At 40.5% G+C, this 144,179-nt stretch overlaps 3 protein-coding genes across 10 annotated transcripts; 1 reads left to right on the top strand and 2 right to left on the bottom strand.

Moving 5' to 3' along the window:
- Positions 1-47,771: 47,771 nt before the first annotated feature.
- On the bottom strand, positions 47,772-100,149 carry LOC104587840 (D-isomer specific 2-hydroxyacid dehydrogenase family protein). 8 transcript variants are annotated; one of them, XM_088887902.1, is made up of 12 exons: positions 99,985-100,149; positions 99,403-99,552; positions 98,077-98,210; positions 96,304-96,448; positions 96,055-96,182; positions 91,891-91,962; positions 89,562-89,688; positions 89,331-89,476; positions 89,185-89,226; positions 68,173-68,385; positions 48,687-48,779; positions 47,772-48,238 (listed from the first exon to the last, which is right to left on the bottom strand). In XM_088887902.1, exons 2-11 carry the CDS (start codon positions 99,539-99,541, stop codon positions 48,711-48,713), a joined length of 1,215 nt encoding a protein of 404 aa, XP_088744028.1. In that variant the 5' UTR covers positions 99,542-99,552; positions 99,985-100,149; the 3' UTR covers positions 47,772-48,238; positions 48,687-48,710. The 8 variants fall into 8 exon arrangements, with proteins under 8 accessions (XP_088744028.1, XP_010243882.1, XP_088744027.1 ...); XM_010245580.3 differs by lacking the exon at positions 47,772-48,238 and having other exon boundaries at positions 48,553-48,779; XM_088887901.1 differs by lacking the exon at positions 47,772-48,238 and having other exon boundaries at positions 48,553-48,779; positions 99,403-99,572.
- LOC148791703 (uncharacterized) lies at positions 84,118-89,178 on the bottom strand. The gene is made up of 2 exons (XM_088887905.1): positions 86,062-89,178; positions 84,118-85,982 (listed from the first exon to the last, which is right to left on the bottom strand). The coding sequence occupies exons 1-2, from the start codon at positions 86,461-86,463 to the stop codon at positions 85,563-85,565; spliced, it is 822 nt and encodes a 273-aa protein (XP_088744031.1). The 5' UTR covers positions 86,464-89,178; the 3' UTR covers positions 84,118-85,562.
- Positions 100,150-105,953: 5,804 nt separating the features above from the next.
- On the top strand, positions 105,954-106,397 carry LOC148791704 (uncharacterized). The gene has a single exon (XM_088888296.1). It carries the CDS (start codon positions 105,954-105,956, stop codon positions 106,395-106,397), a length of 444 nt encoding a protein of 147 aa, XP_088744422.1.
- Positions 106,398-144,179: the final 37,782 nt, after the last annotated feature.

Below are 144,179 nucleotides of genomic sequence, written 5' to 3' on the forward strand. Positions count from 1 at the left end.
ACTGCTATGGACAGTGCACCCCTTGAAACCCATCAAATGGGCTCTATGGGCCCAACACTTACTCTAGTGGTCACTGGGCCAAGCCACCTTGTAACACCCAGGGACTGTGGGCAGATGCAAGATTAGCCCATCAGGTATTACCCTCAATGGTCTTACACTCAACCTCTCAGCCCTTAATGATCAAACACTACCCGACAAGAGAGGACCTCTCCCTCTGCTGCAAGGAACAGTATTGCACTTTTTGCTTATATGGATCCCGGGAATTAAAACCATTTGCAAACATTTTAGAAACCATAATACATATACTTTTATATCTCATATAAAATATATTTTGCAAAACAAATATCAACGATTGAAATCGGCTACTGGCAGTCTTGGTTTCCATCAGGGAGAGTGGATCCCCGATCATTACCTTTGTCTGACAAAGGGGCAGATCCTGTCTCTATGATCACCCACTCAGATGAATTCTCAGACTGTCCCAACATACCTAAGTTTTGACCTCCGGTATGGATCTCACTGATTGGTACATCAAAGATAGCCCAATCCAATACCTAGCGTAGTATCATAATCGAGTCTAGGGGTCGGGCGTAACTTTCCAGTTTTGCCCATTAATCTCCAAGGTCCAGGGCAATACTGGAAATCTGGTCCAGTTCAAATATTCAATTAACCCTACACTGTATGTGCCTAGGGTCTTACCCTGGTAGCTGAGACAGGCCACCCCAACCGACGGCAGGGGCATAGGGAACGTCTTTCATGCCATCAATCTCCTCAGAAGTCTTGGGAGACATCTTTTTGGAGAGAGTGACTCTGTGCCTGAAAGGAACATTTCCTTTCTTGGCGTTTTTCATGCTGTATCTTTTGACTATTTTGTCAGTGTAAGCAGATTGGGCTAATCCTATTATCCGCTTCGATCTATCTCTATAGAGTCGAAGACCAAGTATATATGTGGCTTCTCCAAGATCTTTCATGGAGAATTGCTGTGAAAGCCATACTTTCACCGTAGTTAACATTCCTACATCATTCCCAATGAGTAGAACGTCATCTACATATAGAACCAAGAAGGTAACTTTATCTCCACTGTACTTCCTGTAGACACAGGGTTCATCCGAATTCTGTTTGAAGTCAAATGATTTGACAGCAGAGTCAAAACGGATGTTCCAACTTCTAGAAGCTTGCTTAAGTCCATAAATGGATCTATTAAGTTTACATACCATGTTATCCTAACCTGCAACAATGAAACCTTGCGGCTGCTGCATATAGATATCTTCAGTAGGATCTCCATTCAGGAATGCAATTTTGACATCCATCTACCAAATCTCAAAATCATGGTATGTTGCTACAGCTAGCAGGGTCCTAATGGATTTAAGCATGGCCACCGGCGAAAATGTTTCCTCATAATCGATGCCCTTTTTCTGAGTGTACCCTTTCGCCACCAGACAAGCTTTGAAGGTCTAAACCCGACCATCGGGGCCCCTCTTCCTCTTGTAAATCCATTTGCAACCGATTTCTTTTACCCCGGAGGGCAGATCTACTAGAGTCCAAACTCCATTGGTCTCCATTGAGTCCATCTCTGCTCTCATGGCCTCCACCCACTTTTGGAAATCTATGTCCAACATAGCTTCCGCGTCAGTCACGGGATCCTCCTCACTAGTCAAGGTTTGCACCAGGTAACTATCCTGGTCATAACCATAACGGACTGGTGGCCTTGATACCTGAGTGGATCTTCTAGGTTGGTTACTATCTAGAACTTGTGGGATATATCCCACAACTCTTGAACTCTCATCAAGAACAACTTCCTGACGATGGGTGTCCATGATGTAATCAGTTTCCAAGAATTGTCCATTTCAACTGCAGAAGACTATCTACTCACTTGGGTCATAGAATAGGTAACCTACAAAGCCTTTTGGGTAGCCTACAAATAGGCAACGGCTGGTCTTGGATTCCAACTTGTCTACACTTGTTCTTTTAACATGTGTTGGACAACCCAAAATCCTGAAGTGTCTGACACTTGGTTTCTTTTTTGTCCAAAGTTTATATGGAGTATTCGGAACCGATTTGGTTGGAACCCGATTCAGCACGTAAATCGCAGTCTCTAATGCATAACCCCAAAAGGATATGGGTAACTCTGAGTGTATGAGAACCGACCGGACCATATCCAATAAGGTCCTATTCCTCCTCTCTGAAACATCGTTAAGTTGTGGTGTAGCAGGAGGAGTTAATTGTGGTAGTATCCCATTGTCCTTTAAGTAGTCCCTGAATTCGTTAGACAGATACTCGCCACCTCGATTTGATAAAAGGGATTTAATTTCTCTCCCTAACTGTTTCTCAACCTCTTGTCTAAACTCTTTGAACTTTTCAAAAGATTCAGACTTGTGTCTCATTAGGTACACATAACCATATCGTGAAAAATCATCTATAAAGGTGATGAAATACACATGTTGATTCCGTGTCCTAACACTCAGGAGACCACATACATCAGTATGTATAAGGTCAAGTGTGCCTATACATCTTTCAGGCTTACCATTAAATGGCCGTTTCGTCATCTTGCCTTGCATGCAAGGTTCACAAGCGGGAAGATCTTCTACAGTTAGAAAATCCAAAGGACCATCCTTTACCAACCTTGTAATTCGGTCAACACCGATGTGGCCAAGTCGGTAATGCCATAGACATGTGGGATTAGCTGTATCACGGGCTCTCTTCTTGGGGATTTTAGCCGACGTAGTTTCAATTATGTTAGTTTCTAGAGAAGGATGTAGAACATAGAGACCATTCTCCAGTTCCCTGTATGCGATGAATCTGTTATTTCTTTTAATAGTAATCGTATTACTAAAGAAAACAGAATAACCATCTGCATGTAGTTTTGAGACAGAAATCAAATTTCTCCTTAACTTCTGTACATAAAGATAATCTTTCAGTACAATTTTTCCTTCTCTTAAAAGTAACTCCACGGTTCCTATGGCCGTGGCTGCAACAGTTGCAGTAGTCCCCAAGTAGAGCGTGACTTCTCCTTCACTCAGCCTTCTGCTTACCTTGAACCCCTGCAGGGAGTTACACGCATGAGTTGAAGCCCCGGAGTCAATACACCCGGACGCAGAACCAACCAATAAATTGGTTTCTATAACACAAGTTTCGAAATTACCTTTCTTGGATTCCAGGTAGGCAGGCCAATTCTTTTTCTAGTGGCCGGTCTTCTTACAGAAGTGACAGGCTTCCGATGCTTTGTCTTTCTTCTGCTTCTTGCCCTTAGTGGCTTTCTTCTGAGGCTTCTTTGCCTTCCTCTTTCTCTTGCCTATCTTGCTAGCTTCAACAAGCATAGCTACAGGCTCATCCTTTTTAATCAGTTCTTCAGCTCTTTGCAACATATTGTTGTGCTCTTGCAAACTGACATTCAGCTTGTTCATGTTATAGTTCATGATGAACGGATTAAAGGAAGGAGGCAAAGAATTAAGGATAGCATCTATCTGGGTCGCAAGGTCCAGCCCAGATCCAAGAGCCTCAAGTTTGTTGATGTATCCCATCATCCGAAGACAATGGTTGTGAACTTGTTGGCCCTTGGACATTTGTGCGGTCATGAACTGTTTCAAGACCTTTTGTCGAGTAGAACGATTCTGCTCTTCATACTTCGTCCTGAGACTGTCCAATATGTCCTTGGCAAGTTCGATATGATCTAACTGTCTCTATATTGGGTTGTCCAAGGAGGCAATGATGTAACACCGGGCAAGGATTCTTTGCCACTTTATCTAACTTTTCAGAAGTTAGGACCAGCATAAGGTTCCTGTACTAGTCGGCATAGTTTGGGCCCTTCAACTTGTTGTCATCAAGCAACTTTTCAAATTGTCCGTTTGCCATTTTCTGATAAAAGAGCAAACATCAGTCCACAACCTAATTTGATTCATGTTCATTTCATAAATATGGATTTTAATCTACGTTCCATTTCCATTTATTCATCTCTGAGATTTCCCTCCTTTCTCCGTGACGAAGACTACGGGTTGTCTCTGGAAATGTGGGAAATCACATAGGGTGCATGGAGCCAACTGTTTCAACTGCATAACCCCACCACCTTTCTGTGAAGGATCATATCCACTCATCATATGAGTTTTCCCTTTGGCCTCTGTCAGAAGGTTCATAGCCGTTTTTAGGTAAACCTTTCTGTCCAGTGAGTCCTTACCCATCATATTCGTGAACGCCAATGTACCGTGAGAGAGTTCCCATTTTCTGGTGAAGCCACACCCACATCGGTCTATGGCGCCCTATCATCTTATTAAACACTTAGACAACCCCAACAGCAAATGGATAGCCCATTTTCTGGTGCGTTTGCACATTACTGAAGGACCCATCCTCATGCTAATGCTGGAAGGCCTTTAGAGAATTCATCATATGAATCTACCTATCACATGCACTCATATTAGCTGGAGGGAACAGTTAATTACGCCCTAGTTTGATCTAGGTCAAACCAAAGTTGCTCCCACTGACTTTCATAAAGCCAGATTTTGGTGGGCCTAAATCGGATAGGGTTCCGCACGTAACCTCTCCATGAGGTGTGGGGCCCACCACTGAGGGGGGTCATCCAATGACCAAAAGGTACACCATGGCAATGATGTGCATTCAGCCATGGTGTGCGCAAGAGCCACTGTCGATTGAGCATGGGCCAAGCACTTAGCCCATGTACGTAGCACATCACACATCCATACATCACATGCAAGGATAAATTGATCCAATCAATTAATTATCTCTAAAGCCCATTTTGAATCCATAATATTAACCATTAATATTATCTAGGTATATGGGCTGAATTAGGGTTGAATGGTTCGGCCCATATAGCTTTATGTGTTATGGGCTTTGAGTAGTTTTAACTATTTAAAACTGGGCCTTTATAGGTTGGGCCGAATTAACAATTTAATTAGTTATCAATCCTTAGGTTCATTAGTGGAAAAATTACGGCTGACTTTCATCCTTGATTAAACCCTAGATTCGGTCCAAACAATTTGCACCAATCTTGGTTCGAATGGGTCTAGGGTTTCATCTTTAATTAAATCTTTAATTCAAGAAAATATTCTGAAATTAAATATTGATAATAGAAAAGCAATAATCAGTCAAACAGGGCTGTTTGCACAATCCATCCTGCAAAACAGAGGTTAGATCATAGTTTGCAATTTCATAAACTGCAAATCGCAGATTGCGATTCTCCCATCTGCGAAATCTCCTTCCTTGCGCCACCATCTTCGATCCAAAATAAATAGAAATCCTAATTTCTTTTTATAATTACATCAGATCGAATACCTATACATTCAGTCTAAAGATAAAAAAAAAAATATTTTACAGACCAAATGTAATAAACCAATCCATAATCTGCAAAATCGCAGGTTCCCTGCGTAAATCAAGAATTCGATCTCCTCTTGTACGAACAGCCCATAAATCAAGAAAATCATAAAGAACAATTCTAAACAATAATCAGATTTATATAAAATTTAATTTCAGATTATTCGCCCATAATTTTGGGAACAAATTTCCCAAAACCCATATCTGCGCAAATCGGGTAGAACGCCTTCTACCCATTTGTGCAGGTTCAGATTTGAAACAAATTGGTTCAAGATTTGAACTATGGCTCTAATACCACTGAAGGGATGAGAGATCCATCGTATGGACGCCCAAATCTTGCGGAATAAAGGGGCAAATTTCAAAAAAAAATTTCACCCTTCAACTGGGAATCGCATTCCCTATTTAGAAAATCATATTTTCAAGGATGAAAAACTGGAATGTGACACCTGACCCATAGACTCGATTATGATACTGCACTAGGTTTTGGATTGGGTTGTCTTTGATATGCCAATCAGTGAGATCCTTAGAGGGGGTCAAAACTTGGGTATGTTAGGACATTCCGAGAATTCATTTGAGTGGGTGATCATAGTGATAGGATAAGCCCCTTTGTCGAACAAAGTGAATGATCGGGGATGCACTCTCTCTGATGGAAACCAAAGTTGTCGTTGTTTTGAAAAATATATTTATATAAAGATATACATATATATATATATATATATATATTAAGGTTTCAAAATGTTTGCAAAAGGTTTTAATTCCCGGAATCCATGTGAGTAGAGAGTGTAGAACTGTTCCTTGCACCCGAGGGAGAGGTCCTCTCTTGTTGGGTAGTGTTTGATCATTATGGGCTAAGAGGTTAAATGTAAGACCATTGAGGGTAATACCTGATGGGCTAATCTTGCATCTGCCCACAATCCTTGTGTTTTTATAAGGTGGCTTGACCCAGGGACCATTTAGTGTAAATGTTGGGTCCGTTAAGAGCCCATGGTGATGGACTCAAGGGTTCACTGTCTCCTACAGTGAATACGGCTAGGCCTTGTAACATAGGTTGGATTGAACCCATGTGGCTGATGTGTAGATCAATGTTTGGGTCCCACGCCATAAAAGGATATCCAATTTGGCAGCAGTATGGAGGATAAGTGAACACATGGACTTAATGGGCCTAAAGTTCAATTCGATCTAGTTTAATGAGATTAATTAAAGAGGGGCAGTTCTGGGATTTAGATTAGCAGATAGGATAAGGGATTGTCCATATCCACTCAGAGAGTCTAGATCCAAATAGATATTTGGATCAGGAAACTCCTAATTAGATTAGGAGGGCTGATCTTTATCTACAAATAAGATAAGGGATTATTCTCATCTCTTAAAGAGTGTCCAGACCCAAATACAAGATTTGTATTAGGAAACTTATAATGGGATTAGGCAAACCTCTCTTTAAGGCTATAAATAGAGGAGAAGGGCGAACCCCACTTCATCCTTCAATATTACTGATTCAAGAGAGAAGATAGCTGCAATTGGACTGAAGCCATCTTCTGCTCTTGCCTTCTCCTATTGTTGCCGCCATTGCCAGTTCGATCTCCACTAGTAGAAGCAATCAAGAAAGGTTCTTGATATCAACTTTTGGTAGAAAAGCTGATCTGAAGTCGTGCTCACTCACCCTCCATCAGATTCTTGGTGAAGAATCAAGTTCTTCGTGAAGAACCACCCTACTGATTCTGCTCCACCCTACACTGTGTCATCTTCAATGGGAACAGTCTTTGGTGATATCCATGGGCGTGAACACCTTCATTGGGAGTTACTACTACTCTGTATCAGGTATATCCCTCTCCTACCTTTTGGTTTCAGATCTGATCTGATTTAGGGTTCAAGATTGATCCTTGAAAATGCAGTTTTCTAAAATAGGGAATGTGATTCCCCTATGGGAGAGAGAAATTTTTGAAAATTTGCCCAACCTACCTGTAGGGTTTGGCCATCCATATGATGGATCTCTCATCCCTTCAATTAGAAGGGATGGAAGGTGAGGATTTAGTAGTTAGGGGTGCTAGGGTATGTTAAGAGTGAAAAGAATGGGTTAAAAGGTGCCCTAGGGTTTGTTAAGGCATGGAGAGCATGCAAATATAGTAGGATGGGTGCCAAACTGGGTTTAGCAGCTAGGAGGTGCCCTCCTACTTTCAGTTTTTCACAAAAACACCCCCTCTCAGCTGGACTTCACACCAGCTTCCCAAAATCTGCATTTCAGCCATGAAAACTTGTTAGTTTTCCCCAAAATCTGCACAGAAACCGACCCTCAAAGACCACAATATTGAAATTAACTGGGAAAAGAACACAATTTGACTTTTCTATGGCCAAAAATACCCCTGAATTGATGCCCTTAAGGCATCAAAATGCTATGTTATCACTCAATAAGTCCCTGCCGAGGGGAAAACTCCGCGGGTCCCTACCAAGGGGATAACTCCACAGCTTCCTACAAAGGAGAAGGGGCCAGCCGATGCCACGAAGAAGCCTCCCGAAGAGGCTTGCCGAGGAGACCCTGAAAAAAAAGCCGCCGAAGAAGGAGGCCCACGACGAGCATCCTATTGGAGACGCCATGATGAAGAGGCCTCTCGTTAAGGAGCACCACACAGGTACCTTATCCGCCCCCACATCTGCACAAGAGCTCACCGAGGGGGCTGATCAGTCTTCCAAGGTCTTCCACCCTTGGTGGTCGGTTCGTGAGGGGTACTCTATCCCTAGTGAATGGGATGATTCTCTCGAGAGATCGCTACCGAATGATGTAGAGCTCGCCGTGAGACGTTTACGACCAGGGGCTACACCACTTAGCCGAGGTATGTTCTTGGGTTCATCATTGTGTTCTTTTGTTCTTTATTTGTTGTAGCTTTTGCTGATGGTTCTTGTTTTAGGCCTATCTCCACTTCATCGATTTGGGGGACCGGATGAGCCTCAGCTTGGTCCACTTGGATAGGCTTGAGAACGAGAAAGAGAAGCTCCAAAAGGCTATCGCCATGGCAAAGGATAAGCTCGCCAAGTTCTGGAAGGGCTACAAGGTCGCAAGAGTACCAATAGGCCCTTGCTGACTACACGTCTGCATCATACTTGGACCAGATCAAGGATACCAAGAAAGCCCTCAAGGAGATGATGCCAGATTTCAATGTTGAGATGGTGAAGGAGATTCTAGACTCTCCAGAGGAGGCTGCTGACGGTGTCCAGGCTGCTGATGGTGTCGAGGACTCTACCCATCCCCCGACTGGCGGCAAGGCCTAGCGAGGTTCTCTTCTTTTTTGTTGCTTATTGTTTCTTTTTGATGTAAATGTGCTCGGCCTCAGATGCCGTAAAACCATATTGTAAAGGCTCAAAATTTGATGTAGTGCAATGAGAACTCAATCATTTTTTTTTGTATATTGCGTATTTTTTGTTCATTGTGCTCTTTTTCTTTACCGAGGGGTCCTTGCCCCCCCCCCCCCCCCCCCCAAGTGAAAAGATCACAAGGCACATCAAATAGCTCGTGTTGGCTCATTATGCACATGCCTTAGGTTATTAGGAGGAAGAGGCCAAGGTAGAGCCACAAAATCAAAGTGTGGCTTGTTGAGTTAATTTATTGAGTTAGTTATGGGGCGAATTATGAGATGGATTAGCAGATAGAATAGGGTCTTAACTCTATCCACTCAGAGAGACCAAATCTGAATGTGATTCAGATCTGGAAACCTCCTAATGAGATTATGAGAAGGCTTTACCAATCTAGAAATGGGATAAGGGTTTAACCTTATCACTTAAAGAGAAGTCTAATCCAACTCTGATTTGGATCAGCAACTCCTAATGAGATTAGGAGGATCCCTTTAAGATTATAAAAGGAGGAGGGGGTGGCAAGTCTTCAGAGCTGAAATCACAAGAAGAGAGAATTCAGCATACCTTTGAAAATCCTCTCTTGCTGCCTCCTTCCTACTGCCGCCTCACCTGCCAGTTCGACCTCCATTCAGTGGGAGAAATCAAGATTCGATCTTGATATCAGTTCCTTGGGAAGGGACTGATAGGAAGCTGTGCTCACGTGCCATCCTGCTATTTCTTGTAAAGGACTAGGTTCTTGGAGAAGAACACTGTTGATTCTGCTCCATCCTACACTGCGCCATTTTCAGTGGGAGCAGTCTTTGGATCCTTCCTTGGGCGTGAACACCTTCGTTGGGAGATATTACTTCTCCGTATCAGGTATAATCTTCTCCTTTTACTTTTGTTCAGGTCTGGTTCAGTTTATGGTTCAAGATTGATCATTGAAAATATGATTTTCTAAATAAGGTAAGCAGAAGGTTGAGTGAAGGAGAAGTTATGCTTTACTTGGGGACTAGGAACCGTGGAATTAATTTTTAGAGAATGAACTATTGTACTGAAAGATTGTCTTTATGTACAAAATTTAAGAAGAAATTTGATTTCTATCTCAAAACTGTGTGCAGATGGTTATTCTGTCTTCTTTAATAATACGATTACTATTAAAAGAAATAACAGATTCATCCCATATGAGGAACTCGAGAACGGTCTCTACGTTCTACATCCTTTTCTAGAAACTAACATAACCGAAACTACGTCGGCTGAAATCCCCAAGAAAAGAGTTCGTGATACAGTTATTCCCACGTGCCTGTGGCATTACTGACTTGGACACATCGGTGTTGAGCGAATCACAAGTTTGGTAAAGGATGGTCCTTTGGATTTTCTAACTGTAGAAGATCTTCCCACTTGTGAGCCTTGCCTACAAGGCAAGATGACGAAACGACTATTTAACGGTAAGCCTGAAAGATGCACAGGCACACTTGACCTTAAACATAGTGATGTATGTGGTCCCCTGAGTGTTATGACACGGAATCAACACGTGTATTTCATCACCTTTACAGATGATTTTTCACGACATGGTTATGTGTACCTAATGAGACATAAGTCTGAATCCTTTGAAAAGTTCAAAAAGTTCAGACAAGAAGTCGAGAAACAGTTACGGAGAGAAATTAAAGCCCTTTTATCAGATCGAGGTGGCGAGTATCTCTTTGACGAATTCAGGGGCTACTTAAAGGACAATGGGATAGTATCACAATTGCCTCCTCCTGCTACACCACAACTTAACGGTGTTTCAGAGAGGAGGAAAAGGACCTTATTGGATATTGTCCGATCACTTCTCATACACTTAGAGTAACCCACATCCTTTTGGGGTTACGCATTATAAACTGCGATCTACATGCTGAATCGGGTTCCAACCAAATCAGTTCCGAACACTCCATATGAACTTTGGACCGGAAAGAAACCAAGTGTCAGACACTTGAAGATTTGGGGTTGTCTAGCACACGTTAAAAGAACAAGTGCAGACAAGTTGGAATCCAAGACCAGCCATTGCCTATTTGTAGGCTACCCAAAAGGCTCTGTGGGGTACCTATTCTATGACCCAAGTGAGGAGAAGGTGTTTTGCAGCCGAAATGCACAATTCTTGGAAATCAATTACATCTTGGACACCCATCGTCAGGAAGTAGTTCCAGGTAGTGACCAACCTAGAAGATCCACTCGGGTATTCAGGCCACCGGTCCATTTTGGTTCTGACCAGGGTTGTTACCTGGTGGAAACCTTGACTAGTGAGGAGGATCCCATGACTTATGCGGAAGCTATGTTGGACATAGATTCCCAGAAGTGGGTGGAGGCCATGAGAGCTGAGATTGACTCAATGGAAACCAATGGAGTCTGGACTCTAGTAGATCCACCCTCCAGGGTAAAAGAAATTGGTTGCAAATGTAGTGTAGGATTAATTGAATCTTAGAACCGGACCAGATTTCCAGTATTGCCTTGGACCTTGGAGATTGATGGGCAAAACTGGAAAGTTACACCTAACCCCTAAACTCAATTATGATATTGCACTATGTGTCGGATCGGGTTGTCTTTGATATTCCAATCAGTGAGATCCTTAGCGGGGGTCAAGACCTGAGTATGTTGGAACAATCCGAGAATTCATCTAAGTGGGTGATCGTAGTGACAGGATCAGCCCCTTTATCGGACAAAGGTAATGATCGGGGATGCACTCTCTCTGATTGAAAGCAAGACTGTCGGCAGCTGATTTCAATCATTGAGATTTGTTTTGCAAAATATTTTACATGAGTTATAAAAGTATATATATTATGGTTTCTAATTGCTTGCAAAATATTTTGGATATGGTTTCTAATCGAGTCTAGGGGTCGGGTGTAACTTTCCAGTTTTGCCCATCAATCTCCAAGGTCCAGGGCAATACTGGAAATTTGGTCAAGTTCATTAATCCTACACTGTATGTGCCTAGGGTCTCACCCTGGCAGCTGAGACAGGCCACCCCAACCGACTTGGTGGCACCACAGTGTCAGCCTTGTTAGGATAGGTCTCCCCAGACCGACCCACTGGCTGTGAACATTCTAAACTAACACGAGTCTCATTAAGTGTCCAGTTTAAGGGTATTACACAGAAACACACCAAGGGAACATGAATCAAATATGCACTTTTATTCATTTACAATAAACTCATAAAGTACATCATTCTGATTGAAGATAAGGGCATACAAAACTGTCTAACAGCTCCCACTTGCACTTAGGTCCAATCAGGTACTAGCCGGAGTCCCATGCTTTCCACGTGTTTCTCAAACACTTTCTGTGATAGTGGCTTAATCAATGGGTCTGCCACATTCTCCGCTACTGCTACCTCTCAACATCAACCTCCTGTTGTCACACAACAGTGGAATGGGTGATGTGTTGAATTCCAAATTCAAGAATGAACACTTTCATTCATAAGGCAACCTCACTTACGGCAATGTACTCGGCCTCGGTCGTGGAGTCTACAGTGGACCCCTATTTGATGCTTTTCCAGCAAATAGCACTTGATCCTATCGTGAAAACATATCCAAATGTAGACTTTCTATCATCTGGATCCGACTGGAAATCGACATTTGTATACCCTTGGATTTGTAGTGAGCTACCGTCGAATACTAGACAAAACTCTTTTGTCCTTCAAAGGTACTTAAGTATATTTTTCACAGCAGTCCAATGCTCCTGCCCTGGGTTGGCCTGAAATCTGCTTACTACTCTCACTGCCTGAGCAATGTCAAGACGAGTGCACAGCACGACATACATGATGCTCCCTACGGCAGAGGCATAGGGAACGTCTTTCATGCCACCAATCTGCTCAGAAGTCTTGGGAGACATCTTCTTGGAGAGAGTGACTTCGTGCCTGAAAGGAACGTTTCCTTTCTTGGAGTTTTCCATGTTGTATCTTTTGACTATTTTGTCAATGTAAGCAGATTGGGATTAGTCCTATTATCCGCTTCGATCTATCTCTATAGAGTCAAAGACCCAGTATATAGGAGGCTTCTCCAAGATCTTTCATGGAGAATTGCTGTGAAAGCTATACTTTCACCGTAGTTAACATTCCTACATCATTCCCAATGAGTAGAATGTCATCTACCTACAGAACCAAGAAGGTAACCTTATCTCCACTGTTCTTCCTGTAGACACAGGGTTCATCCGGATTCTGCTCGAAGTCAAACGATTTGACAGCAGAGTCAAAACGAATGTTCCAACTTCTAGAAGCTTGCTTAAGTCCATAAATGGATCTGTTAAGTTTACACACCATGTTTTCCTGACCTGCAGCAACGAAGCCTTAAGGTTGCTGCATATAGATATCTTCAGTAAGATCTCCATTCAGGAATACAGTTTTGACATCCATTTGCCAAATCTCATAATCATGGTATGCTGTTACAGCTAGCAGGATCCTAATGGATTTAAGCATGGTCACATGCGAAAAGGTTTCCTCATAATCGATGCCCATTTTCTAAGTGTACCCTTTCGCCACCAGACGAGCTTTGAAGGTCTCAACCTTACCATCGGGGCCCTTCTTCCACTTGTAAATTCATTTGCAACCGATTGCTTTTACCCCGGAGGGCGGATCTACTAGAGTCCAGACACCATTGGTCTCCATTGAGTTCATCTCTACTCTCATGGCCTCCACCCACTTCTGGGAATCTATGTCCAACATAGCTTCTGCGTAAGTCATGGGATCCTCCTCACTAGTCAAGGTTTCCACCAGGTAATCGTCCTGGTCATAACCATAACGGACTGGTGGCCTAGATACCCGAGTGGATCTTCTAAGTTGGTCACTACCTAGAACTTGTAGGACATCTCCCACAGTTCCTGAGCTCTCCTCATCAAGAACGACTTCCGGACGATGGGTGTCCAGGATGTAATCGGTTTCCAAGAATTGCGCATTTTGGCTGTAGAACACTTTTTGCTCACTTGGGTCATAGAATAGGTAACCTATATAGCCTTTTGGGTAGCCTACAAATAGGCAACGGCTGGTCTTGGATTCCAACTTGTCTGCACTCGTCCTTTTAACGTGTGCTGGACAACCCAAATCTTCAAGTGTCTGACACTTGGTTTCTTTCCGGTCCAAAGTTCATATGGAGTATTCGGAACCGATTTGGTTGGAACCCGATTCAGCACGTAAATCGCAGTCTCTAATGCGTAACCCCAAACTTGTGATTCACCGATGTGGCCAAGTCGGTAATGCCACAGACACATGGGATTTACTGTATCACAGGCTCTCTTCTTGGGGATTTCAGCCGATGCAGTTTCGGTTATGTTAATTTCTAGAGTAGGATGTAGAACATGGAGACCGTTCTCCAATTCCCCGTATGTGACGAATCTGTTGTTTCTTTTAATAGTAATCGTATTACTAAAGAAGATAGAATAACCATCTGCACACAGTTTTGAGATAGAAATCAAATTTCTCCTTAAATTTTGTACATAAAGACAATCTCTCAGTACAATAGTTCCTTCTCTAAAAAGTAACTCCATGGTTCCTACGGCCGCGGCTGCAACAGTTGCAGTAGGCCCCAAGTAGAGTCTGACTTCTCCTTCACCTAGCTTTCTGCTTACCTTGAACCCCTGCAATGAGTTACATGCATGAGTTGAAGCCCTGGAGTCAATACACCAGGACGCAGAAGCTACCAATAAATTGGTTTCTATAACACAAGTTTCGAAATTACCTTTCTTGGATTCCAGGTAGGCAGGATAGTTCCTTTTTCAGTGGCCAGTCTTCTTGTAGAAGTGACAGGCATCTGATGCTTTGTCTTTCTTCTGCTTCTTGCCCTTAGTGGCTTTCTTCTGAGGCTTCTTTGCCTTCCTCTTTCACTTGCCTGTCTTGCCAGCTTCAACAAGCATAGCTCATCATTTCTAATCAGTTCTTCAACTCTTTGCAACATATTGCTGAGCTCTTGCAAGCTGACATTCAGCTTGTTCATGTTATAGTTCATAATGAACGGGATTAAAGGAAGGAGGCAAAGAATTAAGGATAGCATCTATCTGGGTTGCAAGGTCCAGCCCGGATCCAAGAGCCTCCACTTCGTTGATATATCCCATCATCCGAAGACGATGATCGTGAACTTGCTGGCCCTTGGTCATTTGTGCGGTCATGAACTATTTCAGGACCTTTTGTCGAGTAGAACGATTCTGCTCTTCATACATCGTCCTGAGACTGTCCAATATGTCCTTGGCAAGCTCGAACTGCCTCTGTATTGGGTTGTCCAATGAGGCAATGATGTAACACCGGGCAAGGGAGTTTTTCACCTCCCATTCCTGATAGTCTCTCCTTCGGGCCTCAGAAGCCCTATCTCCCGGACGCCCGGGGCAGGATTTTTTTGCCACTTTGTCTAGCTTTTCAGAAGCTAGGACCAGCATAATGTTCCTATACCAGTCGGCATAGTTTGGGCCCTGCAACTTGTTGTCATCAAGTAATTTTGCAAATGATCCGTTTGCCATTTTCTATAAAAGAGCAAACATCAGTCCACAACCTAATTGTTAGACAGTCTTGTATGCCCTTAGCTTCAATCCGATTTGATGTACTTTTGTTATTTAGTGGAAATAAATAAAGTGCATGTTTGATTCATGTTGTTTGGTTTAATTCTGTGTAAGACCCTAAAATTGGACACTTATAGAGACTCGTGTTAGTTTTAAATATTCACAGCCGTTGGATAAGTCTGAGGAGATTTATCCTGCCAATGCTGATACTGGTGTGCCACCAAGTGTTGGGATGGCCTGTCTCAGCCACCAGGGTAAGACTCGAGGCACATGTAGTATGGGATTACTTGAATCCTTGAACCGGACCAGATTTCCAGTATTGCCCGGGACCTTGGAGACAGATGGGCAAAATTGGAAAGTTACACCTGACCCCTAGACTCGATTATGACATTTCACTAGGTGTCGAATCGGGCTGTCTTTGATATGCCAATCAGTGAGATCCTTAGATGGGGATCAAAACCTGGGTATGTTGGGACAGTCTAAGAATTCATCTGAGTGGGTGATCATAGTGACAGGATCAGCCCCTTTGTCGGACAAAAGGTAATGATCGAGAAAGGCACTCTCTCTGATGGAAACCAAACTGCCGGCAGTTGATTTCAATCGTTGGAATTTTTTATTGCAAAATTAATATATTTATATATATATATGTACGGTTTCAAAATGTTTGCAAATGGTTTTAATTCCCGGGATCCATGTGAGTGGAGAGTGCGGCACTGTTCTTTGCAGCCGAGGGAGAGGTCCTCTCTTGTCGGGCAGTGCTTGATCATTAAGGGCTGAGAGGTTAAGTGTAAGACCATTTAGGATAGTACCTGATGGGCTAATCTTGCACCTGCCCATAGTCCCTGGGTTTTTATAAGATGGCTTGGCCCAGGGACCACTTAATGTAAGGGTTGGGCCCATAGGGTCCATATGATGGGCTCAGGGGTTTACTGAGCCCACTTGTGTGAAACAATACTCCCTACGAATTGAGATTAGATCTCATTCATACTCCAGAGAGAAGAGAAGCAGTTCAGCCATCTTCGTCCCTGGAGTTCTCCTCCTGCCGCCACCATTCCCTCTTGCGAGATTCGATCTTTGCAGCAATAGGAAGTCAAGAAACCAGTTCATGACATCAGTCTTGCAGGAAAGACTGAAGAAGATTCGGTGTTCAGAGTTTCCAGAGGATTCTTGCAAAGGATCCAGTGTGTAGGACGCACCCTGCTGGTTCCGTTCCATCCACAGCTGTGTCATCTTCAGCAGGAGCGGATATTGGTTTTCTTCTTTGGGCGTGAACACCAACTTTGGGAGATACTATTTCTCCGGATCAGGTATATTCCTCCCTTTTACCTTTTGGTTCAGATCTGGTTCGAATATGGTTCAAGTTAGATCCTTGAATATGGTATTCTAAATTTAGGGAATACGATTCCTAGTTGAAAGAAGGTAGGAAATTTTTGAAATTCGCCCACCCATTCCGCAACAGTTTTGGCGTCCATTAGATGGATCCTACCATTCCTTCAGTGGTATCAGAGCCACAGGTTAGAATCTTGAACCAAAAGAAAATCAGATTTGACCCTGCGCAGATGGATAGAAGTTGTTCTTCCAAGATTTGCATAGATTGCTTTCTTTTTTTTTTTTTTTCAAGAAATGGTTTCTTGTTAAGGGCGATTGATCTGAAATTAATTTTGTTAAATCCAAAATTTATTTAGAATTGTTCTTTATTTATTTTTGATTTAATGGACTGTTCGAACCTGGAGATCGCAGTGCAGATTTGGCGCAGATGGTTGCGCACCTTTTTTCCTCTCTATTTATTTATTTTATTCAATTCGGTTTGTAAATAATTTTTTTTTTTATTTTTATAGACTGAATGTATAGGATTTGATCAATAATGTAATTAATTAATAGAAATAGGATTTCTGTTATTTATTTTCTTGATTAAAGAAGAAGGAAGAAGATGGCGGCGCTGGAGATTTGCAGATGCAGAAATCGCTTCCTGTGATTTGCAGTTTGTGAAACTGCAACATTAGTGATTAACCTCTGTTTTGCAGGTGGTGTGAACAGTCCATAATTGATTTGTGTTTGTTTAAAATCAAGTTTATTAATTTCAGATCTTTCATGAATTAATTCTTGAATTGAAAATCAGTTTTGGACCTTCTCGAACTAGATTGGACCAAAATTGTTTTGGACCGAATCTGGGTTTCAAAGGGGACCGTTTTTCAGTCCATATTTCTCACACTTGCTGTTCCAAATCTGATGTTCAATTACAGGAATTAATTCGGCCCACCTGTAAAGCCCAGTTTTAAAGGGTTAAAACTGCAAAAGCCCATTAATGTGAGATAAGTTGTATGGGCCGAACTGCTAACTGCGATTCAGCCCATACACCTAGTAGACATTAATTGTTAATGATTTAGATTTTAAATGGGCTATTCGATGGGATTTACAGCAGTTAATTGATTGGATCAATTCCTCCGTTACATGTGATGTTTGGATGTTTGATGTGCTACGACCATGGGCCATAAGTACTTGGCCCATGAAGACTCGTTAGTGGCTCTTGCGCACACCATGGCTGAATACACATCATTCCCATGGTGTCCCTTAAGGTCATTAGATGACCCTTCCTTGCTTGGTGGGCCCCACGACCCTGAAAAGGGATGTGTATGGAACCCCTAGCCGATAAAGGCCCACCAGAAATCTGACTTTATGAAAGTCAGTGGGAGCCACTCTGGTTTGACCAAAATTAGAACTAGGGCGTAATTTCTTTCCCTCCAGCAAATATGAGTGCATGCGATAGGGAGATCCATATGATGGACTCTCTAAAGGCCTTCCATCATTAGCACGATGATGGGTCCTTCAGTAATGAGGAAACGCACCATAAAATTGGGCTATCCATTTGCTGTTGGATCTGTCAGAATGTTTCATATGATGATAGGAGCGTCATAGACCGATGTGGGAGGGGCTTCACCAGAAAATGGGAACTCTCTCACGGTACCTTGGCGTAACCTGAATATGATGGGTAAGCAATCACTGGACAGAAAGGTTTACCTGAAAACGGCTCTAAACCTTATCTGACAGAGGCCAAAAAGGAAATTCATTTGATGAGTGGATATGATCCGTCACAGAAAGGTGTGGGGTTATGCTGCTGAAACAGTTGGCTTCACGCACCCCATGTGATTTCCTACATTTCCAGAGACATTTCATCGTCTCCGTCATTGAGAAATGAGGGAAATCTTAGAGATGAACAAATGGGAATGGAACATAGATTAAAATTCCATATCTATGTAGGTAACATGAATCAAACTAAGGTTGTGGACTAATGTCTTTGCTGTTTTATCAGAAAATGGCAAACGGTCAATTTGCAAAGCTGCTAGACGATAACAAGCATAAGGGCCCAAACTATGCCGACTGGTATAGAAATCTTATGCTGGTCCTAACTTCTGAAAAGTTAGACAAGGTGGTGAAAAATCCTGCCTCGGAACGTCCGGGTGATAGGGCTTCTGAGGCCCGTAGGAGGGACTACCAAGATTGGGAGGATAAGAACTCCCTAGCCCGCTACTTTGTCATTGCCTCATTAGACAACTCAATACAGAGGCAGTTCGATCAGATCGAACTAGCCAAGGACATATTGGACAGTCTAAGAACAATGTATGAAGAACAGAACTGTTCTACTCGACAGAAGGTCCTGAAATTGTTCATGACCGCGCAGATGTCCAAAGGGCAGAAAGTTCATGATCATTGTCTTCGGATGATGGGATACATTAACGAACTGGAAGCTCTTGGATCCGGGCTAGATCTTGGCACGCAAGTGGATGCCATCCTAAATTCTTTGCCCTCTTCCTTCAATGCGTTCACAATGAACTACAATAAGAATAAGCTGAATGTCAGCGTCCAGGAACTCAGCAATATGTTGCAGAGAGCCGAGGATCTACTCAAGAAGGATGAGCCTGTGGTTATACTTGCCGAAACTGACAAATCGGGCAAGAAAAAGAGAAAGGCAAAGAAGCCCCAGAAGAAAGCTACCAAACCTAAGAAGTAGAAGAAGAACAAGGCATCTGATGTCTGTCACTTCAGCAAGCAAGCCGGCCACTGGAAGAGGAATTGTCCTACCTACCTGGAATCTAAGAAAGGTAACATCAAAACTTGTGTCATAGAAACTAATATGTTAGTTACTTCTGTGTCCTGGTGTGTTGACTCCGGGGCTTCCACTCATGCTTGTAACTCACTACAGGGGTTCAAAGTTAATAGAAGATTGAGGGAAGGCGAAATGACACTATTTTTGGGAACAACTGCAAGTGTTGCAGCTACGGCAATAGGAACCGTAGAATTAGTTTTTAGAGGAGTACTTGTGCTTAAAGATTGTCTTTATGTTCAGAACTTGAGAAGAAATTTAATTTCTGTTTCTAAACTGTGTGCTGATGGATATACTATTTATTTTAGTAATATGATTACTGTTAAACGGAATAACAAATTCATCGCATGCGGGGAACTGGAGAACGGTATGTTCTACATCCTTCTCTGGAAACTAACTTAACCGAAACTACGTCGGTCGAAAATCCCATGAAAAGGAATCGTGATACAGTAAATCCCACATGCCTCTGGCATTACCGACTTGGCTATATCGGTGTTGACTGAATCACAAGGCTGGTAAAGGATGGTCCTTTGAATTTTCTAACCGTAGAAAATCTTCCCACTTGTGAACCTTGCCTTCAAGGTAAGATGACCAAGCGGCCATTTGACGGTAAGCCTGAAAGATCTGAAGGCACACTTGACCTAATACATACTGATGCATGTGGTCCCCTGAGTGTTAGGACACGGATTCAACACGTGTATTTCATCACTTTTTCAGATGATTTTTCACGATATGGTTACGTGTACCGAATGAGACATAAGTCCGAATCCTTTGAAAAGTTCAAAGAGTTCAGACAGGAAGTCGAGAAACAGTTAGGGAGAGAAATTAAGGCCCTTCGATCAGATCGAGGTGGCGAGTGTGGCTGGTGTGTAGATCAATGACTGGGTCCCACGCCATACAAAGAAGCCCAACTGGGCAGCAGATTGGAAACTAGTTAAACACTGAACATATAATGGGCCAAAAGCCCATTTCGAGCTGGGCTGATATGATCACCCATCTATGGGGCGAATCTGAGATTAATGTTAGTAAAAGGATTGGGCCTTTAACCTTATCCACTCCAGGAGACCAAATTCAAATTAGATTTGATTCTGGTAACCTCCTGATAAGATCAGGAGTAAACTAACTTAATCTGCAAATAGGATTAAGATAATCCCCTATCCAAATACAGATTTGGATTGGGATAACTCCAAATTAGGAGGTTTCTTAATCAAGAAGAAAGGAGGAGAAAACCCAACAACAAAACATATCAGAATTCGAACCAGGGTTTGTGTGAAAGAATACTCCCTACGAATTGAGATTAGATCTCATTCATACTCCAGAGAGAAGAGAAGCAGTTCAGCCATCTTCGTCCCTAGAGTTCTCCTCCTGCCGCCGCCATTCCATCTTGCAAGATTCGATCTTTGCAGCAATAGGAAGTCAAGAAACTAGTTCATGACATCAGTCTTGCAGGAAAGACTGAAGAAGATTCGGTGTTCAGAGTTTCCAGAGGATTCTTGCAAAGGATCCAGTGTGTAGGACACACCCTGCTGGTTCCGTTCCATCCACAACTGTGTCATCTTCAGCAGGAGCGGATCTTGGTTTCTTCTTTGGGCGTGAACACCAACTTTGGGAGATATTGTTTCTCCGGATCAGGTATATTCCTCCCTTTTACCTTTCGGTTCAGATCTGGTTCGAATATGGTTCAAGTTAGATCCTTGAATCTGGTATTCTAAATTTAAGGAATACGATTCCCAGTTGAAAGAAGGTAGGAAATTTTTGAAATTCGCCCACCCATTCCACAACTATTTTGGCGTCCATTAGATGGATCCTACTATTGCTTCACTAATTTGATTCATGTTCATTTCATAGAAATGGATTTTAACCTACGTTCCATTTCCATTTATTCATCTCTGAGATTTCCCTCCTTTCTCAGTGACGGAGACTACGGGTTGTCTTTGGAAATGTGGAAAATCATATAGGGTGCTTGGAGCCAACTGTTTTAGCTGCATAACCCCACCACCTTTCTGTGAAGGATCATATCCACTCATCATATGAGCTTTCCCTTTCGCCTCTGTCAGACAAGGTTTAGAGCCGTTTTCAGGTAAACCTTTCTGTCCAGTGAGTGCTTACCCATCATATTCGTGAACGCCAAAGTACCGTGAGAGAGTTCCCATTTTCTGGTGAAGCCCTTCCCACAACGGTCTATGACGCCCCTATCATCTTATGAAACACTCAGATAAGCCCAACAGCAAATGGATAGCCCATTTTCTGGTGTGTTTCCTCATTACTGAAAGACCCATCCTCATGCTAAAGATGGAAGGCCTTTAAAGAGTTCATCATATGAATCTCCCTATCACATGCACTCATATTAGCTGAAGGGAATAGTTAATTACGCCCTAGTTCTAATTTTAGGTCAAACCAAAGTGGCTCCCACTGACTTTCATAAAACCAGATTTCGGTGGGCCTAAATCGGCTAGGGTTCCGCACGTAACCTCTTGATGAGGTGTGGGGCCCACCACTGAGGGAGGTCATCCAATGACCAAAAGGTACACCATGGCAATGATGTGCATTCAGCCATGGTGTGCACAAGAGCCACTGTCGATTGAGCATGGGCCAAGCACTTATGGCCCATGTACGTAGCACATCACACATCCATACATCACATGCAGGATAAATTGATCCAATCAATTAATCATATGTAAGGCCCATTTGAAGCCCATTTTAAATCCATAATATTAACCATTAATATTATCTAGGTATATGGGCCGAATGGTTCAGCCCATATAGCTTTAAATGTTAAGTGGGCTTTTAGCAGTTTTAACTAATTAAAACTGGGCCTTTACAGGTTGGGCCGAATTAACTATTTAATTAAACATCAATCCTCAGGCCCATTAGTGGGAAAATTAGGGCTGACTTTCAGCCTTGATTAAACCCTAGATTTGGTCCAAACAGTTTGAACCAATCTTGGTTCGAATGGGTCTAGGGTTTGATCTTTAATTAAATCTTTAAGTCAAGAAAATAATCTAAAATTAAATACTGATAAAAGAAAATCAAGAATCAGTCAATCAGGGCTGTTCGCACAATCCATCCTGCAAAATAGAGGTTAGATCACAGTTTGCAGTTTCATAAACTGCAAATCGCAGATTGTAGTTCTCCCATCTGCGAAATCTCCTCTGCGAAATCCTTTTCTGTGCCGCCATCTTCGATCCAAAATAAAACAAATTGAAATCCTATTTCTATTAATGATTGCATCAGATTGATTACCTAATACATTGAGTCTAGAAAATAAAAAAAAAAATTATTTATAGACCAAATGTAATGAATAAATCAAGAAACTGCAAATCTTGCAGGTTCCCTGCGCAAATCATGTATCTGATCTCCTCTTGTACGAACAGCCCATAAATCAAGAAAATCATAAAGAACAATTCTAAATGATAATCAGATTTATATAAAATTAATTTCAGATTATTCGCCCATTAATTTTGGGAACAAATTTCCCAAAACCCATATCTGCGCAAATTGGGTAGAACGCCTTCTGCCCATTTGTGCAGGTTCAGATCTGAAACAAATTGGTTCAAGATTTGAACATGGCTCTGATACCACTGAAGGGAAGAGAAATGCATCGTATGGACGCCCAAAGATTGCGGAATAAGGGGGCGAATTTCAAAAATTTTTCTCTCCCTTCAACTGGAAATCGCATTCCCAATTTTAGAAAATCATATTTTCAATGATCATTCTTGAACTATAAACTGAACCAGATCTGAATCAAAATGAGTAGGAGAGGATTATACCTGATACGGAGAAATAGTATCTCCCAACGAAGGTGTTCATGCCCAAGGAAGGATCCAAAGATTGCTCCCACTGAATATGGCGCAGTGCAGGATGGAGCAGAATCAGCAGTGTTCTTCTCCAAGAACTCTGTCCTTCGCAGGAATCAGCAGGATGGCACATGAGCACAACTTCCTATCAATTCTTTCTCAAAGAACTAATGTCAAGATAGAATCTAGACTTCTCCCACAACTGGAGATCGAACTGGCAAACAGGGCGGCAAGAACAGGGAGGCGGCAAGAGAGTATTCGCAGGGTGCAGAATTCTCTCTTCTTGTGATTTCAGCACTAAAGAAAATCTTATTCTATGTCTCCTAAAGGCTGCCGCCTCTTCCTTCTTTTGTTAACCTAAAATATCAGCTCATAATCCAATTAGAAGCTGCTTATCCAAATCTCATTATAAGGTTTCTAGATCTGAATCACATTCTGATCTGGACTCTATGAGTGGATAGGGTCAAGACCCATCCTATCTGCTAATCCATCTCAGAATTCGCCCCATTATTAACTAATAAAATAGCCCAGTTCTAAATGGGCTTTAGGCCAATTAAGCTTATGTGCTCACTTAACCTTCCTAACTGCTGCCCAGTTGGGCTTCCTTGTATGGCGTGGGACCCAAGCATTGATCTACACATCAGCCACATGGGTTCGGCCCAGCCTTTGTTACAAGGCCTAGCCGAATACACTGTTATGGGCAGTGCACCCCCTGAAACCCATCAAATGGGCTCTATGGGCCCAACACTTACCCTAAGTGGTCCCTGAGCCATGCCACCTTTTAACACCCAAGAACTGTGGGCAGATGCAAGATTAGCCCATCAGGTATTATCCTCAATGGTCTTACACTTAACCTCTCAGCCCATAATGATCATACACTGCCTGACAAGAGAGGACCTCTCCCTCGGCTGCAAGGAACAGTGTTGCACTCTCTACTTATATGGATCCCAGGAATTAAAACCTTCTTGCAAACCTTTTAGAAACCATAATATATATACTTTTATATCTTATATAAAATATACTTTACAAAACAAGTCTCAACGATTGAAATCGGCTACCGGCAGTCTTGGTTTCCATCAGTGAGAGTGCATCCCCGATAATTACCTTTGTCCGACAAAGGGGCTGATCTTGTCACTATAATCACCCACTCAGATGAATTCTCGAACTGTCCCAACATACCCAGGTTTTGACCCCCGCTAAAGATCTCACTGAATGGTACATCAAAGACAGCCCAATCCGACACCTAGTGCAGTATCATAATCGAGTCTAGGGGTCGGGTGTAACTTTCCAGTTTTGCCCATCAATCTCCAAGGTCTCGGGCAATACTGGAAATCTGATCTAGTTCATAGATTCAATTAATCCTACACTGTATGTGCCTAGGGTCTCACCCTAGCAACTGAGACAGGCCACCCCAACCGACTTGGTGGCACCATAGTGTCAGCCTTGTCAGGATAGGTCTCCCCAGACCGACCCACTGACTGTGAACATTCTAAACTAACACGAGTCTCATTAAGTGTCCAGTTTAAGGGTATTACACAGAAACACACCAAGGGAACATGAATCAAATATGCACTTTTATTCATTTACAATAAACTCATAAAGTACATCATTCTGATTGAAGCTAAGGGCATACAAAACTGTTTAACATTGTCTTCAGAGCTGAAATCACAAAAGAGAGAATTCAGCACATCTGCGAAAATTCTCTCTTGCCGCCTCCTCCTGCCGCCGCCACTCCTGCCAGTTCGATCTCCAGTTCAATGGGAGAAATCAAGATTGGATCTTGATATCAGTTCCTTGTGAAGGGACTGATAGGAAGCTGTGCTCACGTGCCGTCCTGCTAATTCTTGCGAAGGATTAGGTTCTTGGGACGAACACTGCTGATTCTGCTCCATCCTTAACTGCACCATCTTCAGTGGGAGCAATCTTTGGATCCTTCCTTGGGCGTGAACACCTTCGTTGGGAGATATTATTTCTCCGTATCAGATATATCCCTCTCCTACTGCTTTTGTTCAGATCTAGTTCGGTTCATGGTTCAAGAATGATCCTTGAACAATATGATTTTTTCTAAAATAGGGAATACGATTCCCAGTATGATGGAGAGAAATTTTTTGAAATTCGCCCATTCTATTCCGCAAGATTCGGGCGTCCATACGATGGATATCTCATCCCTTCAATACCCATCCCTCCACAGCAGTGGCCACAATATGATGGGCAGAAGGGTAGCTTGCAAGTGCATGTTAACAAGTTCGAAGATGCATTAGGATCATTCACCTTGAATGGAGACTTGAAGGTTCAAGAGTTCTCCAAATTTCTAACTGGACTGGCATACACATTGTTCATCCACCTAACCATAGGAAGCATCGACTCGTGGGTAGAATTGGTGAAGGAATTCCTATCCAAGTGGTTCACCCTTGAGCAGAGACTGATGATGGCAGATCTACGCAATACCGAGAAACTTGCCAGAGAAGACCTCCAAGCTTATGTCATGTGGTTCCAGAAATTGACACATTTGGTCTTCGATTAGCACGCAATAGAAAAGAGTTTTGTGGAATAGTACGTATAGGGGCTGCACCCAGCATATAGAATAGGAATTGAGAATGTTGAATTCAAAACCTTCAGCCAACTCTTGAAGTGCGCAGAGAGAACAACATGCACCATTACCATCCCAACATAACAACCATTGTCAATAGCATTGCAATATGCGAGGAATGAAATATACGTCATCAACCGCAGACCCTGGAACACTAGTGGGTTAATCAGGGGCCTTACTATCACGGCAACAACAAGAACCAACGAAAATGGCCCACTACCACCACCCTCTCCCCCTTTTGCATGGAGAAAGAGCGAAGTCATCATGATCATGAAAAAACTGGTGGAAGATCATGTAATCAACCTACCACCACCACCACTTGAAGTCGACCCTGAGAAAGAAAGACACTGGGGGAGGTGGTGTAATTATAATCACTCACCAAACCATGAACTAATGGATTATTTCACTCTCTAGTGGCTTTTTGTACAGAAGGTAAAGCTAGATGATTTTGCCTAGAGAAAGCAACTCAATTAGAGATCGACCCCCTCCTTGCACACTCGCAAGGAGGTAGCATAAATGTTGTCGAGTCATTGGGAGGTGATTGTCCTAACATGTTGATTCAATGGTTTAAGCAAAACATAGATTTACTGTTCCTTAGTAAATAGGGGGCTAGTGCCACGACACAATGATTTTCCATCAAAGCACTAGTGGGAGCTTTAGAAGGCCACTCGAACCTCATCACATGGAAAAATCCCATGTAGAGTTTACCCCGGATGACATGTTGACCATAGACCCCCATCACAACTGGCCTCTATACATCACAGCCAAGATAGGGGGATATTTGATGCAACGTTCGTTGGTCGACCAAGGAAGCTTCGTGAATTTGATCTCCCTCTACACCTAGAAGCTTATGAACATACAAAAGGAGACTATTAGAGGGCTATCCATGAAGGTCGCAAACTTAAATGGGAATGCGTATGTTACGGAAGGGTTGATTGAATTGCCAATGGCTATTAGTCCATTCTGCATCAACCAGAAGTTCTATGTAATTTTTGGAAGAACGACATACTACGCCCTATTGGGGTGATCCTTGATACATGGTCTGGCATTGGTCCCATCTACCTATCATCAATGCATAAAAGCCAAGCACAAGGACAACACCATCAGGATCCTAGCCACTTGTGTTCCATTCGATAGAACAAAAGCCCACCTACAGGATGCGATGTACTATACGAAGCTCATCGAGGAAGGGGAAACTAGAGTGGCCAAAGTAGAAAGAAAGAAACAGTCTAGGTGTGTAAGGGTGACTGACGAGAATGGGGAGAGATACTATACGATCATAGAGGAGTATGAGGATGCTGACACCCTGGCCACGATGGAAGCCAACCCAGAGGTATGATTTACCTTGTTATTGCATAGTAAAGCCAAAAAAAAATTAGTTGATCATTGTAATGTACATGTTTTAACAATAAGGAAAAGAATACATATACATTCTAAACCTTGTCTTAATTAAAATTAGTACACAACCATGAAATCTCCATGCAAGGACATCATGATCGTCTCATCCCAAGAACAATCTAAACAAGCAAAACAAAATTCAACAGCCTTGAAGGTACAAAAATAATATACTTAAATACACAATAGAAATAAGAAAATTACTGAAACTACGATAGTAATAGGAACACCCTAATTAATGGGATGAGAGATCCATCATATGGATGGCAAATTTTCAAAAATTTGCGTGTAGATTGGGCAAATTTTCAAAAATTTCTCTCTCTCCCATATGGGAATCACATTCCCCAATTTAGAAAACTGCATTTTCAAGGATCAATATAGAACCTAAACCAGACCAGATCTGAAACCAAAAAGGGAGTGGAGGATTATACCTGATACGAAGTAACAATAACCTCCAATGAAGGTGTTCACGCCCAAGGATAGGTCCAAAGACTGCTTCCACCAAAAATGACACGGTGCAAGACAAAACAGAATCAACAGGATGGCTCTTCAGCAAGAACCTGATTCTTTAGCACGAATTTGATTGAGGGCTAATGAGCATGACTTCTAATTACCTTTTCTACTAAAAGGAAATATCAAAAACACTTCATGATCACTCCCGCAGGTGGAGATCGAACTGGTATGGCGGCAAGAGCAGGAAAGAGCAAAAGACAGGAGCAGTCGAACTGTAGGTTCTTCTCTCTTTGTAATCTCTGAACTGAGAATTCTGTATTGGAGGTTCTCCCTGCTCCTCTATTTATAGCCTTTAAAGAGAGCATCTCCTAATCCCATTAGGAGTTACTTAATCCAAATCTTGTATTTGGATCTGGACTCTCTTTAAGAGATAAGGATAATCCATTATCTTATCTACAGATAAAGATCAGCCCTCCTAATCTAATTAGGAGTTTCCTGATCCAAATCTTTATTTGGATCTGGACTCTCTGAGTGGATAGGGACAATCCCTAATCCTATCTACTGATCTAAATCATAGAATTGCCCTCTTTTAATTAATCTCATTAACCTAGTTCGAATTGGGCTTTAGGCCCATTAAGTCCATCTGCTCACTTACCCTCCAAACTGCTGCCCAGTTGGATATCCTTGTATGGTGTGAGACCCAAACATTGATTTACACATCAGCCACATGGGTTTAGCCCAACTTCTGTTATAAGGCCTAGCCGAATTCACTGTAGGAGACAGTGAACCCCTGAGTCCATCACCATGGGCTCTTAATGGGCCCAACGTTTACACTAAATGGTCCCTGGGTCAAGTCAACTTATAAAAACCCAAGGACTATGGGCAAATGCAAGATTAGCCCATCAGGTATTACCCTCAATGGTCTTACACTTAACCTCTCAGCCCATAACGTTGAAACACTACCCGATAAGAGAGGACCTCTCCCTCAGTTGCAAGGTATAGTGCTGCACTCTCTACCCACAAGGATCCCAGGAATTAAAACCTTTTGAAAACATTTTGAAACCATAATAAATATATATATATATATATACATATATATATAAATAAATTTTGCAAAACAAATTTCAACGGTTGAAATCGACTACTGGTAGTTTTGGTTTCCATTAGAGATAGTGCATCCCGATCATTCACTTTGTCCGACAAAGGGGCTGATCTTGTCACTATGATCACCCACTCAGATGAATTCTAGAATTCTCCCAACATACCTAAGTTTTGATTGCCTCTAAGGATCTCACTGATTGGCATATCAAAGACAGCCCAATCCGACACCTAGTGTATAGTATCATAATCGAGTCAAGGGGTCAGGTGTAACATTCCAGTTATATTTCTCTGTATCAGGTATGCTTCTCTCCTACTCCTTTTGGTTCAGATCTGGTTCAGTTTATGGTTCAAGATTGATCCTTGAAAATATGTTTTCCTAAATAGGGAATGCGATTCCCTATTGAAGGGAGAGAAAACTTTTTGAAATTCGCCCCCTTTTTCCGCAAGATTTGGACGTCCATATGATGGATCTCTCATCCCTTCATTAACCTCTTTCCTTAGACACCAATCGCCAATTATGGAAAGTAATTACAAGCCTCCTAAAGCATCTTACTATCCAAATTTTAAATTAAGGTTTAGACTGTACCGCACATGCAAGAGTGGTGGTTTTTGGGCCAAGGAAGGGTGATGAAATCCAGACCTTATCTTATTTAAATTGGATTGCCCTTAAATGGGTTAACAGAAAAACACAATAAACAAAATAAATGCAACTAATTACAATGCATGAACAGTTATCTCTAATAAGCAATTCAGCAATAAAATAATAAAACAAATTAATTCAGCAAAGAGAGCAATTAAAAAAAATGAAAAACCCTAACACATTAACAACTAACAAGATGATTTCAGCAATTAAATAATCATATATGATGCTGCTCTAGAACATATCAAACTCTAAATGTTGGAATGCAAATACAAAAAAAAATTAAAATATTATGTTTTTTTTGAAATTAATAATTTAAAATTTAAATTCAAATTCAAATTCAAATTTTGAAGTCAAAATTTGAAATTTAAACTCAAATTCAAAAATTTGAATAATTTCCTAATTAACAATTAATTACTCAATTAAATAACTAATTAGATCTAAAGACGAAACAAAAGAAAGAAAGAAAAATCCTAAAAAAACTATAGCCGAATCTATTAAGAAATAAAAATAAAAATAAATAACCAAAGATTCAAAAACACTAATCTACCAAGATAAATTTGAAAATAAAAAGAAAAATTAGAAATAAGTTGGGATGACCACACTAAGGCTGAGAAGAGAAGGAGAGGGCATCCAATATTATTTAGGGCTAAGATTTGGGTGCCCAGAATGGAGGGAGTAGATTTGGGCGCCTAGAGCTAGAGAAATGTGATTGGTTAGTGTGATGTGGCGTCCTAAGGTGATTGGTTAAGGTTTAAGGAGTGAGGTGTAAGGCTAGGATGATATATAGGGAAAGATCTAAGGGTATGAGGGGCTGCTAAGGCTTTAATGGTTGAAATTAGAGGTTACGAGAGAATGGAGGGTGGAGATTTGATAGCCTAGGGCGGCTAGGGTTTGTTAGAGGTGAAAAGAATGAGTGAGGAGGTGCCCTGGGGTTTGCTAAGGAGAGGAGAGTATGCTAATATAGTAGGAGGGGTGCCTACCTGGGTTTGGCAGATAGGAGGTGCCCTCCAAGGCTCAGTTTTTCACAGAAACACCCCCTCTTGTTAGACAGTTTTGTATGCCCTTAGCTTCAATCAGAACGATGTACTTTATGAGTTTATTGTAAATGAATAAAAGTGCATATTTGATTCATGTTCCCTTGGTATGTTTCTATGTAATACCCTTAAACTAGACACTTAATGAGACTCGTGTTAGTTTAGAATGTTCATAGCCAGTGGGTCGGTCTGGGGAGACCTATCCTGATAAGGCTGACACTATGGTGCCACCAAGTCGATTGGGGTGGCCTGTCTCAGCTGCTAGGGTGAGCCTAGGCACATATAGTGTATGATTAATTGAATCTTTGAACTGGACCAGATTTCCAGAATTGCCCTGGACCTTGGAGATTAATGGGCAAAACTGGAAAAGTACACCTGACCCCTAGACTTGATTATGATACTACACTAGGTGTCGGATTGGGCTATCTTCGATGTACCAATTAGTGAGATCCTTAGCGGGGGTCAAAACCTAGGTATGTTGAGACAGTCTAAGAATTCATCTGAATGGGTGATCATAGTGACAAGATTAGCCCCTTTGTCAGACAAAGGTAATGATCGGGGATGCACTCTCACTGATGGAAACAAAGACTACCGGCAGCTGATTTCAATCATTGAGATTTATTTTGCAAAATATATTTTATATGAGATATAAAAGTGGTAGACAGTTTTGTATGCCCTTAGCTTCAATTCGATTTGATGTACTTTTGGCATTTAGTGTAAATAAATAAAGTGCATGTTTGATTCATGTTGTTTGGTAAGATTCTATGTAAGACCCTAAAACTGGACACTTATAGAGACTCGTGTTAGTTTTAAATGTTCACGGCCATTGGATAAGTCTGGGGAGATTTGTCTTGCCAAGGCTGATACTGGTGTGCCACCAAGTGTTGGGACGGCCTGTCTCGGCCACCAGGGTGAGTCCCAAGGAACATGCAGTATGGGATTACTCGAATCCTTGAACCGGACCAGATTTCCAGTATTGCCCTGGACCTTGGAGATAGATGGGCAAAACTGGAAAGTTACACCTGACCCCTAGACTTGATAATGACACTTCACTAGGTATCGGATCAGGCTGTCTTTGATATGCCAATCAGTGAGATCTTTAGATGGGGATCAAAACCTGGGTATGTTGGGACAGTCTGAGAATTCATTTGAGTGGGTGATCATAGTGACAGGATCAGCCCCTTTGTCGGACAAAGGGTAATGATCGGGAATGCACTCTCTCTGATGGAAACCAAACTGCCGGCAGTTGATTTCAATCGTTGGAATTTTGTTTTGCAAAATTATATATATATATATATATATATATATATATACAGTTTCGAAATGTTTGCAAATAGTTTTAATTCCCGAGATCCATGTGAGTGGAGAATGCGGCACTATTCCTTACAGCCGAGGGAGAGGTCATCTCTTCTCGGGAAGTGCTTGATCATTAAGGGCTGAGAGGTTAAGTGTAAGACCATTTAGGATAATACCTGATGGGCTAATCTTGCACCTGCCCACAGTCCCTGGGTTTTTATAAGATGGCTTGGCCCAGGGGCCACTTAATGTAAGTGTTGGGTCCATAGGGTCCATGTGATGGGCTCAGGGGTTTACTGAGTTTTTCAGTGAATTCAGCTGGGCCTTGTAATAAAGGCTGGGCCGAACCCATGTGGCTGGTGTGTAGATCAATGCTTGGGTCCCATGCCATACAAAGAAGCCCAACTAAGCAGCAGATTGGAAACTAGTTAAGCACTGAACACTTAATGGGCCAAAAGCCCATTTCGAGCTGGGCTGATGTGATCACCCATCTATGGGGCGGATCTGAGATTAATGTTAGCAAAAGGATAGGGCCTTTTTAACCTTATCCACTCTGGGAGACCAAATTCAAATCAGATTTGAATCTGGTAACCTCCTGATAAGATCAAGAGTAAGCTAACTTAATCTGCAAATAGGTTTAAGATAATCCCCTATCCAAATACTAATTTGGATTGGGATAACTCCTAATTAGGAGGTTTCTTAATCAAGAAGAAAGGAGGAGAAACCCTAGAAAATAAAAACATTAGTTTTCGAACAAGGGTTTTAGAGAAGGGTAAGAAAGCTTCATGCGAACAAAGATTTGATCTCATTCATACTCCAGAGAGAAGAGAAGCAATTCAGCTATCTTCGTCCTTGGAGTTCTCCTCCAGCCGCCGCCGCCATCAGTTCTTGACATCAGTCTTGCAGAAAAGACAGAAAAAGATTCGGTGTTCAGAGTTTCGAGAGGATTCTTGCGAAGGATCCAGTGTGTAGGACGCACTCTGCTGGTTCCGTCCACCCACAGCTGTGTCATCTTCGGTAGGAGCGGATCTTGGTGTCTTCTTTGGGCATGAACACCAACTTTGGGAGATACTGCTTCTCCGGATCAGGTATATTCCTCCATTTTTCCTTTTGGTTCAAATCTGGTTTTATTATGGTTCAAGTAGGATCCTTGAATATTGTTTTCTAAATTTAGGGAATATGATTCCCAATTGGAAGAAGGTAGGAAAATTTTTGAAATTCGCCCACCCATTCCGCAACCTTCTTGGTGTCCATTAGATGGATCCTACAATTCTTTCAGTGGTATCAGAGCCACAGGTTCGAATCTTGAACCAAAAGAAAATCAGATCTGAACCTGCGTAGATGGACAGAAGATGTTCTGCCAAGATTTGTGCAGATTGTTTTCTTTATTTCAAGAAATGGTTTCTTGTTAAGGGCGATTGATCAGAAATTAATTTCTGTTAAATCCAAAATTTATTTAGAATTGTTCTTTATTTATTTTGATTTGATGGACTATTCGAACCTGGAGATCGTAGTGCAGATTTGGCGCAGATGGTCTACGCACCCTTTTTCATTTATTTTATTCAATTCGGTCTGTAAATAATTTTTTTTATTTTCTAGACTGAATGTATAGGATTTGATCAAGAATGTAATTAATTAATAGAAATAGGATTTCTGTTTTTTTTTTATTAATTTTCTTGATTAAAGAAGAAGGAAGAAGATGGCGGCACTGGAGATTTGTAGATGGAGAAATCGCTTCCTGCGATTTGCAGTTTCAAACTGCAACCTTAGTGATTAACCTCTATTTTGCAGGTGGTGCAAACAGTCCATAGTTGATTTGTGATTGCTTAAAAATCAAGATTATTAATTTCAGATCTTTCATGAATTAATTCTTGAAATAAAAATCAGCTTCCGGACCATTTCGAACTAGATTGGACCAAAACTATTTGGACCGAATCTAGGGTTCGAAGGGGACTGTTTTTCAGTCCATATTTCTCACACTTGCTGCTCCAAATCTGATGTTCAATTAGAGGGATTAATTCGGCCCACCTGTAAAGCCCAATTTTAAATGGTCAAAACTGCAAAAGCCCACTATTGTGAGAAAAGTTGTATGGGCCGAACTGCTAACTACGATTCAGCCCATATACCTAATCGGCATTAATTGTTTGATGTTATGGATTTTAAATGGGCTGTTAAATGGGCTTTACAGCAGTTAATTGATTGGATCAATTCTTCCTTTACATGTGATGTTTGGATGTTTGATGTGCTGCGACCATGGGCCATAAGCACTTGGCCCATGAAGACTCGTTAGTGGCTCTTGCGCACACCATGGCTGAATGCACATCATTGCCATGGTGTCCCTTAAGGTCATTGGATAACCCCTCCTTGCTTGGTGGGCCCCACAACCCTGAAAAGGGATGCGTACGGAACCCCTAGCCGATTAAGGCCCACCAGAAATCTGACTTTATGAAAGTCAGTGGGAGCCACTCTGGTTTGACCTAAATTAAAACTAGGGCGTAATCTCGTTCCCTCCAGCAAATATGAGTGCATGTGATACGGAGATCCATATTAGCCCATCAGGTATTATCCACAATGGTCTTACACTCAACCTCTCAGCCCATAATGATCAAACACTGCTCGACAAGAGAGGACCTTGTTAAACAATTTTGTATGCCCTTAGCTTCAATCTGATTTGATGTACTTTTGATATTTGGTGTAAATAAATAAATTGCATGTTTGATTCATGTTGTTTGGATAATTCTGTGTAAAACCCTAAAATTGGACACTTATTGAGGCTCGTGTTAGTTTTAAATGTTTACAACCATTGGATGAGTTTGGGGAGATTCATCCTGCCAAGGCTGATGCTGGTGTGCCACCAAATGTTTGGATGGCCTGTCTCAACCACTAGGGTGAGACCCAAGGCACATGCAGTATGGGATTACTCGAATCCTTGAACTGGACAAGATTTCCAGTATTGCCCTGGACCTTGGAGACAGATGGGCAAAATTAGAAAGTTACACCTGACCCCTAGACTCGACTATGATACTTCATTGGGTGTCGGATCGGATTGTCTTTGATATGCCATTCAGTGAGATCCTTAGTGGGGGTCAAAACCTGGGCATGTTGGGGCAGTCTGAGAATTCATCTGAGTGGGTGATCATAGAGACAGGATCAGCCTCTTTGTCGGACAAAGGTAATGATCGGGAATGCACTCTCTCTGATGCAAACCAAACTGCCGACAGTTGATTTCAATCGTTGGAATTTTGTTTTGCAAAATTAATATATATATATATATATACATATATGTACGGTTTCAAAATGTTTGCAAATGATTTTAATTCCCGAGATCCATGTGAGTAGAGAGTGCGGCACTATTCCTTGTAGCCGAGGGAGAGGTCCTCTCTTGTCAGGCAGTGTTTGATCATTATGGGCTGAGAGGTTAAGTGTAAGACCATTCAGGATAGTACCTGATGGGCTAATCTTGCACCTGCCCACAGTCCCTGGGTTTTTATAAGATAGCTTGGCCCAGTGACCACTTAATGTAAGTGTTGGGTCCATAGGGTCCATGTGATGGGCTCAGGGGTTCACTGAACTTTTCAGTGAATTCAGCTGGGCCTTGTAATAAAGGCTGGGCGGAACCCATGTGGCTCGTGTGTAATCAATGCTTGGGTCCCGCACCATACAAAGAAGCCCAACTGGGCAGTAGATTGAAAAATAGTTAAGCACTGAATACTTAATGGGCCAAAAGCCCATTTCGAGCTGAGCCGATTTGATCACCCATTTATGGGGCGAATCTAGGATTAGAGTTAGTAAAGGATTGGGCCTTTAACCTTATCCACTCAGGGAGACCAAATTCAAATCAGATTTGAATCTGATAACTCCTGATAAGATCAGGAGTAAGCTAACTTAATCTTCAGATAGGATTAAGGTCATCCACTATCCAAATACTAATTTGGATTGGGATAACTCCTAATTATGAGGTTTCTTAATCAAGAAGAAAAGAGGAGAAACCCTAAGAGAGATAATAATCAGATTTCGAACCTAGGGTTTTGTGCAAGAAATCATCCTGCGAATTGAGATCAGATCTCATACACATTCTAGAGAGAAGGGAAGCAATTCAGTCATCTTCGTCTCAGGAGTTCTCCTCCAACCACCGCCATTCTTTCTTACAAGACTTGATATTTGAAGAAGAAAGAAATCAAAAATTAGTTCTTGACATCAATCTTGCTGAAAAGACAAAAGAATTGGTGCTCAGAGTTTCCAATGGATTCTTGCAAATGATTCAGTGTGTAGGATGCACTCTACTGGTTCCGTTCCACATACAGCTGTGTCATCTTCAGTAGAAGCGGATCTTGGTGTCCTCTTTGGGCGTGAACACCAACTTTGGGAGATACTGCTTCTCTGGATCAGGTATAGATCCTCCCTTCCCTTTTGGTTCAGATCTGGTTCGATTATGGTTCAAGTAGGATCTTTGAATATTGTATTCTTAAATTAGGGAATATGATTCCCAGTTGGAAGAAGGTAGGAAAATTTTTTGAAATTCGCCCACCCATTCCGCAACCTTTATGGCATTCATTAGATGGATCCTACCATTCTTTCAGTGGTATCAGAGCCACATGTTCGAATCACGAACCAAAAGAAAATCAGATCTGAACCTACGCAAATGGACAGAAGATGTTCTGCCAAGATTTGCGTAGATTAATTTCTTTATTTCAAGAAACTGTTTCTTGTTAAGGGCGATTGATCTGAAATTAATTTATGTTAAATCCAAAATTTATTTAGAACTGTTCTTTATTTATTTTGATTTAATGGACTATTCGAACCTGGAGATCGCAATGCAGATTTGGTGCAGATGGTCTGCGCACCCTTTTTTTTCTTTTTTTATTATTATTAATTCAATTCGGTCTGTAAATAATTTTTTTTATTTTTTAGACTGAATGTATAGGAGTTGGCCAAGAATGTAATTAATTAATAGATATAGGATTTCTGTTTTTTTATTATTTTCTTGATTGAAGAAGATGGAAGAAGAAGGCGGCGTTGGAGATTTGCAGATGGAGAGATCGCTTTCTGCGATTTGCAGTTTGTGAAACTGCAACCCTAGTGATTAACCTCTGTTTTGCAAGTGGTGCGAACAATCCATATTTGATTTGTGATTCTTTAAAATCAAAATTATTAATTTCAGATCTTTCATCAATTAATTCTTGAATTGAAAATCAGTTTCGGACAATTTCGGACTAGATTGGACCAAAACTGTTTGGACTGAATCTAGGGTTCAAAAGGGACTGTTTTCAATCCAATTTTTCCTCCCTCTTGCAGTTCCAAATCTGATGTTCAATTACAGGGATTAATTCGGCCCACCTGTAAAGCCTAGTTTTAAAAGGTTAAAACTGTATGGGCCGAATTGCTAATTGCGATTCAGCCCATACACTTAGTAGACATTAATTGTTAATGTTATGGTTTATAAATGGGCTGTTTAATGGGCTTTACAGCAGTTAATTGATTGGATCAATTCTTTCTTTACATATGATGTTTGGATGTTGGATGTACTGCGACCATGGGTCATAAGCACTTGGCCCATGATAATTCGTTAGTGGCTCTTGCGCACACCATGGCTGAATGCACATCATTGCCATGGTGTCCCTTAAGGTCATTGGATGACCCATCCTTGCTTAGTGGGCCCCACTACCCTGAAAAGGGATGCGTGTGGAAACCCTAGCCGATTAAGGCCCACCAGAAATCTGACTTTATAAAAGTCAGTGGGAGCCACTTTAGTTTGACATAAATTAGAACTAGGGCGTAATTTTGTTCCCTCCAGCAAATATGAATGCATGTGATAGGGAGATCCATATGATGAAATCTCTAAAGGCCTTCCGTCATTAGCACAATGACGAGTCCTTCAGTAATGAGGAAACGCACCATAAAATTGGGCTATCCATTTGCTATTGGGTCTGTCAAAGTGTTTCATAAGATGATAGGGGCGTCATAGACCGATGTGGGAGGGGCTTCACCAGAAAATGAGAACTCTCTCATGGTACCTTGGCGTAACCTGAATATGATGGGTGAGCACTCACTGAACAGAAGGGTTTACCTGAAAACGGCTCTGAACCTTGTCTGACAGAGGCCAAAGGGAAACTCATATAATGAGTGGATATGATCCGTCACAGAAAGGTGGTGGGGTTTTGCAGCTGAAACAGTTGGCTTCACACACCCTATGTGATTTCTCACATTTCCAGAGACATTCCGTCATCTCCGTCACTGAGATAGAAGGGAAATCTCAGAGATGAACAAATAGGAATGGAACATATACTAAAAACCATATCTATGTAGGTAACATGAATCAAACTAAGGTTGTGGACTAACCTGCTATGTCATTGCCTCACTAGACAACTCAATACAGAGGCAGTTCGATCAGATCGAACTAGCCAATGACATATTGGACAATCTAAAGACAATGTATGAAGAGCAGAACCGTTCTACTCGACAGAAGGTCTTGAAACTGATCATGACCATTATCTTCGGATGATGGGCTACATTAACGAACTCGATGCCCTTGGATCCGGGCTAGATCTTGGCACGCAAGTGGATGCCATCCTGAATTCTTTGCCCTCTTCCTTCAATGCGTTTACAATGAAATATAATATGAATAAACTGAATGTCAGCGTCCAGGAACTCAGCAATATGTTGTAGAGGGCCAAGGATTTACATAAGAAGGATGAGCCTGTGGTTATGCTAGCTGAAACTAACAAATCGGGCAAGAAAAAGAGAAAGGCAAAGAAGACCCAGAAGAAAGTTATCAAGCCCAAAAAGCAGAAGAAGAACAAGGCATCTGATGTCTGTCAATTCTGCAAGCAGACCGACCACTGGAAGAGGAACTGTCCTACCTACCTGGAATCTAAGAAAGGTAACCTCGAAAATTGTGTCATAGAAACTAATATGTTAGTTATTTCTGTGTCCTGGTGTGTTGAATCCAGGGCTTCAACTCATGCGTGTAACTCACTGCAGGGGTTCAAAGTTAGCAGAAGGTTGAGTAAAGAAGAAGTGACACTATTCTTGGGAACGACTGCAAGTGTTGCAGCTGCGGCGATAGGAACCGTAGAATTAGTATTTAGAGAAAGAGTGCTTGTACTTAAAGATTGTCTTTATGTACAGAACTTAAGAAAAATTTGATTTTTGTTTCAAAACTGTGTGCTGATGGATATACTATTTATTTTAGTAATATGATTACTGTTAAACGGAATAACAAATTCATCGCATGCGGGGAACTGGAGAACGGTCTCTATGTTTTACATCCTTCTCTAGAAACTAACTTAACCGAAACTACGTCGGTCGAAAATCCCAAGAAAAGAACTCGTGATACAGTGAATCCCACGTGCCTCTAGCATTACCGACTTGACCATATCGGTGTTGACCGTGGAAAATCTTCCCACTTGTGAGCCTTGCCTTCAAGGTAAGATGACTAAGCGGCCATTTGACGATAAACTTGAAAGATGTGTACGCACACTTGACCTAATACATACAGATGTATGTGGTCCCCTGAGTGTTAGGACACGGAACCAACACGTGTATTTCATCACCTTTACAGATGATTTTTCACGATATGGTTACGTGTACCTAATGAGACACAAGTCAGAATCCTTTGAAAAGTTCAAAGAGTTCAGACACGAAGTCGAGAAACAGTTGGAGAGACAAATTAAGGCCCTTCGAACGGATCGAGGTGGCGAGTATCTCTCTGACGAATTTAGGGACTACTTGAAGGTCAATGGGATAGTGTCACAATTAGCTCCTCCTGCTACACCTCAACTCAACGGTGTTTCAGAGAGGAGGAATAGGACCTTGTTGGACATCGTCCGGTCACTTCTCGTACGCTCAAAATTACCCACATCCTTTTAGGGATATGCATTAGAGACTGCTATCTACGTGCTAAATCGGGGGTTCCAACCAAATCAGTTCCGAAAACTCCATATGAACTATGGACCAGAAAGAAGCCAAGTGTAAGACATTTGAAGATTTGGGGTTGTCCTACACACGTTAAAAGAACAAGTGCGGACAAGTTGGAATCCAAAACCAGTCGTTGCATATTTATAGACTACCCAAAAGATTCGGTGGGTTATCTATTCTATGACCCAAGTGAGCAGAAAGTGTTCTGTAGTCGAAATGCCCAATTCTTAGAAACCGAATATGTCTTGGACACTCATCGTTAGGAAATAGTTCTTGATGAGGAGAGCTCGGGAGCAGTGGGAGATGCCCCACAAATTCCAGGTAGTGACCAACCTAGAAGATCCACTCAAGTATCCAGGCCACCAGTCCGATATGGTTATGACTAGAATAGTTACCTGGTGGAAGCCTTGATTAGTGAGGAGGATCTCGTAACTTACGCGAGGCTATGTTATTCCTAGAAGTGGGTGAAGGCAATGAGCACAACTCTTTAGGAAGAATCCAATGGAGGCAGTGAGCACAACTTCCTATCAGCCTTTCTCCAAAGACTGATATCAAGAACACTTCTTGATCTTCTCCCACCAAGGAGATCGAACTAGCAGTGAGGCGGCAACTGGAGGAGAACGCAAGAACAGAAGATGGCGTAAATGTCTTCTCTCTTGGTTATCTGAGATTTGATCTCTAGATGCTTGGATGATCTGGATGGTTTGCCCCTTCCTGTCTTTATAGGTTTAAAGAGATCAGCTCCTGATCCTATCAGGAGTTTCCTAATTCAGATCATTATCTGAATTTGCTCTCTCTTTAAGTGATAAGGATAATACCCTTATCTTATCTACAGATTAGATCAGCCTTCTCCTGATCTTCTCAGGAGATTTCCATATCTGAATTCAGATTTGGTCTCTCTGAGTGGATAGGGTAGGACTCTAGCCTATCTGCTGATTTAATCCTAGATCCGCCCCCTCTATTTAACTAATTAAAAAGGCCAGTTCGAAATGGGCTTTAAGCCCAATAAGTCTATGTGCTCAAACTGCTTCCAAACTGCTGCCCAGTTGGGCTTCTTTGTATGGCGTGGGACCCAAGCATTGATCTACACATCAGCCACATGGGTTCGGCCCAGCCTTTGTTACAAGACCTGACCGAATACACTGTTGTGAACATTGCACCCCCTGAAACCCATCACATGGGCTTCTATTGGGCCCAACATTTACATTAAGTGGTCCCTGGGCCAAGCCACCTTATAAAAACCCAGGGACTGTGGGCAGATGCAAGATTAGCCCATCAGGTATTACCCTCAGTGGCCTTGCACTTAACCTCTCAGCCCATAATGATCAAACACTGCCCGACAAGAGAGGACCTCTCCCTCGGCTGCAAGGAACATGGATTTCTATTTATTTTATTACATTTGGTCTGTAAAATAATTTTTTTTATTTTTAGACTGAATGTATAGGTATTCGATCTGATGTAATTATTAATAAAAATTAGGATTTCTATTTATTTTATTTTCAATCGAAGATTGCAGCACAAGGAAGGAGATTTCGCAGATTGGAGAATCGCTATCTGCTATTAGCAATTTGTGAAACTGCAACCTGTGATCTAACCTCTATTTTGCAGGAAGGATTGTGCGAACAACCCTGTTAGACTGATTATTGTTTTTCTCTTATCAGTATTTAATTTCAGATTATTTTCTTGAATTAAAGATTTAATTAAAGATCAAACCCTAGACTCATTCGAACCAAGATTGGTTCAAATTGTTTGGACCGAATCTAGGGTTCGATCATTGCTGAATGTCAGCCCTAATATTTCCACTAATGGGCCTGAGGATTGATAATTAATTAAATACTTAATTCGGCCCAACCTGTAAAGGCCCAGTTTTAAGTTGCTAAAACTGCTAAAAGCCCACTTTGCGGATAAAGCTATATGGGCCGAACTAATCAACCCTAATTCAGCCAATATAACTAGACAATATTAACGGTTAATATTATGGATTAAAAATGGGCTTCAAATGGGCTTTACAGATATTTAATTGATTGGATCAATTTATCCTTGCATGTGATGTATGGATGTGTGATGTGCTACATACATGGGCCATAAGTGCTTGGCCCATGCTGAATCGATAGTGGCTCTTGCGCACACCATGGCTGAATGCATATCATTGCCATGGTGTCCCTTTTGGTCATTGGATGACCTCCCTCAGTGGTGGGCCCCACACCTCATGGAGATGTTACGTGCGGGACCCTAGCCAATTTGGGCCCACCGAAATCTGACTTTATGAAAGTCAGTGGGAGCCACTTTGGTTTGACCTAGATCAAACTAGAGCATAATTTATTGTTCCCTCCAACTAATATGAGTGGATGTGATAGGGAGATTCATATGATGAACTCTCTAAAGACCTTCCATCATTAACATGAGGAAGGGTCCTTCAGTAATGAGGAAACGCACCAGTCCTTCAATAATGAGGAAACGCGCCAGAAAATGGGCTATCCATTTGTTGTTGGGCTTGTCTAAGTGTTTCATAAGAAGATAGGGGCATCATGGACCGATGTGGGGGGGGGGGGGGGGGGGGGCTTCACCAGAAAATGGGAACTCTCTCACGGTACCTTGGTGTTCACGAACTATGTCGACTAGTACAGGAACCTTATGTTGGTCTTAACCTCTGAGAAATTGGATAAGGTAGCCAAGAATCCTGCCCCGGATCGTCCGAGAGATAGGGCTTCTGAGGCCCAGAGAAGAGAATAACAAGAATGGGAGGAAAAAAACTCCTTTGCCCGCTGCTATATCATTGCCTCCTTGGACAACCCAATTCAAAGGCAGTTCGATCAGATCGAACTTGCTAAGGACATATTGGACAGTCTCAAGACAATGTACAAAGAGCAGAATCGTTCTACTCGGTAGAAGTTCTTGAAACAGTTCATGACCGCGCAGATGTCCAAGGGCCAACAAGTTCACGACCATTATCTTCGGATGATGGGTTATATCAACGAACTGGAGGCTCTTGGGTCCAGGCTGGATCTGGTAACACAGATCAATGCTATTCTCAACTCTTTGTCTCCATCCTTTAATCTATTCATCATGAATTACAACATGAACAAGTTGAACGTCAGCTTGCAAGAACTCAGCAATATGTTGCAGAGGGCCGAAGAATTGATTAAAAAACATGAGCCTATTGCCATGCTTGTTGAAACTGGCAAAAAGTACCAATCAGTGAGATCCTTAGCGGGGTTCAAAAAGTACCACCCCAACCGACTTGGTGGCACGTCAGTGTCAGCTTATGAGGATAGGTCTCCCAGACCGACCCACCGGCTGTGAACATTCAAAACTAACACTAGTCTCATTAAGTGTTCAGTTAAAGGGTATAACACAGAAACAAACCACAAGAACATAAATCAAATATGCACTTTATTCATTTACAATAAATGTCAAAGGTACATCATTCCCATTGAAGATGGCGTAGTGCAGGATGGAGCAGAATCAGCAGTGTTCTTCCCAAGAACCTAATCCTTCACAAGAATTATCAGGACAACACGTGAGCACAACTTCCTATCAGTCCCTTCACAAAGAACTGATATCAAGATCCAATCTTGATTTTTCCCACTGAATTGGAGATCGAACTGGCAGGTGTGGCGGCAGTAGGAAGGAGGCGACAGTAGGAAGGAGGTGGCAAGAGAGAATTTTCGCAGATGTGCTGAATTCTCTCTTCTGTGATTTCAGCTCTGAAGACAGGTGGTGATCTTTTTGTGTCAAAGGCTGCCGCCCCCTCCTCCTTTTATAACCTTAAAGGGATCAGCTCCTAATCCCATTAGGAGTTGCTGATCCAAATCTTATTTGGATCAGAATTCCTTTCAAGTGATAAGGGTAAATCCTTATCTTATCTGCAGATTAGATTAGCCTTCTCTTAATCTCTTTAGAAGGTTTCCAGATTTAAATCACATTTAGATCTGGACTCTCTGAGTGGATAGGGTTAAGACCCAATCCTATCTGCTAATCCAATCTCAAAATTCGCCCCTTATTTAACTAATCAAATCAGCGTAGTTCAAAATGGGCTTTAGGCCCAATAAGGTTATGTGCTCACTTAGCCTTCCAAACTGCTGCCCAGTTGGGCTTCCTTGTATGGCGTGGGACCCAAACATTGAACTACACATCAGCCGCATGGGTTTTGTCCAGCCTTTGTGACAAGGCCTGACCAAATACACTGTTATGGACAGTGCACCCCGTGAAACCCATCACATGGGCTCTATGAGCCCAACACTTACCCTAAGTGGTCCATAGGCCAAACCACTTTGTAACACCTAGAGACTGTAGGCAGATGCAAGATTAGTCCATCAGGTATTACCCTCAATGGTCTTACACTTAACCTATCAGCCCATAATGATTAAACACTACCTGACAAGAGAGGACCTCTCCCTCAACTGCAAGGAATATGCACTCTCTACTCACATGGATCCCGATAATTAAAACCTTTTTGCAAACGTTTGGAAACCATAATATATATACTTTTATATATATTTTGCAAAACAAATCTCAACGATTGAAATCGGCTGCCGACAGTCTTGGTTTCCATCAGAGAGAGTGCATCCCCGATCATTACCTTTGTCCGACAAAGGGGCTGATCATGTCACTATGATCACCCACTCAGATGAATTCTCAGACTGTCTCAACATACCCAGGTTTTGACCCCCGCTAAGGATCTCACTGATTGGCACATCAAAAACAGCCCAATCCAACACCTAATACAGTATCATAATCGAGTCTAGGGGTCAAGTGTAACTTTTCAGTTTTGCCCACCAATCTCCAAGGTCTAGGGCAATACTAGAAATCTGGCCCGGTTCAAAAATTCAATTAATCCTACACTGCATGTGCCTTAGGTCTCACCCTGGTGGCTGAGACAGGCTACCCCAACATTTGGTAGCACACCAATGTGATTCGTTCATGGGCCATAAGTGTTTGGCCCATGTATTAACTTATATGGCTCTCTACGAATATCATGGCCGAATGCACATCATTGTCATGTTAACCAAAGATCATTACATGATCTCCCTTTTCGATAGATCCCTAATCAACTTCCTCCCCAAGAGGAACCTCGCAGGAACCCTAGTCCATTATGGGTCCATTCGAATCTGACTTAATGAAAGTAAGTGGGAGCCACTATGGTATAACCTAAATCAGACCTAAGGACTATTTTACACGTTCCCTCTAAATTAAAATAATTGCAATGAAATAGGGAATATCATAGGATGAATTCTCTAAAGGCCTTCCGTCATTAGCATCGATTGGATATCCATTTTGCTGATGTAGTCGATGGAATTGTTTCATGAGATAAAGGGGGGCCATAGACTAAGTGACAGGTCTGCATTTACCAGACAGGAAGGTTTAACCTAAAATGGTAATGAGACTTGTTTGATGGAGGCGAAAGGGAAAGCTCATTGGATAGGTGGATATGTGATCCTTCACAAAAAGTGGTGAGGTTATGCAGCTGAAACAGTTGGCCCCATGCACCTATGTGATTTCCCACGTTTCTAGGGCCATGAATTGTGTCATCATCACTAAGATATGAGGGAAATCTCAAAGATGAATAAATGAAGATGGAACATAGATAAACCTAGGTATGTTGATTATGGCACTACGTGTCGGATTGAGTTGTCTTTGATATATCAATCAGTAAGATCCTTTGTGGGTTAAAACTTAGGAATGTTGGGGCAGTCTGAGAATTCACTTAAGTGGGTGATCATAGTAATAAGATCAGCCCCTTTGTTAGACAAAGTGAATGATCAAATTTACCATTTCTCTGATGGAAACCTAAACTACTGGTAGTGGATTTCAACTATGTTTGAGATTTGGTTTTGCAAAATATACTTATATGATATATATTATGTTTTATGAAAAATGTTTGCAAAAGGTTTTAATTCCTGGGATCCATCCGAGCAGAGAGTGTGACACTGCACCTTACAGTCAAGGGAGAGGTCCTTTCCTATCGGGCAGTGTTTGATCATTTTGAACTGAGAAGTTAAGTGTATGAGACCATTAAGGGTTGATTACCTAATGGGTTATATCTTATTTAAGTTCATTATCCTTGGGTCTTTATAGGATAGGTTGATTCAATGATCATTTAATTGTAATGTTATGCCCATTTCGAGCCCATAGTGATGTGCTCAAGGGTTCACTACCTTTAATAGTGAATTCGGCTAGGCCTTTTCACAAAGGTTGGGTTGAACCCGTGTGAGCTTATGTGAGGTCATTGTGGGATTCCCACGCCATACAAATAAAACCTAAATTGGCCAAGCAACACTCTTGGCCAAATCTGTTAATTAAGATGTCACATGACTGCTTAAGTTGTCATGTGACATGGGAAAAATCTGGGTTTGGAAATGGGTATGGAGCACCCGTTCTCTTAAGAGGATAAGACCAATCTCTTGATAAAGTGCAGATTAAAATAAAGATTTGGATAAATCTCCTAATTCGATTAGGAAAAGTGTTCCATAAAGGATAAAAGAAGAAGGCGAACTCCTCAAGACTACTACTGCAAATTCTACTGTCTCCCTCTTTTTTTCTTATCACCCAACAAACCCTAGTTCGACCTCACCTTTTAGGACTAATAAAGATCAGTTCTTCCTTTGATTATTGCAAGAAAAATTCAGAAAAAAATTCGTGCTCACCTCCTAGTTTGATCCAAACAGTTAGATTGCAGTTTTGCTAAAAATTGCACTACTGAATTGACTTCAACATCAAGCTACACCATCTTCAGTGGAAACTGGTTTTAGAGACTGATTTGGGTATGAACTTCCCACCTTAGGAGCTACACTCTTGGAATCCGTATTAGGTATACATCTCCCTCTTGTTTTAGTTTCAAATCTGGTATGGTTTCAGTGCAAGATCGATCCTCGAAAATGTAGTGTTTCAAATTGCAGGGAATTCGATTCTCAAAAAGTTAAGAAAATTTTTGAAATTTCGCCCATCCATCTGGTATGGTTGGGCATCCATATGATGTATCCTAAACTTCTTTAATCAGCTATAGGGAACATCAGGTATGCTATGTTGTATACTCAGCTAGACATTACTCAATCTGTTAGTGTTGTAAGTAGATACCAATCTTACCCAGGACAAGAGCATTGGATTGCTGTGAAAAGCATACTAAAGTACCTATGGAGGACTAAAGACTATTTTGTCTTATCTTTGAAGGTAACTCACTATAGATGGTCGAGCATACTGATGCCAACATCTAACCTAAACCAGATGATAGAAAGTCTATATCTAGATACTTTGGAACCCTATGTAGTAAGAAAGATAGTCTATAACCGAGGCCAAGAACATTGTTGTAAGTGAGGCGACCTAATAAGTAGTATGGATGAAGAAATTCATCCTATAATTTGAAATCCTATCATGTCACCCATTCCACTATTGTGTGACAACACTAAATTTATGGAAGATTATTGGTAAAGGGGACATTCAAATTTAGAAAGTAGCATCAATGGATAATGTGGCATACCCATTGACTATGCTAGTGACACAGAAAATGTTTGAAAAACACATGGACAATATGAGACTAAGGCTTGTACCCAATTAGACCTAATTACAAATGGGAGTTGTTAGATAGTGCATGCCCATAGCTCCAATCCGATTAATATATAGATAGTAAATGAATAAAAGTACATTATGGTTTCATGTTGACATTGGTATATTTTTGTGAATTTACCCCTTAAACTGAACACTTACGAGACTCGTGTTAGTTTAAAATGTTCTCAGCTGTTAGATAGATTTTGGGAGTTTATCCTACTAAGACTGTCACTGATGTGCTGCCAAAGAATTTGGGGTAACTTGTCTCAGATGCTAGGGTTAGACCCAATGCTGACACTGATCTACTGCCAAAGAAGTTAGGACAAGTTGTCTCAACTGATAAGGTTACACCCGAAGCACATATAGTGTGTGTTTGGTTGTAACGCTGAACCCAAACCACTTTCCAGTTATGCCCTGGACCTTGGAGATTAATGGACAAAACTAAAAAATTATACATAACCCCTATAATGTTTTTATGAAAAATATTTGCAAAAGGTTTTAATTCTCATGATCATTCAAAGTAGAGAATGTGACACTACACCTTGCAGTCAGGGGAGAGGTTCTCTGTTGGACAGTGTTTGATCATTATTAGCCGAGAGGTTAAGTGTAAGTGACCATTAAGGGTTAATTACCTTATGAGTTTTATCTTATTTAAGTCCATTATCCTTGGGTCTTCATAGGATTATTGGATTCAATGATTATTTAAGTGTAAATGTTGAGCCCATAGTGATGTGCTCAGGGATTCATTACGTTTAGCAATAAATTCGGCCAAGCCTTTTCATAGAAGCTGAAAAATAATCCTTAAATAATCCTAACATTGAATGACTTTCTACGAATCTTGAATGGTCCTAGCACTGGATGACTTTCTACTGGGGTGATGAAATCAAGATCTAGTGAAAAAGGTGGTGTTTGTCCTACCGGTGCTATTGGTGTAGTCTGGGCTTTTGATGCCTAGAAACAGCTTTGTAGTGGATGGAACATGTGGTCTTGCTTCTACTCCATGAACTACATTTTGTTGTTCTTCGTCTTCTGTGGTCCAATGGTTCTAGTGGATCTTGCAATGCTTCCTCAAGCTGTGGCAGTAATACTAATGTGGCTTCTTTGATCCATGCTTGGTAAAGTCCTATGCAGCGACATTTTTATCTTCCCCCAACTTTCCATATGCCCAAGTTGATGTGGGATTCTTCACAAGGCCCTGTTGCAGACTCACCTCCTACACAGTTCAAGTATCAATATAATCAAATTAACAAGGGGAGTTGTCAATAAAATTTGAGAGAACTCTGGCCACCATCCACGTATGACAACCTCTACCATCAAGAACAGTTAAACCATTATGCCCATGCCTTTCGGCAGTGCAATCGTTGCATGGAGTTATTATGGACTAACTTGTCATGCAAGGAATGCTTCGTGGACAAAAGCCTGTTGAACGTAGACAGTCATGTTCTTATACTCCTTCAATCAGTGTAGTCTAAGTTTCTTACTCATCTTGAGCTAGGAGCCTTGGAAAACCCATCAGGCACGTGAACATCATCAGAAACGAGATTTTTCGTCAAATATCAGCTTGTAAATTGTAATACAAAATTCATTTAAGCTCAGTGCAGTCCAAATAGTATGTCTTAATATGAATGGATAATTAAGCAAATTTTCTTCATGCAACAGACCTTGTAGAATTTTTTTTTTCTTTTTCAATTGACAGCATCGATTCCTGTCAATGGTTTCCCAGCGTGCAGTTGAAGGGCAACATCACCAATCACCTGCAAACACCAAATTGAGAGAATTACAAAGGAAGTGGCTGGAACCCACTATTGCTTGTCGATTCTGGGGGGTTTCGTCCAAACAAATCACTAACTGTATTGGGTTCCACATTCCAAGATGGTTACTGATGCAGGAGCCAGAATAAAATTTGAAAACCTTTTTAATTTTTTATTCGATCTTGCATTACTACATAATAAGAGTATTTTGGTTATTTTATAAATTTTATGGGGTCTGACCAAATAGTCCTTATTGAATCATAATTGAAGTTACAGAATCCTAGGTAAAGTGGATAAGGAGTGAATTTTCTTCGGGCTAAAGTTTACAAGTGGCATAATTCTAATTTTGGCTGATACTAGAGAGTCTACATATGTTCATTGTTCTCAAAGCATGGATGTTATACTGCAGTGAACTTTTATACAAATATGCTTAGTGAGGGATTCCTACAAACCCTAGAATGATTCCCTTCTTTTCAATCTTTCACTACAAACTTTAGCATATATGTCAACCATCAAAAACATAGTGATTCTTACTTTAACAACGTTCATTCAAGAAAGGTTGAGAATCTAGATAAATTTCTCCTTTTGCATCAAAAGTTGAAACTCTCATTTCAGCAATTTTAGTTTTTACCAAACCATCTCCAAATGTCCTCGTATAGAATTGACCAGCATAGGTCTTTATCACCTTTCATCTTCACAGAAATACACCTAGAACCATGGTTTTAAAAGGCAATGAGACGAGGCATTGATGTGTATGCCTCAAGGCAATGCAAAGTCCAAATGCCTGAACTTAACAGTTTTCTCTACAAGGTCTCAGGCCAAGGCCTCAAGTTCAGCGAGGTATGCACCCCACAGCTTTCGGCCTCAAGTTGGTGAGAAATGCCTCATGTAATTAATCTATTAAAAATAGAAAAAGGAAAGAAAACTCGTGTCAAATCCCCCACTCACTCCACCTTGACTTGGGGACCCATTAGACAGAATAGAATCTTCAGAAAACATATTATAAGATTTAGGTTTCCAGATCAGGTCTGTTCAGAAAAGGTTACAGTTCAGACACTGTTCAATTTCAGTTCAGTCAGCACAGTCCCCAGTTCAGTCACAATTCAGTTTACAGTTCAGCCACTGTTCAATTTCAGTTCAGTCAGTTCAGTCCCCAGTTCAGTCGAAGTTCAAACTATAATTCAGTTCAGCCCCCAGTTCAGTCAAAGTTCAAACCTAATTCAGTTCAGCCACAGTTCAGTCAAGGTTCAGCCACATTACAGTTCAGTCCCCAATTCTACAGTTCAGTCACAGCCACAGTTACAGTTCAGTCAAGGTAGCCGACCACTGTCTTATAGTTATAGGTCATTTTGACCTACACCACCGCCCAGTTGACTAGGTAAATAAAATAGGACCACACGATCCAAAGTGCAAGGGAACTTAGCAGTTTCAGGTCATCTAGACCTCCAAAAAACACGTACCTAGGTACAAGAGAGGATCACTCAATCCTCAGAAGATAGATTTATCTTCGCAGCATCAGATTCTTCCTTCCTTTTAAAGGTTTCTTGGCACAGCTCCATAGTTTTCAGCCAGTGGAACACCCTTAAAAGTATTAGATCTAATAAGTTTTCTAGGGTTCTTTCCTTGTCTGAAAATATTCGTAAGTTTCTTTCTTCCCATAGGGACCAACACACTGCTGCCCTAATTCTTCTCCACATAATCTTCCCTCTCTTCTTCGGCCATATGGAAAAAGAAGAGAACAAGCTTTCGACGCTCCAAGGGAGAATCCAAATACTCCCAAAGAGGGAAAAAGCCCACTCCCATACTGTTTTAGCAACCGAGCAAATAACCATAAGGTGGTAACCAGTTTCCCCATTAGCTTTACAGAGAGTACACCTATTAAGAAGTAAACAAGAGTTGGGTCTCTTTTTCTGAAGTAGGTTATTTGTGTTAATTCTTTCCAAAAAAGTTTCCCAACAAAAACTACCCGAGGAGGAATGGGCTTACTCCAAATTTCCTTAACCGGGAAGGACAACCCAATAGGATCAAAAGGCTGAGCTAATGTTTCAAAAAACGAAGCGCAAGAGAAAATACCTAAGGAAGGAATCCAAAATCTGGTGTCCTCCTTATTAGTGTCCAAGAAAACATTTTCAATGATGACTAACAAAGACATGATGTAGCCCAAGTCTGTATCCCTAATTACCCTTCTCAGACCTAGGTTCCACCCAAAACCAAAAGGAGAGTCTGAAAGGCTTAGCAAGGATGATATGGATTCATTTTTCAAATCTGATAAAGCATACAAAGAGGGAAATTGGTCCATCAAATTAAGACCATACCTGATCCAAGGGGAGAAAACTGGAAGCAAATCATGAATGGCTTTCCAAGGAGAGGCAACTGTAGCCCTTGCCAAAATTCCAAGTTCCCAACCATTGTCTTCCAACCCAGGTATGCTAGCTACAATCTTTGTCCACAATTTCTCTTTCCAATGGAAACCTCCATAACCATTTCCCCAACAATGCCATGTTCTTTTTCCTAATATTCCCAATCCCAAGACCTCCTAGCTTTTTACATCTAGTTACCACCTCCCAACTCACCATATGATCCCTCTTTTCCTCTCCAGGCTCCCACAAGAAATCCCTCATTAATTTTTCCAAAATGTTAGAAACTTTTGTGGGGATCTTAAACACTAACAGGAAGTAAACAGGTAGGTTAGCTAGGGTAAATCTAATCAAAGTGATTTTCCCCCCAAGAAAAGATAATTTTTTCTCCAAGAAGCAAGTCATTTTTCAAATCTCTCCACCACCGGGTTCCGAAAGCTTTCCTTCTTAGGATTATCCCCCAAGGGGAGGCCTAAGTAAATCATAGGCCAATCCAAGGTTGCACAACCTAACACGCCTGCATATTCACTTAGCTCCCTCTCCTTCAAATTCACACCCACCATACTGCTTTTATCCAAGTTCACCTTGAGATTAGACACCTACTCAAAGAATTGTATTGCCAATTTTATGTCCCCACCGTCACAAAACAAGATTGTGTCATCTGCAAACTACGAATGTGTAAGTGGTACCTCCTCCCTTCCTACTCTCCAACCTTTTATTAAATTCCTCGAGTCTGCTCTATGGATCAATCACTCAAGGACATCAACAATCATAGTGAAAAGAAAAGGGGAAAGTGGATTTCCTTGTCCACCATAGTTTCATTCACCAAAATAGAATAGTGGCAACTCCTATCACAACCCCAAATCCATTTACACCACCTGTTTCCAAATCCAAAACTTTTCAACACCTCCAACAGGAAAGACCAATCAACCATGTCATAAGCCTTCTCCAAGTCCAGTTTGCAAACCACTCCTTTCTTCTTGGATTTCCTAAAGCTCTCCAGACTCTCATTTACAATCAAGATTTGATCGGTAATCTGTCTTCCCTTCACAAAAGCACCTTGGTTAGGTGCAATAATGGTAGGAAGAACCTTCTTTACCTTAGAGACAACACTTATGCAATTATTTTATACAAAATGTTCACCAGACTAATAGGTCTAAAGTCCCTTGGTTGTGATGCCTCTTTGTTCTTTGGTACCAAAGCAATGAATGTGAAATTCAAACCCGAGTTACTTATTCCCCTTCTGTGGAACTCCTCGAACACTGAGCCATGATCCTTCTCCACAATATCCCAACAATCCTGATAAAAAGCCATTGTGAAACCATCTAGACTTGGAGCTTTTGTTCTATCCATTGAAAATACTGCTCCCTTTATCTCCTCCAGCTCAAATCTCTTTTCTAACCACACTTTGTTTTCTGTACTTAGAGTCGGCCAATCCAAACCCTCCAACCAAATCCTTTCATTTAAAGGTCTTCTGAAAATAGATTTGAAATGACTTACAAAGGCCTCTGATATTTCTATTAGATGGGATATGACTGCTCCTTCAACTTCCAATTTTGAGATGAAGTTATTCTTTCTCCAAACATTTGCCAGTGAATGGAAAAATCTAGTGTTTCTATCCCCTCCTTTAACCATTTACACCTAGATTTCTGTCTCCAACTTATTTCCTCCTTAAGCAATAAGTTCTCTATTTGCCTCCTTAAACTCCATCTCCTCCCCATGTCTTCTTCTCCAAAAAATCCCCTTTCTTCCTTCATATCCAAATCCTCTATCTGCTCCAGCAAGAAATGTTTCCTTTCCTCCACTCTCCCAAACTCCAACCTGTTCCACTCCTTTATTTGGGATTTTAAGAATTGAAGTTTTTTGTGGAACCTCATTCCTTTCCACTGTACTAGCAGATTAAAATGCTCCCACCACTCCCTGATTTTCTCAATGAAGCCCAGATGGATCAACCACTTGTTTTCAAACATGAAAGGGGCAAGACCATCACCTCTCATTTCCTCCTTACACATCACTATAGGTCAGTGGTTCGAGGTAAGTCTAGGAAGTGCCCTAGATGTTAAATTACCCCAATGTTCCTCCCAATCTGTAGAAAATAGAAACATGTCAAGTTTAGAGCATATTGGACTTGATTGGAGGTTGGACCAGGTGAAGGTATCATTTAGGAGTGGAAATTCTTTAAGCTCAAAAGTATCCATGAACTAATTGAATTTCCTCATACTTGTAGTCACTCTCTGTCTAGAGTTGTTGGTTTCCTCTATGAATCTCACTACATTAAAATCCCCTCCCACACACCATGGTCCTTCCCAAAGGCCCCTAATATCACTCAGTTCTTCCCACAATTTCTTTCTCTTCCTATAGCCATTGGGGCCATAAACATTTGCTAGTACCCATTCAAAACCATCTTCCACCCGCCTAAACTTTAAAGAAACAGAATGATCACCTATTAACTCCTCCACTCCTATTAGCACATCTTTCCATAATGTCACAATCCCACCTGAGGACCCCCACGACAGAGCAGCTGCCTACTTAATCCCCCTAGCTCTCCAGACACTTCTTGCCCATCTGCAATCAAAATCCATTCTCTTCCTAGCACTACCCAGCCCCCTCACATTCCAACCTAGGATTCTCATTTCTACTTTGTAAAAACAACCCTACCACCACCAAAATCTATTTAATCCCTTTCCTTTTGTCCCCACTCACCCCAAACTTCTTATACCCCTCAATATCTCTTTTTAATCTCTCAACTTCACTCAATTTTCTTTCTTAATCTTATTATACTCCTTTTTTTGTAGAAAGACTTTTAAATCATTCGGGTTCTTCAGTTTACACCCCAGCTTTCCCACAAACTCTGCTATTGAATCTTCCCTACAAGTTTCTCCTTTTTCTAGTTTTCCAATCTCTTCAATCCTAATCCTCTCCTCATTCCTTATTTCATTATCTCCACCAGGATGTTAGACAGCATATGCCCTTAGCTCCAATCACCTTGTTGTACGTTATGACATTTATTGTAAATGAATAAAGCACATATTTGATTCATGTTATATTGGTGTGTTTCTATGTAATACCCTTAAACTGGACACTTATGAGACTCGTGTTAGTTTAGAATCTTCAAAGCCATCCCTAGATTTATCCTACCAAGGCTGACACTGATTTGCTGCCAAGTTGGTTGGGGTGGCTTCTCTCAGCTACCAGGGTGAGACCTGAGGTACATGTAGTGTGGGTTTTTCTTGAAATTTTGAACCGGACCAAATTCTAGTATTGCCCTGGACCTTGGAGACAGATGGGAAAAACTGGAATATTACACCTGACCCCTAGACTCGATTATGGTACTGCACTAGGTGTTGGATTGGGCTATCTTTGATATGTCAATCAGTGAGATCCTTATAGGGGGTCAAAACCTAGGTATGTTGGGGTAGTCCGAGAATTCACCTAAGTGGGTGATCATAGTGACAGGATCAGCCCCTTTGTCGGACAAAGTGAATGATCGGGGAATGCCCTCTCTTTGATGGAAACCTAAACTGCCGGCAGTTGATTTCAAACTTGTTGAAATTTGTTTTACAAAACATATTTATATAGAGACATACATATATATTATGGTTTCACAAAATGTTTGCAAAAGGTTTTAATTCACAGGATCCATGTAAATAGAGAGTGCAACACTATACCTTGCAACCGAGGGAGAGGTCCTCTCTTGTCGGGCAGTGTTTGATCATTATGGGCTAAGAGGTTAAGTGTAAGACCATTTAAGGATAATAAACCAGATGGGCTAATCTCACATTTACCCACAGTCCTTGGCCCTTCATAAGATGGTTGGACCCAATGACCATTTAGTGTAAATGTTGAGCCCATTAAGAGCCCATACTAATGGACTCAAGGGTTCACTGTATTCAACAGTGAATTCGGCCAGGCCTTGTAACAAAAACTAGGTTGAACCCATGTGGCTTATGTGGAGATCAATGATAGGATCCCATTAAGAGCCCATACTGATGGACTTAGGGGTTCAATGTATTCAGCAGTGAATTCAGCCAGGCCTTGTAACAAAGGATAGGCTGAACCCAGGTGGCTTATGTGGAGATCAAAGATCCACGCCATACAAAGAGAGCCAAGCTAGCCAGCATTAAAAGGAAGTGAGCCTGAAACCTTAATGGGCCTAAAGCCCATTTCAAACTAGGTTAATTTGATTAATTAAATAGGGGGCGAATCTAGGTATGGATCAGCAGATAAGGATAAGAGGATAACTCTTATCCACTTAAAGAGTCTAGATCCAAATAGAGGTTTGGATCAGGAAACTTATAATTTGATTAGGAGTAGTTGATCTTTATCTACAAATAAGATAAGGGATTATCCTTATCACTTAAAGAGTTCAGATCCAAATAAAGATTTGGATCAAGAAACTCCTAATCAAATTAGGAGATTGACTCATTAAGGTCTACATAAAGGAGGAGAGCGAACTAAAATAAACATCTATAGTTTGACTGCTTTTTGCTTCCAGTTCTCTCTCTCTACTCTTGCCACCCTACCCTGTTCGATCTCCACCTCTTGGAGTGATCAAGATTGGATCTTGATATTGTTTCTTGGTGGAAGAAACAATCTTGAAGCTGTGCTCACTACCCTACACAATTCTTGCTGAAGAATTGGGGTTCTTTCTAAAGAATCCACTTGCTGATCTTGCCTCACCCTAAGCTGTGTCATCTTCAGTGGAGGAAGGATTTGGTACCCTCTTTGGGCGTGAACACCTGCGTTGAGAGGAGCTTTTTGCGTGAATTTCGTATCAAGTATTCATCTCCCTAGTCTTGGTTACAGATTTGGTCTGGTTTGTTTCAAGAACGAACCTTGAAAAATGTAGTTTTTCTAAATCAATAGAATTCCCGTAAGGGAGAAAGAAATTTTTGAACTTTTGCCCAGCCACCCTGCATGGTTCGGCCATCCATATGATGAATCTCCCTTCCCTTCACAGGAACCCTTTCTGCCCCATTTGTACCCTCCCTTTGCAATTCATTCCTCTATAATTCACTCATTATTCTCTCAATGATTCCCCAGATCCTTTTATCCTTGCATGTTATTCCCACTACTTTCTCCCCTAGTATCCTCATTGTGGCTTCCTGTCCATAGACCTCTAACTCTTGGTTAGGAAGGGAATTTGGAACAAGGGACACGAAATACTCATCAGTAGCAAAAACTGAATTGATAGAATTGAGAGTTGACAAAGTTACCTGATTTTGACTGAGGGTTGTAAGAAAGGAGCAAATGAGGGTGGATGGTTTTCAATCACTATAAATAACAGCTGGAGCTTTCTATCTCCTCGGTTTGGAGGGAACTATTCCCCATCAAATGGTCTACACAAAGACCTCCCTTACCCAATTGTTCACCTCTCTGTAATGTACCCTTGTTCAGTTCTGGGTTAGCTTAAGCTATCTCCTTTTCAGCTGCTTGCACGACGCTAAAACTTGGTAAAGGCTTGTCCGTTTTTGGGCTTTGGACCACCCTATTTGTGTTCACTAGAACCTCCAAGTTTTTCTTTTGTACTCCCACCGTATCTCCAAGAAAAAGATGCTCCAAGTTTAATGTCTCTCTGTTTTGACCTTCATGGAGTCCCTCTTCCAAACTATCAATACTTGCAATCTCTTCTGAACTCCCTTCTACATCACTCTTCGAGCTGCAACTTATCCACCCTTGGTCTTCCTCCTCTCTTTCTTCTATTTTGTCTCTAATGTAGCATGGGTTTGGGCGACCAACTACACTAAAAGCCGACTCGTCAATGTCCAGTCGATAGGTCCAACATTAAGGGTGCTTTCCTCTTTTTGTTTGTGTTTTTTGACTCATTCAGTTCGGCCAACCCTTTCCTGGAAGAAGATAGACGAAAGTTTTCGTCTACTACCCCTCTTAGCCTCCCCCGCCCCACGTGACTGAAGGGATGAGAGATCCATCATATGCACGCCCAAAGATTGCGGAATAAAGGGGCGAATTTCAAAAATTTTTCTCTCCCTTCAACTGGGAATCGCATTCCCTATTTTAGAAAATCATATTTCCAAGGGTCATTCTTGAACCATAAACTGAACCAGATCCGAATCAAAAGGAGGAGAGGATTATACCTGATACGGAGAAATAGTATATCTCCCAACGAAGGTGTTCACGCCCAAGGAAGGATCCAAAGACTACTCCCACTGAAGATGGCGCAATGCAGGATGGAGCAGAATCAGCAGTGTTCTTCTCCAAGAACTCTGTCCTTCGCAAGAATCAGCAGGATGGCACATAAGCACAGCTTCCTATCAATTCTTTCTCAAAGAACTAATGTCAAGATCGAATCTTGACTTCTCCCACAACTGGAGATCGAACTGGCAAACAGGGCAGCAAGAACAGGGAGGCGGCAAGAGAGTATTCGCAGGGTGCAGAATTCTCTCTTCTTGTGATTTCAGCACTGAAGAAAAAATCTGATTGTGTGTATTAAAGGCTGCCGCCCCCTCCTTTTGTTAACCTAAAAGATCAGCTCCTAATCCAATTAGGAGCTGCTTATCCAAATCATATTTGGATAAGTCCCCTTTTAGGTGATAGGGATAAACCCTTATCTTATCTGCAGATTAGATTAGCTTTCTCCTAATCTCATTACGAGGTTTCTAGATCTGAATCACATTCAGATCTGGACTCTATGAGTGGATAGGGTCAAGACCCTATCCTATCTGCTAATCCATCTCAGAATTCGCCCCATTATTAACTAATAAAATAGCCCAGTTCGAAATGGGCTTTAGGCCCATTAAGCTTATGTGCTCACTTAACCTTCCTAACTGCTGCCCAGTTGGGCTTCCTTGTATGGTGTGGGACCCAAACATTGATCTACACATCAGCCACATGGGTTCAGCCCAGCCTTTGTTACAAGGCCTGGCCGAATACACTATTATGGACAGTGCACCCCCTGAAACCCATCAAATGGGCTCTATGGGCCCAACACTTACCCTAAGTGGTCCCTCGGTCAAGCCACCTTGTAACACCTAGGGACTGTGGGCAGATGCAAGATTAGCCCATCAGGTATTATCCTCAATGGTCTTACACTTAACCTCTCAGCCCATAATGATCATACACTGCCCGACAAGAGAGGGCCTCTCTCTCGGCTGCAAGAAACAATGTTGCACTCTCTACTTATATGGATCCCAGGAATTAAAACCTTTTGCAAACCTTTTAGAAACCATAATATATATACTTTTATATCTCATAAAATATACTTTGCAAAACAAATCTCAATGGTTGAAATCGGATGTCGGCAATCTTGGTTTCCATCAGTGAGTGCATCCCCGATCATTACCTTTGTCCGACAAAGGGGCTGATCCTGTCACTATGATCACCCACTTAGATGAATTCTCGGACTGTCCCAACATACCCAGATTTTGACCCTCGCTAAGGGTCTCACTGAATGGTACATCAAAAACAGCCCAATCTGACACCTAGTGCAGTATCATAATCGAGTCTAGGGGTCGGGTGCAACTTTCCAGTTTTGCCCATCAATCTCCAAGGTCCAGGGCAATACTGGAAATCTGGTCCAGTTCATATATTCAATTAATCCTACACTGTATGTGCCTAGGGTCTCACCCTGGCAGCTGAGACAGGCCACCCCAACCGACTTGGTGGCACCACAGTCTCAGCCTTGTCAGGATAGGTCTCCCTAGACCGACCCACTGGCTGTGAACATTCTAAACTAACACGAGTCTCAATAACTGTCCAATTTAAGGGTATTACACAGAAACATACCAAGGGGACATGATTCAAATATGAACTTTAATTCATTTACAATAAACTCATAAAATACATCATTTTGATTGATGCTAAGGGCATACAAAACTGTCTAACAGCTCCCACTTGCACTTAGGTCCAATCAGGTACTAGCCGGAGTCCCATGCTTTCCACGTGTTTCTCAAACACTTTCTGTGATAGTGGCTTCGTCAATGGGTCTGCTACATTTTCCGTTGGCGCTACCTTCTGAATCAGGACGTCCCCTCTACCAACAATCTCCCGCAATACGTGGTACTTCCTCTCGATGTGCTTCGACTTCGAGTGGGCTCGTGGCTCCTTAGCCTGAGCAATGGCTCCATTATTGTCACACAACAATGGGATGGGTGATGTGTTGGACGGAACTACTCCCAACTCGTGAACGAACTTCTTCATCCACACGGCTTCTTTGGCAGCCTCACTTGCGGCAATGTACTCGACCTCGGTCGTGGAGTCTGCAGTGGACCCCTGTTTGCTGCTTTTCCAGCAAACAGCACACGATCCTATCGTGAAAACATATCCAAATGTAGACTTTCTATCATTTGGATCCGACTGGAAATCGGCATCTGTATACCCTTGGATCTGCAGTGAGCTACCGACGAATACTAGACAAAACTCTTTTGTCCTTCGAAGGTACTTAAGTATGTTTTTCACAGCAATCCAATGCTCCTGCCCTGGGTTGGCCTGAAATCTGCTTACTACACTCACTCCTTGAGCAATGTCAGGACGAGTGCACAGCATGGCATACATGATGCTCCCTACGGCAGATGCATAGAGAACATCTTTCATGCCATCAATCTCCTCAGAAGTCTTGGGAGACATCTTCTTGGAGAGAGTCATGCCTGAAAGGAACATTTCCTTTCTTGGAGTTTTCCATGTTGTATCTTTTGATTATTTTGTCAATGTAATCAGATTGGGATAATCCTATTATCCACTTTGATCTATCTCTATAGAGTCGAATACCCAGTATATAGGAGGCTTCTCCAAGGTCTTTCATGGAGAATTGTTGTTAAAGCCATACTTTCACCGTAGTTAACATTCCTACATCATTCCCAATGAGTAGAATGTCATCTACATACAGAACCAAGAAGGTAACCTTATCTCCACTGTACTTCCTGTAGACACAAAGTTCATCTGGATTCTGTTTGAAGTCAAACGATTTGACAGTAGAATCAAAACGGATGTTCCAACTTCTAGAAACTTGCTTAAGTCCATAAATGGATCTATTAAGTTTACATACCATGTTTTCCTGACCTGCAGCAATGAAGCCTTGCGGCTGCTGCATATAGATATCTTTAGTAAGATCTCCATTCAGGAATGCAGTTTTGACATCCATCTGCCAAATCTCATAATCATGGTATGCCGCTACAGCTAACAGGATCCTAATGGATTTAAGCATGGCCACAGGCGAAAAGGTTTCCTCATAGTCGATGCCCTCTTTCTAAGTGTACCCTTTCGCCACCAGACGAGCTTTGAAGGTCTCAACTCGACCATCGGGGCCCTTCTTCCTCTTGTAAATCCATTTGCAACCGATTGCTTTTACCTAGGAGGGCGGATCTACTAGAGTCCAAACTCCATTGGTCTCCATTGAGTCCATCTCTACTCTCATGGCCTCCACCCACTTCTGGGAATCTATGTCCAACATAGCTTTCGCGTAAGTCACGGGATCCTCCTCACTAGTCAAGGTTTCTACCAGGTAACTATCCTGGTCATAACCATAATGGACTGGTGGCCTGGATACCCGAGTGGATCTTCTAGGTTGGTCACTACCTAGAACTTGTGGGACATCTCCCACTGCTCCTAAGCTCTCCTCATCAAGAACGACTTCCTGACGATGGGTGTCCAAGATGTAATCAGTTTCCAAGAATTACGCATTTCAACTGCATAACACTTTCTTCCCACTTGGGTCATAGAATAGGTAACCTATAGAGCCTTTTGGGTAGCTTACAAATAGGCAACGGCTGGTCTTGGATTCCAACTTGTCTGCACTCGTTCTTTTACCGTGTGCTGGACAACCCCAAATCTTAAAGTGTCTAACACTTGGTTTCTTTCCGGTTCAAAGTTCATATGGAGTATTCGGAACCGATTTGGTTGGAACCCGATTCAGCACGTAAATCGCAGTCTCTAATGCGTAACCCCAAAAGGATGTGGGTAACTCTGAGTGTATGAGAAGCGACCGGACCATATCCAATAAGGTCCTATTCCTCCTCTCTGAAACACCGTTAAGTTGTGGTGTAGCAGGAGGAGATAATTGTGATACTATCTCATTGTCCTTTAAGTAGTCCCTGAATTCGTCAGAGAGATACTCGCCACCTCGATCTGATCGAAGGGGTTTAATTTCTCTCCCTAACTGTTTCTCGACCTCTTGTCTAAACTCTTTGAACTTTTCAAAAGATTCAGACTTGTGTCTCATTAGGTACACGTAACCATATCATGAAAAATCATCTGTGAAGGTGATGAAATACACGTGTTGATTCCGTGTCCTAACACTCAGGAGACCATATACATCAGTATGTATTAGGTCAAGAGTGTCTGTACATCTTTCAGGCTTACCGTTAAATGACCGTTTCGTCATCTTGCCTTGTAAGCAAGGCTCACAGGTGGGAAGATCTTCTACAGTTAGAAAATCCAAAGGACCATCCTTTACCAACCTTGTGATTCGGTCAACACCGATGTGGCCAAGTCGGTAATGCCACAGACACGTGGGATTAACTGTATCACGGGCTTTCTTCTTGGGGATTTCAGCCGACGTAATTTCGGTTATGTTAGTTTCTAGAGAAGGATGTAGAACATAGAGACCGTTGTCCAATTCCCTGTATGTGATGAATCTGTTGTTTCTTTTAATAGTAATCGTATTATTAAAGAAGACAGAATAACCATCTACACATAGTTTTGAGACAGAAATCAAATTTCTCCTTAAATTTTGTACATAAAGACAATCTCTCAGTACAATAATTCCTTCTCCAAAAAGTAACTCCACGGTTCCTATGACTGCGGCTGCAACAGTTGCAGTAGTCCCCAAGTAGAGTGTGACTTCTCCTTCACTCAGCCTTCTGCTTACCTTGAACCCCTGTAGTGAGTTACATCCATGAGTTGAAGCCCCAGAGTCAATACACCAGGACGCAGAAGCTACCAATAAATTGGTTTCTATAACACAAGTTTCGAAATTACCTTTCTTGGATTCCAGGTAGGCAGGACAGTTCCTTTTCCAGTGGCCGGTCTTCTTGCAGAAGTGACAGGCATCCGATGCTTAGTCTTTCTTCTGCTTCTTGCCCTTAGTGGCTTTCTTCTGAGACTTCTTTGCCTTCCTCTTTCTCTTGCCTGTCTTGCCAGTTTCAACAAGCATAGTTACAGGCTCATCCTTTCTAATCAGTTCTTCAGCTCTTTGCAACATATTGTTGAGCTCTTGCAAGCTGACATTCAGCTTGTTCATGTTATAGTTCATAATGAACGGATTAAAGGAAGGAGGCAAAGATTTAAGGATAGCATCTATCTGGGTTGCAAGGTCCAGCCCGGATCCAAGAGCCTCCAGTTCGTTGATATATCCCATCATCCGAAGACAATGATCGTGAACCTGTTGGCCCTTGGTCATTTGTGCGGTCATGAACTGTTTCAGGACCTTTTGTCGAGTAGAACGATTCTGCTCTTCATACATCGTCCTGAGACTGTCCAATATGTCCTTGGCAAGTTCGATCTGATCGAACTGCCTCTGTATTGGGTTGTCCAAGGAGGCAATGATGTAACACCGGGCAAGGGAGTTTTTCTCCTCCCATTCCTGATAGTCTCTCCTTCAGGCCTCAGAAGCCCTATCTCTCGGACGCTCCGAGGCAAGATTCTTTGCCACTTTGTCTAGCTTTTCAGAAGCTAGGACCAGCATAAGGTTCCTGTACCAGTCGGCATAGTTTGGGCCCTTCAACTTGTTGTCATCAAGCAATTTTGCAAATGATCCGTTTGCCGTTTTCTGATAAAAGAGCAAACATCAGTCTACAACCTAATTTGATTCATGTTCATTTCATAGATATGGATTTTAATCTACGTTCCATTTCCATTTATTCATCTCTGAGATTTCCCTCCTTTCTCAGTGACGGAGACTACAAGTTGTCTCTGGAAATGTAAAAAATCACATAGGGTGCATGGAGCCAACTGTTTCAACTGCATAACCCCACCACCTTTCTATGAAGGATCATATCCACTCATCATATGAGCTTTCCCTTTGGCCTCTGTCAGACAAGGTTCAGAGTCGTTTTCAGGTAAACCTTTCTGTCCAGTGAGTGCTTACCCATTATATTCGTGAACGCCAAGGTATCGTGAGAGAGTTCCCATTTTCTGGGGAAGCCCCTCCCACATCGGTCTATGACGCCCCTATCATCTTATGAAACACTCAAATAAGCCCAACAGCAAATGGATAGCCCATTTTCTGGTGCGTTTCATCATTACTAAAGGACCCATCCTCATGCTAATGATGGAAGGCCTTTAGAGAGTTCATCATATGAATATCCCTATCACATGCACTCATATTAGCTGGAGGGAACAGTTAATTACGCCCTAGTTCTAATTTTAGGTCAAACCAAAGTGGCTCCCACTGACTTTCATAAAGCCAGATTTCGATGGGCCTAAATCGGCTAGGGTTCTGCACGTAACCTCTTGATGAGGTGTAGGGCCCACCACTGAGGGAGGTCATCCAATGACCAAAAGGGACACCATGGTAATGATGTGCATTCAGCCATGGTGTGCGCAAGAGCCACTATCGATTGAGCATGGGCCAAGCATTTATGGCCCATGTACGTAGCACATCACACATCCATACATCACATGCAGGGATAAATTGATCCAATCAATTAATCATCTGTAAGACCCATTTGCGCAAATCGGGTAGAACGCCTTCTGCCCATTTGCGCAAGAGCCACTGTCGATTGAGCATGGGCCAAGCATTTATGGCCCATGTACGTAGCACATCACACATCCATACATCACATGCAGGGATAAATTGATCCAATCAATTAATCATTTGTAAGACCCATCTGCGCAAATCGGGTAGAACGCCTTCTGCCCATTTGCGCAGGTTCAAATCTGAAACAAATTGGTTCAAGATTTGAACCATGGCTCTGATACCACTGAAGGGATGAGAGATCCATCATACGGACGCCCAAAGATTGCGGAATAAGGGGGCGAATTTCAAAAATTTTTCTCTCCCTTCAACTGGGAATCGCATTCCCTATTTTAGAAAATCATATTTCCAATGATCATTCTTGAACCATAAACTGAACCAGATCTGAATCAAAAGGAGTAGGAGAGGATTATACCTGATACGGAGAAATAGTATATCTCCCAACGAAGGTGTTCATGCCCAAGGAAGGATCCAAAGACTGCTCCCACTGAAGATGGCGCAGTGCAGGATGGAGCAGAATCAGCAGTGTTCTTCTCCAAGAACTCTGTCCTTCGAATCTTGACTTCTCCCACAACTGGAGATCAAACTGGCAAACAGGGCGGCAAGAACAGGGAGGCGGCAAGAGAGTATTCGCAGGGTGCAAAATTCTCTCGTCTTGTGATTTCAGCACTGAAGAAAAAATCTGATTGTGTGTATTAAAGGCTGCCGCCCCCTCCTTTTGTTAACCTAAAATATCAGCTCCTAATCCAATTACGAGCTACTTATCCAAATCATATTTGGATAAGTCCCCTTTTAGGTGATAGGGATAAACCCTTATCTTATCTGCAGACTAGATTAGCTTTCTCCTAATCTCATTACGAGGTTTCTAGATCTGAATCACATTCAGATCTGGACTCTATGAGTGGATAGGGTCAAGACCCTATCCTATCTACTAATCCATCTCAGAATCCGCCCCATTATTAACTAATAAAATAGCCCAGTTTGAAATGGGCTTTAGGCCTATTAAGCTTATGTGCTCACTTAACCTTCCTAACTGCTGCCCAGTTGGGCTTCCTTGTATGGCGTGGGACCCAAGCATTTTGATCTACACATCAGCCACATGGGTTCGGCCCAGCCTTTGTTACAAGGCCTGGCCGAATACACTGTTATGGACAGTGCACCCCCCGAAACCCATCAAATGGGCTCTATGGGCCCAACACTTACCCTAAGTGGTCCCTGGGCCAAGCCACCTTGTAACACCTAGGGATTGTGGGCAGATGCAAGATTAGCCCATCAGGTATTATCCTCAATGATATTACACTTAACCTCTCAGCCCATAATGATCATACACTGCCCAACAAGAGAGGACCTCTCCCTCGGCTGTAAGGAACAGTGTTGCACTCTCTACTTATATGGATCCCGGGAATTAAAACCTTTTGCAAACCTTTTAGAAACCATAATATATATACTTTTATATCTCATAAAATATACTTTGCAAAACAAATCTCAACGGTTGAAATCGGCTGTCGGCAGTCTTGGTTTCCATCAGTGAGTGCATCCCCGATCATTACCTTTGTCCGACAAAGGGGCTGATCTTGTCACTATGATCACCCACTCAGATGAATTCTCGGACTGTCCCAACATACCCAGATTTTGACCCCCGCTAAGGGTCTCACTAAATGGTACATCAAAGACAGCGCAATCCGACACCTAGTGCAGTATCATAATCGAGTCTAGGGGTCGGGTGCAACTTTCCAATTTTGCCCATCAATTTCCAAGGTCCAGGGCAATACTGGAAATCTGGTCCAGTTCATAGATTCAATTAATCCTACACTGTATGTGCCTAGGGTCTCACCCTGGCAGCTGAGACAGGCCACCCCAACCGACTTGGTGGCACCACAGTGTCAGCTTTGTCAGGATAGGTCTCCCCAGACCGACCCACTGGCTGTGAACATTCTAAACTAACACGAGTCTCAATAAGTGTCCAGTTTAAGGGTATTACATAGAAACATACCAAGGGAACATGAATCAAATATGCACTTTTATTCATTTACAATAAACTCATAAAGTACATCATTCTGATTGATGCTAAGGGCATACAAAACTGTCTAACAGTGACACCTTAAGTCGTCACGTTGTCCACTAATGGTGGCATGTGGTCCATGAATTGGTAACCCCCTACGACTGCTCATTCTCCTCTTCTACTCTATCACGTGCAACAGGTTTCTTCACCATTCCCCGGGGTGCCACATGTGCTCCATCCCACAACCTCACCATCGTCTCCTACCTCCATTCGTCTTCCCCAAAGAGACGCCTCAACTTCCGATGCGAGCCAAACCCTGTACCAGGCACCATCTGAGAGTATGTCAAACGAATGAGGCAGGTTCTCCGACTTAATCCTTACGACTTTGATCTCCACAGCACGCAAGCTTCTCAGGTTTAGCTCCAATAGAAACACCCCCTAGGGCTCTGACAATTTTTCCTAAGGTCAGTTCGTTCCAGAGATTAAAGGGAAGCCCTATTAGTTTGATCAGGAGGATGCCGTACTTTTGCTCTACTTCATTGCAAATAGGAACCCAGTTTTGAATTTGTATTAGTCCTCCATCTACTTGGACTGTATTGAAACTCAGTTTCTCGTCGCCCGTATCAAGGATGGCTTTCTTCTCAGCAAACGGCAATAAGACAACATCGCCTTCTTAAGACCAGTCTTTCTGCAACTGTGTCTAAGACTTTCGTCCAATCCCTTACAATCCTATCTGTCGTTAATACCATTCTATGTTCCCATTTGCCTCTCCCTTCTTCAAGTGCTATCTTCCAATGTCCAGTTGAACTTGCTACCATGATTTCTTAACTAGATAGGCATTGCTTCTTTCTAGTCTCCGGAGTACCATGGTTCATTGGAACATTTTCACGCAGCTTGTTATCAGTTTCTTCTGCAACCTTCCTCTCGATTTCCAAGAGAAACGCTTGAAGATTATTGGTGAAGGAAACATAGCCTTGTCCTCTCTGTCTTTCCGGTATGCAAATCATTTGTTTTTTGTTAGTGCCAAAGTGTTATGTTACCATGATAAACCATCCTCTCCCATTCCTTCTCAGTACTGTTTCATAGCTCTTCCCACAACAGACCATTGAGTTTTTCCAGCCTTCTTCCCTGATAGTGTTTACTGTTCCATCAACAAAGCCTTTCAACCAGTAACATGCTTCCTCTGTATGAGTATCGTTGCCTTACTACCTTCTCTGATTTTCAAATATGCCTTACCTCTTGTACATCCCTGCTCGAATAAGAAATATTTAGCTTCGATAACCATCTCCAACCTCCACTTCCCTGTCGGCCTGAAATTTCTCTCCTCTCGTTCCATCTAATCCATCTTTTATTAATGTCTAGCTTTTGAAAAGATCTTTCAAAAAAATTGCAACCAAATGGTCTTTGGTCTTTGAAGACCTACCTATGAAAGCTCATTAATCTTTTGAGGTCTTGAAACAAGAATATTGAAATCATTTTGGGAATTCTCTCCTGGTGTGAAATAAATCTGTTACTACATTCAACTACATGTTAATTCCTGCTTGTGTTCCATCACCTATGATACCCAAATACTTGGACAAGGGTATTCAGCTATTTAAATTATATCCAACACTTGCATCCATCTATGTACTTGCCATATCTGGGTAACAAAGTCCACTAGTAATATCAAATCTAACAATAACCTTCACTTAATTTTCAACTACTTTATAGTAATACTTATCATTAAAAACCAAGTCCAAGATTATTCAAATTCAATTTCTTTGCTTACATTCCATTAACCAATTGCTCCGTCATTCAACATCTACCCAATCCTATTGGACAATTATGATGTAAAATTGCATCCATGTAGATTCATCTTCTATCACCATCTCCACCTAAATCTGTGCCCATCTTAGCGTATATATCTCTCTCGAAGTGTTATTTTGCATGTGATATTAACTCCTAATGCTGTGTTTGGTTGCAGTATTGTACTAGTTCAAATGCATGGGAGTGCAAATGAAAAGAATGCAAATTCTGGTTTAATTTTGTTTTGGATTTTCCTTTATTCTGTTTCCGGTCTTATTTTATTTCATTTGTAATGCAATCAAATAAAATAAGGAAAAAATTGAAACAAAAATAAATCAAAATTTGCACCCAAATCATTTGCACTACCATAGTTTTGCATCAGTGCAAATTTATTTGCACTGCAACCAAACACAGCCTAAATAACTGTTATATATAGCTGGCTCACTTCCAATTTCCAACAGTGCAATAGAAAACGTCTAAACAAATATAAAATGGCATTGCATTCATTATTACCATAATGCCATAATATAATATTGGTCACTCAACCATAAATAAATTCAACAGAACACCAAGTAAATCTGTAAGATGATTGACTAAAGATACCTTAGCCATGGCTCTGTAGGAATATTCTGTAACCCCAGCAACATGAGGTGTAATTAGGACATTCTGGAACTTCAAAATTGGATCATCAGGATCAAACGGCTCAGTCCAAGCAACATCAATGCCTAAGCCACCCAAGCGTCCTGATTCTAGGTGATCAGCAACAGCTTCATAATCTAGAAGTCCTCCTCGAGCAATATTTAACAAAAGAGCCCCCTTGAAAACGATAGAAAAAATATGGCAAGAGATGCATTAAGGTTTGATGACAATATCTACTGGGCATCTTTACTATTGACACTAAACAAAATCTCTTAATGAGAAACAGTAGAATTTTTGAAGATAAATGTTGCTCATTAACAAATTATTGAATGTATTAAAAACTTGAAGAGAACCTTTGCATGATCTGGATCTCATGTGTGGAGTGACAGTTACATTGCTAAATAGATTAAATAATCTATTTCAAATTTTTGGTCATTTCTTAACTATAGACTTGGAGCATTTTAATTCCAATATGTTGTTTTTTTTATGAATAACGGTGTAATTATATTATGTGCCTTAAAAAGAAGTCCCATACATGCCAGCTTTGACAGTAGGGGAAGTACAAAGAAACAGCATAAGCTGAACATAAACAGATACATGAAAATAAACAATTTCAAGCTACAATTGTGCCCCAGGCCCTGGTATTCCCCGAATACATCCTGGCCACCACTGTTAGACAGTTGTATGCCCTTAGTTTCAATCAGAAATATGTACATTATGAATTTATTGTAAATGAATAAAAGTGCATATTTGATTCATGTTCCTGTGGTGTATTTCTGTGAAAAAACCTTAAACTGGACATTTAATGAGACTTGTGTTAGTTTAGAATGTTCACAGCCATTGGGCAAGTCTAGGGAGATTTATCGTGCCAAGGCTGACACTGGTGTGCTGCCAACTGTTGGGGTGGCTTGTCTCAGCTACCAGGGTGAGACCCGAAGCACATGCAATGTAGGATTAATAGAACCTTTGAACCGGACCAGATTTCCAGTAATGCCCTGGACTTTGGAGATAGATGGGCAAAACTGGAAAGTTACACCTAACCCCTAGACCCGATTATGATACTACACTAGGTGTCGGATTGGGTTGTCTTTGATATACCAATCAGTGAGATACTTAGCGGGGGTCAAAACCTGGGTATGTTGGGACAGTCCGAGAATTCATCTGAGTGGGTGATCATAGTGACAGGATCAGCCCCTTTGTCGGACAAAGGTAATGATCGGGGATGCACTCTCTGATGGAAACCAAGACTGCCGGCAACCGATTTCAATTGTTGAGATTTTGTTTTGCAAGATATATATATATATATGTTATGGTTTCAAAATGATTTGCAAAAAGTTTTAATTCTAGGGATCCATGTAAGCAGAGAGTGCAACACTGTTCCTTGCAGTCGAGGGAGAGGTCCTCCCTTGTCGGCCAGTGTTTGATCATTATGGGCTGACAGGTTAAGTGTAAGACCATTGAGGATAATACCTGATGGGCTAATCTTGCATCTGCCCACAGTCCCTGGGTGTTACAAGGTGGCTTGGCCCAGGGACCACTTAGGGTAAGTATTGGGCCCATAGAGCCCATAAGATGGGTTTCAGGGAGTGCACTGTCCATAACAGTGTATTCGGCCAGGCCTTGTAACAAAGGCTGGGCTGAACCCATGTGGCTAATGTGTAGATCAATGTTTGAGTCCCACGCCATACAATGAAACCCAACTGGGCAGTAGTTTGGAAGGCTAAGTGAGTACATAACCTTAAATGGGCCTTAAGCCCATTTCGAACTGAGCTGATTTGATCAGTCAATTAAAGGGGGGCGAATTCTGAGATGGATCAGCTGATAGGATTGGGTCTAGACCCTATCCACTTAAAGAGTCCAAGATCTAAATAGAAGCCTCCTAATTAGATTAGGAGATGGTTGATCTGATCTGCAGATAAGATAAGGGTTCTCCCTTATCACTTAAAGGGACTTCTAATCCAAATATAATTTGGATCAGCAGCTCCTAATAGGATTTGGAGCTGATCCCTTTAAATCTATAAAAGGAGGAGGGGGCGGCAGCCTTTAGACATGCAACCTAAGACTCTTGTCTTCAAAGCTGAAATCACAGAAGAGAGATTTCTGCAACCTCTGCAAAATCTCTCTTGCCGCCTCCTTCCTGCCGCCGCCATTACCTTTAGTTCGATCTCCAGTTCTTGGGAGAAATCAAGATCTGATCTTGATACCAATCTTTTGGGAAAAGATTGATTGGAGTTGTACTTGCCATCCAGTTGATTCTTGCGAAGGGTCAAGTTCTTTTGAAGAACATTGCTGATTCTACTCCATCCTGCACTGCGCCATCTTCAGTGGGAGCAGTCTTTGGACCATTCATTGGGCGTGAACACCTCCATTGGGAGATACTAATTCTCCGTATCAGGTACATCCTCCCTCCTACTCCTTTTGGTTCAGATCTGGTTTGGTTCATGGTTCAAGATTGATCCTTGAAAAATATGTTTTTCTAAAATAAGGAACTCGATTCCCTGCAAAGATGGGAGAAATTTTTTTGAAATTCACCCAGTCCATTCCGCAAGACTTGGGCGTCCATGTAATGGATATCCCATCCTTCAGTGGTATCAGAGCCATGGTTCAAATCTTGAATCAATTTAATTCAGATCTGAACCTGTGCAAATGGGCAAAATGTGTTCTACCCAATTTGCGCAGATAAGTGTTTTTGGGAATTTGCTCCCAAAATTATGGGCGAATAATCTGAAATTAAATTTTATATAAATCTGATTATTGTTTAGAATAGTTCTTTATGATTTTCTTGATTTATGGGTTGTTCGTACAAGAGGAGATCGAATTCTTGGTTTGCGCAGGGAACCTGCAAGATTTGCAGTTTCTTGATTTACTCATTACATTTGGTCTATAAATATTTTTTTTATTTTTTTAGACTCAATGTATTAGGTATTCGATCTGATGTAATTATAATAGAAATTAGGTTTTCTATTTATTTTTGGATCGAAAATGGCGGCGCAAGGAAGGAGATTTCGCAGACGGGACATTCGCTACCTGCGATTTGCAGTTTGTGAAACTGCATTCTGTGATCTAACTTCTGTTTTGCAGGATGGATTGTACGAACAGCCCTAGATTGACTAATTCTTGTTTTGTTTCATCAGTTCTTTAATTTCAGATTATTTTCTTGATTTAAAGATTTAACTAAAGATCAAACCCTAGACCCATTCAAACCAAGATTGGTTCAAATTGTTTGGACCGAATCTAGGGTTCGATCAAGGCTGAATATCAGCCCTATTTTTTTAATGGGCCTAAGGATTGATAATTAATTGGATATTTAATTCGGCCAAACCTGTAAGGCCCAGTTTTAAATTGTTAAAACTGCCAAAAGTCCACTTCAAAGGATAAAGCTATATGGGCCGAATTGGGTAACCCTAATTCAGCCCATATACCTAGATGATATTAATTGTTAATATTATGGATCAAAATGGGCTTCAAATGGGTTTTTACAGATAATTAATTGATTGGATCAATTCCTCCCTGCATGTGATGTATGGATGTGTGATGTGCTACGTTCATGGGCCATAAGTGCTTGGCCCATGCAGATTCAATAGTGGCTCTTGTGCACACCATGGCTGAATGCACATCATTGCCATGGTGTCCCTCCTGGTCATTGGATGACCTCCCTCAATGGTGGACCCCACACCTCCTGAAGAGGTTACGTGCGGAACCCTAGCCGATTTAGGCCCACCGAAATCTGGCTTTATGAAAGTCAGTGGGAGCCACTTTGGTTTGACCTAAAATAAACTAGGGCGTAATTCTTGTTCCCTGTGCACGTGATAGGGAGATTCATATGATGAACTCTCTAAAGGCCTACCATCATTAGCATGAGGATGGGTCCTTCAGTGATGAGGAAACGCACCAGAAAATGAGCTATCCATTTGCTTATGGGCTTGTCCAAGTGTTTTATAAGATGATAGCGGCGTCATAGACCGATGTGGGAGGGGCTTCACCAGAAAATGGGAACTCTCTCACGGTACCTTGGTGTTCACGAATATGATGGGTGAGCACTCACTGGACAGAAAGGTTTACCTAAAAACGGCTCTGAACCTTGTCTGACAGAGGCCAAAGGGAAAACTCATATGACGAGTGGATATAATCCTTCACAGAAAGGTGGTGGGGTTTTGCAGCTGAAACATTTGGCTCCATGCACCTTATGTGGTTTCTCAAATTTCCAGAGACAAGTCGCTGTCTCCGTCCCTGAGCAGGTGGGAAAACTCAGAGATGAACAAATGGGAATGGAACATAGATTAAAATCCATGTCTATGATATGAACATGAATCAAATAAGCTTCTTGACGACAAGCTTAAGGGCCCAAACTATGTCGACTGGTACCGTAACCTAATGCTTGTTTTAACATCTGAAAAATTGGACAAGGTAGTCAAGTCTCCTGCCCCGAAGCATCCGGGTGATAGGGCTTCTGAAGCCCGTAGGAGAGAATTCCAAGATTGGGAGGATAAAAACTCCCTAGCCCGCTGCTATGTCATTGCTTCTTTGGACAACTCAATACAGAGGCAGTTCGATCAGATCGAACTCGCTAAGGACATATTGGACAGTCTGAAAACAATGTACGAAGAGCAGACCTGTTCTAATCGGCAGAAGGTCTTGAAAATGTTCATGACCGCTCAGATGTCAAAGGGGCAGAAAGTTCACGACCATTGTCTTCGGATGATAGGATACATTAACGAGCTGGAAGCCCTTGGATCCAAGCTAGATCTTGGCACTCAAGTGGATGCCATTCTGAACTCCTTGCTCTCTTCCTTCAATGGGTTCATATTAAACTACAATATGAACAAGTTGAATGTCAGCGTCCAAGAGCTGAGCAATATGTTGCAAAGGGCCGAGGACTTACTTAAGAAGGATGAGCCTGTGGTGATGCTTGTTGAAACTAACAAAACGGGCAAGAAAAAGATGAAGGCAAGGAAGCCTCAAAAGAAGACTACCAAGCCCAAGAAGCAGAAGAAGGACAGGACAGCAGATGCATGCCACTTCTGCAAACAAACCAGCCACTAGAAGAGGAACTGTCCTCAGTACCTGGAATCCAAGAAAGGTAATTTCGAATCTTGTGTCATAGAAACCAACTTATTGGTGGCTTCTGCGTCCTGGTGTATTGACTCCGGGGCTTCAACTCATGCGTGTAACTCACTGCAGGGGTTCAAGGTAAGCAGAAGGCTGAATGATGGAGAAGTGATGCTCTACTTGGGGACTTCTGCAAGCATTGCAGCTACGGCAATAGGCACCGTAGAATTAAAATTTAGAGAAGGAAATATTGTACTTAAAGATTGTCTTTTTGTGCAAAATCTAAGAAGAATTTTGATTTTTGTCTCAAAACTGTGTGCGGATGGATATTCTGTCTTTTTCAGTAATGCAATTACTATTAAAAGAAACAATAAATTCATCGCATATGGGGAACTTGAGAACGGTCTCTATGTTCTACATCCTTCTCTAGAAACTAACATAACCGAAACTACGTCGGCTGAAATCCCCAAGAAAATAGCACGTGATACAGTTAATCCCACGTGCCTGTAGCATTACCGATTTGGCCATATCGGTATTGACCGAATCACAAGACTGGTAAAGGATGGTCCTTTGGATTTTCTAACTGTAGAAGATCTTCCCACTTGTGAGCCTTGCCTTCAGGGTAAGATGACAAAGAGGCCATTTAACGGTAAGCCTGAAAGATGTACAGGCACGTTTGACCTTATACATATTGATGTATGTGGTCCCCTGAGTGTTAGGACCCGTAACCAACACGTGTATTTCATTACATTCACCGATGACTATTCTCGGTATGGTTACGTGTACCTAATGAGACATAAGTGTGAATCCTTTGAAAAGTTCAAAGAGTTCAAACAAAAGGTCGAGAAACAGTTAGGGAGAGAAAATAAGTCCCTTCGATCAGATCGAGGCGGCGAATATCTCTCTGACGAATTAAGGGACTACTTAAAAGTAAACGGGATAGTATCATAGTTAGCTCCTCCTGCTACACCACAACTTAACGGTGTTTCAGAGAGGAGGAATAGGACCCTATTAGATATGGTCCGGTCACTTCTCACCCATTCAGAGTTACCCACATCCTTTTGGGGATACGCATTAGAAACTGCGATATACGTGCTGAACCGGGTTCCAACCAAATCGGTTCCTAAGACTCCCTATGAGCTTTGGACCGGAAAGAAACCAAGTGTATGACACTTGAAGATTTGGAGTTGTCCGGCTCACGTTAAAAGAACGAATCCGGACAAATTGAAATCCAAGACCAGTCGTTGCCTATTCGTAGGCTACCCAAAGGGCTCAGTGGGCTACCTATTCTATGATCCAAGTGAGCAGAAGGTGTTCTGCGGTCGGAATGCACAATTCTTGGAAAATGACTACATCCTGGACAATCTTCGTCAAGAAATTGTTCTTAATGAGGAGAGCTCAGATGCAGTGGGAGGTGTCCCACAAGTTCTAGGTAGTGACCAACCTAGAAGATCTACCCGGGTGTCCAGGCCACCGGTCCGTTTTGGTTACGATCAGGATAGTTACCTGGTCGAAACATTGACTAGTGAAGAGGATCTCGTAACTTATACGGAAGCTATGTTGGACATAGACTCCCTTAAATGGGTAGATGCCATGAGAGCTGAGATGGACTCAATGGAGACCAATGGAGTCTGGACTCTAGTGGATCCGCCCTTCGGGGTAAAAGCAATTGGTTGCAAATGGATCTACAAGAGGAAGAAGGGCCCCGATGGTAGGGTTGAGACCTACAAAGCTCGTCTAGTGGCGAAAGGGTATACTCAAAAAGAAGGCATCAATTATGAGGAAACCTTTTCGCCCGTGGCCATGCTTAAATCTATTAGGATCCTGCTATCTGTAGCAACTTACTATGACTATGAGATTTGGCAGATAGATGTCAAAACCGCGTTCCTGAATAGAAATCTTGCTAAAGATATCTATATGCAGCAACCGTAAGGTTTTGTAGCTGCGGGTTAGGAACACATGGTCTGTAAGTTGAATAGATCCATATATGGACTCAAGCAAGCTTCTAGAAGTTGGAACATCGATTTGACTCTACGGTCAAAAAGTTTGATTTTGAGCAGAATCCGGATGAACCCTGTGTTTACAGGAAGACCAGTGCTGACAAGGTTACGTTTCCGGTTCTGTATGTAGATGACATTCTACTCATTGGGAATGATGTAGGAATGTTAACTACGATAAAAGTATGGCTATCACAGCAACTCTCCATGAAAGACCTTGGAGAAGCCTCCTATATACTTGGTCTTCGACTCTATAGAGATAGATCGAAGCGGATAATAGGAGTATCCCAATCTGCTTATATTGACAAAATAGTCAAGAGATACAGCATGGAAAACTCCAAGAAAGGAAATGTTCCTTTCAGGCATGGAGTCAATCTCTCCAAAAAGATGTCTCCAAAGACCTCTGAGGAGATCGAAAGCATGAAAGACGTTTCCTATGCCTCAGCCATAGGGAGCATCATGTATGCCATGCTGTGCACTCGTCCTGACATCGCCCAAGCAGTGAGTGTAGTAAGCAGATTCCAGGCTAACCCAGGGCAGGAGCATTGGACTGCTGTGAAATGCATACTTAAGTACCTTCGAAGGACAAAAGAGTTTTGTCTGGTATTCGATGGTAGTTCACTACAGATCCAAGGGTATACAGATGCGGATTTCCAGTCGGATCCGGATGATAGAAACTCTACATTTTTAAGAATGAATACAATGAGTTGAGGGAGACCAATGTATTTGTTTAGTTTTTATTCTTGTGAATGACCCTATTTAATATATGCATGAGAAAATGGGAGATGAATATGCCTTTCAGCAAGACTAGCCCTAACTACCTTCATGTGTATGAAAGCACTTGATTTCAATGTTAATGGTCAAGAGAACTAATGCACATCTTAAGTGTTGATACATGAGGTTCAATAATTGAGCCCAAATTGACTCCGCTATTTTGAGCTGAATAGTAAACTAGCAGCTCAGAACATGAGTCTTTTCATCTACCTCAAGCATGTGACCAGTGTGAGATGGAGCATAAGATGCACTCACACCAAAAAAAAAAGAGAGAGAGAGAGAGAGAGAAGAATAAAAGTGTATGAGATGGAGCATAAAATGCACTCACACTGGAAAGAGAATAAAAGGGTGAGATGGAGCATAAGATGCACTCACCCCTAGAATTAAGTAATTGTGGTGACAACTGAGGTTCAAAGGGGCACACTAAAGTTGAACTCTCGTTGAGATATAGTTACAGATGTAAAACTTAGTGAAATTTGATTATTAACCTTGACAATTAAGTAGTTGAGTTATATATGGATTAGGAGTGAAGGCTGGACTTTGATGAAATTCATATTCTCCTTTCCCCGGATCTTATACATGTGTTAAAATGGTAATTTATAAGAATAAGAGCTAAACACTGACAAAAGTTCCCCGACCACACAATGCATTTCTATCTTAAAAAAATTCACCAGGTAAATGATGAGAATAAAAGGGGGGAATGTTCGGTTTATGGTTGATGTCTTTGCTAGAGGACAAGCAAAAGCTTAAGTGTGGGGGTATTTGATGAACATACAATTTATCTATAATTTATGAGGTTTTTGCATAGATTATTATGCCGGTTTTATTTAATTTTGCCCTAATTTAGCTTAATGCTAAGAAAAGATTTCAAAGGTAATTAATCCAAGAAAAAAAAAGGCAAAAGGTAAGAAAAGAAGGTCCAAAAAGACCAAATTCAGCCCAGCCCGGTTATGGAAGCAAGAGAGCACACTTCAACCCAAGAAGCCTAGAGTGTACCTAGAGTGTACCTATAATGTGCTAAGAGGGAGCCTAAGTGCAGCCAAAATAACTGCCCAAAGAGCTAGGGGCGGCAACCCTTAGAAGGCTTTCAAGAGAGAACTCTAGAAAGTTCAAGAAGAGGGTGTAATACACCCCATTCTAGAGGCTTCAAGAAGGGGCAAGAGCCCCTTGAAAATCTATATAAGGAGGCCTCTAGAGGGGGGAGAGGTGTTCAATTGCTGGAGATCAAGGCTTTCCCACTCCTAGAGGTTCGAACACATTGAAGAGAAGAGAAGAGAAGAAGGGCTAAGCACAAGGAGGAGAAGAATAAGGGCTGAAGGAGTTCAAGTCAAGCTAGCAAGAAGAGAAGGTGAGTTCGAAATTGTGGGTTTTTGATTCAGAGATCTATTGTAATAATTTCATTCTAGTTTCATTTTCCTTTGATTTGAATTCAACTTCCTTGTTGTAAATTTTTCTTTCTCCCTCTTTCATTCTTTCTTGATTTAATTAAGTTTGTAAAATTTCAGATCAGCAATCAATTTCTTTTTGATTCATTCGAATGGGTGTGAATTGTTCTTGATATTTCTTGAATAGGGGTTAATTGTAGAACAATTCATCCAATTAAACTTTCAAAACTCAGATCATTGCAAGATCTGAATTGCTTGAAAGAGAATTCAGATCTGCAAATTTTCAGATTGGCCGAATTGATCTAAGCTTGGAATTCTTAGAGTGCTTGAGAAAGACTCTAGGAATTCAGATCTACTATTCAAGAACCGAATTGGATGCAAGGTTAGATATAACTTGCACAATACAGTTGGTGATCAATTTAGATTTGAATTGATACCTTAGAAGTGTTTGAAGAAATGCATGCATGGGAATTAGATCCTTGATAGAGATTGAGGATCATCACTCATGCATAGGATGAACATGCACTTGAAAGAGGTTGTTCATGACCTTGGGGTTTCACCAAACCAAGGCTCAATCATGATCTATCCGAATGATTCAATTTGATTAATTGCTGAATTCTGAGATTGACATTAATTGCTTACTCTTCTAACCTGAATTGAAGGCAATTGGGCCAATAATTTAAATGGATTTTAGTTAAGGATTTTTAGTTTTTGAATAATGTTTTGATTTGTTGTTGATCAGATAAGAAGTGACTAATTTAGTATTGGTAATTGTTTCCTAAATCCTCGTGGGAACGATACTTTATTCACTACATTACAACTTGAACAGCTAGTGCACTTGCTAATGTTACAATGAGCCACATCAAGTTTTTGGCGTCGTTGCCGGGGACTTAGGGAAACAATATTAGGTAACATTGAGCATTCTTAATCTGGTCTCATTCAGCATTGCATTCATAGTTGGTTTAATTTGCTTAATTTTACATTTTAGCTTTGAATGCAATTGTTGTACTACTATAGTATGTTTCTTCTTTCTTTAGTAAATTACTTTCGTTTTCTTGTTTCAGTTTCATTTTAATAAAAGTAGACATGATTTCCTTTCTATCTTGAAGTTATTATCTTCTAAAAGAAGAGAAAAAAAATAAAGAAAAAAAAAATTCACAAAAACATGAGTGTTGCAGATCTGAGATGCATTCGGCACTCAGATCAACAGAACTCAGACCTGCAGCACTCAGCCGAAAAGATTTAGTTGTGTTTCAGCCCTTTATTATTTTTTACTTTCATTACAAAAAGAAAAAAAATATATATAGAAAATGAAAAGAAAAAAAAAAGAATCATATAAACAAAAGAAGGGAAACTGAGGATTCGGATCAAAACTCAGATCTGAGTTCTGCTATAGCAGATCTACAACAGTTCAAATCTGAGTTCCTCTGAACTCAGACCTGAACTGATGCAAATTTGAGGGGAATTGGGGGTCATCACTGTTAGACGGTTTTGTATGCCCTTAGCTTCAATCCGATTTGATGTACTTTTGATATTTGGTGTAAATAAATAAAGTGCATGTTTGATTCATGTTATTTGATATAATTCTGTGTAAGACACTAAAATTGGACACTTATTGAGGCTCGTGTTAGTTTTAAATGTGTGAACCATTGAATGAATCTGGGGAGATTCATCATGCCAAGGCTGATGCTGGTGTGCCACCAAATGTTGGGATGGCCTGTCTCAGCCACCAGGGTGAGACCCAAGGCACATGCAATATGGGATTACTCGAATCCTTGAACCGGACCAGATTTCTAGTATTGCCCTGGACCTTGGAAACAGATGGGCAAAACTGGAAAGTTACACCTGACCCCTAGACTCGATTATGATACTTCACTGGGTGTCGGATCGGATTGTCTTTGATATGCCAATCAGTGAGGTCCTTAGTGGGGGTCAAAACCTACGCATATTGGGGCAGTCTGAGAATTCATCTGAGTGAGTGATCATAGTGACAGGATCAGCCTCTTTGTCGGACAAATGGTAATGATCGGGAATGCACTCTCTCTGATGGAAACCAAACTGTCAGCAGTTGATTTCAATCGTTGGAATTTTGTTTTGCAAAATTAATATATATATATACATATATGTACGGTTTCAAAATGTTTGCAAATGGTTTTAATTCTCGGGATCCATGTGAATAGAGAGTGGCACTGTTCCTTGCAGCCGAGGGAGTGTTTGATCATTATCGGCTGAGGGAGTGTTTGATCATTAATATCTTGTCGGGCAGTGTTTGATCATTATCGACTGAGAGGTTAAGTGTAAGACCATTTAGGATAGTACTTGATGGGCTAATCTTGCACCTGCCCACAGTCCCTGGGTTTTTATAAGATAGTTTGGCCCAAGGACCACTTAATGTAAGTGTTGAGCCCATAAGGTCCATGTGATGGGCTCGGGGGTTCACTGAACTTTTCAGTGAATTCGGTTGGGCCTTGTAATAAAGGCTGGGCCGAACCCATGTGGCTGGTGTGTAGATCAATGCTTGGGTCCCACGCCATACAAAGATGCCCAACTGGGCAGTAGATTGGAAACTAGTTAAGCACTGAACACTTAATGGGCCAAAAGCCCATTTCGAGCTGGGCTGATTTGATCACCCATTCATGGGGCGAATCTGGGATTAGAGTTAGTAAAAGGATTGGGCCTTTTAACCTTATCCACTCAGGGAGACCAAATTCAAATCAGATTTGAATTTGCTAACCTCCTGATAAGATCAGGAGTAAGCTAACTTAATCTTCAGAGAGAAGAAACCCTAAGAGAGATAAAAATCAGATTTCGAACCTAGGGTTAATGTGCAAGAAATCCTGCGAATTAAGATCAGATCTCATACACAATCCAGAGAGAAGAGAAGCAATTCAGCCATCTTCGTCTCAGAAGTTCTCCAGCCGCCGCCATTCTTTCTTACAAGATTTGATCTTTGAAGAAGAAAGAAATCAAGAAATCAGTTCTTGACATCAGTCTTGCAAAAAAGACAAGATTTGGTGCTCAGACTTTCCAGTGGATTCTTGCGAAGGATTCAGTGTGTAGGACGCACTCTGCTGGTTCCGTTCCACATACAGCTGTGTCATCTTCAGCAGGAGCGGATCTTGGTGTCCTCTTTGGGCGTGAACACCAACTTTGGGAGTTACTGCTTCTCTGGATCAGGTATAATTCCTCCCTTCTCTTTTGATTCAGATCTGGTTCAATTATAGTTCAAATAGGATCCTTGAATATTGTATTCTTAAATTAGGGAATATGATTCACAGTTGGAAGAAGGTAGGAAAATTTTTTGAAATTCGCCCACCCATTCCGCAACCTTTATGGCGTATTACATGGATCCTACCATTCTTTCAATCACCACCCCAATTCACCCTAGGATACATCTGCTATCCCCCAAAAATAATTGGTTAGCCATGGTTGATGAAATTCAGATCTGAAATGACACAGATCTGAACTGTGGTTGAAAACAGAGCAAGATGCAGGGTATACCTTGTAGTTTTTGATAACTTGTACCCTGCTCTATCCGAGCTAATTTAGCTGATTGTATGTATGTTTGGGTTGAGAACTTTGATGCCTCGAGATTTAATGAAAAGAGCACTTCCAAAAGATTTTTCTATTAAAATTTAGACCTATAGTAGGGTTGCTACAGCAGGGCTAAATTAGGACAGGTTTGAGGATAGGTATCTATTATTATTAGCAATACCGATTTGGCATTGTGGATGTTCCTTGGATGATCCTTGAAATTTTTGAAAATAGCTAGCTTTGATTTCAGTTGTGAAGGAACAAAAGGTCTAAAGATTTGGATTCAATTCAGATCTGCTAGTGCTGCACTATAGCTTACAATACAGCAGACCTGAATTCGAAAGTGTGGAATGAATGTTTTATCTTACATATTCTTGTAATCTATGGGTTGATATGGATGATTTTGGCCTATGGACATTTGTATGGAGTCTGAACCAAGATTAAATGTGAACTGAACTGCTTTCAATAGCAGCAGCATATATAGGTCATATACATATCAAACCTGATTTCAGATCATAAGAATTCTTCAAGATTTTGAAGACATACATTTGCATAGCTTACAAACCTGAACCCAAACCTGGCTCAGGTCTGGTTATAGCTCAATTTAGGTCCTTTGAAGGCACATTGACAATTCAGCTCTGATAAGCAGCCCTCAACCTAGCAGATGTAAATGGATATCTACAATCATGTACAATGCATTCCTATAATTGTAAATACAATAATTATTATTGTTTGTTCATTTTCTCTGAACCAACAATCCGAAAGAATTGCAGATCTGAACTCAGCTGAATTGGAACTGAACTCAGATCTGATATCTGATCCGAATCCTCACTTTCCCTTCTTTTGTTTATATGATTCTTTTTTTTTCTTTTCATTTTCTATATTTTTTTTTTTTGTAATGAAAGAAAAAAATAATAAAGGGCTGAAACACAACTAAATCTTTTCGGCTGAGTGTTGCAGGTCTGAGTTCTGTTGATCTGAGTGCCGAATGCAACTCAGATCTGCAACACTCATGTTTTTGTGATTTTTTTTTTCTTTTCTTTTAGAAGATAATAACTTCAAGATAGAAAGGAAATCATGTCTACTTTTATTAAAATGAAACTGAAACAAGAAAAATAAAGTAATTTACTAAAGAAAGAAGAAAACATAACTACAGTAGTACAACTGTTGCATTCAAAGCTAAAATGTAAAATTAAGCAAATTAAACCAACTATGAATGCAATGTTGAACGAGACCAGATTAAGAATGCTCAATGGTTCCTAATATTGTTTCCCTAAATCCCCAGCAACGGCGCCAAAAACTTGATGTGGCTCATTGTGACACTAGCAAGTGCACTAGCCGTTCAAGTAGTAAAGTATTGAATAAAGTATCGTTCTCACGAGGATTTAGGAAACAATTACCAATACTAAATTAGTCACTTCTTATCTAATCAACAACAAATCAAAACTTTATTCAAAAGCTAAAAATCCTTAACTAAAATCCATCTAAATTATTGGCCCAATTGCTTTCAATTCAGGTTAGAAGAGTAAGCAATTAATGTCAATCTCAGAATTCAGCAATCAATCAAATTGAATCATTCGAATAGATCATGATTGAGCCTCTTTCAAGTGCATGTTCATCCTATGCATGAGTGATGATCCTCAATCTCTATCAAGGATCTAATTCCCATGCATGCATTTCTTCAAACACTTCTAAGGTATCAATTCAAATCTAAATTGATCACCAACTGTATTGTGCAAGTTATATCTAACCTTGCATCCAATTCGGTTCTTGAATAGTAGATCTGAATTCCTAGAGTCTTTCTCAAGCACTCTAAGAATTCCAAGCTTAGATCAATTCGGCCAATCTGAAAATTTGCAGATCTGAATTCTCTTTCAAGCAATTCAGATCTTGCAATGATCTGAGTTTTGAAAGTTTAATTGGATGAATTGTTCTACAATTAACCCCTATTCAAGAAATATCAAGAACAATTCACACCCATTCGAATGAATCAAAAAGAAATTGATTGCTGATCTGAAATTTTACAAACTTAATTAAATCAAGAAAGAATGAAAGAGGGAGAAAGAAAAATTTACAACAAGGAAGTTGAATTCAAATCAAAGGAAAATGAAACTAGAATGAAATTATTACAATAGATCTCTGAATCAAAAACCCACAATTTCGAACTCACCTTCTCTTCTTGCTAGCTTGACTTGAACTCCTTCAGCCCTTATTCTTCTCCTCCTTGTGCTTAGCCCTTCTTCTCTTCTCTTCTCTTCAATGTGTTCGAACCTCTAGGAGTGGGAAAGCCTTGATCTCCAGCAATTGAACACCTCTCCCCCCTCTAGAGGCCTCCTTATATAGATTTTCAAGGGGCTCTTGCCCCTTCTTGAAGCCTCTAGAATGGGGTGTATTACACCCTCTTCTTGAACTTTCTAGAGTTCTCTCTTGAAAGCCTTCTAAGGGTTGCCGCCCCTAGCTCTTTGGGCTACTATTTGGACTGCACTTAGGCTCCCTCTTAGCACATGATAGATACACTCTAGACTGCTCTTTTGGGCTGAGAATGGGCCTTCTCTGCTGGGCCGAATTTTACTCTTTGCTAGGCTTTCTTTTCTTGGGTTTTCTCAAGGAATAAACTTGTACTTCTTGGGCTGAAGTGCTCTTGCTTCCATAACCGGGCTAGGCTGAATTTGGTCTTTTTGGACCTTTTCTTACCTTTTGCCTTCTTTTTCTTAGATTAATTACCCCTGAAATATTTTCTTAGCATTAAGCTAAATTAGGGCAAAATTAAATAAAACCGGCATAATAATCCATGCAAAGACCTCATAAATTATAGATAAATTGTATGTTCATCAATGGGTCAACCCGCTGACCCAATTGTCAAGTCTGATTGGGACTATTTATGCATTGTTAGAAGTTTCCACTCTTTAATTTTTTCTATTTAGTCTTTACTCTTTATTGTTTCCTCTTTAAATTGTTAAATGGTCAAGTTTTTTTATTTTATATTTGGAATTTTAAGGTTAATTCCTTTAGTTTTGACATTTTTCATATAGTTTTTCTTTATTTTTTTAAATTTCAGTTATTTTTTAGGATGAACCGAAATGACCCATGGGTCAACCTTAACCCAAACATTTAGGATTAGGGTCTAGAATTTGATAACCCAACCCGAAATCAACCCAAAGTGTCTTGACCCAACCCGAACCCGACCCACCCAACCCAATTGCCAAGTCTAGTTGTAACTAATTTCAGAACTGTTCTCACAGAGTCACACATATCACCCACTTCTTTCAGCAAGAAACACACACAGAAACTCAAAAACATGTGTTGTAACAGGTTTCACCACTGTTCTCACACCTATTACTCACTTCCATTAACAACAAACATCCAGAAAATCACTTCCTATACATACCTGTGACCTTTCAGATCATTAACGCCCCACGTGAACTGTTGCAAACAAACTGATCACCGATAGTCCCTCTTCGATACATCGATTAGAGGGTTTTTCTAAAACTCCACTGAAACAGCACTTTCTACTGCAACTGGAGGCATGGATACCTCCCTAGACAAGAAACGACCACTCCTTTTTATTCTCTCTTTAATCCTCCAGGTAATCACCAAGAAACCTCAAAATCGATGTGTTGAAGGCGCTGAGAAGAAAAAAAAAATCTAGGAAGAAAACCAGGGCTCTGATACCATGTTAGTTAGTCAACCAGACCTAATTTACTTCCTGAAATAAAAAGGCAAGAAAGAAAAAGGGAGAAAGAAGGGGAAGAAGAGAGGAAGAGAGAAAGAGAGGAGAAGATGAAGAGATGGTTCGACTGGTCTCCAGAAGAGAAAAAGACCAGTCTCCCAGCCGACCAAAATAATATATATAGATTTCTAACTTTAAGTACAATGACTTTGTGCCCCTCTTTATGTATGGGACACTATTTAATCCTGACAACTCAGTAAGACCGTTATGAGAGTGTAAGGCTCAATTTGGAAAGAGTACAAATACATACAAAATACAAGGTTTTGCACTCTACATATTTGCATTTGTACTCCTACCAAACTGAGCCTAAGGAAATTCAGTACCAAACTAGGTGCTTTTCTCGAATCCCCACGTGTCACCTATCATGCATCCTCACCTTGTGTTTTGCTTCACTTGGTAGAATGTTCATTGCATATTTGGCTTCATAGTATTGTAAGGGTCTTGATAACTAAGGCCAGTGCTTCATGACGTTCTTCTGTCAACCAATGGTATTGGACATGCCCATGCCCTTACACTCTCTTTATTATACAAGTTAATTTTTTTTGATAAATATTATACATGTTAATTGAATAAGATATCAACCAATGGTGTTGGGCACGTCCTTTCTAAAGCACACAATTCTCTTCTCTTCTTTTCTTCCTCTATTTCTCTCTTACTTTTCTTCCTACCATTCCCATAACCAGCAACGAATCATCCAGATTAGCAATGAAGGTAATGGGGATCAATCCAAGCATTATAAGACCTATTCTCGTAAGAAGGCCAACAAACAGGTTCTGATTTGGCATGAGGAAGACTCTTGGGACTTGGACTGAGCAGATCAGGGGTATTTTTATCATTTCAACTAGTCCTGTGTGGACCTGGGTTATAACATCTTGTTCCACTAGTTTAGTAGGGCTTATCTTTCAGTTTCCAGTTTATTTGCATTAGTAGTGATGAAGGAGAATTTGGCCTTTTTTCTTGTTCGACCTGCAGGTCCTCGAACTCCGGGGACTCTTTGAAGCTCTCGATGGCCTTTTTTCTTTCTACGATGGCAATCTCGAAGATTTCAGTGCGCTCCTTGACCGTGGCCTCGAGGTTCGCGACCTCCCGCTGAAGCCGTTCCTTCTCCTCAATCAATGCGGAGATTTGCCCTTCCTGGGACAAGATCAACTGCTTCTGGGCCTCATCCCCCTTTTTGGCTCTATGTACCTCACCCCGGGTCAGGTCTAGCTCGCGATGGAGCTTCTGCACCTCCGGCTTAGCATCACGAGCCTCCTTTATGGAGATCGCCGATTGGAAGGCCAGCGTGTGACCAGCAACGTTAGCCTACCAAAAGAAAACAGAGATCAGTAAAAAAAAAAAGAGAGAGAAGAAAGAAGGAAGAAGAAAAAAGCGGAGCGCTTACCACCATACAGTGGCTGCCGATTAGTCCCAAGAGCCGGCCCGGAGACATCTCTGCCCACTTCGCGACTTCATCGTGGAAGACAGCACCCTGACTCTTACGTATGGCTTGCACGTGGTCCATGATGCTCTCTTTCAAGCTCGGAAAAGTACCCTCTGGTGCAGTATCCGCCTCCACGGGTGCGGACGAACTCTCCGGCTCTTGGGGGTGAGCTCCCTCGCGATGGACCTCGTCCATAACCGCCTCGGGAGCAACAGGTCGGACCTCTTCCTGGGGAGGCGTAGTGGAGACCGGCTCCACGATTAAGACTTCAGGTGACAGACCGCCCTCCTGGCGCGGCCTCTTCGCAGCCCTCTTCTTCCCCTTCTGGGAGATCCTCAAGAGACTTTCTGCATTGACCGGCATGGTAGCTGCAAAAACAAAATATAAGATTAGCCACGAACTAATCAGAATCTTAACAAAGCAAAAACCCAAGGCGACCTACCAGGACTCAAGCCGGCCTGCACGAGCTTGTCTTCGGCAAGGTAGCCCGCACAGAGGAAGCCGAGCTCCGCCCAAGACTTGAGCGTCTCCCTTGTCCTCAGATCTAGTCTAACACCAGAATCCTGAATCGCCAGCCTCCAATGGGTTGGGAAAGGCCACCCCTCGGGGTTACGGACCATGAAGTAATCTCGTTTCCAGGCCGGGATCCTATTGGGGAGTTCGTACAATAGCTTATAGCCCAGGCGAGGAGACAGGTAATAGGTTCTCCTATGCTCGAGAAGAGCACAAGAAGAGTTTTTCTTAATTGACAAAATAGAAGAAAAGATCTCGAGGTTGAGGAGAAGACAGTACTCGTAAAAAAGTGAGATGGTCCCTACATTGCGGATGGAGTTCGGGTGTAACTGGTCTATGGTAATATCAAAAGACTTCAGGACCTCTACAATTAAGGGGTGCAAAGGAAGACGAAGACCATCCACGAGCTGCTTTTCAAAAATCACGATCTCGTTGTGATCGTGTTCTCAAGGGAAGTTATCTAAGTGGAGACTGTAGGAGAACTCTCTCGGGAAGTTGTACCGGCGTACTAAGGCCTGAAGCCGGTCCAAGGTCATTGTTGAAGGGCCAAAGTTGCCCGGCACCCGACCTTGATGAGAGGTGGATGCCAGACTACCAGAGGCCTCTCGCGCCTCCCGGGGTGCCTGTACCTCGGGAAGGCCATGGACTGCCTCTAAGCCCAAAGTAGCCTCGTCTCGGCTACCGACCTGGGTCGAGGTACCCTCCTCGACCTCGTCTAAAAGACTATTAAAGCTAGAAGAAAACATGGAACAGAACCGAACTAAAAAGGAAAGTGAAGGGAGACTCACCAAAGAAGGACGACTATACTGGAAGAAAGTGGCGAACTGGAAAACCCGAGCTAAAGAAGCTAAGCACGACCTCAGATTGAAGACTAGTAAGCTTGTGACGAAGGAAATGAGTCTCGGGTCTCCCTATTTATAGCCACTGTATCGAAGAAGCAATGGTCAAGATCAAAGCAATCCGACGGCTCCTAAGAAAACCGGTTGCACGACCCTCGAGATCGAAAATAGTTTAGCGCGTTTTTGACATTCACGGAGCCTATAGATTGCATGACGTCCGCGCGTGAACCGCACGCGACCCATCTGATAGAACAGCCAGACTTCAAACCGAATCCACTTGGCACATCGTGAACTCCTCAAACTAGGTCAAGACCCCTAGCTCGAGGAGTGGGGGGCAATTGATGAAGGAGAATTTGGCCCGACATCGTGACAGGGAGACACGTGGACATGACTCGACATAAGCGACAACTCGACGTAATCAGATCGGCACGTGGACATGACTCAACACGGGTGACAGCTCAACATAAATCAGCTCGCTACAAAGCGAGTTGGGGTACGCTAGTACCCCGAACTAAAGTCACTTCGAGCTAAGATCATCCTGGTACTAGATCGCGACCAGGATAACGGAACCAAGTTCGTCACAGATCAAGGCCAGACAGATGGATCACCTCGGTCCAAGGGCACTTCAGCATTCATGTCAGGGCGGACCTAAGGAGCACGAGCTCGAGAAGCTCGCTACCAATCAACTCGCCATCAAACAGCCCAATGTCCTACAGGCAACTCGCCTAACCGTTCAGACCTCCGCATGGCAACCTCGAGGAGCACACCACCGTACTCTATATCCCACAGGACCGTACTTTGTAACGGTTACATTAGTTCACCAACTCCCCGGTTCTGACGGGAAGGGACAGTATTACCGTTTGACGGCGTTTCGCCCACCTAACACGCAAATAAGTCCCATCACAGCAGGGATCCAGTAACCATTCCACCAACCCGCATGGACCCCAGTATATAAAGACTCCGCCCCCCAGGGGCGAAGGTACGTTCTATTATTATTGTTGTGTGTGTAATCTTCGCTCTCTAGCTCTCTCACTGTTATCATCTTCAAGCTCTCTACTACCACTGTGTTTTAACTTAGCCATCGGAGTGTCCTTGTCAGGTGAGCCACCCCGAAATCGTTGACTCATCTCTTTCAGGAACCTAGTTCTCGTCGTTGCTGGCAACTAGATCATATCCAGCAGGGAGCAGCCGGATTACGCCACATCAAGTAGATAGGAAGCTTTCTTGATGCACAAGACAAGGAGTGGCATTTTTGTAATTACGCTAAACAGTATTCCGGGTCACAAGTCACTCTATATAAATAGATGTATTATCTTACTTTTGAAGCTAATTAATGAATGAAGATTTCTTAAAAGCTCTCTTTCTGTATGGAGTGATTCCTACAAACCCTATAGTGATTTTGGGACCCCTTGGAGTGATTCCTTGAGATTTCTCTCTCTTTTCTCTTTCTCTACCCTTTCTACAATCTTTCTCTCTTCCTCTCTCAATGGTTTAGGTATATCTCTTTTTAACTACCATTCATTTCCTACTTACACCAAATCTGTTCTCCATATGATCAAGTCTTTGAAATTTGTATGTTCCCCGTAGATCTTGCGAATTGTTTTCTACAAAACCAGCTTGCAGTGTACACATATATACATATGCATAAAAATACGCATGGATACATAAAAATAGATGAATAGGTAACTAGTTTTTATTCAAAAAGAGCAAAATATATATAAAGAATGCAAACCTTTCTCATTGAAGAAAGAAATCTCTTATTCACAATGCCAGCCTGAAATTCACCACATAAGAATAATTGTTCCTTCATGTCAGCAGCAATTATATACCATGTCTTCTTCAAGTGCATAAACTTTGATACAAGGAGCTGAAACTGACCGTTTCTCTATTCAAAAGCAAGCAAACAACAACAATATCCGCCTCTCTAGCAAAATCATAAAGATCTTCAGGACCACCCTTCTTATCAACCAGAGAATTGTAGGCATCACTTTGAATGTTGAATGCGGGCGATCTAGCAAAAGAATCTACAAGATAGTGAATAAGTTGCTATTCCATAGCCACACATCTTAGTGTGCTAACTTAGTACACAATCTAAATATTTCTCAATACCATTTGTTTGACAAGACTCCAGCAAATCTGAAGTCCATCTCCGTTTTGTAGCAAGGATTCTCACACCAAAAGGTCTCAAGCGTTTTGCCAAATCAATCCCTATATTTCCAAATCCCATAATAAATACCTGCATTGACAAACAATATTATTTATAAGATTATGTGAAGCTAGTTTGCATTTTGCAATCACTTAAAATAGTGTCCTGCCATCATATATGTGAATAAAAAATGAAGCAGAGACACAAGGATGGGCAGCTCCATTAAAAAACAATTAACTAAAACCCTTCCAAGTGCTGTTAGTTGATTCCTAGTGGTAACATGTGGAACAATTTTGAGCAACCTCATAAATAATTGATTCATGCATCTGCTAACACTAAAAGCTCCTGTATCAACAACATCAATGTGCTAATATCTAGAAAAGAAACGTAGAAAATTGGAAAAAAATCATACATAGAGGAGAACATCCACCAGCTATTGATTATTGAATGTAGGTCAAAACTTTTATCTTTCATGAACTAATTCATAGTAGAATTCATTTTGAAGTTAAAAACAGTCTATATAGTCAGCCTGTTGATCACTATCGGAACCTCTAGGACATCTTCTCATCCTCCCTGTAGGTATGAAAAGTAGCATTTAACTGAGACTTCTTGCACACCAATGACTCATGAAATTGAAAAGCATCTGTTAAAATTGATTTGTTGCACTTCAACGACAATATAACCATTAGCAAAAGGTGGTACAAGTAGAGGCCTTCTGTACTTGGACACCATTACCTGGTTTCTGTGAGGGCTAATTACTAAAATATACCCTATGGTTTGAGCAAAACATTTCGAGTATACCCTGTGATTTGCAAAACTAATTGGATATACCTTGTAAGATGGCCCCACATACAAATAGGCCATCCCTTAAACAAATGTCTAGCGCAGTTTTCCAGTTTCACATGTCCATTAATTTCTTTCATAATCCCAATTTTACCCCTCTTTCTCTCCTTCCTCTCCTCTCCTTTTCTCTTTTTGTTATTGTGCATTGTCTTCAATCTATGGCCCAAACACAGCTTCCTCTTTTGGATGTTAGAAAAAAAAACATATTTAGAACAAAAAACAAAATAGACTTTACAACTTCCAAAAAGACAATAGACAGAGAAAAGAGCAACTTAGGTGCCCCTCATTGCTTTCAAACTCCACTCCATCAAACACAAACAAAAAGACAAAAATACTATTCTAACCGTGACCAATGAAATTCCTTAAACGTATACAAGAATAGTAGTAAAAATGCCATTGAAAAGTTAAAGAGGTAGCGAGAGAGCATAGGAACAACATTTCCCTAATGCCTCTCCCAAGATTGCTAATCCAGCTGATGATGGTGCTAGGCATTATTTTGTCGTTCAAATGCCAATTATGTGGAAGCTTTGGTATTCTAAAGTTATTTTGTTGTTCAAAATAATTCTCAATCTCCTAAAGCTTTAATTGATGCAAGTTCAGGTTTCCTCTGAATGGCTGACAGGCTGAGCTGCTGGGCATTTAACCATTTGGATCCTCAAATTCAACACATTGTTAATAGGGATTTTTCAGTTGATGTTGGCATTTGCATTAATTTTGATGGCTCATTCAAGGATGGGAGTAGTACAGCAGCTATGGTGACAACGGGGTATGATGGAATTCTACAGGTAGCTGTTTCAGGTCGTCTATTTGCAGATGCTCAATCTTCGGAAGCTCTTGCTCTGCTTTTGGCAATTAAATGTGCTTCAAGTTTCTGTGGCAGAAATGGGTTATTGTCTTTCAATCATCAATCTGTTAAAGAACAGAAAATAATGGTAGCTCCTTGCGGATGTAGTGCCTTCTTTGAAGGTGCCCAAGTACTTCTCTCTTCTCTCATTTCAGGGAGTTGAGGGCAGAACCCCATTAACAGAGGGAAGCTGACATCCATTCTCCCCCTTTCTTTCTCACTCCCGATCTACCTCTTTAGACACACAACAAGGGCATGTTTTGAAAATTTAATGAACAGTGAAAGGCCTTTTTCACCCTTTATTTGTTTTCCGTAAATCTTAAGGTTGAATGCTTTAACAATGCATATTTAAGCAGTGTTGGAAACTACAGGGTATCTTTAAGTACTTTAGTGAATTTTGACATTTTAGTTAAAACATTGAACATCTTGCTAATTTGCTGGATCACACTGTAAGTATAGAAGTTAATTTTTCAGGAATTTGATTATATTGCAAACAATTCCATGATGTCACAAAATAAGATACATAAGAACAATGAACCAAGATGATCAAAACAGATTAAATATGAAAATGCATCATGGTAGCAACCAGAGAAAGAGAAACTCACAGTTTTCCCAAATAGGGTTTCTCCAATTGGTTCTCCTAACCTTTTCTGGTCTACAGCAATTTGCATCTCCTTCTACAATAGTACCACAAAACAGAAAAGGTAATCAGATCAAAAATAACATAGAAAGAAAATTATGTTATTATGCAATTACCCTATAACAAACCAGGAGCTACGGGTACAATTAAGGCAAAGCTTGCCCAATGGACCCTCTCTCCCGCAAAGTGTTTGTAGTTTAGATGGTAGGTTAATTGGGTCAGTTTTTAATGAGTTAATAGTAGTAGAAAATTAAGAGACTTTTATAGATTTAAATGTCAGGTTAATCAGTTTTTAATGAGTTAATGCCTATAAAAGTCTCTATATTTTCTATAGATAGAAATATAGATATTAATCTCTCATATCTTCTGTCAAGACTTAAAAGGAGGATCAGTTTTCAATTCTGGCCTAAGACTGATCTGGTGAGGCGAAACTCTCTATTTTCTATTCTTTCTTTGGTTGTAGTGCCAAAGAATAATTCATTTAGGGTTCAGCCTCAAGTGTTGATGGAGACGTAATAGGTAGAAGTGGTTCTTCCTCTGCTCAAATGATGAAACTAGATAAAAAGGGCTTCTTTTGAACCATCTACTGTTCTATCTCAACCCTTAAAAGGGGTATCCCTAATTGGAGAACAGGTGCTGCTCTGGTTTGGTGTTTTTGGACCTGCCACACTGGTGTATGAATGTGGAGGTGCATTTTTTGGATTGGAAGAGATTGCTCCAGGGTACAAGTGAGTAACTGAACCATTTCTGGTCTTTGGACCTTGTTTCTTGGTGATTAGATAGTCACCATAGTGGCAGACTGATGTTGAACTCTGTTTTAAATGGGTTATACACTTCTTTTGATCTGTGTGAATCTGTTAACAAGAGGAGATATAAGGAAGATAGGTGGTGGCCTTTCATCCGGTCTTTTATCTCTTTTGGGCTTCTCTCCTTCTCTTGAAAAATTCTTGCATTCCTTTCTTCCCACACGGACCAGATCAGCGCTGCTCTTGCACACCTCCACATAATTCTTCCTCTTCTGTGCTACCAAGGGAAGAAAGCAGGATCAAAAAACAAACTTGCATCTGCTGGCCTAACCAACCTGCACCCAAACAATGAGAAGAGTCACTCCCATAACTCTGCAGTAAATGAACAAGATATTAGTATATGGTTACAGTCCTCACCATGTGACCTGCAAAGAATACACCAGGAAGGTGAGAGACAGAGAAAAGGTCTTCTCTTTTGTAGAATGTCAAAGGTGTTTATTTTCCCATAATACACTTCCCAACAAAAGGCCATAACCTTAGGGGGGGCCAGGCCTGCACCAAATTTCCTTAAAAGGGAAAGGCTGGTTGGGGGTAGACTAAGTAATGGATTTAAAGAAAGAAGCGCATGAAAAGGATCCACTCTGCCGAGGTGTCCAAATCCGATTATCAGGTTCAGAAGGGTCCAAACATACTATATCAAGTAGACTTAGCAGATTTGTGAGAGACACAATTTCCTCTTCCCTTAAACCTCTACGAAACCCAAAGTCCCAATTTGGTGTTAATGGATCGTTCATAATGGAAAAAAACTTTGACACAAAATGCTTTTTATACCTTGAAACAGAGAACAAAGAAGGGAAAAGGTCCTTCAATGGAGCCTCTCCCACCCAAGTATCCTCCCAAAATAGGACTGAGTTACCATTGCAAACACCATACCTAACAAAAATGAGAAACCGAGGAAGAATGCCATGAATAGCTTTCCAAGGTGTTGCCAAGGTTGCCCGCCATGATACCCTAGCATCCTTTCTGAGCGACCATGAATACTACCCACCACCTCATGCCAAAGTCTCTTTCTCTCCACTATCCACCTCCACAGCCACTTCCCCAACAACGCTTTATTTTTTTAATCAAATTCCCTAACCCCAATCCCTCTTCCTCTTTATTTTGGCATACCACCTCCCATTTTATCAAGTGATCCTTTTTACTCTCCCCCGACTCCCAAAGAAAATCTCTCATCAACTTCTCTAGCTTCTTAGCATCCCTAGGTGGTATCCTAAACACGGACAGGAAATAGGTTGGTAAGTTAACAAGTGGACACCAAAAGCTAACTTCTTTTGGAACCTCTCTACCACAATGTTAACTTCTTTTGGAACTTCTCTACCACTGGACACCAAAAGCTACTCTCCCTAGGGTTTGCCCCTAGCGGAAGCCCCAAGTAAGATAGGCCAGGACGAGATAGAACATCCTAAGCTTCTTGCCATAAACTCCACCTCCCTATCCTCCAAGTTAACACCAACTACACAACTCTTTTCGAAGTTGACACTCAAATTTGACAATCTCTCAAAGCTTCTAACCAAGTCCTTGAGAGTTCTCACTCTCTCAATATCATCCCCGTCACAGAAAATCAGAATATCATCTGCAAATTGGAGATGAGTGACCGAATCCCATCCCTCCCTATTCTCCACCCTTTAATCACATCTTCTCTATCAGCCTTTGAGATCATTCTACTAAGCACCTTTGCTATTAGAGTGAAGAGGAAAGGTGATAGAGGGTCCCCTTGCCTGATACCTCTATAGGCTGAGAAGAAGTCCTTCACCACTCCATTAACCAAGACAGAGTAATGGCAGGAACTAATACATCCAAAATTCTAACTACACCACTTATTCCCAAATCCACAATTTCTCAATACTTGTACCAAAAAATGCCAGTCCACCAAATCATAGGCCTTCTCTAGATCCAACTTACAAACAAAGCCTTTTCTTTTAGATCTTCTCATATCCTCCACGCACTCATTAGGGTATCAGAAATTCCTACTGTTACAGGAGGGTATCAGAAATCCAACTCCACAGACAAAGCCCTACTGCTATAGGAGGGTATCAGAAATTCCTTGTCAAGTGGAAATGCAAGCCTATGTTTGACTGTTCTTGGATCACTGCTCAAGACTTTCATCATCTCAACCCAGATCTTTATGAAAGACACCATGCTTTTAACTGGTCAAGGCCAAGTTATCAAGCCAGGGAGAGATGATAATAAAGGGATGTGGCGATTGGGAAATAGCTAGGCCTTCATTTTTGGGGAGGGGAGAGGAGGGATTTGCAAGAATTGCTTTCAAGCGTTTTGATAAGATTAAAAGAGAAGAAAAAATTAAAAAAAGAGAGAAAAGCAGATAGAAAAAAATCTGGGACAAGGAAGAGGGTGAGGAAAGTTACTTTGCAGAGGAAGAGTAAGGGGACGGAAGGTTGGGGGAGGTCGGAAGTAGCGGGAGTAAAATGAAGTTGTTTCCTGGAATGTCCGGGCCTGAAGGAGGAGGAGCTGCATCCCTTTTAGCTTTATGGAAGGAAAGAAATAAAAGATTGTTCCAGGACAAATCAAAAGGCATTGAACTTGTGGTAGCCTTAGTTGGAAAGCTTGTTTCGAGCAGGGTCTCGATTCTCCTAGAATTTGAGCAGTTTAACAATGTAGATCTAGTAGAAATTTTTTGGGGTGTTCTTGAGTTCCCAACCTGTTGTAACGTGTTTTCCTAGAGTCTTGTTGGTCAGGTGTTACCTTTAACACCCAATAAGTTTGTACCTATCTTTTCTTTTTAATAAATTTTTCTTCATACTCTTTAAAAAAAAAAAAAAAAAAAAGATGATAGGAATCAATCAGCACCCTTAAAGACTTATTCTAGAAAGAAGACCTCACCACAGATATATGTATGGATGTTTTACACAGAGATCAATGAAGTTTATTGAGTTTTCTTGATCTTACACTAATTATAGTAAGTGATTCTAGGCACCTCCTGAGTGATTGTGATTCCGTGTATTCTCTCCTTTCTTTCTCTCTTTATTTTCTTTATCATTCCTTCAAGAAACCACTGCATTCATCAACAGTCATAAGTTTTTGATTGAGAAGGTTATTTCACATTCTCTAAGGATTGGCATTGGGTTGGTCCTACATCACTCAAACTTTCTCTCCAGTTGCTAGAATTACCTTTTGAGTCATCATCTTCCTTGTTGTTGTAGACACCCTAAGCTGACCAGTATGAGAACTATGAGAGAATATAGCTAATTTGGCATGTAATAGACTACAATTACAACTTTTGATGCTTTCATAAACTAGGGTTTTTTTTATCAGTACATAAACTAGGAAATTATGTAATTTCAAGATTATGGGAATGAACGTACCTGCTTCCTGAGAAGGCTCAGTATCAGGTATATGGCCATTTCTGCACATGATGCTGCATTTCCAGTTACATTCCCAGGAATTCTAGCAACTTTGATTCCATATCTTGTAGCAGCATCAACATCAACACCTGTAAAATATACATATTACAGCGAAGAATGAGTTTATGACAATAAATCAATTCGAGTTGGACAAAAATAATATTTTAAAAAGCTCCTAATTTTTCCTAGTTTAGTGAGCAATGAAATGACCTTCCAATCCAACACCAAACTGAACTATCAACTTCAAACGAATTGCACAATCAATAACTTTGGAATCCAGTTTCTTCATTTTCGGAACACAAATATCATAGTTGCCAATGACAGAGGGCACATCATCAAGGGGGACATCATCGACCTACAGAAATTGAAGATACAATTAGCCTATCAGAAAAAAAAAAAAAGTTGAAGATACAATCACTCAACAGATCATTTTATGGAAAAGAGTAGGCCTTAGTTAAAGGAAAAAATCTAAAGCAAGCAAACTCTGAAAATTCAACTCAAAAGAGGAAACAAAGGAAATTCAACAAGATAACCAATATCTAAGCTCTAAGCTCTAAAGGAGATTGAGATAAAAAATGAGACACAAGATTTATAACAAGCAAAACCAGCCAGCAATAGAAGCAGCCCTCAGATGATCAGTTTAAACTAGGGTTATAAAGCCAAATAGGTAACCAGATCAAATAAGAGAATAACTACCATTTTAACTGAAAAGATTTGTGGAGAAAAGAATAATTGTGTAAAGATTTACAGTATAAATTTCAGCGGAAATCTCAGTTCAGTTAAAGCCATTATGCTCAAATAATATTTTTGGACACATATAGCTGACAAGGCATAAATTTACATTTAGAACAAGTTTTTAAAGGTTTACAGTATAAATTTCAATGTAAATCTCAGTTCAGTTAAAGCCATTATGCTCAAAAAAAAATTTGATAATTGAAAAGAGATTTATCAATGATATATCAGAAATGTTACAAGCACCCCAAGGAGAGGCACGAGGTGCAACCTCCCTTGAGATTTATCAATGATATATCAGAGTTTCCAGAGGATTCTTGCGAAGGATCCAGTGCGTAGGATGCACTCTGCTGGTTCCGTTCCACCCACAGCTGTGTCATCTTCAGCAGGAGCGGATCTTGGTCTCTTCTTTGGGCGTGAACACCAACTTTGGGAGATACTGCTTCTCCGGATCAGGTATATTCCTCCATTTTTCTTTTTGGTTCAGATCTGGTTCGATTATGGTTCAAGTAGGATTCTTGAATATTGTATTCTAAATTTAGGGAATATGATTCCCAGTTGGAAGAAGGTAGGAAAATTTTTGAAATTCGCCCACCCATTCCGCAACCTTCTTGGCGTCCATTAGATGGATCCTACCATTCTTTCACTTACAAGTTGAATGGTCTAGAAGAGAGAAGGGTGAACCAAAAAGGACAGGGGTCGAAGTTGAGAGAAATGATTAAAGGTTCATAATTTAACAACAGATATGGGGAGCATTACTTGCTGCAATGGAAAAATCTCAGACTGGCAAGCATGAGAGCGCGGGTTTAAGTCTGAGAAAGCAAAAAAAAATGCCAAAGGTTAACGCCATATCCAGTCTGTCCCCCTCATGACCCCAAATAGCTGATCCAACACTGGTTATTGGCCTTCTTAATTTAACAATGGATATGGCACAGAATAGAGAACACTATTACAAAAATACTGGGCAGTTAAGTTGAGTCTTTGTTTAATTATATGCAGTATTACAAAAGTAAGCCCAAGACTTTGATAACAAAATTCATTTACACAAGTTAATATACATCATCCACAAACATGACTAAAAAGAGAAAATGCCTAAGAATTCCATCAAACAAAGAAAACAAAACAAAACTGACACGGAAAGTTTGATATATAGACATTTAAGTCTAAGTCCTAAAAAGGATATAGCTCAGATATAAATCTATATCAGTCTTATCAGATGAAAGACAATGGAAAATATGCATTTAAGAATACCTGTATAAATGGATAATTTTGCAAATATTCCCTCGTGTATTTATGAGATGCTGGGAATTGAGGTCCACAAAAGAGCACACGGGTCACTTGGCTATCATTGTTCTCAACCATTTTCTCAACCTTCCTTGAGAAATCTGCACTGGATAATCTAAATGTTTTAATAATATACATTCATTTTTTCTTTTGAATACAGAGTTTAGTACACTTAAACAAATAGCTAGATTGTAGCTACATGAATTCTCATCTCTGGTATCACATTTGAGTATCTTTTTAACAAAAAAAAAATGAAAAAAAAAATAGGTAACCAAGGTAGTAAGTGGTAAGGAAACAATGACATTTCTATTGCAATGCCCAACAAAGAGTTCACCAGGCAGTAGACCACAGAATGGAAAACAGGACTTTACAATGTTTCCACCTTAACCAGAACAGCCAGCTCAGTGTTCATAGCTCTGATTCCAAAAAAATCAAAGTGTTGCTAACATTGTTTTCCTACTACTTACATTCATATAAACATTATCTAAAAAGAGAATTATAGAATCAAAATTATCTAACAACACCGAAGATGAGTAATGAACAGTATTCCTATCAACTAATTTCCACCATTTTTTGCTATCAATTAGACAAAACAAAACCAAGATTGTTTTGCTAGTAAAATAAAAATAAAATTTCATTAAGAGAAAAGAAAAAAGATGCATCATAAACAAGAATTTATCATTTTGATAGGTATTCAACACCACAAACAAATTAAAGTGATTATACTAAACAAGAAAAGAACAATCAAGAATTATCCATATTCATTGACATCAACAATTCTGAACACTAGACTAAAGCAATATCAATTCGATTGACCTTAATGATGGGAATTGGACAATAAAGCATCAGAGATTAATCATATTGATGTATTCTAACCATTTAGATGGAATAAAAATGAAAACAAAATAAACTGCACAATTGCTTACGCTTACATTTCACGAACCAAAATAAGTAATACTAATCATAAACAAAAGCGGATGGTAGTAAAAGAAGGAAGACCGATTGACTCTCGGGGGAAGAGTCATCTTCCCCGATTTTGCATTCAAGGTCAATCAGTCAGCTGGCAGATAGAATACGAATGGAGTGTTACAGCAGTCTGTTATGATGTTAATAGAAGGACCGAAGGAGCAGAAAGAGAGCGCTGGAGGCCGTGGTCAGAGGAAAGGATTGAGAGAGTATACGGGGTAAGTAAGAGAGGGGAAATAGGGAGGAGAATGTTCCGTGAGGGCAGTATTCTAAGATGTTGAAAACGGCATCAATGAAGGAAAAAACGAACCAAGATGGGTATCACACCTGTCCACCGGCGACAACAGAGCAAGTTAGGAACGATGGTGGTGATAAAAGGAGAGCGTCGTTCGAGCTGGGTAGCAGAACCAATGCTACTAATGGCTTTAGACGACCTGAGAACGAGCTGAATGTGCCCTTTCCTCATCCTTGAATGACCTGATTCAAAGTTTCGGTACCTAGCCAGACTTAGCGTTTGGTCAATTTGAAATAAAGAAGAAAAGGCAAAAAAACAGATAAGAAGAGACGGAAGGAAGGGCGAAGAAACGAAAAAAAATAAGACCAGGAGAAGGAAAACTGAAAGAAAGAACAAGAAGGGTAAGAAATGCAGACACCGGCGTCAACTGTCCAGTCGGCCGGTGGGGGAGAAAACAAAGTAAACCCTAGGGTGGGAAAGAAGAAGCAATAACAACAACAACAAAAGGAGAGAGAGAAAAAAAAAGTGGGAGACGCAGTTTTTTTTTAATAAAAAAAAGAGCGGCAGATTAATTGGTTCTTCGTTCTCAGGATAGAGAAGAAAGAGCATTATGGAGAAAGAAGAAAAACATGGAGAAGAAGAAGAAAACGAAAATAAATGCTTTGTCCCCCAACCTTCGATTGGATTAATGTGCGTTGGTTCCCTCGATCCCCGCTGGTTCTCAGATCACACCGATCAGACTTTTATCAACTCTCAAGCCCCCACATACCTTCTCGGCCTTTGGCAGTGACGCAGTGTATCAGTTCGACTATGATATGCAAAAGATATCTTTCCATAGATTTTCCCGTCTAAAACATTAAAATAAGATTGAAGATATTAATAAATTCTATAATATAATGAAGATATTAATAATTAATAAAATAATATTAAAAAGTAACATAACAAAAATTAAAAATTAATAAAGATACATATTTAATAATTAATACAAATTACAATAGTAAAAAATACAAAATAAATTATAAAAAATTAAAATAATATTGAAAATATTCGCTAATTCCATAAAGCAATGAAAAAATATTTAATAGTTAGTAAAATAATGATGAAATTTAATAATTAATAAAAATGAAATATTTAATAACTAATATAAATAAAATTTTAAAATAAATTCCACGGCACAATGAAACAAAATATTTAATAGTTATCAAAATAATTTCATAAAAAAATAAAATAATTAATAATTAATAAAGAATATAAAAGTTAACAATTAATATTAATAAAATATTTAATCATTAATAAAAACGAATTATAAAAAACTAAAATAATATTGAAATACTAATAAATTCCATCACACAATGAAAAAATATTTAAATAGCAGCGAATGTTCTAAAGAACGTAGCACTAGTTCTTCCTTAACCAAGTACTTGTCCATAAAAAATATGGAAGAGATAAACTTTAGCAATATAGAAAAATCCCTTCAAAATTAGACCATACCCAAGATAGTACTTTTGGAGATCTATAAAAAGAGAGTTTTCAGTCTATAAACAAACTTCAATATTATATAGACCGAAAAACAATAGAGACCTATAAGAGAAAAGCTAAATGCCATTTCATCCATTTTGGCCTAGTACAAGTAGCCATCAAACCTTTGACCCGATTAGGACTTCAAACAGCTACTTTGGCATGTCTAAGAGATTCTAGACATAATAAATTCAGCAATTCCTTAATAGGAGTAATTGAGGGTAACCTTAGTCAAGGACCCATATATTTCAATGCCTTCCCTGATTTCATAGTGTCTCTAACGGACCCAGGGATATAGGAAGCCTTAACCTTAAGGCTGCAAATCGAGGGTTTCGAAATGAAATCAAGATCAGAAAATGTGGCATTAGTTTATAAAATTTACTTTAAGATCATGAATACCATTTGTCCTAATACTAGGATAACAGGGACAAGAGGAATGACAACTTTGTTCCAAACAAATGCTAGAAATAACGTCACCATCCCTAGACAAATTATGTGGAAAGATGTAAAATTACGAGACAGGTGGCTAATAGCCAATGCCAAGCATTCCAAACCCGTTAAATCCATTGAATTAGCTTCAGTGTTCAATCAGCGAGATGGATATGTAGAGTTATGGTTTAGAAGAGCCTCAACTTCATCAAGACCTTCATATACAGAACCATTAGAAGTGATATATTCTTATTCTAGGAAGATTGGTAAATCTAATAGAATTACCTCACCCCCTCCAGGTATAATATATGCCACATATGAAACACCAATTTTTGATGCATCATCATCAGCTCATCACACAACCCATAATCAAGTCCCCTTTGAAGTTAATCTTTCAGAAGTCAAGGAAGAATTCCAAATAGGTAAAGACCTTATTAGGTTAGACTTTAATTCCAAACCAATAAGAAAGAAATGGTTCATTGAAAATTTCTCTAAATTAGAGAGATATCGTAGTAGAGAACTCTGGTACGAATATATGATAGAAGCTAAGGAAAATATTCCTTTTTGGAATTGGTTTATATAACGAAAACAATTTAAAAATATAAAACCCCTAGAAGAAGAACTAGAGTTATGTGTAACAAATAAACTTTCAAAAGCATAGAATTCTAGAATCAGTGCATCCTCCTTTAGAAGTAATAAAAATAGGGAAAGAAGAGCTAATAGATAGTCCAATAAAAAATTATTCTATAATAAAAGTTTAAGTAAGGTGTGGTTAGGATGTGTAGGGGTGGCCTCCTTGAAAGATAAAGGAAGACCAGAGGTAGGGAATCAACTAGGAGATTAGGGCAAAGGGGAGTGACGAGATGGTCGGGTAGGATCAGCAGAGAATTTAATGATTGAGTGAATCAATGATCGAATAAATAGTTTCATTATGAGGAGGATCCCGAGGTCCTGAAAGGAAGGAGCCAAAAGTGCTTGATTCCCATTAGGAAAGGGAATATTAGATTCAATGTCAGACATTAAGGAGCATTGCTAGGGTTTTGCCACATGTCTTATGAGATCTCTCAAGGACTGACTTTCCTTTCGTCCGAGGATTCTCATAATCCACGTGTTCTACTTCCTTTCGTGACCTACTTAACCGACGTAGCACTGGTGACGTCATTGTATAGTGGGCACATTCTATTACTATACCTACGCGGCGGCGCCTTATCACATGCATAACTTAAAGTTGCACGTGTAGCTGATATTTAACTTCAATTCACAGCGACCCGCATTTCTGTAATGGTTTTGGGTTCATAGCAAGATCACGCACCTCAGATGTTCATCGCAGAACTACGTGTATCCAAGGTTTATCACAAAACCATATGCGTATAAAATTCATCATAGACGTTCGATGAGTTATAAGCTCATTGTAGATAATCGATGAGTTATGGACTCATCGCAAGCGTCTATATGGTATCGATTTAGTACCTTCTGTATTTTGATGGACTGAGCGAGCACTATGTACCTACATTAGCCCCCGTGCTTATCGGTAAGTGGAATCTTATCAATAAGCATTTTGCCTTTAGATTTGCCCTGAGGACAAGATGAAATCGATGCAAGAAGAAGTTGGCGGTGTGTGTTGGTTTTTGTGCGTTGGGTCTGGAGATCGACCCTATTTTAATAATTCACTTAGATTCTTGTTAGCCCCTGCCTAATGACAAACTAGGAGTCAATCAATCAGGCAGTCATGTGTCTAGCCTGCTAATGGCCTTGGGCAAAAGATGGGTGTTTATTCTCGATTAGTTTTCATTGTGAGTTTCATCCCCCTACCCATTGGCAGGAAGGAAATTGTCAGAAGACAAATAGAGGTTTGTTGAAGTGTGGGCATTCAGCCCCTTGTGCGTGTCAAAGTAGTGTCTATTGTGGATACAATGTTGGTTGATAGTTGTAGACTGGGTGACCATTCACATTTGGTTATCATTGAGGGGTGGGGAAGATATTGGGTATCGATGATGTGGCAGTCATCATTAGCGATTTTCTTAAACGTCGTATCCTCTTAAATGCGATCCCGTTCGCACGTGTGGCCTGGACATGAAATGTGACTTTTTAAGATGGTGGTTGCTGATGTGGCGCTTCTTTTAAATTAATGTGTCGTTTTGTCCTGCTCTTTACAGGGTACATTTATAAATTTCTCTATCTTACTTTCTCATTAAGTGTCGGCTGAAGGACTGCAATCATGCCTATTCATCTTCCCCGACGTCGTTTGTCATTCCTAGGGGTGGCCATGAGTCGAGCTATTCACGAGCTGCTTGAGCTTGGCTTGGTTTCAACCAAGCTTCAAGCCGAGCGTGAGCCCAATTTATAGGATCGATTAATAAATGAGTCGAGCTCGAGCCTAATAGAGCTCGACTCGTGAGGCTCGCTAGCCGAGCTCGAATATATATATATATATTATAGAAAATAATATATATAATAAAAACATTATAATTCTTAATTTTTTAAATATCAAATAAAAATATTTTTTATATAATTTTTTATTTTTATAAAACATTTTTTTGAAATCGAGCTCGAGCTGAACCGAGCTCAAGCTTATGAGTTTTTGACTCGAGCTCGAGCTCGAGCTTGAGCCTTGTACAACATTGGCAAGCTGAGCTTGAACCTCGTACTATTCTGCTCGGCTTGGCTCGAATCCACCCCTAGTCATTCCTGACATGTAAGAGTGTTCTTTAAAAGGGCAGCACACCCATTCGACTCTCTACTTCATGTTCTTGTCATCTTCGGCTTATTTGCTTTCTGTGTCTTCTTTGCATATCATGCAATCCATTCTACACAACTTTTTCCTGTCTCTTAACTATGATTTTGTCTGTTGATCATTGCTCCTTTCTAGAAAAGTTTGAGTGCCCCTTTGTTGATTTTGTCAATAAAGTTGATACAACAAAGATGATGTCATAGTGGGAAGCGGCCATGGTGGTTGATGGAGGAAGGGGTTTTTGGCCTCCAATGCCGATGGCCAGGGGTGAAGGCGGTGTGTTCAATGCCGTTGATGGCTCCAAACTAATGTGTCTCTGTGTCCAACCAGATTTATCAATTTCATTCAAATGTCAGGAGCCTAGGACTGATAGCTCAAAGTCACCTAATAGCTATTCTGCTTGGGCACAATACATATTGGAGAATCCGAGGTACTGTCGGATGCTGCAAGATGCTGGTCTTCTTGCTTCATGGATTGCTATATGAATCTTCCTGGCAAGGAGGGGGTGAAGTACGTGAAACCACTCTTGGAGCATTGGTGCTGTCATAGACACACATTCATAGGTGTGTTCGGTGAGTTCATTGTCACCATCGAGGATGTCGTTACCTTGCTGGCATTGCCCATTGGTGGGTTTGTGTCTGCCCAACATCTCCAGCACCCTGAGTCCATCCCTGCTGACCTGAGGGAGCTCTATGAGGAGCTCTTTGGTGAGATCATGACATTCAAAGCCCTGGTAGATCAGTCAACTGACCGGGGAAAGATGCCACTTGAGGTGTGGATGGAATACTGGTTCAAGTCCCACGACAGGAGGGATGTGATGGTGCGGGGGGTAGATAGCTAGTGCAACCTTGCCGCATTCATTTTGTACATTGCGTCCTGTTTTCTCTTCCCCGGGCTACCCAATTACGGTCTACACGCAGTGTTGATTCCTCTTGCCATCCTTGCCGCCAGTGACCACTAGCTCCCCTTGGCTTCCATGTTTTGGGTTATTTGTACGAGAAGATGGACAACACTATCCAACAGATGATGGATCTGAGCTAGATGAGGCGGATCAACTATATCTTTGCGCCTTTCTTGTGAATGTTTTTGTGTAAGCATTTTGACCCCAGTGTCACACCCCATCCACTCTCTCTAATGCATGTTACCGTTGTGACTGTGGAAGGGAATGAGGCTAAGGAGTAGGTAATTGATGTTTGTAGAGGAAAGCGTTGTCTCCGCGCCAGCAGGCATAAGCAGTTCAAAGTAATTGAAATTGATTTGAAGTTGGCCTCCCTTGAGGGATTTGTATGGAGGTCGTATACCCAAGTTGTTCGTCACTCAATGTCGTTCTGCATCGGCACCTTAGTTCCTAAAGACGATGACCAGAAGTGCTTTATGGGGAATCGAGCACCCTATTGTGGGCGTAGCATGAGATTCCCTACTCATCCTACCTGGTCATTTCATCACTCCCCCTTTGCCCTAATCTCCCAATTGATTCCTTGCTTTCGGTATTCCTTTGTCTTTCAAGGAGACCACTCCCACATAGCCTAACGACACCTTACTTACACATTGTATCATAATTGTTTCAAGAAGTTGATAAAAATGTTTAAGTGCATCACCTTCAATTACCTACCTAGAAAAGACAACCACTTTGCGGATGCTTTAGCCTCCCTTGGATCAGCCATGCGTTTACCTCCCAACATGGCAATAGAACCAATTGATTTAAGTTGGGATAGTGAACCTGCCTACATGAGTAGCATAATAGAAATCATAACAGAATATGAATAGTCAGATGGTAAACCATGGTTCTATGATATCAAAAATTTCTTGGAGCACCAAGAATTTTCAGAAGGGGCATATCCCAATGTGAGAAGAACTATAACCAGGCTAGCAAGGCATTTCATCATAGCAAGAGGGATATTATATCGAAAGTCTCCAGATTTACCTTGGTTGAGATGTTTAGAAGAAGAATAAGCACAAAGAAAGATGGAAGAGGTACATGGTGACATATGTGGCCCTCACCCGAATGGGCATATTGATTATTTCACCAAGTGTGTAAAAGCAATGTCCATAACTCGCCCAACAATAACCAAGATAGTTCAATTCATCAAGAGCAACATCATTGCCAGATATGGAGCATCTTATGAGATCATCTCAGGTAATGGAAAAAATTTCATTGGAAAGGAAGTCATAGCCCTCTACAATCATTTCAAGATTAAGCAGTTGCGTTCACCCCTTTATCGACCTAAAATGGATGGAGCAGAAGAGGCTACAAACAAGAACGTCGAAATAATTCTGAAGAAGATGTCTCTTACCTACAAGTCTTGGCAGGACATGCTACCATATTCTCTTTTGGCTTATTGCACATCAATCAGGACATCAATTGGGGCAACGCCATATTCTTTGGTGTATGGCATGGAGGCATGTTAGACAGTTTTGTATGCCCTTAGCTTCAATCAGAATGATGTACTTTATGAGTTTATTGTAAATGAATAAAAGTGCATATTTGATTCATGTTCCCTTGGTATGTTTCTGTGTAATACCCTTAAACTGGACACTTATTGAGACTTGTGTTAGTTTAGAATGTTCACAGCCAGTGGGTCGGTCTGGGGAGACCTATCCTGACAAGGCTGACACTGTGGTGCCACCAAATCAGTTGGGGTGGCCTGTCTCAACTGCCAGCGTGAGACCCTAGGCACATACAGTGTAGGATTAATTGAATCTATGAACTGGACCAGATTTCCAGTATTGCCCTGGACCTTGGAGATTGATGGGCAAAACTGGAAAATTGCACCCGACCCCTAGACTCGATTATGATACTGCACTAGGTGTCGGATTGGGTTGTCTTTGATGTACCAATCAGTGAGATCCTTAGCGGGGGTCAAAACCTGGGTATATTGGGACAGTCCGAGAATTCATCTGAGTGGGTGATCATAGTGACAAGATCAGCCCCTTTGTCGGACAAAGGTAATGATCGGGGATGCACTCTCACTAATGAAAACCAAGACTGCCAGCAACCGATTTCAACCGTTGAGATTTGTTTTGCAAAGTAAATTTTATGAGATATAAAAGTATAAATATTATGGTTTCTAAAAGGTTTGCAAAAGGTTTTAATTCCCGGGATCCATATAAGTAGAGAGTGCAACACTGTTCCTTGCAGGCGAGGGAAAGGTCCTCTCTTGTCGGGCAGTGTATGATCATTATGGGGTGAGAGGTTAAGTGTAAGACTGTTGAGGATAATACATGATGGGCTAATCTTGCATCTGCCCACAGTCCCTGGGTGTTACAAGGTGACTTGGCCCAGGGACCAATTAGGGTAAATGTTGGGCACATAGAGACCATTTGATGGGTTTCAAGGGCTGCACTGTCCCTAACAGTGTATTCGGCCAGGCCTTGTAACAAAGGCTGGGCCGAACCCATGTGGCTGATGTGTAGATCAATGCTTGGGTCCCATGCCATACAAGAAAGCCCAATTGAGCAGCAGTTAGGAAGGTTAAGTGAGCACATAAGATTAATGGGCCTAAAGCCCATTTCGAACTGGGCTATTTTATTAGTTAATAATGGGGTGAATTCTGAGATGGATTAGCATATAGGATAGGGTCTTGACCCTATCCACTCATAGAGTTAGATCTGAATGTGATTCAGATCTAGAAACCTCGTAATGAGATTAGGAGAAAGATAATCTAATCTACAGATAAGATAAGGGTTTATCCCTATCACCTAAAAGGGGTCTTATCCAAATATGATTTGGATAAGCAGCTCCTAATTGGATTAGGAGCTGATCTTTTAGGTTAACAAAAGAAGGAGGGGGCGGTAGCGTTTAATACACACAATCAGATTTTTTTCAGTGCTGAAATCAAAAGAAGAGAGAATTCTGCACCTTGCGAATACTCTCTTGCCGCCCTGTTTGCCAGTTCGATCTCCAGTTGTGGGAGAAGTCAAGATCCGATCTTGACATCAGTTCTTTGAGAAAGAATTGATAGGAAGCTGTGTTCACGTGCCATCCTGTTGATTCTTGCGAAGGACAGAGTTCTTGGAGAATAACACTGCTGATTCTGCTCCATCCTGCACTGCGCCATCTTCAGTGGGAGCAGTCTTTGGATCCTTCCTTGGGCGTGAACACCTTCGTTGGGAGATACCATTTCTCCGTATCAGGTATAATCCTCTCCTATTCCTTTTGATTCAGATCTGGTTCAGTTTATGGTTCAAGAATGATCATTGGAAATATGATTTTCTAAAATAGGGAATGCGATTCCCAGTTGAAGGGAGAGAAAAATTTTTGAAATTCGCCTCCTTATTCCGCAATTTTTGGGCGTCCGTATGATGGATTTCTCATCCCTTCAAGGCATTCCTATTAGAAGAAGTTGAAGTGCCATCTACCTACAGGTCTTGGCAGGACATGTTACCATATGCTCTTTTGACTTACTGCACGTCAATTAAGACATCAATTGGGGAAACACCATATTCTTTGGTGTATGGCATGGAGGCAGTCCTACTAGCAAAAGTTGAAGTGTCATTATTGCATGTGATATTAGAGCTAGAGATTCTAAAGACAAATAGTGTCCAAGCACGTTATGAGTAGTCGGCATTCTTAGATGAAGCACGGCTGAGAGCTATGACCCATACTCAAGTCTACCAAACTCGATTAGCTCATGCATTCAACAAAAGGGTACAACCCCAAGACATACAATTGGGTGAATTAGTACTCAGAAGAATCATTTTGAATTAGCCAGAAACGAGGGGTAAGTTCACTCACACCTATGAAGGCCCTTAAAATGTCAAAAAGAGATTATCTGGAGGAGAACTAATATTCAACAAGATGGATGATGAAGACCTCCCACTTGCACTTAGGTCCAATCAGATCAAGAAAGTTACTTAATGGAAGCTACAAATAGAGAAGAAGATCTTGTGACTTATACGGAAGCTATGTTGGACATAGACTCCCTAAAGTGGGTAAATGCCATGAAATCAAGATAGACTCGATGAAAACCAACAGAGTCTAAACTCCCTGAAGTGGGTAGGTGCCATGAAATCGGTTGCAAGTGGATCTACAAGAGGAAGAAGGGCCCTGATGGAAAGGTTGATACCTATAAAACTCGGCTTGTAGCGAAAAGGTACACTCAGAAAGGAATCAATTATGAGGAGACCTTCTTGCTTGTGGCCATGCTTCCAAAAGCTGGAACATTTGAATTGACTCAACAATCAAACAATTTGATTTTGAGCGGAATTTGGATGAACCCTGTATTTACAGAAAGATAGTGGGAGATAAGGTTATGTTTATGATTCTGTATATATATGACATTCTACTCATTGCGAATGATGCAGGAATGTTGACTACGGTAAATGTATGGGTTTTATAATTATTCTCAATGAAAGATCTTGGGGAAACCTCTTATATCTTGGGACTTTGACTCTATAGAGATAAATCGAAGGGGATAATTGGATTATCCCAATCTACTTACGTTGACAAGATCATCAATAGATACAACACTCTGAACTCCAAGAAAGGATTCATTCCTTTCAGGGATGGGGTCACTACCTCCAAAGGAATGTCACATTAGAGCCTAATGAGATAGAGGACATGAAAGTGGTCCCCTATGCATCAACCTTAGGGAGCATCATATATTCTATGTTATATATTCAGCCAGACATTGCTCAGGCTGTTAGTGTTGTAAGTAGATACAAATCTTATCTAGGACGAGCATTGGATTGCTGTGAAAAGCACATACTAAAGTACCTGCTGATGAGTAAAGACTATTGTCTTGTCTTCAATGGTACTTCACTATAGATGGTTGGGCATACTGATGCTGACATCTAGCTTGATCCAAATACCAGAATGTCTATGTCTAGATACTTTGGGGACCCTATGTAGTTTTAAACTAGACACTTATGAGACTCGTGTTAGTTTAGAATGTTTTTAGTGGATAGACTTAGGGAGTTTATCTGACAAGGCTGACATTGATGTGCTACCAAAGAAGGTGGGGTAGCTTGTTTCAGAAACTAAGGTTAGACACAAAGCACATGGAGTGTGTATTTGGTTGAAACTCTGAACTCGGACAATTTTTCAGTTATTCCCTGGACCTTGGAGATTCATGGGAAAAATTATGAAAGAGGAGGGGGCAGACACTGGCAACGTAAGTTGTATTGTTAAATGGGGCAAATCTGGGTTTGGATCTGGGTATGGAGCACCTGTTTGTATAAGATAATGTATATTTAGAATCCAGATCTGATTTAGATCTAGATTATCTCCTAATTAGGTTAGGAGATAGCACCATAATAGATTATAAAAGAGGAAGGGGCAGACCGGTCTAAGACAACTTCATATTTTTGTAATTTTTAGTTCTCTCTACACTCTTTTGTCTCCTAGTTTTTCCCAGTTCGACCTCAGCTATTTGGGACTGATATAAATCAGTTTTTCCTCTGATTTTTGCAAGAAAAATTCAAGGGATAACAGGCTCAACTTCCCTAGTTTGATCCAAGCAGTTGGGTTGCAGTTTTGTTGAAAATTGTGTTGCTGATCCAGCTTTAGGAATACACTGCGCGATCTTTAGTGGAGGCTGGTTTTAGGACTGATTTGAGCATGAACTTTGACCTTGGGATCTGTGTTTGTGGTATCCATATCAGGTATACATCTCCCTCTTTGATTGATTTCAAATATAGTCTGGTTCAATTCAAGACCGATCCTAAAAAATGTAGTTTTTCAAAACCTAAAGAATTCAATTCTTAGAAAGATTAGGAAATTTTTGAAATTTCGCCTAGCCATCTAGCATGGTTTGGTGATCCATATGATAGATGCATCCTAACCCTTCCAACACTGGTATCAGAGCACTAGCTGATTTGAACCAAAACTCAAATCGGCAAGAACTAGTCTCGCTGATTTGAGGAGTTAGCAGAAATCTCTGAGAATTCGGTTCTCAGAGTGGGCCAATGATGATATATTATAAAATTGTTCTATTATGGATTGTTGAAATCTTGGGCTGAAAGTGTGATGGATATTGAACTCTTGATGGTGGTAAGATTTGTGCACATCGAATTTATTAATTTGATTATGTGGTCTGTAATTATTTTTTTCTTTTTTAAAAGGAATGTATTAGGTTTTTATGATGTAAGCAATAGAAATTATGGTTTTTATATTTTTTACATTAGAGAAATCACTGGAGCTTGCAGAGAAGACCAAGATTGCAGATGGAGATCGAATTGTAGATTGTAGATTCGCAGGGATGCTATTTTTGTCCTGATCAGATTTGGAGCATCACACTATCAGCCCTAGCCATTTATTTCTAATTATTTGCTGATATGATTGTAAATCATAACTAATAATTTTAGATCGTTATCTATGTGAATTGATGCATGTTTTGGACACAAAGTCGTAGGCCGATCTGACCTAGTTTTGGTTCAATCTTGTAGGGCCAAATCTATGGTTCTTTGGGGCCTGATCACAGCCCCTTGGATCATGGTTTAAGTGACCTAAAATCATATTAGGCTAGGGGTTTGATGGCCCATTGCATGGTCCAATTCGGCCCATACTTGAAAATCCCTTTTATGTTAAATTAAAGTAAGACTAGCCCATTTCAGCAAAGATTACTATATGGGCCAAATTGCTTTTTGTAGTTTAATCCATATGCCAAGATAAAAATATTGGATAATTGATAACTCTGCATTTTGATGCCTTAAGGGCATCATTTCCAAGGTATTTTCTGCCTTAGAATAGTCAAACTCTGCCATTTCCCAGTTAAATTCATTGTTGTAACCTCTAAGGGTCTCTATGCAAATTCGGGGAAAACTTGAAAGTTTTCACGGCTGAAATGCAGATTTTGGGAAGTTGGTGTGAAGTCTAGTTGAGAAAGGGGGTGTTTTTGTGAAAAACTGAAAGCAGGAGGGCGCCTCCTAGCTACTAAACCCAGTTTGGTGCCCCTTCTTCTGTATTAGCAGGCTCCCCATGCCTTAGAAAACCCTAATGCGCCTTTTAACCCATTCTTTCCACGCTTAACAAACCCTAGCCACCCCTAACTGCTAAATCCTCACCTTCCATCCCTTCTTAATCTCCACCATCCATTTTAGGGCACTCTCTTTTTAGCATTCTAACCCTAGGAGCCACCTAACTTCTAATCTTCACCATTCAGCCTTTAGCCATTAAATCTCAGCCTTACATAATATTGGGTGCCTTCTCCTTTTCTTCTCATTCTTAAGATCACCCTAGAACCATCCTAACCCTTCATTCTAAACCCTAGGGCACCCTGTTAAAACCCAGCTATCGCCCCCCTTTTTTTCTCTATTCCCAGTTGTGTCCACCCTTCTCTATAAAAAGGACCCTAGGGGCCCTATAGAAGGGGTTGGTTAATTCACCCAGTTAACAAGGCTAAGGTTTTTTGAGGAATTCAAGGGTTGTAGAAGGGAAGGACACCCAGATCTTGTCAGGAGGGGTTCCTACAAGCTGTTTAACCATTCTGTAACTACCACCACTGGATCTGATCAACCATTCTTTTCTTTTCTTTATTTTCTTTTCTGTTATTTTTATTTCTGCAATCTTTTAAATTTAATTCTTTTTTGTTTCTCTATTTTGCAAATCTAAATTCGTTCAGTTCGAGGCTAAGATGTCTCGAGGGGGTTAGAGGGTTGTAGAAAGGACAGATGCCCAGTTCTTGTCAGGAGTGGTTTCTCCAAGCTGTTTGGCCGATCTACAGCTACCGCCATCGGATTCGGATTCTGGATCGTTTTTTTATTTCCTTTGTTGATTCCCATATTTTATTAAATTCTGATTTTTATTTTTTGTCTTATTTAAATTTGAAACATTTAATTTCAGCAATTATTTATTTTATTTTTGTATTTTTTGCCATTCCTGATTGCATTCTCTTGTCCGAATTTAAGTATATAATAATTTTTCACTTGCTTCCCTGTGGATACGACTCGTTCTCACCAATTTACTATGCTAGTAGTTGTTTGAAAATGGAAAAATTTTATAAATGTTTAAACCGGTGTTTCAAAGTGGTTAACAACGACACGATTCCAGACACACCAAGTTTTTGTCGCCATTGCTGGGAAAGCACGGAGAAAAATTTTTATTTGCTTTTCCCAAATCTGTTTTCATTATTTTTTCCTTTTCGTTTTATTACTTGATTCGTTATCTCAATTTAATTCTTGTTTCTCTTTGATTCTACAGGACCAAATAGCGAAAGGTGGGGTATTAGAGCGTTGCGGGACGGAAGAGAAGAGAAGAAAAGTTGGATTGCGTTTCAGGTGTAGTCGTTTCATTTTAGTTTTGATTTTTTTATTTTTATTTTTGATCTCTTTTTTTCAATTGAATAGTGATTTTTGAATTTTTAATTATTTTTTCCTAGTTATTATTTTTCTCTTCAGTTTTATTTCTAGATCTATTTATCTTTCTTTATTTTAATTTCTTTCTCAAATTTCTATCTTATTAGGTGTGTGTGTGCTTTTCTTTTATTTCAAAAAAGAAGTTTTGTTTATTTTATTTTATATATTTTTATTTATTGCTGCATAATTTTTTTTTGTTTATTTTATTATCGGTTTAATTTTTAGAATAGCAATTTTCTTGTTAGAATTTATTTTGGTGGTTGTTAATCTTTTTAGAATAATCAATTCTTTTATTTTCTATTTGTTATAATTATTTGTTGCCTTATTTAATTATTTATTTTTAATTATTTAATTGAATAATTAATCGTTAAAAAGGAAATTATTTAAATTTTTGAATTTGAGTTTAAATTTTGAATTTGAATTTAAATTTGAATTTGAATTTGAATTTGAATTTGAATTTGAATTTCAAATTTTGAAATTTAAATTTAAAATTTCGAATTTAAAAAAAATCAAAAATAAAAAAAATATTAAAAAAATAATTAATATTTTAAAAGTTTTGCATTTGCATTCCAACAATTAGGATTTGATATGTTTTAGAGCATGCTTCATATAGGATTATTTAATCGCTGGAATTATTTTGTTAGTTGTGAATGTGCTAGGTTTTCTTTTTATTTTAATTGCTTCTTGTGCTTAGTTTATTTTATTCTTTTATGTTATATTGCTGAATTGCATTTTAGAAATAATTGTTCATGCATTGTAATTAGTTGCATTCATTTTGTTTGATGTTTTTTGTTTCGTTAATCCATTTAAGGGCACCCAACTTAAATAAGATAAGGTGGGGATTTCATCACACTTCCTTGGCCAAAAAATCACCAGCTTTCACGTGCGGTTTACCCTAAACCCTAATTTAAATTTTGGACAGCAAGATCTTTTAGGGAAGCCTCACACTTGGTTCAAAGGTGTGCTGAATTTTAGGAAAGCTTGTAATTATTTTCCATAACCGGCGGTTGGTGTTTAAGGAAAGAGGTTCAACGGCTATGCCTAAGCGGGTTTGTGGTTACTTAATTAGGTCTTTGCAAGAGCAAGGGGAGCCTCCCACATCCCCATCTCTTACCTAGCCAACCGAAGGAAGTGGTGTAATTCCAAGTGAACCTAGAGGATTTACATTGGTTGAACCACTAGTTTATGAAACCCTAGGTCAGCCCCTAGGTTGTGTGGTTGATTTGCTTGCATTTTTTTAAAAATTAAAAAATTCAAATTAAAAAAAATACTAAAAAAATAAAAATAATAAAAAATTTAAATTTGAATTTAAATTTTAGAAATTTAAATTTCAAAATCTAAAATTGAATTTAAATTTCAAAATCTAAATTTGAATTTAAATTTCAAAAATATAAACTTTGAATTTCAAAACAAAGCAAAAAAAATCAAATTTGAACTTAAATTTTAGGAATTTAAATTTCAAAATCTAAATTTGAATTTAAATTTCAAAAAATTAAATTTGAAACTTCAAATAAAAAATTAGAAAAAAGAAAAAATATTAAAATATTAAAAAATTTAAAAATTCAAATTTGATTTTAAATTGCAGAGTTTAAATTTCAAATTTCAAAAAAAGCAGGGGGGTTAAAACAAAATGAATTCAATGGCTGGAGTTTGTGGAATGAGAAACTACTTCCAACTTGAGCCACAAATAGATTGGAACCATGTGTCTCGACAATTGGACAGGATTAATGGGATGACCCACAGAATTGATGAAGTCCTTGCTTATCGTCAACAAAGTGGCCCATACCCAACCTTGTCAGCCTATCCATCATGTTCCATCTGTGCAAGCCCAGCCCATCATGTTAGCCAGTGCCCTGTGGCAGGCCCATGTCAACCAGTCAGTCCAAACCAAGTACATGTGGCCAACAGATTTTTCCAACCCAATGCTAACCCACTCTTTAGTTCATATAACCCTGGGTTGGAAAATCAGCCCAACTTCACTTACAGGATCTAAGCCCAAGAAACCCCCTACCGGATGTGCACTCTCAATGGTCTAAAGGCCAGACCCACTGGGAATACAATGATTATCCTGGGACTCAACCAGTTCAATCATGTCAAACTTACACACAGTCCCAACAGTACCATTCATCTAACTCAATGGCCCAGCAATTTCAGAGGCCACAAGGGTAGACCTAATTCCAATAGATGTATCCTAGGAACCAACCGACCAAATTGTATCAAGCTTACCCTCAACCTCCTCAGACCTGTACAGTAGATGACCAATTCATGCAGCTTCAGCAGCTGATCCTAAATCAGCAGCAGTCCATAGATAGATTAGAGAGCCAAATAGGATAGCTAGCCGAAGCCAAAAAGAGGAGAGAAGTAGGGCAACTACCTAGTTAACCGGTTGTTGAATCGTAGAAATCAGCCATTGTGTTTTCCTCCACAACAAATTCAACCACCTCTTAAGAACCCTCAGCTTGAAAATACCAAGGTTATTACAACCTTAAGGAGTGGGAGGATTTTAGAGGACTCGTGTGAGAAAAAGAGAGTTAGTGAAAAGGAGCAGGAAGACCCTTAGTTGGGGGGAGAACAAGAAGGAAAGGAAACTTTAGAAGAAGAACCTTCAGTGAACCAACCCGTAGTTCCCTTTCCAACTGCACTCACAGCCGGGCCGGTGCGAAAGAACAAAGAGACTCATAACGAGGAGAGTCAGGAAGTCCATATTAACTTCCCTCTCTTCGACGTGATCCAACATATCCTGCCCTATGCCCAGTTTTTAAAAGAGCTGTGTACTCAAATGATGGTGCCACGATCGACCCCACAAAGAATAATTCTCTCGGCAGATGTTAGTGCAGCTTTCCTAAACCACTTTCCCCAAAAAATGAAAGACCTTAGTGCTCCTTTCATAAGTTGTGTCATCTCTGTAATCACCTTCGAACGGGCCTTATTGGATCTAAGGGTCAGTATAAATATGCTTCCGTCCATTCCTGACAGGTTCAGGATCGGCGAGTTAGAACCTACCCTGGTAATTCTGCAACTCGCTGATTGGTTAGTCAAGACTCCTCAAAGTGTTATTGGGGACGTCATTGTTAGGGTAGAGGGTTGTCACTTCTCAGTGGATTTTATCATCCCAGACATGACCCCAACTGAGGAACTGAAAATCGGGAGAAATGGACATTCCATTAGGGGAGTAGAAAGTTCGGTTAAACATTTTTAGTGCCTTTAAGTATCCAAACCTAGGGGAAGAAGACTGCAAGATAGATGTAGTTGATGATCTTTTAGATGCCCTGTTTGCCCCTTGGTTAGCCCAGTCTGAGCCCTATTTATATGAAGATGAAAGTGAGTCGGAGAGTGTAGATAGAAGAAGTGCGTGAATGTGTCTGGTTGAAGACGTTAAACTTAGCGCTGGTTGGGAGGCAACCCATTGTAATTTTTAGTTTTTCTTCTTTTAGGATTTGATCTTTTTTTTTCTTGATTCGAGACCAGGAGGCAAACCTTGAACCCCTCAGGAAAACCTATTAATTGTTCCCTTTGGCCCAAGCCCTTTTTACATCAGTCTAGTTATGCCATTAGAGACAATGGAATTTAAGTTGTGGGTGAGGAAAGAGAGAGAAAAATAAAAAATATATATATACATATATGTATTGAAAAAAAAATTGAAAAGCTAAGCCTTTAAATATGTAGAATTAAGATTTTACTGAAAATTAGAGATTCCTAAATAGAAAAAAGTTGAGGAAACTGATAAAAGAATATTGAATTCTGTAGAAATTGGTAGCAAGTGATAAGAGAAAATTTGGTCTTATTTGAATATTGTCGAAACTATTAAGAGACAGTGGACTACCCTGTATAGTGTTACAAAAAAAAAAGAGAGAGAAAGAATAAGAGGTCAATGGAAACCCTAGACTTAGTAGCTGGGTCTCTTCACCTAAGTTAAGTGTCGAGATTTGCGTCAAATGAGAAAGGTAATGCCAAAGACACTCACCTAACACTTAGTAACCGGGTCTCTTCACTTAAGGGAAGTGTCGAGATTCGCGTCAAACGGTGGAAGGTAACAAAATATAAGTATGCATATCAAGTTCAGGGGTAGAAATCCGCTATCAGAAATGATAAGAAGAATACATGTCTGATTTTAAAAATCAATTTCAGCTTATTCGACAACCAAAACAAGCTCTTTGATTGCTTCCCTTATTAATAGGCAGTCCTAAACAAGCTCTTAGGATTTAACCTATTAATAGCATTAAGAGGGGAGAGACCCAATTCTGGTCAGCGATCTCACAAGCTCGGATTGTTTAAACCAGATCATATATTTTCCTAACATAGATCGAAAATTTTTTTGCAATCAATTTATGTTAGTTGCCACCATGATCAAACCTACCAATCACATATGAAACTGGAGGTTCAATCGGCCATAGATTATTTCCATTGAATGAGCAAGGGGCCCTTCTTGCTTAATCAACAAAAATAATCCTCACAGTTAATTAGCAGAAAACATATAAATACCCATAAACAATGAACTGAAATAAAAATCAATTAGATCTCACAATGTTACAGAATCAAGGCTTCCCTAACCCTTCAACCAGAAATAAAAACTTACAGATACTTCATGATGAAAACGCAACTTCTAGATGAGAAAGGGGGGCGAACTCTTGCTTCTTCCTCCTTAGTTGCTGATTTCCTTCTCTGAAGACTGAAGCTCTCTTGGAGGAATTGATGCCTTGGGTGCTAGTCCACCCCCCTTTATATAGATTTGGGGAGAGGGCTGCTCTCCAACTCCCTTAAGGAGATTATCCTCAAACTGGAAAGTCCTAGTCTAAATTGAACTTATCCTACCTAACTCTTATCTCTTATCTTTCTAGGATTACAATTTGAGAATTTAAATCTGATAAAACTATTTTATTGAGATTACATTCAACTTCAATTCTAATGGGACTCTTGGATCTTGAATTCGAAATGGGCTTCTTTAACAATTCGGGCTTGCTTCAAAACTTTTCTGCAAAATGGGCTTCAGCTTGTGAAATGGGCTTTGCTGCGAAATTTCTCCGACTTTGGGGCCGAATTCGTCTTCGATGCAGATCGATTCTGCTAAAACCCAAAACATAAAAGTTGTGGATCTTTTCCTTATCTTTCCGGTGCTTCTTGAAATGTCCAAATCGGAGTCCGGAATTGAGAGTTATGCCCATATCACTGATCGGTGCCAAAACTGTGCAAAAACATCCGATTAGCCTTGTTTTTTTCCAATCGCCTATCTGTTTGCCCTGAATCGAAATACAAGAGTAATGAGTCCAATTAGGTACCAATTAAGTGCAAAATACTAAATATTGAGGGATAAAGATATGACAAATTTTATTCTCATTAATGTAAGTAGACTAGGATAATCCTATTATCCTCTTCGATCTATCTCTATAGTTACGAATAACCAAGATGTAAGAGGCTTCTCCAAGATCTTTCATGAAGAATTGCTGTGAAATTCACACTTTCACCATAGTTAACAATCCTACATCATTCCCAATGAGTAGAATGTCATCTACATATAGAACCAAGAAAATAAGCTTATCACCCACTATCTTCATGTAAACATAGGGCTCATCCGAATTCTACTCAAAGTCAAACTGTTTGGCAATAGAGTCAAACCGGATGTTCCAGCTCCAAGAAGTTTGCTTAAGTCCATATGCGGATTGATTAAGTTTACATACCATGTGTTCTGACCTACAACTATAAAACCTTACGGTTGTTGCATATAGATATCTTCAATAAGATCTCCATTCAGGAACGTGGTTTTGACATCTATTTGCCAAATCTCGTAGTCATGGTAAGCTTTTACAGTTAGTAGGATCCTAATAGACTTGAGCATGGCTACCGGTGAAAAGGTTTCCTCATAGTCGATTTCTTCTTTCTGAGTGTACCCTTTCGCCACAAGACAAGCCTTATAGGTCTCAACTTTACCATTAGGGCCCTTTTTCCTTTTATAGATTAATTTGCAACCAATTGCTTTTATCCCAAGGGGCATATTTACTAGATTCCAGACTCCATTGGTCTCCATTGAGTCAATCTCAGCTCTCATGGCATCTACCCACTTCAAGGAATTTATGTCCAACATAGCTTCCGTACAAGTCATAGGATTCTCCTCACTGGTCGTGACTTCCACCAAGTAACTCTCTTGGTTATAGCCATAACAAACTGGAGGCCTGGATACCCGGGTAGATCTTCTAGGTTGGATATTATTTGGACCTTATGGGACATGTACCACTACCCCTGAGCTCTCCTCATCAAGAATAACTTCCTGATGATGATTGTTCAGGATGTAATATTCTTCCAAGAAATGGGCATTTCGATTGCAAAACACATGTTTCTCTTTTGGGTCATGGAATAAATATCCTATAGAGCCTTTGGGGTTGCCTACAAATAGGCAACGACTGGTCTTGGATTCCAATTTAACAACACTTGTTCTTTTAACATGTGCTGGACAATTCCAAATCTTCAAGTGTCTTACACTTGGTTTTTTACCGGTCCATAGCTCATGGAGTCTTAGGAACATATATGATTGGAACCCAGTTCAATACGTATATCAGTCTTTAATGCATACCCCCAAAAGATGTAGGTAGTTCTGAGTCTACGAGAAGTGATCAGACCCTATGCAATAAAGTCCAATTCCCTCTCTCTAACACACCGTTTAATTGTGGTGTAGCAGGAGGGAGATAAATGTGAAACAATCCCATTGTCCGTTAAGTAGTCCCTGAATTCGTCAGAGAGATATTCACCTCCTCGATCTGGTCAAAGGGCTTTAATCTATCTCCGCAACTATTTCTCGACCTCTTGCCTAAACTCTTTAAACATTTCAAAGGATTCAGACTTATGTCTCATTAGGTACACATAACCATACCGTGAATGATCATCGGTAAATGCTATGAAATAAACATGTTGGTTACGTGTCCTAACATTCTGGGGACTACATACATCAATATGTATCAGGTCAAGCATGCCTGTAGATATTTTAGGCTTTCCTGTAAATTGCCATTTTGTCATCTTACCTTGAAGGCAAGGTTCACAGGTTGGAAGGTCTTCTATAGTTAGAAAATCTAAAGGATCATCCTTTACCAAACTTGTGATACGATCTATGTTAATGTGGCCAAGTCGGTAATGCCACAGGTACGTGGGATTAACTGTTTCATGTGTTCTCATCTTGGGGATTATTTCCGACGTAGTTTCAGTTATGTTTGTTTCCAGAGAAGGATGGAGAACATGGAGACCATTCTCAAGTTCTCTGTAAGTGAGGAATTTGTTATTCCGTTTCATAGTAATCACATTACTGAATAAAATAGAATAACCATCCAAGAGATTATAAAAGAGGAGGGGGTGGACCAGTCGAAGATAGCTTCATATTTTTGTAGTTTCTGGTCTTCTCTACACCCTTTTGTCTCCCTGTTTTTCCTAGTTCGACCTTAGCTATTTTGGTATTGACATAGATAAGTTTTATTCTGATTTTTGTAAGAAAAAATTAGAGGACTTTTGTGCTCACCTTCTAGTTGATTATGTGGGCTGTAATTATTTATTTACTTTTCTAGAAAGAATGTATTAGGTTTTTTCTGATGTAAGTAATAGAAATTTGTTTTTTTTTTCTATTTTTTTACATCGGAGCAATTGCTGGAGTGTGGTGGAGAGGACAAAGCTTGTAGATGGAGATCAATCTATAGATTGGATTCAGACCATCACATTGTCATCCCTAGCTATTTATTTATGTTTATTTGCTGTTTTGATTATGAATCATAATTGGGAATTTTAGATCATTACATACGTGAATTGATGCATGTTTTGGACACCAAACCCTAGGCTGATTTGACATAGTTTTGGTACAGTCTTGTTGGGTTGAAACTATGGTCCTTTGGGGTTTGATCACAACCCCTTGGATCACGGTTTAAGTGGCTCAAAATTAGTTTTAGGCTAGGGGTTTGATGGCCCATTGCATGGACCAATTTGACCCATAATTGAAAGCCCCTTTTATGTTAGATTAAAGCAAAAAACTAGAAGTTGGAACATCCGATTTGAGACTTATAAGAGGAAGAAGGTCCCTAATGGAAAAGTTGAGACCTTCTCGTCTGAGGCCATGCTTCTAGAAGCTGGAACATCTGATTTAACTCAACAGCCAAATAGTTTGATTTTGAGCAAAATCCGGATGAACCCTATGTTTACAGAAAGACAGTGGGAGATAAGGTTACAAATTTGATTCTATATGTAGACAACATTCTACACATTGGGAATGATGTAGGAATGTTGATTATGGTGAAAGTATAGCTTTCGTAGCAATTCTCCATGAAGGTTCTTGGAGAAGCCTTTTACATCTTGGTACTACAACTTTATAAAATAGATCAAAGAGGATAATTGAACTACCCCAATCTACTTGTGTTGACAAGATCGTCAACAGGTACAACATGAAAAACTTTAAGAAGGAACTTGTTGCTTTCAAGCACGGAGTCACTTTCTCCAAAGGAATGTCTCCTAATACACCTGAGGAGATTAAATCTGATCTAGAAAAAAAATTAATTAGAAATTCAAAAATCACTATTCAACTAAAAAGTTCAAAAATAAAATAAAATAAATCAAAAGTAAAATGGAACGACTACACCTGAAACGCAATCCAATTTCTCTTCTCATCCCTTCTGTCCCATAGTCTCACAGCACTCCGGAACCCCACCTTTCACTATTTCGTCTTGCAAAATCAAAGAAAAACAAGAATTGAACTAAGATAACGGATCAAGTAAAAAAAAACGAAAAAGAAAAAATAATCGAACAGATCTGGAAAAGTAAATAAAATTTTTTCTCCGTTGCTTCCCCACCAACAGCGCCAAAAAATTTTTGTTTAGAAGCGCATCGTTAAACACCCCGGAACTCTAGTTTAAACATTTATAATTTTTACCATTTTTCAAACAACTACTAATGTAGTAAATGGGTGAGAACGGGTCGTATCCACAAGGAATCAAGTGAAAATTTAATATATACTAAGATTCGGATAAGAGAATGTAATCGGGAATGGCAGAAAATATGAAAATAAAATCTATTATTGGTGAAATTAAATGTTTCAAATTTAAACAAGATAATAAATAAAAATCAGAATTTAATAAAGTGTGGGAATTACCGACTTGGCCACATTAACATAGATCGTATCACAAAGTTGGTAAAGGATGGTCCTTTGGATTTTCTAACTATAGAAGATCTTCCAACCTGTGAACCTTGCCTTCAGGGTAAGATGATGAAATGGCCATTTAACGGTAAGCCTGAAAGATCAACAGACACACTTGACCTTATACATACAGATGTATGTGGTCCCCTGAATGTTAGGACACGTAACCAACACGTTTATTTTATAACATTCACCGATGATCACTCTCGGTATGGTTACGTGTACCTAATGAGACACAAGCCTAAATCCTATGAAAAGTTCAAAGAATTCAGGCACGAGTTCAAGAAATAGTTGAGGAGACACATTAAGGCCCTTTGATCAGATCGACGAGGAGAATCTCTCTAACAAATTCAAGGACTACTTAAAGGCAAATATCACTATGCTTGGAGACCACCTTTCACTATTTCGTCCTGCAGAATCAAAGAGAAACTAGAATTAAACAGAGATAACGGATCAAGTAATCAAACGAAAATAAAAAATAATGAAACAGATCTAGACAAAGAAAATAAAAAATTTTCTGCGTGCTTACCCAGCAATGGCGCCAAAAACTTGGTGTGCTCCAAAAGCGTGTCGTCAAGCACTTCAGAACACATGTTTAAACATTTATACAATTTTCTAACTCTCAAACAAATACTAACGTAGTAAATGGGTGAGAATGGGTCGTATCCATAGGGAAGCGAAGGAAAAATTAATATACACTCAAATCCGGACAAGAGAACACAAGAGGGAAGTACAGAAATATAAAAATTAATTAATTCAACTGAGGAAAATATAGAATTCGAATAGTACTAAAAGTTAAATGTGCAGAAACATAAATAAATATAGAAATAAATTAATGAAAGAAACAAAATAAAAATCTGTAATGCGATCTGAGGTAGCAGTCTCCGGATCTCTCCTTTGACCCTCGAACTTCTCGAGCTAGGCCTTCCGTCTTACCTGGCCGAATTGTAGATCTGAAAAAAAAAAAAAAAAAAAAAACGAAGATCAAACGGAATGAAAATAAATTGTAGAAAGGAAATTACGAAACTGGAATTGAAAGAATAGAAATTAAAACTAAAGTAAAGTAAAAGTGGTTAGGATCTGATTCTAGAGGTGGTAGTAGTGGTGTTGGTGAACTACAACTAGGGAACCCCTCCTCTTGCCTGTGCGTCCTCTTCTTCCTCTACCCTTGAACTTCTCTAGATTAGCCTTCCGTCTTACCTGGGGGCAGAATCCAACCCTTTCTCAGGAGCTTTTGGGTCCTTTTTATATAGAAGGTTGGATACAATTGGGATTAGAGAGAAAGATGGGGGCGGCAACTGGGTTTTAGCAAAGATATAGGCACCCTAGGGTTTCTAATGGAGGGTTAGGATGGTTTTGGGGTGATCCAAAGGCTGAGAATAGAAAGAGAGGGCACCCAATATTATGTAGGGCTGAGATTTGGGTGCCTAGAAATAGATGGTGGAGATTAAGGCGCCTAGGGCTGAAAGTTGGACTTTAAAAAAGGTGGGTGACGCTGTAGAGTGGATAGCTGAGATAGAAGATGGAATGGGGGGCTGAGATCTAGTGGTTAGGGGCTGAATGGTGAGGATTAGCAGTTAGGTGGTGCCCTAGGGTTTAAAAGCTACAAAAAGAGTGCCCTACAAGGAGTGGAGGGTGGGGATTAAACAGTTGGGGGCAGATAGGGTTTGCTAAGGAGGAAAAGAATAGGTTAAAGGGTACCCTAGGGTTGGCTAAGGAGAGGGGAGCATGCTAATACAGTAGGAGGGGCGCCAAACTGGGTTTAGCAAATAGGAGGCGCCCTCCTATTCTCAGTTTTTCACAAAAACACCCCCTCTCTCAACTGGACTTCACACCAACTTCCCAAAAGTGCATTTCAGCCATGTAACTTCCCCAGTTTTTCACAGAATTTGAACAGAGATCCTCAGATGTCACAACATTCAAATTAACTGGGAAAATGACATACTTTGACTATTCTAAGGCTGAAAATACCCCTGAAATGATGCCCTTAAGGCATCAAAATACAGAGTTATCAGGCATCATGGAAATGATGTGCATTCAACATGATATTTGTAGAGAGCCACAAAAGTCAATACATGGGCCAAACACTTATGGCCCATGAACGAATCCCATCCATTCAACACAACACTTACACATACATAATTGATCCAAATCAATTTAAAACTTGTAAAACCCATATCAATTTAAAACTACAAAAAAAAAAACAGTTTGGCCCATATAAATGTCCATGTTGAAATGTGCTAGTCTTGCTTTAATCTAACATAAAAGGGGTTTTCAATTATGAGCCGAATTGGTCCATGCAATGGGCCATCAAACCCCTATCCTAAAAATGATTTCAAGCCACTTAAACCGTGACCCAAGGGGCTGTGATTAGACCCTAAAAGACCATAGGTTTGGCCCAACAAGATTGAACCAAAACTACGTCAAATCAGCCTAGGGTTTGGTGTCCAAAACAAGCATCAATTCACATATGTAATGATCTAAAATTCTCAGTTATGATTCATAATCAAAATAGAAAATAAACAAAAATAAATAGATGGGTCGATAGTGTGATGGTCAAAATCCAATCCGGACAAATCTAAAACCCTACGAAAATTGAAATTTGCAGATCGATCTCCATCTGCAAGCTTTGTCTTCTCCACACACTCTAGCAATTTCTCCGATGTAAAAAAAATAGAGAAAACCTAATTTCTATTACTTACATCAGAAAAAAACCTAATACATTCTTTCTAATAAAGAAAATAATTAATTACAAATTACATAATAAAAATAATGAATTCGGTGTACACAAAACATGTCGCCAACAAGATTTCGATCTCCATCACACATTCAGCCCAAGATTTCAAGAATACATAATAGAAAAATTCAATAATATATCAGAATTTGTTCACCAAAATTTCAGATCATTCACCCATTCTGAGAATCGATTTCTCAGAATTTTCTACTAACTGCTCAAATCGGCTAAACTAGTTCTTGCCGATTTGAGTTTTGGTTCAAATCTAATTTGGTTCAGTCCAAGGGCAGAACCTAGTGCTCTAATACCACTAAAGGAAGGGTTAGGATCCATCATATAGATGGACAAACCATGCAAGATGGCTGGGTAAAATTTCAAAAATTTTCTAATCCTTCTACGAATCCAATTCCTTATGTTTCGAAAAATTGCATTTTTCAGGATTGGTCTTGCACTGAACCGGACCAGATTTGAAACCAACCAAAGAGGGATATGTGTACCAGATATGGATACTAAAAATTCAGATCCCTAGGTGGAAGTTCATGCCTAAATCAATCCAAAAACCAGCCTCCATTGAAGATCGCATAGTGTATTCCTAAAGTCGGATCAACAACACAGTTTTAAGCAAAACTGCAATCCAATTGCTTGGGTCAAACTAGGGAGGTGAGCATGAAAGTCCTCTAAATTTTTCTTGCAACAATCAGAAGAAAACAGATCTATATCAGTCCGAAAATAGCTGAGGTCGAACTAGGAAAAACTGGGAGACATAAGGGTGTAGAGAGGACCAGAAACTACAAAAATATGAAGTTGTCTTGAACAGGTCCACCTCCTCTTTTATAATCTCTTAGGGAGCTATCTCCTAATCTAATGAGGAGGTAATCTAGATAGAAATCAGATTTGGACTCTATTTAGAGATATATCTTATCCTATTTTAAGATTAGGTGTTCCATACCCAGATCCAAACCCAGATTCGCCCCATGTCACATGGCAAAGTTGTCATGTGACAACTTAATTAATCATATTAATTATGGGTCTTAGGCCCATCAGCTATAAGGCTCATGACCCAAGGGTGTTGCATGGCCAACTTAGGCCTAATTTTTATGGCATGGAACCCCACAATGACCTCATATAAGTCCACATGGGTTCGGCCTAGCATCTGTGAAATGGCATGGCCGAATTCTCTGCTAAATGCAGTGAACCCTCGAGCACATAAGCATGGGCTCAAAATGGGTCCAACATTAACACATAAATGATCATTGAATTCAGCCATCCTATGAAGACCCAAGAAAAATGGACTTAAGTAAGAGAAAGCCCATAAGGTAATCAGCCCTGTAATGGTCTCTTACACTTATCCTCTCGGCCCATAATGATCAAACATAGCCCGACAAGTACCTCTCCCCTGGCTACAAGGTGCAATGTCACACTCTCCACTCTAATGGATGCCAAGAATGAAAACATTTTCCAAACATTTTTCATAAAACAAAATATATGTACGTATATGTATGTATATCATATAAATATATTTTGCAAAACAAAATCTCAAACATGATTGATATCCACTACCGGCAGTTTAGGTTTTCATAAGAGAGAATGTAAACCCCACAATTCACTTTGTCCAACAAAAGAGTCGATTCTATCACTATGATCACACACTTAAGTCAATTCTCAGACTGCCCCAACATACCCAGGTTTTGACCCTCAATGGATCTCACTGATTGGCATATCCAAAACAACCCAATCCGACACCTAATGCAGTACCATAATCAAGTCTAGGGATTATGTGTAACTTTCCAATTTTGCCAATCAATCTCCAAGGTTCAGGGCATAACTGGAAAATGGTTCGGGTTCAATATTTTAACCAAACAAACACTATGTGTGCTTTGGGTCTAACACTAGGAGCTAAGATAAACTGCCCTAACTTCTTTGGCAGCACAACAATGTCAACCTTAGCAAATAAACTCCCCAAGTCTATCCAACGGCTGAGAATATTCTAAATTAATACAAGTCTCATAAGTGTCAAGTTTAAGGGGTAATTTCATAGAAACATACCAATATCAACATAAAATAATAATATACTTTTTTTCATTTAAAATAAATGTATCTATACGTCTATCTGATTGGAGAGAAGGGCATACACTATTTAACAACTCCCACTTGCACTTAGGTCCAATCGGGTACAAGCCTTAGTCTCATATTGTCCACATGTTTTTCAAACACTTTTTGTGTTAGTGGCCTAGTCAATGGGTCAGCCACATTTTCCACTAATTCTACCTTCTGAATCTAGATGTCCCCTTTACCAATAGTCTCTCGTAGATCTAGTGTTGTCACACAACAATGGAATGGGTGATATGGTTGGACTCCATATTCCATAATGAAATTGTTCATCCATACAACTTATTAGGTAGCCTCAAGGCAATGTGCTTAGATTCAGTCATGGACTATTTTTCTTACTACATAGGTTTGAAAGCATCTAAATATAGACTTTCTATCATTTGGGTCAGGTTGGAAGTCAGCATTATGCTTGACTATCTGTAGTGAATTACCATCAAACAAAAGACTATTTTTTTTTAGTATTATTTTTTTTTGTAGTTTTGTTTCTAGATCTATTTTTCTTTTCTTTTTAATTTTAATTTATTGTTCAGATTTCTATCTTCTTAGATTTGTATTTTTCTTTTATTTCAAAAAAAAATTTGTTTATTTTATTTATTGTCGAATAATTTTCTTTTGTTTATTTTATTTTCGGTTTAATTTTTAGAATAGCAATTTTCTTGTTAGAATTTATTTTGGTAGTTGTTAGTCTTTTTAGCACAATTATTTCTTTTTATTTTCTTCTTGTTAACATTATTTGTTGCCTTATTTAATTTCCTTTTTATTAGTGCTTTAATTGAACCAGTTAAACCAAAATAACAATAATTGAGATAGCTGCAATTATCGAATCTTGTTCCTTTGATTCCCTTAGGTTAAAACATGTCAATACATTGGCCAAAGGCTGTCACAAATAATTGACCCAGAAAGATATTACTCTAATTGCTACTTGTACCACTATTTGTGACAATTACGGATCACAGAACCATGGATAGCAGTAGGAAAATCAACATTAATTAATTTGTTAGACTAATTACCATTAACATCCATTGAGAAGATGCACAAGAACCAATGAATACTTGAATTAAAAAGAAAAAACTTGAGTTAAATACAGAACCTCACGATGACACAATCAAACCTCCCCCCTTGAACCAGAAAAGAAAAGCTTAGCTGCTCATGAATTTCGATCCCTCCATGCTCTGCTTCTCAGTAGGTCGAACTGCTAGCTTGAGTTGCTTGATGATTTCTTGGATGCTTGAGTGATGCTAGAGCTGGTCCACCCCCCCCCCCCCCCCCCCCCTTTATATAGCTGAGGGAGAGGGCTATTTTCCAACTCCTTCTAGGAGATTAACCTTAGCTTAGAAAGTCTTGATCTATTTTGAACTAATCCTATCATATCTCTTATCTAGTGATCTAATCCAATCTTCTTATCTTTATAGGATTACATTCAAAACTTTAGATCTGATAAGCATCTCTCTCAGGAGATTACATTCGAAATTGGGACTCTTGGCTCTTGAATTCGAGTTGGGCTGTTTTAAAAACTTGGGCAGCTACAAGGCTCTTCTGCGAATTGGGCTTCAGCTGTGAAATGGGCCTGGCTACGAACTTGCTCCGACTTTGGGCCCGGTTTCGTATTTTATGCGGGCCGAATCTGTCAAAACCCAAAACGTAAAAGTTGTGGGCATTGCTTTCATCTTTATGATGCCTCTTGAATTGTTCAATTCGGAGTCCGGAATTGAGAGTTATGCCCAGATTACTGATTGTTGCCGAAACTGTGCATAATCATTCGAATTGCCCTATTTTCTTCCAATTGCCTTCTTTCTTGCCCTGAATCGAAATACAAGAGTAATGAATCCATTTAAGTGTTAAATAAATGTAAAAGAGTGAATATTAGGGGATAAAATTGGGTACTTTTTAGTCTCATCAAATCCCTCCACACTTAAACTTTGCCCGTCCTCGGACAAGGCAAAACTCAAGCAAAACAAAAGAAACTACCTACTGATTTTCAATCTTTCTTTCTCTCAACATAAGGCCTAATCCATTGCATGCTTTGGTCCAAACTTGGTAACCTTCCCATTTTCCATTTCTTTTTCCCTTCTTCTCGTCCAAGAGTGATCACAAATCACCATTCCTCATGGTACCAAGTTAAATCGACAGTTAAGGAAACAAGCCTTCCACCGGCTGAACCTTCTTGAACTGAACAAGTGCCCATTGCTTTAATAAACCAATTCAGCCAGATTCAATTATCTTCCTTTGTTTCTTAGGTCAAAACAAGGTGTGTTATTGCCATAAGCTTGCTATGCATCACATCTCCACCACTTAGTATGAATTCCAAGGATCTAAGGGTGAGAATGGGGTTGGGGTTCTAGGGTGAGTGCATTTTATGCTCCATCTCACCCTTGCTTTCGTTTCTAGATGTGTGTGCATTTTATGCACCATCTCACATTAGTCACGAATTTTTTTTTTTTTGTGCACAAGAATCACAGGGTCCCGTCGCCTGATCCATGAATTTATTGATCGTGGTCTCAATATGCCTAACACAGCAAGTTCTAGAATAATCAAACAATGTTCGACAGATAATTATGTGAAAATCAATCGTACCCTTATGCATCTTGCCTATTGATCGATTAAAATCATGAGGTACCATATGCAGCCAAGAAAGATTTAGTTAGTCATGCTTGTATCCTATCCTATCTATTCAGATAGGCACATGATTCCTGATAAGTTGAAATTGTTCAAGGATAAGCTTCCAGGGAGTAGAAATTTCAAAAGGTAAGGTCAAGAAGTGATGATCAAAGCATGCTAGGGTTATCCCAAATTTCATCAGGTTTCCCTAATCCCCCCACACTTAAGTTATACATTGTCCCCAATGTATGTGGTTATGCATAAAGTAGAAGGATTTGGGGTACTTCCCTGTTTGTCTTGTTGAGTTCCTACTAAACACAAAAATCAAAACCAAACAAAATAAAAAAATTAACTAAACACAATGGGTTGCCTCCCACAAGCACAATTGTCTAACATCATTATGCTCGACGTTCTCCTTTGCTTCTTAATCCAATGAATAATGAGGAATGTCCAACGACATGTCTACCGTAGAGGAGACAATTGCATCCTCGTGGAACAACTTCAATCGGTGCCCATTCACCTTGAAGACCTTTCCTGTGTTGAGACTTTTGATCTATACTGCACCATAAGGAAACACATCAGTCACAATAAATGGACCCATCCACCTGGAATGCAACTTACCTGGCATGAGTTGGAGTTGAGAATTATACAATAAGACCTTTTGTCCAATTTTAAATTGTTTTCTTAAGAGTAAATTATCATGGAACAATTTGGTTTTCTCTTTGTAGATTCTTGAATTCTCATATGCCTCTAACCTCAACTCTTCCAATTCTTGCAATTGGAGCTTCCTTCCCTTCCCGTCTTCTTCCATATTCATATTGCATCGCTTGATTGCCCAATAGGCCCTATGTTCACTTTTGACCGGCAAGTGGCAAGATTTGCCAAAGATCAACCTATAAGGGGACATCCCTATTGGGGTTTTGTAAGCTGTTCGATATGCCCAGAGAGCATCATCTAGACGTAGGCTCCAATCCTTCCTTCCTGTATTCACCGTCTTTTCTAAGATGGACTTTACCTCTCTATTGGAAATTTCAGCTTGTCCGTTAGTTTGGGGGTGATAAGCAGTGGCGATTCGGTGATGCACCCCATACCTTCTCAACAAGGCTTCGACGGTTCTATTGCAGAAATGAGTCCCTTAATCACTTATGATGGCTCGGGGAATGCCAAACCTACTGAAGATGTTAGATTTGATAAACCCTACAACACACTTAGAATCATTAGTCTTGGTGGCTTTTGCTTCCACCCATTTTGAGACATAATCGACTGCCAAAAGTATATAAGAAAAACCACAAGAGGGAGGAAAGGGTCCCATGAAATTAATACCCCGAACATCAAATATTTCACATATAAGAATGGGTGTTTGGGGCATCTCATTCCTGCGAGATAGTGTACCTGTTTGCTGACATCTTTCACAATTTTTACAAAATAAGTATGCATCTCGAAATAGGGTTGCCCAATACAACCCACTATCTAAGACTTTCCGAGCAGTCCACTTTGGCCCAAAATGGCAACCACAAGCATAATTATGGCAAAATGTTAGAATTGACATTTGCTCATCCTCAGGGACACACCTCCTAATCATTTGATCATAACAAAATTTCCATAAATATGGTTTGTCCCATACATAATATTTTGCCTCATACCTGATTTTGTTCTTCATGGATTTGCTAAGGTCATTAGGCGAAAATCCGGTGACCAAGTAGTTCATAATATCAGCATACCATGGAACCATACCTCTCATGTGAAACAACTACTCATCAAGAAACAACTACTCATCAAGAAACAACTCATAGATGGGTGAGGAGTCCTCATCTTTCACCAACCTACTTAGGTGATCCGCCACCGAGTTTTCAGCTCCCTTTCGATCCTTGATCTCTAAATCAAACTCTTGGAGCAAGATTATCCATCCACCTTATCAGCCTCGGTTTTGACTCCTTCTTAGCTAGTAGGTATTTCAAAGCTGCATGATAAGAAATTACAATTATTTTAGAGCAAAGCAAATATGATCGAAATTTGACTCGTTATGCTCGACGTCCTCCTTTGCTTCCTTAACTCGATGAATAATGAGGAAGGTCCAACGAGATGTCTACCATAGAGGAGACATTTGCATCCTCATGGAACAACTTCAATCGATGCCCATTCACTTTGAAAACCTTGTTTGTATTGAGACTTTTGATCTCTACTGCACCATAAGGAAACACATTAGTAACAACAAATTTCACCTGGAACGCAACTTACCTGGCATGAGTTGGAGTCGAGAATTGTATAATAAAACCTTTTGTCCAATTATAAAATGTTTTCTTAAAAGCAAATTATCATGGAACAATTTGGTCTTCTCTTTGAAGATTCTCGAATTCCCATATGCTTCTAACCACAACTCTTCCAATTCTTGCAATTGGAGCTTTCTTGCCTTGCCAACTTCTTCCATGTTCATATTGCAGCGTTTGATTGCCCAATAGGCCCTATGCTCATTTTCGACAGGCAAGTGACAAGATTTGCCAAAAATCAACCTGTAAAGAGACATCCTTATTGGTGTTTTATATGCTGTTCGATATGCTCAGAGTGCGTCATCTAGACGTAGGCTCCAGTCCTTTCTTCCTGGATTCACCGTCTTCTCTAAAATGGACTTGACCTCTCTATTGGAAATTTCAGCTTGGCCGTTTGTCTGGGGGTGATAAGCAATGGCGATTCGGTCTCCCCGTCGAACTCGACGGAGAGGGTACCCTCCTTTCTCAGTGACGGAGACTCCGGGTTATCTCTGGAAATGTGGGAAATCACATAGGATGCATGGAGCCAACTGTTTCAGTGCATAACCCCACCACCTTTCTGTGAAGGATCATATCCACTCATCACATGAGTTTTCCTTTTGGCCTCTGTCAGACAAGGTTCAGAGCCGTTTTTAGGTAAATCTTTCTGTCTAGTGAGTGCTTACCCATCATATTCGTGAACGCCAAAGTACTGTGAGAGAGTTCCCATTTTCTGGTGAAGTCCCACCCACATCGGTCTATGACGCCCCTATCATCTTATGAAACACTTAGACAAGTCCAACAGCAAATGGTAGCCCATTTTCTGGTGCGTTTCCTTATTACTGAAGGACCCATCCTCATGTTAATGATGGAAGGCCTTTAGAGAGTTCATCATATGAATCTCCCTATCACATGCACTCATATTAGCTGGAGGGAACAGTTAATTATGCCCTAGTTTGATCTAGGTCAAACCAAAGTGGCTCCCACTGACTTTCATAAAGTTAGATTTCGGTGGGCCCAAATCAGCACTTCTCAAAAAATTCAGAAAATATACTTATCATGCATCTTTGAAAAGTGCTTGGAGTGTTGCAGAGACCAGAAGGCATTCGTCTATAAGCAAAAGCACCGAATGGGCAAGTGAAAGTTGTTTTCTCTTGGTCCTCCTAGGCAATAACAATATGATAATAACCTGAAAACCCATTGAGAAAACAAAAGAAGGCCTTACCTGCTAATCTTTCTAACATCTGATCTATGAAGGGTAAGGGAGAGTGGTCCTTTCGCATGGCCAAATTAAGTTTTCAAAAATCAATTACCATACGCCAGCCACTTTGTACCCTCATTGGGACTAGTTCATTATTTTGATTTCTTACCACAGTTATCCCAATTTTCTTGGGTACAACATGTATAGGACTTACCCATTTACTATCATAAATTGGGTAGATTATCCTTTCATCCAACAACTTAAGTATTTCTTTCATCACCACTTCTTTCATTACCGGGTTGAGCTTTTTTTGCGATTCTCTAACTGGTTTGGCGCCATCTTCCAAAAGAATCCAGTGCATGCAAATTGAGGGGCTGACCCCTTTTATGTCAGCTAAGGTCCAACCAATCGCCGCCTTATGTTCTTTCAGAACTTTGATCAGCCGTTCCTCTTGTTCTTCAGTCAACCCTTTCGCAATGATCACGGGCAATGTTTCTTTGTCGCCCAAGTATGCATACTTAAGGTGAGCTGGTAAGGTCTTTAATTCCAACTTCGGAGCCTGCAAAACAGAAGGCAACAATTTCTTGTGAGAAAATGACAATGGAATATCAGAATTGATTACCTTTTGTTCCGGTATCGATTCCGGAGTTTCGCAAGATGTATCGAACTCCTCCTCCCTGTCCAGTTGTGCACTTAATTCAAGTTCCTCATTCTTGTCCTCTTCTCCAAAAATTTCCTGCACAATTGAATCAATAGTGTCAATAGAGCAGATCGAATGGAATTCATTTGGATACTTCATAGCTTCAAAAATATTAAATTTAACAATCTCCCCGTCGAACTCGACGGAGAGGGTACCCTCATCCACATCTATTTTGGTCTTGGCCGTTTTCATGAATGGCCTGCCTAATAGAAGTGGGGCTGAACTCGTGACCGTGTCCTCCTCCCTCTTCAGAATGTAAAAGTCGGCTAGAAAGATTAGATCATTAACCTGCACCAACACATCCTCAACAATCCCTTTTGGGTGGGCGTTAGAACGATCATCTAGCTGAATGACTACCCTAGTTTCCTTTAAGGGACCTAATCTCAAAGCACAATAAATCGAGTATGGCATGGCATTGATGGATGCACCTAAATCTAGCACGGCACACTTGATTCTTTTATTGCCAATCACACAAGGTAAGGTGAACATACCTAGATCAATACATTTTTCCGGCAAGGTCCACTTAATGACAGCTGAAACGTTTTCTTCAACCCTTACCTTTTCATCGATTCGCAGCCTCCTCTTGTTAGTGCACAATTCTTTCAGAAATTTTGCATATTTTGGAATCTATTTGATGGCATCTAACAAGGGAATGTTTATTTCCACCTTCCTGAAGGTCTCTAATACTTCTTGCTCATATTCTTCCTTCTTGGATTTTTCCAACCTACTAGAAAAAGGTGGTACAATGGCATTAGTAATCTTAGGGAGAGGGGGGTTGGGTATTACCTTAATGGGGCTCTCGTTTGAATCTTGTTTCTCCTCTTTCTTATCTCCCTTATCTGCCTTCCTTGGTGAGGTAGGTTGTAGCTGCAATTCTTTCCCGCTTCTCAGCACCACTTTACTTGCATTTTCCTTGGGATTAACTACCGTCTATGATGGTAGCTTTCCGGAGTTCTGCACCTCCAACTTGCTAATGGAAGTAGCAAGCTGACTGATTTGGCTCCCTAAGTTCTGGATGCTGGCTCTTTATTCCTGTTGAAATTGTTGAGTGTTAGTAGCTAGAGCCTTAACGATTTCATCTAATGACATACCTGAACTTAAGGGTTGACTTTGCGCTGAGATAGGTGCTGAAATTGGGGGCTGTCTGTTGAAAGCTTGGGGCTGGTATCTCTGTGATCCTCCTTGGTTTCCGTAGCTTAGATTGGGATGATCCCTCCACCCAGGATTGTAGTAATTGGAATAGGGATCATACTTGCATTGAGGTTGGCCCGGAAATGCTCCTACGGCATTAACTTGCTGCATCGAACCGTCCTGTAGTGATACACATATCCATAGGATGCCCAGGAATCGGACAAACACCACATACCCTTGCTGTTTGCAATTTCCCTACAGCCAGTTGTCGAATCAAGGCAGTTAGATTAGAAATTTGATTTTCTAAATAAGAAAGACTTACCTCATTAACACGCCTGATAGTACCATATATTCTTGCTCCGAATTGTTGTGAATTTTCGGCCATGCTGGAAATCAAATCCCTAGCCGCTTCGGGTGTTTTATTGACCAAGGCTCCTCCACTAGCTGCATCTACCATACTTCTATCCATAGGTTGGAGTCCTTCATAGAAGTATTGGATCAAGAGCTGTTCGGGTATTTGGTGGTGGGGACAGCTAGCACAAAGCTGTTTAAATCTTTCCCAATATTCGTATAGTGTCTCACCACCAAACTGTCGAACTCCATAGATTTCCTTCCTAATATTTGCAGGTCGGGATGCAGGAAAATATTTATCTAAAAACAATCTATTCATCTCATCCCATGTACGTATCGAACCGGGAGGAAGAATGTATAACCAATCCTTTGCTTTATCTCGTAAAGTAAAAGGAAAAGCTATTAATTTTACCTGATCCTCAGTCATACCCTGTGGTTTCATTCTTTAACAGACAACATAGAATTCTTTGAGGTGTTTATGAGGGTCCTCACCTGGAAAGTCATGAAAAATAGGAAGCAGTTGAATCAAATCAGATTTTAGTTCAGAGGCCACCTCGAGAGTGGGATAATGCACAGGGGCTATTGGTTCATGATTGGTGCAGCCAACTCCCTTATCGTTCTCTCTCTATCAGCCATCATTTCTTCCTCTTCGAAAATAGGTGGATCACAAGTTGGCAAGTCGAATTCAGAATTCACCCTTGAAGGTGAACTGTCCTTCCTTTGCTTCATCTCCTTGCTTAAACGATGGGTAGTCTTCTCAATTTCGGGGTTGTACTCTCATTCACCTCTTTGAGAAGCACGAGTCATAAAACAAATAAGGTTAACACAAATAGAAGGTAACAAGCTAAGAAATTAAAGTAGCTCCCCAGCAACGGTGCCAATTTTTTGACGGGTTGTTGAAGCCCTTAAAATTAATGCTGGTCCCACAATAAAATTTTTTACAGTAATAGTGGTACTAGGTCGAATCCCACAGGGAGCTAGGGAATAATTTCTCAGCCGAATGAGTAATATAATGGACTGGGAAAATTAAATAATTAAAAATTCTAAAAGAACAAGAAAGCAATAGCAATTTCAACTAACAAGATGTAATCAGTCTTACTGAATTTTGATTCAAGCGTTCGGGTTAGTCAATTGATCTTCTACCACAGGTAGACTTCGGCAGTCTTGCAATTCAAGCATTTAACCTTAGATTTATTAGGATAGCCATAATAAACCTTGTGTTTTCCTAAATCAGCTGACCAAACCCAGCATTCGATCAACACTTATCACTAATCGACTGGGTACGATAGCACTCCATATTAACTAGTGATAGCATTAAACTTTGTGAAAACAGTTAAACCAAAATAACAATAATTGAGATAGCTACAATTATCGAATCTTGTTCCCTTGATTCCCCTTAGGTTAAAACATGTCAATACATTGGTCAAAGATATTAACCTAATTGCTACTTGTACCACTATTCGTGACAATTACGGATCACCGAACCATGGATAGAAGTAGGAAAATCAACATTAATTAATTTGTCAGACTAATTAACATTAACATCCATTGAGAATATGCACAAGAACCAATGAATACTTGAATTAAAAAATCAAGAACTTGAGTTAAATACAAAACCTCATGATGACACAATCGAACCTCCCCCCGTGAACCAGAAAAGAAAAGGCTTGCTGCTCATGATTTTTCGAACCCTCCAGGCTTTGCTTCTCAGTAGGCTGAACTGATCTTCTTGGTAGCTTGATTTGCTTGATGCTTGATTGATGGATTGTTGGATTGATGCCTAAAGCTAGTCCACTCCCCCTTTATATAGCTGAGGGAGAGGGCTGCTTTCTAACTCCTTTTAGGAGATTAGCCTCAATTGAGAAAGTCCTGATCTGTTTTGAACTAATCCTATCGTATGTCTTATCTAGTGATCTAATCTCAATCATCTTATCTTTCTAGGATTACATTCAAAACTTAAATCTGATAAGACTCTCTTTCTGGAGATTACATTCGAAATTGGGACTGGCTCTTGAATTCGAGTTGGGCTGCTTTATTAACTTGGAGAAGAATACTGCTGATTCTGCTCCATCCTGCACTGCGCCATCTTCAGTGGGAGCAGTCTTTGGATCCTTCCTTGGGCGTGAACACCTTCCTTGGGAGATACTATTTCTCCGTATCAGGTATAATCCTCTGCTACTCCTTTTGGTTCTGATCTGTTTCAGTTTATGGTTCAAGATTGATCCTTGAAAATATGATTTTCTAAATAGGGAATGCGATTCCCAATTGAAGGGAGAGAAAAATTTATGAAATCCGCCCCTTTATTCCGCAAGATTTGGGTGTCCATACGATGGATCTCTCATCCCTTCACTTGCTAGCTGTAACAGCATACCATGACTACAAGATTTGGCAAATGGATGTGAAAACTACGTTCCTGAATGGAGATTTTACTGAAGATATCTATATGCAGCAACCGCAATGTTTCATAGCTACGGGTCAGGAACACATGGTATGTAAGTTAAATAGATCCATATATGGACTTAAGCAAGCTTCTAGGAGTTGGAACATCCTATTTACCTCTACCGTCAAAAAGTTTGACTTTGAGCAGAATCCGAATGAGCCCTGTGTTTATAGGAAGTCCAGTGGGGATAAGGTTACATTCCTGGTTCTGTATGTAGACGACACTCTACTCATTGGGAGTGATGTAGAAATGTTGACTACTGTGAAAGTGTGGCTTTCACAACAATTCTCCATGAAAGACCTTGGAGAAGCCTCTTATATACTGGGTCTTCGACTCTATAGAGATAAATCGAAGCGGATAATAGGATTATCCCAATCTGCTTACATTGACAAAATTGTCAAGAGATACAGCATGGAGAACTCCAAGAAGGGAAATGTTCCTTTCAGGCACGGAGTCACTCTCTCCAAGAAGTTGTCTCCCAAGACTTCTGAGGAGATTGAGGGCATGAAGGACGTTCCCTATGCCTTAGCCATAGGGAGCATCATGTATGCCATGCTGTGCACTCGTCTTGACATTGCTCAGGCAGTGAGTGTGGTAAGCAGATTCCAGGCCAACCTAGGGCAGGAGCACTAGACCGGTGTAAAAAATTTACTTAAGTACCTTCGAAAGACAAAAGAGTTTTGTCTGGTATTCGATGGTAGCTCACTAAAGATCTAAGGGTATACTGAGGCCGATTTCCAGTCAGATCCAAATGATAGAAAGTCTACATTTGGGTATGTTTTCATGATAGTATCGTGTGTTGTTTGCTGGAGACTCCACAACCGAAGCCGAATACATTACCGCAAGTGAAGCTACCGAGGAAGCCGTGTGGATGAAAAAGTTCATTCACGAATTAGGAGTAGTTTCGTCCAGCACATCACCCATTCCACTGTTGTGTGACAACAATGGAGCCATCGCTCAGGCTAAGGAGCCTTGAGCCCACTCGAAGTCCAAGCACATCGTGAGGAAGTACCACGTACTGTAAGAGATTGTTGGTAGAGGGGACATCCTGATTCAGAGGGTAGCATCAGCGGTGAATGTAGCAGACCCATTGACTAAGCCACTGACATAGAAAGTGTTTGAGAAACACATGGAAAGTATGGGACTCTGGCTTATACCATATTGGACCTAAATGCAAGTGGGAGCTGTTAGACAATTGTATGCCCTTAGCTCCAATCAGATTGATGTACTTATGACTTTTATTGTAAATGAATAAAGTGCATATTTGATTCATGTTCTTGTTGTGTGTTTCTGTGTAATACCCTTAAAATGGACACTTAATGAGACTCGTGTTAGTTTAGAATGTTCATAGCCGTTGGATAAGTTTGGGGAGATTTATCCTGTTAATGCTGACACTGGTGTGCTGCCAAGTGTTGGGGTGGCCTGTCTCAGATGCCAGGGTGAGACCCAAAGAACATGCAGTGTAGGTTTACTTGAAACCCTGAACCGGACCAGATTTCCAGTATTGCCCTGGACCTTGGAGATTAGTGGGCAAAACTGGAAAGTTACACCTGACCCTTAGACTCGATTATGATACTGCACTAGGTGTCGGATTGGGCTGTCTTTGATATGTCAATCAGTGAGATCCTTAGAGGGGGTCAAAACCTGGGTATGTTGGGACAGTCCGAGAATTCATCTGAGTGGGTGATTGTGACAGGATCACCCTCTTTGTCGGACAAAGGTAATGATCGGGGATGCACTCTCTCTAATGGAAACCAAGATTGCGGGTAGCCGATTTCAATCGTTGAGATTTGTTTTGCAAAATATATTTTATATACGAATATAAAAGTATATATATGTTATGGTTTCAAGTTGTTTGCAAAGGGTTTTAATTCCTAGGATCCATGTGAGTAGAGAGTGCAGCCCTGTTCCTTGCAGCCGAGGGAGAGGTCCTCTTTTTCCGGGCACTGTATGATCATTATGGGTTGAGAGGTTAAGTGTAAGACCATTGAAGTTAATACCTGATGGGCTAATCTTTCATCTGCCCACAGTCCCTGGGGTTCCGGGCACTGTATGATTTCTCAGTCTTTGGCTCTTCCTTTGATGCATGTTTGAACAACTTGGAGAAGGTACTCAAGCGGTGCAAGGACACTCATCTAGTGCTGAACTGGGAGAAATGTCATTTCATGGTGCAAGAAGGCATTGTGCTTGGACATAAGGTTTCACAGAGAGGGATAGAGGTTGACAGAGCCAAGGTGGAGTCAATTAAGAAGTTACCACCACCAACATCTGTTCGGTTTGTGAGAAGCTTCTTGGGACATGCAGGATTCTATAGAAGATTCATCAAGGATTTTTCCAAGATAGCTAAGCCATTATCCAATTTGCTTCAGAAAGATGTGCCCTTCGATTTCACAAAAGAATGCCTACAAGCGTTCAACATCTTGAAGGACAAGCTGATCAATGCCCCAATCATTATAGCACCGGATTGGACACTTCCTTTCAAGTTGATGTGTGATGCGAGTAATTCAGCAGTGGGAGCTGTTTTAGGGCAAAGAATGAACAAACACTTTCAACCGATCTATTATGCTAGCAGGACCTTGAATGGAGCTCAACAGAATTACACCACAACGGAGAAGGAACTACTAGCGGTAATCTTTGCTTTTGACAAGTTTTGTTCATATCTGATTTTGTCCAAGGTTATTGTGCATACAATTCACTCGGCATTGAGACACCTGCTCGCAAAGAAGGATGTGAAACCAAGGCTGATAAGTTGGATTCTGTTGCTGCAAGAATTTGATGTTGAGATCCATGACAAGAAGGGTATCGAGAACTTAGCTGCTGAGATGAGTTTCCGGATGAGCAGCTCAATTCTATTCAGGTAGACACATCTCCTTGGTATGCTTATTTTGCCAATTATCTTGCTAGAAATGTTCTCCCTCCTAATCTTTCATATCAGTAGAGGAAGAAATTCTTCTCTGATGTAAAACACTATTTGTGGGAGGACCCCTTTCTTTATAAACTTTGTGCAGATCAGATCATTAGGAGGTGTGTCCCCGAGGAGGAGATGGAGTCGGTACTCCGGTACTACCATGATCGGGAAGCGGGAGGCCACTTCGGAGACAACCACACTGCAGCCAAGGTATTGCAATCAGGTTTCTATTGGCCAACCCTATTCAAGGATGCTCAAAGGTACGTGTCCACATGCGACCAGTGCTAGAGGACATGTAATATCTCTCGACAGAATAAAATGCCTCTTACTAATATACTAGTCTGTGAAATTTTTTATGTATGGGGTATAGACTTCATGGGACCCTTCCCAAATTCTTTTGGTAATAAGTACATCCTAGTTGTTGTTGATTATGTGTCCAAATGGGTGGAAGCCATGGCTTTACCCACAAATGACTCTAGGAGGGTAGTACACTTCCTCAAGAAGCTATTCACTCGATTCGGCACACTTCACACCATAACTAGTGATAGGGGAACTCATTTCTGCAACACCCAATTTGAGCGGCTGATTCGAAAATATGGTGTTATGCATAAATTAGCAACCCCATATCACCCTCAAAGCAGTGGCCAAGTCGAATTAGCTAATAGGGAACTCAAAAGAATTCTGGAGAAGACAATAGACTCTTCTAGGAAGAACTGGTCCGTCAAGTTAGATGATGCATTGTGGGCATATAGGACTGCATATAAAACACGCATCGGCATGTGCCCGTATAGGTTAGTCTTTGGAAAAGCATGTCATTTACCTGTTGAACTGGAACATAAGGCATATTGGGCACTGAAGTTATTAAATTTTGATTTACAGGCCACAAGAACAGAGAGATGACTGCAACTGAATGAGATGGACGAATTCAGACTTGTAGCCTATGAGAATGCCAAGATCTACAAGGAGAGAACCAAACAATGGCATGATAAGAACTTGTTGAGGCATGAATTTCAGGTGGGACAAGAAGTGTTATTGTATAATTCATGTCTCCGGTTGTTCCCGGGCAAGCTAAAATCGAGGTGGTCTGGACCCTTCACCATCTCACAAGTTTTCCCTCAATTCTTGAATTCAAGTTGGGTTTCTTCAATAAATTGGGCTGCTACAAGGCTCTTCTGTGAATTGGGCTTCAGTTGTGGGCTGGGCTTCTCTACGAATTTGCTCCGACTTTAGGCCCGATTTGGACCTCGATGCAGACCAAATCTATCAAAACCCAGAACATGAAAGTTGTGGAGTTCTCCCTTATCTTTCCAGTGCATCTTGAATCATCTCAATCAGAGTGCATAATTGAGAGTTATTCTCAGATTACTGAATGGTGCCGAAACTGTGCAAAATCATCCGATTAGCCTTGTTTTCCTCCAGTCGCCTTCTTGTTTGTCCTGAATCAAAATACAAGAGTAGTGAGTCCAATTAAGTGTAAATTTAGTGTAAAATTATGAATATTTGGGGATAAAAATATGTTAATTTTTATTCCTATCAGCTAGTCCGCCCCCTTTATATAGACTTACGAGGGAGTTGTCTCCTGCTCCTCTAAGGAGTTCTTCCTCCATTGGGAGTTCAGTTTTCTAATAGATAATGCCTAGATTAGATCTAATCTACTCCTAACTAGTAATCTTAATCTCTTTTATCCTTCTAGAAATACAATAGAAAATTGAATCTGATAGGACTCTTTGATGTTTCTTATTCTTGCATTCGTATTGGGCTTCCTCAACAAATTGGGCCGCTGCAAGGCTTCTCTGTGAACTGGGCTTCAGCTGCGAATTGGGCTTCTGCTGCGAATTGGCTTAGACTTCGGGCTCGATTTTGACCTCAATGCAGTCTGAATCTATCAAAACTCAAAACAAGAAAGTTGTATAATTTTTCCTTATCTTTCCAATGCATCTTGAATCATCTCAATCGGAGTCCTAATAGGAGAGTTATGCCCAGATTACTGCACGGCGCCGAAACTGTACAAAATTACCCGATTAGCCTTGTTTTTCACCCTACGCCTTCTTTCGTGCCCTAAATCGAAATACAAGAATAGTAAGTCCAATTATGTACTAATTAAGTATAAAATACTGAATATTGAGGGATAAAAATATGATAATTTTTATTCTCATCACTATCCATCATGTTCCATCTGTGCAAGCCCGGCCCATCATGTTAGCCAGTGCCCTACGGCAGGTCCATGTCAACCAGTCAGTCCAAACCAAGTACATACAGCCAACAGATTTTTTCAACCCAATGCTAACCCATTCTTTAGTCCATATAATCCTAGGTGGGAAAATCATCCCAACTTCGCTTATTGGGCCCAAGCCCAAGAAACCACCCTGCCAGATGTGCGCTCTCAATGGTCTGAAGCTCAGACTCACTATGAGTATAATGATTACCCCAGGACTCAACCGACTCAGCCATGTCAAACCTACCCTCAACCCTATCAAACCGATTCACTTGATGATATGTTTCTGTAGCTCCAACAGCTCATCTTAGCTCAGCAACAATTAATCCTAAGATTAGAGAGCCAAGTAAATCAGGTCATGGAAGCGAACCTGTAGTGGAAGAATGATTCAATGTTTAGTCAGCCGGTTGTTGACCCTAGAGTTGAACCCCTAGGTCTTTCCCCAACACCTTATGACTTCTAATGTCCAACACTTAGAAAATGTTGGAGAAATTTTGGCTCTTCAAAGTGGAGAAAAGTGTTAAGACTGGTATGAGTTTGGAAGTCCTTTTGCCTACCTAGAACAAAATTGTTGTATAATAAATGTAAATAGAAACCCCGGAGAAACCGGTTTGGTCACAGCGGATGACCCGATGAAGGAAGCTAATGTTTTAACAAAGTCTCCTTACCCATTACAGTCTTGGCCTACTGTTGAACCTCCCCTAGAGATAAAGAGTGAACCACCCGTGCCTTCTCATGAATATCCTCCATAACTAGAATTAAAACCCTTGCCGGACTCCCTTAAGTATGTGTTTTTAGGACCCAACCGAACACTACTTGTAATTGTAGCAGATGATTTAACCCCTATAAAAGAAGAAAAATTGATTGATGTTGGTTGGTTAGTGGCTGACCTGAAAGGGATTAGTTCGTCCATTTGTATGTACCGTATTTATACGAAGGACGGTGCCAAACCGAGTAGGGAAATGCAGAGGCGGTTGAATCAAAATATGAGAGAAGTGGTCAAGCAAGAAGTAGTCAAGTGGTTGGATGTGGGTATTATGTGATAACTCTGTAGTTTGATGCCTTAAGGGCAACATTTTAGGGGTACTTTCAGCCTTAGAATAGTCA

This window comes from Nelumbo nucifera, chromosome 5 (assembly GCF_055504915.1).
Source record: "Nelumbo nucifera cultivar China Antique chromosome 5, China Antique-T2T, whole genome shotgun sequence".
Taxonomy (NCBI): domain Eukaryota; kingdom Viridiplantae; phylum Streptophyta; class Magnoliopsida; order Proteales; family Nelumbonaceae; genus Nelumbo; species Nelumbo nucifera.

Excerpts from the sequence above, each read along its gene's own strand:
- LOC148791703 (XM_088887905.1), bottom strand. The coding sequence starts at position 86,463 with ATGCCGGTCAATGCAGAAAGTCTCTTGAGGATCTCCCAGAAGGGGAAG. Across the intron at positions 85,983-86,061 it reads TCGGCAGCCACTGTATGGTG|GCTAACGTTGCTGGTCACAC; the intron begins GTAAGCGCTCCG and ends TTCTTTTGGTAG.
- LOC104587840 (XM_088887902.1), bottom strand. The coding sequence starts at position 99,541 with ATGAGGAAAGGGCACATTCAGCTCGTTCTCAGGTCGTCTAAAGCCATT. Across the intron at positions 98,211-99,402 it reads CTGTTGTCGCCGGTGGACAG|ATTTCTCAAGGAAGGTTGAG; the intron begins GTGTGATACCCA and ends TATCCAGTGCAG. Across the intron at positions 96,183-96,303 it reads GTTTGGTGTTGGATTGGAAG|GTGTTGATGTTGATGCTGCT; the intron begins GTCATTTCATTG and ends TATATTTTACAG.
- LOC148791704 (XM_088888296.1), top strand. The coding sequence starts at position 105,954 with ATGGAAGAGGTACATGGTGACATATGTGGCCCTCACCCGAATGGGCAT.